Raw genomic sequence first — 144,179 nt, forward strand, 5'->3', positions numbered from 1 at the left:
TTAAGGTTACCAAGTAGCTGGCTCATTCATAATTCCTTTCATGTGAGCCTCTTGAAACCTTATAAGAGCGAGCCACCCAAAGAACTAGTAATTGTAAAAACCACTCGAGTTTAAGGGTCAAGAAGAGATCTTGCAACCAGAGAGCATGACTAAAGACAAGGTTTAAAAGAAGTGGTAAGACTATTCGACAATATCTTGTCAAATTTACAAATTATATGTTCGAAGATGCAAGGTGGATGCAAGACATCCAACTAAAGGATAATATAAACCTTGTAAATACTTACAATGACTTCTATCAAAGGGTCAACAAAGGTAAGAATCAGGTATGAACAAAGTATATTTATAAAGAATTTTGTCTTGTTTTGACTCTAAGATTCTTTTAAATGTTCATAAGTTTTAAGTGTATGCATACCATGAATCAAGCTTACGGTAGCTTTGACTCTCAAGCATCTAGTAGACCTTGCCAATCTACTATCAAAGATGATCAGGGCTAAGTAAAGATTTGCTTGCAACAACTAAGCCTTCCAAGCACCAAGTGGAATTCGTCTATCCATTTTTTAAGAATATGGATGGGTAAAAAGGGATCCTCTACCCAAAGCAACAAGACGATGACTTTGTTTTTCCACCCCGTACTCGAGGACGACTATGATTTCAAGAAAGAGGTAATGTCACGAATGTTAATTTCTAATCTTCTAAAAGCATTTTCCAACTTAAATTGGCCACTTAAGTCCAAGAAAAATAAAAAGAGAACAAGTGAAATTAATTACGTGCTAATGGACCAGCCGGTCAAGGCTTGGGACCAAAAGGGGAAAGTTCATAAAATAGCAAGGGTTATCTCAATCATAGATATAGGTCAAGGAAGGATAATTGGATCACGGGAAACCTTGATCAAATACAAGACAAAGGAGATGATTGAGAGCAATTATAGGAGTCTAAAAATAGAAAGTGATTATGCTAAGCTCAAGTCATTAGAATAACTCTTTAAACTCTGACTATGAAGTCTGGGAAGCCTGAGGGTGAAATTCCAACTTGCCATAAAATGTCTAATTTAGATGGTTTTGGGAGTAGTTTGACGACACCTCCAAAGCATTCTGCTAAGGTTTTTCTTAGGAGGTGGAAGTTTTCAAGCCCAAAGGGTGAGTTTTATTTTAGTGAAAAGTTTATCCTAATTTAGGAAGTTCTAAATTAGCAGGTAGGTTGTAGCCTCGGGCAAGCTTCATAAGCCTCCAAGGTTTGAGCAAAGGTCTTGCACCCGAACTTGTTAATTAAAAGGTAAGTTTATGGTTTTTATTAAATGAAAGGGAAAAGCTAAAGACTAAGGTTAGATCAACCCTTCCTCACTTAGTAAGTTCACTCTAATATTTGTTTACGAAGCTTGACTAGGCCACATGTCTAAAGTAGCACACACTTGCTTTGTGTGAACTCAACAAGTGTGTGTGAGTGTGTATATGAGACCGCGGGGAAACAACACATGCAAATCTCCATCCAATCATGCCTTATTGGAATGAGCTGGATGTGTTCAGACAGTTATTCCAGGTTGGTGGTTAGAGTTAGTGGATACCAGACTTCATACTAAACTTTAGAGTACTTAAATACAAAACTAGAATTGGAAATGAGACGACGTTGGAAACAATGACTGGACATGGAATCGCATTACTTAGAAAATGAATAAAATGGAACTAGAAGCAACACTAAAAAGAGCTTAAGCTTATTGAGATTACAAAGTATATCAACCAATGGCTCAAGATACAATTACAAGGCTTGGGGTTGCAGGAGACCTAGAGATCTAGAGATCAAGGGAACTAGAGAGCGAGCCCTCAAAATGAATAATGGGTCCTATTTATAGTTTCTTGGATTGGTGTATGAATGATTGTATACTGTCAGTTATCGTGGTAACTCTTTGGTTACTGCTTCTGGAAGCCTCTGGTACCCGCCAGCTGCCTGCTAAGGGGTGTTCCCGCCTTCTACATTCCTCCTCCCCTTTCTTGAATTTTGGTGTACCAAAATTTCCAAAAATGTGTCGGTGTTAAAACGCTTCAGTAGTTAACTTGTGTCCATCCAGTAGACCTTCTTCTTGTCAGGTGTCTTCTTTCTTTTACATGGTGCCTTGGACACCTCTAGAGTGCTGGACCCAGCATTTTCTTTCATAATCAATAGGTATAGTGCTTCTTGCTCTAGCTGGTCCTTCCTGGTAGTCTTCATCTCAACTTCATATGGTGTAAGGGGAATCCAGGTCTTGGTGTTGGGGTCATACAAAGTGCGTTTTCCTCTTGTCAATCTGGCCCTTGCCAATTTACGGCAGTATGATGCAGTGTGCATCCACCCTTGAGGCAATGGCTGGTTACATTTGATAGGAGCCTCAAAAGAATCTTAGCCATTTCTCTGAACTGTGGTTTAGAGATTGCATTGTTAGCCAATTCTTTTTTTGGAATCTTGGAGGCTTTAATTGTCAGCTGAAGAATCTAGTTTGTGGTCTTAATGAGCCTTTTGATTTGTATTTTCTATTGCCCTATTAAGAGTTGAAACTTTTGTAGGTCGGCAATGAGCTCACTAACCCCTGTCTTGTTAAGTGCATCCTGCAGCACTTGATTCCATGCTAGTCACTTCATGGAAGCTTCCTCATACCAGACCCAAAGCCCATCTGCCATCTCAACAGGTCATTGCTGCTCTATGAAATTAGTGTGAGGCGGGTAGAGTGTTGGAAAGAAGCGAGATAACTCAGCTTCTTTGGTTGGAATGGCATATAGAAGCACTAGAGAATCAAGTACGAACTCTAGAAAATTCATAATCATTTGATTCTCCTTCTGCATCATCTTTTTGGAAATCCAAACTAGATGAAATAGGCTTTTTAAGTGCTTCTCTTGCTCATTGAGAGTCATTCTGGTCTTGGATCCTTAACTGCTAGTTGCATTGTTTTCCAATAAAGTCTTGAATCTTGATTCTTAGATCCAAAAATCCCATGGCACTCTACATCTATGTCAACATTTCTTTAATCTGTAGTCAAATATCCTTCATAGATTGATAGGTTGGTTTGGTGCCGAGTAATAGTTCCACATGTATCCCTAGAGACTTGAGATCAGCAGTAGTTGAGTTCTATAGAACTGGGTTTTCAGCTTTGTCCTGATTGGTCAAGCACCATTCTGGGGCCCTTTCCAGTACTCGGATGTAGCTCAAATGTGGTGGAAGCTAGCAAACTATTTGATTATGATAACTCATGGATTTCCAGCCCAACACCATCCATTTGGCCACCACATACAACATCTAAAATTAATGTAGATCTGAATAGATTGTGTCGTCATCCAAGTAGGTCTAGATTCGGAGATGCTTCCATTGTCTTAGACTCTTGTTCAGAGTGATTAGCTCAGTGGAATGATCATGGTCACATTCATAGTCAGACTCTAGTAGGATGGTTTTGCCTTTGACATCTCTGTACTGACTATGAACTCCCTGTTGACCCATTTGTTGTTGATCAAGAGGATTTTGTTGTTGGTTCTCACCAATTAGTGGTGGTTGATCCTCAACAGGCCTATCTGTAGCATGATCTGGAAGCTGACTCCTAGTGGGTATTGATCAACCTGCGAACTGACATTGTGTTCTATCCACCATGATCATCATCATCATCATCTCTCCTCTGGTTGTGTTGGCCTTGGGTCTAATCATCCTCATCCATGTCCTCATCCTCATAATCTTTATCCTGGTTCTTTTGATTCTCTAGGTACCTGTTAATGCATCGTTCACCAATGCCGTGGTGTACTTACTAGCCTTCTCTTGGAGACATCATTGAATGGACTCTATGACATTTTCCAATTCAGTCACAATCAGTGTCAAATCACCATCTTTATTCACAATCTGCACCAAAGAATGATAAATGTATTTTTCCATTATTGCATCTTTGGTAATGCGGTGTTTTTTTCTCTCCTCTGGTTCTGTTGGTCTTGGGTCTAATCATCCTCATCCTCGTAATCTTTATCCTGGTTCTTTTGATTCTCTAGGTACCTGTTAATGCTTCGTTCACCAATGTCGTGGTGTACTTACTAGCCTTCTCTTGGAGATATCATTGAATGGACTCTATGACATTTTCCAATTCAGTCACAATCAGTGTCAAATCACCATCTTTATTCACAATCTGCACCAGAGAATGATAAATGTATTTTTCCATTATTGCATCTTGGGTAATGCGGTGTTTTTGCTACAAATTCTTATAATCAGCTCTCTTTGCTTCCAGCAATGTCTAGAATCGATCATCGTCTTGTTGAGCACATTTTGCATCTCATTGTGCAATGCCCTTCTCCTCCTCCAACACCCTGTTTGCATCAGTCAATTTATCTATCTTTTTTTAGAGGCCCTGCACCTCTTTGTCATGATGTCCTTCCTAAAGTTGGAGCTCTAGAATTTGTTGTGTCCACTTAGATTTGTCCTTTCTCATAATTTCCAACTGATCTTGGGTTGTTTGAAGCTATGCTTTCAGCTTATCCACTTCAGAGTTGGAAATGGATGTCTGCGCCTCCATCATCTGGCCTCTGGAATTGACAATGGTGTTCCATCTAGACTGTATGGCTGTAGCGCATCCTTGGGTTATTGTCTGAATCATTCTAGTTGGACTCATATATTGTCATAGGGAAGGCATAGGGAAAAGCTGCTTTGTCAAGTTTCTTCATCACTAGCCTCCCTTTGAGCAGTTGTTTTTGAAGTCTTTGGAGCTTGTCTAGCTTAATTATTGGCAACTGGTTGTGTCCATGCTAAGATCCGCTCCGTGATGTCTCCTCAAGCCTAGCACTGGTTTGGGTTTTCTATGTGTTGGCAGCAATCTCATGCGTTTGTTGTGCTTGTTGTTTTTGTTGCTTAGTGGCCTTGCTCTGCATCATGTCAACTGGGGCTTTTTCAGTGCTTACTGGCTTTTGGGTTCTGGCTTTAAATGACTTCAATAGATCCCTCATTTTCTATTTATTGGATGGGTTGATGTACATTTTGCTCCAGTTTGCACAACCTCTCCGCCTTTACCTACTACTTGCTTTGTTGCAATGTCCTTTGTCTATGTTGTGTTGGTCTTGTCATTCCCTTCAGTCTCAGTTTCTTCAGAAGACTCTATTGTCATCTTAGGCGCTCTGTCTTTAGTCCCCCTATCTCAAATTTGTTGAATGTTGATGTGTATTGGTGCCAGATATGACCAATAGAGAAACTACCAGACATACTAGTCTTTAAATAAACTTTTAAATTTAGCCTTGTCAGTCTACTACACTATGCTAGTGTACAAGAATTGGCAAATATTGATATTGGCTTCTAGGTTTTGAATCTTAGCTAGTAACATAGCAAAGAGCTTTTCAGAGAGGTTAGTGGGGTTGTTTTTTAGGTTGTGATCTTTGTGATGAATCTATAGAATGCAATGCATTCCAATGTTGCAACTGGGATGCCCTGAGCACCATCCTTTCGCTTCACTGTGGTGTATCATCTTCCTTTAGAAATTTGCTAAATTCATCCGTTGTAGCTGCTGTGGATTTTTGTGCATCTAGAATTCCGAACACATGGTCCAATTCACCAGGCATCAAATCCAATGTTTTGTCGTTTACGATTGTTATGCCCTTGTCAGCTTGCTATGTGTCTAACACTTGCTGAGTGATTCTTGCACCGAGTGGTAGGGGTGCGGCCTTTACTGCCACTTCTAAGCGCCATAGCTTTAACAGAGCCTGCTCTTTCTCTTGAAAAACATATTTTTCAATCTTATTGTGTTGTACTACACCTATAGCTTCTGGTACATAAGCCCTTAAACTCTTTGCCTGTGTGGTCATGGTGTCAATGGTCTCTTGCATTTGTTCTGACATTTTCTTCCAGCCCATGCAAGACTCTGATGAACCTATTTGTAGGGAAGAAGACCTACTTATGGTAAACGGGGCCAACCTGTCTCTGAGTCTTACTGTCCCATTGAAAAATACCCAATCTACTTCATAAGGTCTTGACCAAGCTATCTTCAAGTTTGGCCTCTTCGGTCCCAATTTAGACTAATATAAGAGTATCAAATCACCCCTCTCAAACTCTGTTACCTTGATTCTAATGTCATGTCAATGCTTCCTTCTTTGTTGACAACTTCTTCTTCCAGTATAGCCCTCAATTTAATTTCATCCAACTGCAGCAACTCATCCAACCTTTGTTTAAAATTTTGATTGAAGTGCAATCCATGCTCAACTGCTAGTCTTAAGCTAGGAATGACAAATTCCATTGGAACCACTGCTTCAGTACCATAGACCAACTTGAATGGTGTCATCCCAGTAGTCACCTTATGAGCAATTTTTTGATATGCCCATAATGTCTTCTGAAGCTTTGTATCCCGCTTATGTGGATCCTTCTACACAAGTCTTGATTGTCTTATTGTTGCTTTTTGCTTAACCATTGCATCTAGGATAGTACGGCGTTGATTTCTTGTGCTTCACTAAAAATAGACCCATCAAAATTTCCATCATGTCATTGATGAAATGAGTGCCCTACTCTGACACTATTTTGATAGGACAACCATATCTGCATATGATATTCTCATAAATGAACAAAGCAATATATTTGGCAATATTATCTGGGAGTGCCTTAGCCTCTACCCACTTGCTGACATAACATGTAGCCATGATGATATATCTGCTCTTTCTGGGAGTCACCTTCTTGAATGGACCCATAAAATCTAACCCCCATTTCATAAATACTCGTTGTACTGGAGTCAAAGGTGTCTTGTCTGCTGATGTAGGCCTTCCCATTCTCTGGCATATATCACAAGTTTTACAAAAATCCATGGTATCAGCCATCATTGTTTGCCACCATAATCCTACCTAAAGGATCTTCTTATACAATGATATCGGTCAAAAAGTGTCCTCCAATATCCCCATTGTGAGACTCACTGATTACTTGCATTCATCCTCTCATTGACACACATCTCCGAAGCACACCATCAATGCCTAGTGTGTAAAGTGCTCCAGCAATGATGGTAAATTTCAGACTTTTAATGATCACTACATTTTACTTGTTTTGGGACCAATCATCTAGAAATTTTCCTAGCTGAAGGAATCATATACCTCTTACATTCTGGATTAGGTTCCTCTTCAGCTGTGCTTTGAAATAACTCAGCATCTACTGGTTCATCTCTCAGTGATGTTTCTGAACAACCTTTTTTACTTCTAGAAAGGAAATTAGCTCCACAATGTGTTATCCCTGGCTTGTGGAAAATATTGAATTCAAATTCCATTAGAACATCTGATTAACCTTCCTTGCGTAATCACCTTGTTGATAAAAAACAACAAAGCCCGATGATTGACATAGAAATGAAATAGTTTTCCTAGTAGATAGTGTCTGAACTTAGTAGCATTGAATACCATTCCCATTGCCTCTCTTTTAGTAGTCATGTACCCTTGCTCAATTGAACTAAACTTGCGATTGGCATAGTAGATTGGATAGTCCGTCTTCCCATCAAGCTGGACTATTATAGCTCCCATCACCATGCCAGAAGCATTTACATGTACATGGAAAATTACATCCCAGTTTGGTTGGTGAAGGAATGGCTTCTTGCTGATGGCATCCTTTAAGCACTAGAAACTTCGCTCATATTCTTCAGTCCAGATAAATTTGTTCCCTTTCTTGGTTAGTTTATATAAAGGTAATGCCATAGCTGCAAACATATGAACAAACCTCTTATAAAGTTTATGTATCCCAAAAATGAACTCAATTTAGATACATTTATCGATGCTCTTGCTTATTGAATGCACTTAATCTTGTCATTGGCCATTTCAATCCCATTTCTCGACACTGTGTGTCCGAGATGTTGTCCCTTTCATACCATAAATACAGATTTCAACGGGTTCAAGAAGATCCTCTTTTCCTTGCACCTTTCAAAAACCATTTCTAGAAACAATAAGTGCATCTCTTCAGGGGAAAAGACAGTAAAGTCATCCACAAAGATGGCTAGAAACTCATGCAAGAATTCACTGAAAATTTCCATCATACACCTCTAGAAAGTCACCAGAGCATTGAAAAGCCCAAATGGCATCACTAGATACATGAATGCTCCCCGTTCATTGATAAATGTAGTTTTGGCTCTATCCTCAGGTGAAATCTTTAGTTGATTGTAGGCACTATAGCCGTCCATAAAGCTATACATATCATGGCCTGCAATCTCATCTAGCATCATGTTTATGAATGGTAATGGAAAAGGATCTTCAACGATCTAGGCATTCAGCTTTCTATAGTCAACACACACTCTGATTTTGCCATTCTTCTTAGGGATTACCACCGTAGGAAACATCCAGTCACTACTTGCCACCTCTAGTATGAATCATGCTTTGAGAAGGTTGTCAATTTCTTCCTTGAACTTTTTCGCATAGTTGGGGTTCATTTTGTACCTTTGCAACCTAATTGGTATGGCGTTTGGCTTCAGTAGTATCCGATGTTGGCACACCTCTGGATCGAATCCTTTTAAATCCGTATGTTCCCATGCAAATACATCTGTGTACTTTTGGAACAATGCCTTGGCCTTTTCTTTAATCTCTGGCTTCAGATGCTTGTTGATCTTGATCATTCTGGGATTTTTCTCTGAGCCGAGATTTCTTTCCTCTATCTTTTGATCATCTGAAAGTAACCAGTTTGGCCCACCTCTCTTTCTTCTGGACATCAACTTTGCTTCTTTCTTAGTTCTAATGCCCGCGGCATAATCATTGAAAGGATTACTGATTTCTAGAAGATCATTCTCAATATCCGCTTCTAGTGTCGCTAGATTTTCCCCATCAGAGTTTACTGAATTGGTTTCTCCCTCTTTTCTAAAATCTAACTTATCTGATGCTGATTGTTCTGGCAGACAACCATCAATCTGAATCGTTTGTTCTCCAGAATTCATCTCAGTGAACTGCTCTAGATACTGCTGGTTCTACCTTTCAACTTACTCTTTATCCATCATCATTGCACTCAGATCAGTCTCTGTTAAAGGGAAAATATTTAAAGAAGCAAGTATTCTTTCAATTTTCTTTGTTCCATACTTTGTACATAATTCCTCAGGTCTTAAAGCCTTTTTTCAGCTTCTGGTATTACCCGTCTTTATCTAAATTCTTCTGCTAGAGCCCTAAATGGTCAAGGTCAGGTTTGCATAATCATGAATAGTACTAGCACTTTTGAGACAAGGTCTTCCTAACAGCATACCATAGGCTCCTTGCACATCCAATATCAGAAAACTAGTTTTGAACTCTTTCCTACTCTGATTTGCATATTCTCAATGAGCCCAACAGCCTGGACTACCCTATGGTCAGCCACTCTCACTCTGAAAAGGGCTAGGTTCATTTCAGTTATCCCCAGCTTCTACCTCAGATGCTCCTTGAGGATATTGACTCTAGCTCCTCCATCCAAGATTACTCCAGACATCAGTTCCCATTGTTTTCTAAGCTTGTAGTCTATCTGAATCACTCGAACCTTGAACGCGTGCCAAGCCCACTGCTTTGGCTTCTACTTCAGCTTGTTTCTTCTGTCTAATAAACTTTGCAGTTGCTAATAATGTCCGTCTGATATTGTCTAATTCCATTGTCAACTTCTGTATCCTTTCACAAACTTTGATATATACCTCATCTTGCTCATTACCAGAGCTATTTTTTGAACTCAAAGACATTATCAATATCTTTACACTTCCATTCTGCTTCCTAGCTAGCCACTGCCTGAACCTGAGTGAACCCTCTGATTGGCCCTCCCTAAGTTCAGTTGATCCAACTTTAGTCAAGTCTACTCTGACTTACTGTACCTCATTGACCAGACTTTATATTGCAGCTATCATGGACTCTCCTAGTCCAAATGCTATCTTCTCCTTCTGGACTTCTGAAGACTGGGATGGTAGTGTTTGGATTGTCCAAGCTTCGAAACATTCTGGTTGTTCTGGAAGCTTTTTGGCCAAGTTTTTAGTGATCTTTATTGCGAGCTCACTTTGCTCCTGCCACTCGTCCACTACCTGTTCCTTGCCCTTAGCCTTCCAGATTGCTCTTTTCTGCTCCCATTTCTTAGTTTTAGTAGTCTACTTGTTCTCTTATTCATCCAAAATCTCTTTAATGATTACACCCTTACTTCTGGTCACCACTCTCACTGGCACTAGTTCTGGTACCTTCTGGTTAGGTACTTCTGGCTTGGGAGCACTTGGGCATTGGGTTGCAAAGTGGCTATACTTGCCGCATTGGCAACAATTCAGATTTTGTTTTGAAAATCTCCCTTGTCCCTATCCCTGTCAAATTCATTCTAGTACCATTCCCTACCAGAACCAATACTTGTGTTGGCTTCATTCTCTTTGGACCCATCTGCCTTGGTTGCTTCAAGATTGGTAAGTGCAACCATTGATAAGTCCTTTCATTTCTTAAAGTGATGAATCTCGATTCCACAGTTGTTCCAAACATGACCAAAGTCCTTACAATAAGTACATTGAGAACATTCGTTGGACATATGATCATTTGATGTACACTTGGAACACCAAATTTATGTATTCTTGATTAAGGGTCTTGAGATCACAATCTGAGCTATCTGTTTGGACATCTCCTCTATTTTTTTTGGTCCACGACCCATTCTTTTTCCCCTTACCTTTGTCATCTGATTCACTTTCAGATGAACTGGAGCTGGAGCTAAAATTGGAAGGAGACTCACTGTTACTAGACTGCCTTCTTTTATGTCCCTTTTCCTTCTTAGCTTGTTGCTCTAGTTTCAATGCTCTTTGTACCAGATCATTGAACTTCTTGGTTGGTGTTGGTACTTCCTACTGTCTCAGTTTCTTGCTTTTGAAGCCATTCAAAAACCAGGATATCATTCTTTTCTCAGAGGGAGGTTCTTATAATTGTCTGGTCAGTTCTTTGATTTTCTCAACATAGCTTGTGATCGATAACTTCCCTTGCTTAATCTGATCTAGTTCGCATAGAATGCCTTTATCACCCATGCTATCTAAATATTCCAACTTGAAAGCCCTAATAAGCTTGCTGTATGATTTGAGTCGGCCATCTAGGTAATGGTTATACCATTTTTGAGCTGCCTCCTTTAAAGTTTGTTGAAAATATTCACCCTATTCACCCTCATCGATATCTTTCAACTCTACATATTATTCACAGGCTTGGATGTGTACATCAAGATCATCTCGTTTTCCACCTTTGAATACTGGGAAGCAAACTTTCAAATTGCTGGAATGTTTGATAACATGATTGGCTCTGGGTTTTATGTATTGGTTTCTTGTCTCTGGGTTTCTTCTTACTGTAATGGTTAGTGTCGGCATTACAATCATCTGATTTTGTTTCTGACACTGTGTCCGCTTTCTTGGTTGACTTTCGTGCTGGTATGTGGCTTCTTTGTCATTCTTACTATCGTTAGGATGTGTATGCCTCCTCTGAGTTTTATGGGAACGGTTCCTTCTCTGAGCTCGCTCAGTCTATCTACCTCAAAAATAAGTAGAGTGTTCAGAATCCCTTGATTCTTCAGATGTGCCTGGTCCTGGATCCACATCTGTCTCATTTCCAAGTTGTTGGTCCATTTCAAAGCCTCGCTCTCATTCTTCTGGAATTGGGCTGACATGAATAGGTTCCTCCATGAATCTAGTAGCTGGCCTTTGACCTCCTTTGGGCGCCATGTCTGATATGTATTCGCTCTAACACCACTGGGAGATAGTACGTCTGTTTAGAGCAACTTTAGCTCAAACCACTGTGATTGCCAAAATGGAATGAGTTGGATGTGTTCAGACAGCTATTCCAAGTTGGTTGTTAGAGTTAGTTGTACCAAACTTAAAGACTTCATACGAGACTTCAGAGTACTTAAATACCAAACTGGAACTGAAAATGAGACGACACTAGAAATAATGACTGGAAGTGGAATTGCATTACTCAAAAAATGAACAGAGTACAATTGGAAGCAACAATGAAAAGAGATTCACCTTAATGAGATTACAAAGTATATCAATCAATGGCTCAAGATACAATTACAAGGCTTGGGGTTACAAGAGATCTAGAGATCAAGGAACCAGAGAGCGAGCCCTCAAAATGAATAGTGGGTCCTATTTATAGTTTCTCGAACTAGTGTCTATGATTGATTGTGTACTATCAATTACTGTGGTAACTCTTTGGTTACTGCTTTTGGAAGTCTCTCGTACCCGTCAGCTGCCTACTCAGGGGTGTTCCCACCTTCTACACATATATAGGCTTGTAGCCGGCTAAATATAGCACCCCTTGATTGCATGTGAGTTCTGGCCCTTGGCCCTAGCCCTTGGCATGACATTACTCCCCCCTTGGAGAAGCATTTTCTTCCTAAAAAACACAAGTGGTGATATCTTCGTAAGAAAACGAATTTGTTCCACAGTGGCATCCCTCACTTGGACCAATTGTCCATTTCACCACTGCGAAAACATTGCCAAGTCTCCCCAAGTTCGTATGCTCATAGCATATTCCAAACTTTGGAAACCTTGCTTCACATAAGTATTGTTGTGCTCATAGCGAACATGTGCCCCTGCTGATATGTAGATATCATGGCAAGTCTCCCCAAGTTCGTATGCTCATAGCATATTCCAAACTTTGGAAACCTTGCTTCACATAAGTATTGTTGTGCTCATAGCGAACATGTGCCCCTGCTGATATGTAGATATCATGGCAAATAAAATTGACCTTGTCGAATTGTACATTGCATGAAAAAGCATAAAAGTAAACTATAAATTTAGTTTGTGTACAACTGACTTAAAACACTGTCCTGGACAAGCCATGCTTGTATCAGACTTTACGAGAACATGTCTTGTACAAGCCTTGCTTGATTAACACAAGAAATCATGTTCTAGCTAAGTGTTTGGTCTGAAATGTAATTCTGATGGTTATTCACAAGCCTTGCTTGTATCGTAATGGCATGACTTGTACAAATGCAGGAAAAACCTCCATGGCTTTGCACATGTATGGTACATGCCACAACCACGCAACATGTTCTTGAAGAATTTGGCAAACAAAATCAAAATCGATTGCTTACCTCATAAATTATCTGTATCAGCTTGTCATACTGCAATTGATTGCCTTATCAACCATTGAGGCCTTGGTGATTGTACTTGATGTTGTGCTCGTACAACTTGGAAAATTGAATCAAATATGGAATTCTAAACTCTGCCTGGATACTTACTTCCCATGTTGAGAAATTCCAAAAGTTGTAGATTGTTTGCTTGTATGACTTCAATTGGAGTTCTTTTTCCTAAACTGGAGTCCGTGTACAAGCTAATTCTGATGCCTAAACATGCATGCTGATCATAAAAAATTTACTGATTGCTGACAACTGCAAATATTGCCATCTGCAAAGGCGAACTTTGCTTAGACCCGCCTTGGTCCTGGCGGCATGCCTGTTGTGTGTATGGCCGCCACATGGGATGGGCCCCTTGGGTACCCTAGGGTGCCCAATCAATAAAACAAATGTGAAAATAAGCTTGGCCACGGCGTGCAGGACAGAGCGGACAATGCCATGGGAAGAAGGGGAAGCTGCAAGCCCTATGGGCATCTTCTAAGCACGCCACACTTTCGAAAGTTGTTGCCCTAGACCTTGCGACCGTGCGTAACCCAACACTTCGCCATTTCGTGCAAGTTGAATTTGGGCCTCTTGTGTGTGTAAGGGACGGTGCTTGCGCAACACTCACTGACCATGTCTCTTCTTCCTCGAAAACTGTCGCTCCCTTGGCCTTGCTTCTTGTCGGCCTTGACGTCTTCTTCGTTTTCTCTACGGATCATGCAAAGCATTCAAGCCCATGCATGCTCCATGACCTTCTTTCCCTTCGTTCCCGTTTGGCTCCGTGCCGATCAAAGCTTGCCATGGACACTTCGACGAGAGAGAGAGAAAGCCTTCTCTTTCTCCATGGCTTCCCTCGAACCTGAACTCTGATTCCAATATGAGATTGCGGGGAAACAACACATGCAACTCTCCACCCTGCTGTGCCATATATAGGCTCTTGATACCAATATGAGACGGCGGGGAAACAACACATCCAACTCTCCACCCAACCGTGCCATATATAGGCTCGTAGCCGGCTAAATGAGCCCCTTGATCGCATGTGAGTTGGCCCTTGGCCTGACAGTGTCTGGTGTGTGTACTTGCCAAGAAGAGTCCAAGAGAAGTGGGGGCGAGTTTTAGCATGCAAGGCAAGAGGGGACAAGTGTTGGGCATGCTTGAGTTGCACTAGGAGGTGTTCCCACCTCATTGGTCAAGAGTGAAGCATTCTAATTCAAGTTTAGTTGCACACTAGCATAAGCATAAAAGGGGGGGCTCGTGGGGATTTTTTGCCTCTTCTTGCTCCTCTCACACACTCTCTCAAGTGCCCAAGATTGGCAAATCAAGCTCTCTCTCTCTCTCTCTCTCTCTCTCTCTCTCTCTCTCTCTCGGGAGCTCTAGAGATGGACTGTGCTCAAGCTCTTGGCTATGGATGCAAATCCAAGCCAATGTAAGTTTCTTTTTCTCCATCTCTACTATTCTATTATACTATGCTATGCTAAGAACTTGTCCATGAGCAAGCGTATACAAAGAATCTATTGCAAAATCCTTCTCTCCACCATCATCTTCCTCTTTCCCCACAATTCCCTTCTCCCCGCCAGGTTGTTTAGGATTTTGGAAGGAGGGTTATACCATGGAATCTTGAAGACACCATCGTCTTGATTCAAGAAAAGCCCCGCTAGAGCACAAACATGTATTGTAACAAGGCTCTCTTCTGAGAGGATTATAATACAAATCCTTTTTGGAGGGGGGATCGGCTCCAAACAAATCCGATCCTCATCGAATATTCAATCTTAATTAGTTATTCTCTTTGAATTATGTGCATGGTTACAATGTTTTAAATGTGTGTTAGTGCAAAAAAATCAACCCGACACAACCTATGATCTCCTTGCTCTCTCTCTTTCTTAAAGAAATTCTCTCCTTTCATAGTTAAATTCTGCTGAATCTGAAAGTAAGTGTTAAATTCTCTAACAGATGAGGCGGCTAACAATCAACGAGCACGTCGTGCATTTGCATCTGCTCCATTATTGGCCATATGCAATGTTACAAGTTTTCATTGCTTTTGCATCTGAACTGCGCTCTTACTTCAAGAAACTGATGCGGAATTTTTTAGCTCGAGTAATCCAAGGATTGAGAAGTGAAAAATGGAGGCCACCCTTTGCATTATGCTCGTTAGACAACAGCTCCATATATAGTAGCTCCACACTGTGGAAGATCACCTCGCCCCCTCAACAAATTTCAAAATTAGTCTGAGTCTTACTGTGTGGACGTTATGTGCGAGTTCGGAATGATGGCCGACTGGGAGAGGGTGGTGGTACCTCATGTGTTTCTCTTGATCAGCTCTAAGCTCTCTCAAAGGGACGTTTGTGCTCTGGCTTCTGTCAACCGCTTTACAAGGCGACTCTTACTTTCTCATCACCCCATTTGGAAGGTAGGGGCAGAGAGAGAGAGAGAGAGAGAGAGAGAGAGAGAGAGAGAGAGAGAGAGAGAGAGATATGAAATTACCCCTACCAAGCAATGTCAATCTTCCTGTAGGCGCTTACATATTTTCCATAAATTGCAGGTGCTTGATTTACATGGCATGAATAGGGCTGGTGGGCGCTTGGCCACGGCTATCAATCTGGTATGTCTGTTTTCCACACACACACACACACACACACACACACACACACACACACAGAGAGAGAGAGAGAGAGAGAGAGAGAGAGAGAGAGAGAGAGAGAGAGGATCACGAATGAGTTCTTCATAGATTTTTGGACTCAGATTTGGGCTGGCCATCTAGCCTGGCGGATTACAGTCTTTCAGTAGCTTGTGGTACACACAACAGGGACTGCAATAGGGGTCTTGCTTGCATGTAGTGGACACCACCCACCGCAAGCCCTTTGGGGCTAGCATTTGGATATGAGACAGAGCATGCCAATTTCGGGATAAGCTATTGGGGGTAGTCCTCAACAATGCCGAAGCTTGATTTCTTGACAGCAGCTTGGATACAGGAGAGAGACTGCAGATGGTAGCAGATCAGTAGCTTGGGCCAGTGGTTTGTATGGCGGACCCGCTGCTAAAGAGTTTTTGAGGGTAGACCTGAGCCATCTGCAGTAGTAGTACTTGTCTTCTGGTTGGAGTTGACACACACACTCTAAGGCCAGTATCACAGGATATAGGATAGCTCCACCAACAAACCAGAGAGACAGCATGAAGCTTTCATACACCTATGGCGATGAGGGCCTTTCCTTACGGAGGGCCAGAGTATCCGGTGGCATTATCAACCATTTGCATGGCTTTTCTCCCCTCCCATTTTGTGATTCAGCTGTTGAGTATTTACTTGCTCAATCTCCCCTCTTTTTCTCTTGTACCGTGTACCCTGTTGTTAGGGAAGATGTATGTAGCCTGTTGGGCAAAAAAACTAATGGAAGGATAATAAAGTTTAAAAAATCCCACGAGGAGTGTCTTTGTCTCTAAAGGATGCCCACAACCCTGGCAAACTGAGCGCTGCCTACATGTGCAAGCAAGACCCCCACTGCAGTCCTTCTGTGTGCAACCACCAATGAAAGATAGCAATTCGGCGAGCATGGTGGCTAGCCTAAAGCCGAGTCCAAAAGTCTGCTAAGAATTTTTCCTTGATCCCCTTATGGTGCCAATGCTGTAGTGCTACTGGAATGGCATATTAATATATGCATGCCAAGCCGAGTCGTATATTGGAAAAAGGGGACCCCGGGGTGGCTGGGAGAGGGGAAAGGATCTTACTACACCCACTCACTAGGGTCCCATTGGAGCTGAGCTATGTCCCAGTGGAGATGAGCTAGAAGCTGAGCCACGAAAGTTCATAACCCTCAGTCTCCTTTGAGGACCTCCTCATGGATCTGGGTTAAGAAACCACTGTTGTCCGGATGTGGCAAGCACTCTAATTTGTTGAAGTTTTCACACCGAACCACAGCCGTCTTGCACTGGACACAAGAAAGCTGACCCCCCTCTTGCACCTTGAAGAAGCACTCCCTTGGGCTCCTCATTTGTGCCAGCTCCGATAGCAATCTGTGTAGAAGTACCTGTCAACATGAGGCTTGCAGCTCAAAAGGGGCATGCCAATTGGTTATAATCGGCGACTGTATATCCTGTTGCATAATCAATCCTCCCGGAATGAGGCTCAATATGTCTGTCCGCACCTCCGCATACATGCTGCGAGACTGCACCCACTCTCCAAAACTTTGAGCCGGACAAGCTGCCATGGGACCCCAAGCTACGTGTGGTCTAGTACTCAACATATGTCCATAGTCCGTGTGAAGCAAGGGTTCGAGATCATAGGCAGTCGAAGACGCTCCTCCATACAAGTTGGCTGACTCTGACTTATTAGGTATGAGTGCAACATCTCCCAGGCCTTGAGCAAACTCATGTCTCCCATCATCAATTCAATCTGACTCTGCGCATCACTGTGAAAATCCAGCGGGTCTCTGGGCACCACAGGCCACCTACTCGAGCGTGAATCATGGTGAGAAGTTAATCTTTTCAAGGCTCACCATTGGGAGGAGTCCACAAACAAATAGGCTTCCTAGCAGGGCCCTACTCTATGGGGTAGAATCATTGAGCCCAAAGCCACCTTGGCGGGCTATAGTGTTAGGTGCAGCGGAATGATTGTTTGCGCTTTGCTCAAGATGAGTGCTCCGAATTGTGCTCAAGGTTCCTTTTAGTTCTTATGGAAGGGAGAGCCTTCCGTTCTTAATGGAAAGTGCTATGATCACAAACAAAGTGAATGGACACTGTGCGTGCAAGTGTATGAGACTGAGAGATAGAGAGAAGAGAGATACGACACCAGAGACGTTGTAAAACCCTCCTCCGAAGGCCCCACTCTCGTCGGCGAGAGTGGTCTACTTATGATTGCACAAAGTGGTACAATGCGGATGCAAGGACTGATGCAACTTTGGACTATGCCGATGACGATGACGGTGATGACGACGACGACTTTAGGGCTGGAATCTGTGGTCTTCTAACTGTTGAAATTCGGGTCTGTTTCGGTGGCTGAAAATGACTGTTTTGGCTGCGTTTTCGATGCTAAAAATTGGGGATCTCATGCATCCGACTAGGGCTGATCTGGGCTTGTAAAAAACGCTGGTCTGCTGCATTTTTATACTGCTGAATTTGCGTTTTTGCTACTGCTGAATCTGTGTTTTTTATGGCTGAAAAATGCTGGCTGCTCCAAGGTTTGATGGCGATCCAGAACGCTAAGGGTTGGGGCTGCTGAAGGGGTGGAAAAACGCCAAGGGGCTGGTCTCTGTCGGCGAGGTGCTGCTCTTGAAAACGCCAGGCTGCCAGATATGATGGCGCTGATGGTGCTAACTCAAATGCTAGGCTGAATGTGGCGATGCTGAGGGTACTGCGGGGTTACTGCTGAGAAGGTGCCTGTTGAGCATGTGCTCTTGCTGCCTCTTCTGCCAGAAAGTGCTAACTTGGGTTTGCTTATATATTAACTTAGCAAAATTGCCCTACCTACTTTTGTTGGGAAGTCACTTAAAAATAATAAGTGAAAAATGTCAAAAATAAGTAAAATAGGCTAAATGCACTGGAAAATTCCCCCGACTGAATCTGATGGATTTTGAAGGGAATACTGATGATCATGCTGTGTGCAACCAGAGGATATTCATCTATACCAAGTGATTGGGCATGCACGGTCTACGAATAGACTCACAAAAGTGCCCGATCACTTCTAATCTAGATTGACTAGACGGACTGAACCCTTGTCGTGTTGTAGCTTGTCCACGGATACATAGGGTTGGATGTGTCACGTGACATCCCCTCCTTTTCAAAGTGAGGTACTGGTACCGAATTGTATGGCGTCGAGGGAGATCGCCAATAGCATCCGGAATCCTGGAAGGGACTCTTCGTCGGCCCACTCTGATGTGTGGGTCGTGCGGTACTTGAACTTCATAAAGGTCTGCAACGCTTGCTTCTTTGGGCCGCGCCGAAAGCTACAAAATCTTTTGAATCTCCTTCCTTGCTTCAACTTCGTCTAGAGTCCCGCTTCTTCCATCTTCAAGAATCTCCATGGCTGAAAATTCTTGAAACCATTTCCAACACAAAACCATGAACATACCCATTCCATGTAAAGTGAAGGGAAAAAATCTTGTCTTCTCGAAAGACTGTGTATGCAATGTAGATGAACATAAAGACGGAGTGATAACCCGTTCATCAAACACATGCAAACAATGAGATCGAATCGTTTTTGCTTGATCGAAATCAATCAACTGTGGCAAATCACAATGGAAATGCCCATGCTTGGTGCTCATACTTTCATGTGCTCGTTCGGAAACTGTGTCATGCCAAGGAAGAGACAGAATGTGACTTCCTTACATACAAACTTTTCAGCTTTTCATGAAAAATCCGCATACATTCGTGCTCATCCATGAGAGAAACGTGCTCAACATACAATATGTCATGCCTAGGAAAAGGGATCACATAACGATGTTGACTAAAATACAAGAAACCGTCACGAATGAAACACTCGAACAATGCGTGCGTATCAATCATGCGAACACAAAATACTTCCTGTGAGGGTTCTTTCAACCTAGTCTCGAGAGCCAAGATCGGTTCTTTCTGAATGATCGAATCATCTCGTGGGGTTCTTTGGACCTCGACTCGAAAGCCAAGATCGGTTCTTCATGATTGATCGAATCTACAATGAGGTTAGGTTCGCTAGAAAAAGCATCCACTAACACATCATCCTTGTGAACAATCACATCTTCTTCATGCAACTCATCATGCTTGTGAGAAATCACATCTTGATCATGCAAATCATCATGCTCATCATTATCATCCAAATCATCATGCTTAGCAATATCATTCAAATCATCATGCTTATCTTTGTCATCCAAATCATCATGCTTATCATCATGCAAATCATTGTGCTTATCATTGTCAATCAAATCATTATCATGCTTCACACAATCATGCAAATCCTGTGTGTCATGCTTTGGAGAAGAAGAGATTGAGACAGTCTCCTTTTCCCAAATCTTGTGCATCTGTGCCTGAACTTGAGAATAGAGTCGCAAGAACTCTTTGTTTTGTCGGTCGTTCTGTTCTTGTATTGCTTTCAAGTCGTACAGACATTGTATGGTTGCCATTCCTTCTTTGTAGTCACGATCTATGGCTGCCTGCTGTTGTTCGTAGGCCTTTCTTTCTGCTTCTCTTTTTGCATGTCTGCGTTCCATTTCTGCTTTTCTTTGTGCGTTTCGTGCTTCGCGTTCTAAATTTTGTTTCAGAAACAATTGCTCCAAAGCGTCCATAGGAGTTAGTGCAATCCTTGACGTAGATGGGAAAGGGGGAGGGTCGGAAAAACCTCCGGGTGGGGAAAATTCTTCTTCGCCTCTCTCATGCTCATCACTTCCAAGCGAAGTATCCATTCCGCTTCGAGTGATGACCATTCTGCAATCGTGGGTTCTTGTGGGTTCTTAAGTTCACGAGGAACTTGGGTTCTTGCAGGTCTTGGTTTTTGGGGTTCTTGAGTTCTTGAGGTTTTCTTTCGCTTGCAAACCGCGTTTGAGAAGGATCTTCTCTTCACCCGAGTTCTACTCCTTTCTGCGGGCGTACCCGTTGGCGGCCTTGCACTCACACCAAGGTTGCTTTTTCCCACCTCACGTCGATTGGCCGGCCGCTAAGTGCACGGTCCGCTCTCAATGAGTGAAAAGAGCCACAAGGGGAGGCTGGACAAGCCCTTCTTTCTTGGGATTCCTGTCACTCTTCAAAAAACACGATTAGGAATCGACACGCCCAAGTGAACTTGGGTTCGTGCGACCGCAACAAGTAAAAAAAATTCTTGTGATTCTTGTGGTTCTTTCCTTGAGTGATACAGAGCACTGCCAAAGCTCTGATACCAATGTTAGGTGCAGCGGAATGATTGTTTGCGCTTTGCTCAAGATGAGTGCTCCGAACTGTGCTCAAGGTTCCTTTTAGTTCTTATGGAAGGGAGAGCCTTCCGTTCTTAATGGAAAGTGCTATGATCACAAACAGAGTGAATGGACACTGTGCGTGCAAGTGTATGAGACTGAGAGATAGAGAGAAGAGAGATACGACACCAGAGACGTTGTAAAACCCTACTCTGAAGGCCCCACTCTCGTCTGCGAGAGTGGTCTACTTATGATTGCACAAAGTGGTACAATGCGGATGCAATAGACTGATGCAACTTTGGACTATGCCGATGACGACGACGACGACTTTAGGGCTGAAATCTGTGGTCTTCTAACTGCTGAAATTCGGGGCTGTTTCGGTGGCTGAAAATGACTGTTTTGGCTGCGTTTTCGAGGCTGAAAATTGGGGATCTCATGCATCCGACTAGGGCTGATCTGGGCTTGTAAAAAACGCTGATCTGCTGCGTTTTTATACTGCTGAATTTGCATTTTTGCTACTGCTGAATCTGCGTTTTTTATGGCTGAAAAACGTTGGCTGAATATGCTGAAGAACGCTGGCTGCTCCAAGGTTTGATGGCGATCCAGAACGCTAAGGGTTGGGACTGCTGAAGGGGTTGAAAAACGCCAAGGGGCTGGTCTCTGTCGGCGAGGTGCTGCTCTTGAAAATGCCAGGGTGCCAGAGATGATGGCGCTAACACAAATGCTAGGCTGAATGTGGCAATGTTGAGGGTACTGCGGGGTTACTGCTGAGAAGGTGCTTGTTGAGCATGTGCTCTTGCTGCCTCTTCTGCCAGAAAGTGCTAACTTGGGTTTGCTTATATATTAACTTAGCAAAATTGCCCTACCTACTTTTGTTGGGAAGTCACTTAAAAATAATAAGTGAAAAATGTCAAGAATAGGGAAAATAGGCTAAATGCAATGGAAAATTCTCCTGATTGAATCTGATGGATTTTGAAGGGAATACTGATGATCATGTTGTGTGCAACCAGAGGATATGCATCTATACCAAGTGACTGGGCATGCACGGTCTACGAATAGACTCACAAAAGTGCCAGATCACTTCTAATTTAGATTGACTGGACGACTTAACCCTTGTCGTGCTGTAGCTTGTCCACGGACACATAGGGTTGGATGTGTCACGTGACATGTAGTGCGATGAACGACCAAACAACTTTGGCACGTGTGGGCTGTCCATCTCTGCTAGACCATAGGAAGCTCTTGATGAACCACTGAATCTGGTCTATGCAAGGGCTTGAAAAGATCGAGCAGGAGGTAATGTACCACATCGTGCAGCACGTGGTAGGCCACCATAATGCGTCTTGCCAAGGTGAGGCAAGCCATGTAAGGTGTAACGGAAGTGAATGTTGAACTTTGCTCAAGATATGTGCTCAAGGGTTCCTTTTACTTACGGAAGGGAGAGCCTTCCGTTCCTTTAGTGAGAGAGTGCAAATGATCACAAACAAAGTGGAAAAACATTGTGAAGGAAGGTGCTGAGACTGAGAGATAGAGAGAGAAGAATACGACACCAGAAAAGTTGTCAAACCCTCCTCCAAGGGCCCCTCTCTCGATGGCGAGAGAAGTCATTGCTATTGATTGCACAAATCTCTACAATGGCCTAAATGCAATGGTCTTGCCGATGATGTCGACGACGATGAGACGGGCTGAAAACTGAAAACGCTAGGGGCTGAATTCTGCAAATCTGCTATCCGCTGAATTCTGACTCTATGTTGGTGACGACAACGACGACGAGGACGCGACGACGATGCGCTGAAAATGCAAATGCTGAAATCTGCGAATAGCGGGCTGAATCTGCAAACACTGGCTAATCTGACCGTGCGGCGAGGATCTGCTGCGGGAAGGTGAGATCTGCAAGGTTTGGGACTTGTTCTGCGGTGTCTAAATGCTGAAAACTGAAAACTCTACTGCTATGGCTGGTCTTGTCGCCGGGAATCTGCAAAACGCTAGAATGCTCTGCAAGTTGCAAAAACGCTAGGCTTGATCTGCTGTATGCAAAAACGCCAGGCTGATCTGGGAGTTCTGCAAACGCTAGGTACTCTGCTGCAAAACGTCAATGCTGATCTGCTGCAGAAAACGCTAGCTGGTCCTTGTGGCTGAAAAACGCTAAGTCCTCCTGTCGGTCTTGATGAGAAGGTGCACTGCTAGAACTAGGTTTCCTGCTGCCTCTTCTGCCCGAAAGTGCTAGCGCTAGCTTTCTTATATATTAACTTGCAAAGTTTTCCCTAACCAGTTTCCCAACAAAGTCACTTAATAATACTAAAATAGGAAAAATGGGTTCTATGCACTGTAAAATGCTCCTGATGGGTACTAACTGTAATCTGATGATCATGCTGTGTGCAACCAGAGGAAATGCAACTACTCTAAGTGTCTGGACATGCATGGTCTGCGAACAGACTCACAAAGGTGTCAGAACACTTCCTAAGCTAACTGAATCCTTGTCATGAAGTAGCTTGTACACATGCACATAGGGTTAGATGTGCACGGGACATCCCCTACTTTTCAAAGTGAGGTACCGAACTGTATGGCGGCTAGGGAGATCGCCAACAGCGTCTGGATGAATCTTGGGAAGGACTCTTCGCCGGCCCACTCTGATGTGTGGGTTGTGCGATACTTGAACTTCATAAAGGTCTGCAACTCTTGCTTCTTTGGGCCGTGCCGAAAGCGACACAAACTCATCATGTTGTGCTTCAATGGTCCAACTGCGTCTATGGACGTAAGTCCACCTTTTTTCAAGAATCTCCGAGGATGAGAATTTCTGAAACCACTTCCAACACAAAAACATGAACATACCTATTTTATGTAAAGGGACTGGAAAAAGACCGTTCTTTTGAAAAAACTATGCATGCAATGCAGATGAACAAAGTGACGGAGTGCCAAACCGTTCATCAAACACACGCAAACTGTAAGATCGAATCTTGACTTTTTGATCTAAATCAATTGAAAATCGACGATCCGAACACTTAGATCAAACTCTCACCTAGCTGTCCAAACCTGTCAAGGGCTGAAATCGCAGGTTTCCGACGTGATTTCAACAGCATAACGGCGCCAAAACCGCTATAGGTCAAAAGTACACCTCTAGGACAGATTCCCGTGCATTTTAGAAGCTTTCCGGTGAGCTGTAGTTGAAATTCAGCATGCTGTAATTTACTGTTCGGCCACTGACAGGTGCCCAAACTTTTGTATGACCACCCCAAGTCTTCCCTGGTGTTAATTTGCAGTTTAGGTGCAAAACCCTAAACCTGCAAAAAAAACACAGCAGGTTGTAATTCTTTGTTTTGGGTAGAGCGACCACGTCTACACGTGTCCCAAGAGCTCCCGCACGGAATGGGACAACCCCTTGTGATTTGGACGAGTTTTCACGCAAGAAAACTCGTCAAATTCGCAATCTTCTGCAATGGAGCTGTCACAAACTACTGACGTGTCAAGCCATTGAAGAACGGAGCTGAGCCAACCTTTAGATCACGGCCGAGAGGTCTAAACTGTCAGAAGGACGTGGCAACTGCTAACCTTAGTTGCCAATGATTTTTGTTTAATTTTTGAAACCCTCTTTTTGAAGTTGCAAATGATCGGACATTGTATGGTCAATGTGAACGGTAGTTTCACCCGCAAACGGGAAGTTGGTCGGCACTGGAACTCGTAAAGTAAAAGGATGTCTAGGCTCAATTCAAGATCATGTAGGTCCCCCCGTTGCACTTAGCAAGTTAGTGGATACTAGGAAGTGAACTCAATAAAGGTACAATTTCAAGGTGGGGTTACCAAAGGAAAGTACCCGACAGCTCGGCTACATTGCATTTTTGGATGCGGTCCTAGTGGGCATTGATGGTCAGATGACCAATGGGAGTCCAACGGAAGCATCCCCTAAAATTTAGGGAACTGCATGCTGAATTTACTGTTTTTGGGCAGGAATCAGAGGGTTTATGCCAGTGGAAGTGAGTTCCAGCAGGGGAATTGGTTTCGCGCAAGTTTTGGTGTTCTTATGCTGTCGAAATTTGGCCAAAACAAGTGGTATCTAGCTGGATACAAGTAAAGAATTCCCAGGAATCTATTTTGTAATTTACCCTCTCAAAGGATAAAGAAATACCGAAAGGGGCACCAATTTTGGGATCTACAGGTTGTCGGCATCTGCTCGGAGCATTCTAGCTTCCGAGCTGCGTGTGTGCTTAAGTGTTAATTCCTGTCGCAGGTTACCTTTGCAAAGTGCTTTGTGTGTGTGTCTAAAGTAAAGAATTTCGGGTGAAAGCCAAAGCCTACCGCCCCATGGGCCGGTTTGAACAAACCCTAAGAAGAACAAGCAGCAAGAGAAGAAGAAGTCCTACCAACTTATGGGACCCCGTCCGATATGGCCCAAGTGACATAAAGGCCTTAAAATAAAGCTGGACCACACACACAAAAGATAGAGTAACCAGATGTTGACGTGGCAGAGAAGTACGGATTCCCGAATTTTGCGCTGGCTTGTTGATGTGGCAGATTGTATGGAATTCCGCATTTTGCATTGGCCCGTTGACGTGGCAGATTGTACGGATTTCCGCGTTCGTTGCCTGATGACGTGGGAGAGCTGTACGGATTCGTGCTCTTGCGCTGGCAGCTTTTGAGCACTTGCTTTTGAAGACCAGTTGCTTTTGAGTTTGAAAGTGTTTCATGTAACTGCTTTTTATGGCCAAGGGCCTTTAAATATGAGCCAAGGACTTTTTCTCTTGCATGCTCTGCGTGAGGTGCAAGGGATGGAGTTGTACAGAGTTCAAGTAATATAAAGAAACATCGAAAGGGGGCCAACGTTTAGGGCCAATGCTCTTGGGGTGGAACTCTGCCACTCTCCGTCTCGTGTGTCGTACATCTCTTTCAGTTCAATCGTTATTTGAAGTGCCTAAAGTTGTTTAGTCTGTTCTTTTCTATCGGCACGTGGTGCCCGTCTCGTGACAGTGGTATCATTTGTGCCCGTCTTGTGACAGTGGTATCGGAGCATCATGCGTATGCTTTTTTGAAAGCATACCAGTCCTACCAAAGAGTAGATAAGCAAACCTGTGCTTCCAAAGGCTAGAGGAATTTTATTTGAAGAATCTTGTGCTGAAACGATCAACGTTTGTCAAACATTGAGTGTTTGAATGCAAACTTGGTGGAAGGTTAGTCACAAAATCCATGGAAATATCTTGAAAAGGTCCATTGGGAATAGGCAGCGGAAGCAAGAGGCCTTGCTGCTACCCCGCGGAGCTTTTACCTTTTGACATATAGTGCACTGAGTGACATAACAAAACACATCCTTTCGCATTTTAGGCCAATAAAAGAATCTTTCTATTTTTTCCAAAGTGGTGTTCATTCCCTTGTGCCCACCCGTGAGAGAATCATGTGCATCATGCAATATGGTTGGCCTGAGAGAGGGCAACACACATAGACGTTGACGGAAGTACAACAAACCATCACGAATGAGGTAGTTGCTTGGCCCTTGGGAAGCAAGAGCCTATAACCAATGCTTACCAAACTCGGAATCCGCATACTGATTCTTCATGCTGTCGAAAGACACACCCTGAATAGAAAATGTGGACCTTGACTCAAGAGCCAAAATGTGTCCTTTGTGACTCAATGCATCTGCAACAGGGATAGCTTTTCCAGGCACATACTCAATCAAACCTCCAAATTGCTCAAAAAATTGTGACCACCGTGCTTGGCGATCACTCCAATGTGCACTAGGCATAGACTGGAGCCACTTGAGGGCTTGATGATCTGTGCGAATTTTAAACTCTCTACCGTACAAAAAATGCTTGCAATGCTTAAGAGAGTGAATGACAGACTAAAGTTCTTTATCATAAACTGAATAATTTTTTTTCTCCACTATTGAGCTTCTGGCTAAGGAAAGCTACAGGACGACCATGTTGTTGAAGCACAGCGCCTATGGCGACATTACTCGCATCCGTCCATACCTCAAAGGCATCATCCCAAGAGGCAAGGATAAGACACGTGCTTCTGTCACTGCAACCTTGAGAGTTGCAAAAGCCTCAATGGTTGCTGCAGGCAAGCCTACGCACTGACGGTGAGTCTTGATCCCTTTCAAAACATCAGTCATCGGTGTGACAATGCGTGCAAAATTCTCTATGTGTGAACTATATGCTTGACATAAACCAAGAAAAGAACGCACATCATATGCAGTTGTGGGCAAATCCCAATTACGTACCTGTTCCACCTTCGCGGGGTCTAGCTTGACGCCTTCTGCAGAAATGATATAACCCAGATAAGTGACTTCAGTAAGAAAAAATTCAGATTTCTTAGCTGCAATGTACAACTGACACTCATCCAAACGGTTTAGTACCCTTTCGACATCCCTTTCATGTTGTTCCCACGATGCAGAAAAAATGAGAATATCATCCAAAAAGATGAACACACATACACTGACCATATCACCGAAACGGCCTACCATGAGGCAATTAAATGTACCCACGGCACCTGTCAATCCAAAAGGCGTAACAATATACTCCCATTGATCTCGCTCGGTGCGAAAAGTGGTCTTGAAGATGTCGCCTTTGAATACCTGTACCTGATAGTATCCACTGTTGAGATCGACCTTGCTGAAAACCTTTGCCTCATTGAGCCTATCTAGGATATCCGATATACTCAATGCGAGGCATCGAAAACTTGTTCTTGACGGTCATCTTGTTCAAAGCCCTGTAATCAACACATAAACGAGACGAACCATCCTTCTTGCGAACAAACAAAATAGTTGCAGCAAAAGGACTTACACTAGGACGTATGAATCCTCTCGCCACCAACTCCATGAGTTGTCGCTCTAACTCTTCCTACTGTGTCTTGTTCAAATAGTAGGGAGCCTTACTGATAGGTTGTGTCCCCTCCATAAGCTCGGAGTGATGGTCCTCCGGCCACTCGGGTGGAAGACGGGGTGGAAGATCATCCTGCAAAAAGAGATGCTTAAACTTGGTAAACAAACCTGGATACTTAGCTGGAGCCTGAATGCTCTGGGAAATTGGAGCAACATAGATGAATGTCGCTTGTGCTCCTCGTCGTAATTCACGCTTTACCTGCACATGAGAAATGAGGCAAAGAATGTAGACCCTCCTCAACACGAATGATGATGGGGGAGTCAGTCTTGGCATTTAATGTGAGAGCTCCCAATCAATGAGAGGGTTATGCTCACGAAACCATCTAATGCCCAAAAGCATATCACATCGTGAAAGAGGAGACAAGAGAAATTTCCTACGGAAAGCAGCTTGCTGAACTGTAAACAACACATCAAGGCACTCTGTCGTGATGAAGTGAAGCCGGAAACCTCGAGAGGAGATTTCTGACTAACCTCTAGGCGGGCTCTCTCAACAAGAGAGGCACTAATCACATCATGCATACTGCCTGGATCAAACAATATGATAAAACGTTGACCCTTTACATGACCATAACACTTCATGAGAGACTCATCAATGTGTGTGTCAGAGACATGAGAAGATTCAGCTTGGTTTATTAAAGTGCTTGTGGTTGCTGTGGGTGGCTTTGGTTCTTTAGGTGGGGCTGTTTTAGGACAAGCCTTCTTAATGTGACCCTTGACGTGACATTGATAATATCTACCTTCCTTAGCATAAATCACTTGTTCTTCAACCGTGATGTATCCACCTATAATTTCTTGTGCAGCTTTTATATCCGGGGTTAGCTTAGGTTTTGCAGATGCTTTAGCTTTACCCTTAGATTCATTGTTAGAGTTCTTTTCCGAAGAATTTGAGGAAGATGGGCTAGAAGAGTTACCATTCTTACCATTTTGCGTGTTCTGAGAATTTTGAGAGGTTCCTTGAGACGTCTTGTTCTCCTTCGGCTTTCCCTTATTGTGCTTCATCTCTTGTGTGAGAGCAATTGCTACCGCCTTGTTGAGATCGATTGGATCAAGCACCTCCACATCAAACTTGATATACTCGTCCAATCCATAAAGGAATGCCTCCTTGCGCTCCGCATCCGATTTGCGTAATTGAGTGCCGAGCTGCAAAACCCGATTAGAGAAAGACATAACTGGCATACCATTTTTCTTGAGAGTGCGCCAATCGTCCTTCTATCGTGCGAGGTATTGAGGTGGCATAAACCGCGCCTTGAGCTTGTCTTGGAAATCGGCCCAATGGAAGGAAAGGGGCGTGAATTTGTTGGCTTCCTCTAGGTGCGCAGCCAACTGTGCCTCTTGCCATGCATGGTACCAATTTATGGCATCACCGGCAAGGTACATGGCTGCCGTCAGAACCTTGCTATTTCCTGTCTTCTTAGTTGTCTTAAAATAAGCATTAAATTGATGCAACCAAGAATGAATAACCGTGGCATCCATCTTACCATCATATTTACTGAAAGTCAACTTCTCTGTGATTGGGTTGTTGGAGTTCGAATCTCGGCTTGCATCACTTGAGGAACTACCAACATCTTTGGCTGGTTCGGACTTTGAGGCAAGAACCTGTCGAACCAATTCTTGCTTGCGGAGGTCCCTTTGAACCTCACGATCGGCCTTCAAGGCCGCTTGTCTTTCTTCGGCTGCCTCCTTTCTTTCTTTTTGTGGATCGCGCTCGCGTTCCAGAACTACCAACATCTTTGGCTGGTTCGGACTGTGAGGCAAGAACCTGTCGAACCAATTCTTGCGTGCGGAGGTCCCTCTGAACCTCACGATCAGCCTTCAAGGCCGCTTGTCTTTCTTCGGCTGCATCTTTCTTTGTGCTTTTCTTTCTTTTCGTGCATGGCGCTCGCGTTCCAAAGTAATGCGAGTCGCTTCTTGTTGTCTCAACGCAATGCGATTCGCTTCTTGTTGTTGTACCATCATGTCCATCATCGACTTGACCAAAGCATAGTTACAGGGGACAGAGGGGACGGACCCTAGGGACGGGGGACGCCCATTTTCGGGACGAGGACGGGTGGGGACGGCAGGGGACGGATGGAAAAATGGCTACCAAGTGGGAACGCAGGCAAAACGTCCCGGGGACGGCAGGGAACGGGAGGGGACGGCAGAGGATGGGAGGGGACTTTTTTTAAAATTTGAAAACTTGATCATTTCTAGAGGCTAGTTTCTCTCTAATAGCCATATGTTTGAACTTTGAAGCACCCCAACGGCTATAAAAGCCACCCTTTGGGTCCTCATTTCTCGATGTTTTATTAGCACATTTGCGTCTATGTGACTCATGTTCTTTGGTCTATTTAGTGTAAATTTGTGGTCAAAGTGATGCTCTATGTGCGTGGAATGTGTATAGGTCAAAAAATGCCAAAAAAACTCTAAATTTTTTTTTGCCGTCCCGACCCCCATCCCCGTTTCTTGACTTTTGCGGTCCCGACCCCGTCCCCGTCCCCGTTCCCGACCTCGACCCGTTGTCCCATGTAACTATGGACCAAAGCCTCCATAGGATTTGGTGCAATCCCTGGCGTAGATGGCGAAGAGGGAGGGTCAGGAAAACCTCCATGGTGAGGAAATTCTTCTTAACTACTCTCATGCCCATCACCTCCATGCGAAGTATCCATTCCGCTTCGGGTGATGACCATACACTGTGATCTTTGGTTCTTAAGCTCACAAGGAACTTGGGGTTCTTGTGGGTCTTGGGTTCTTGGGGGTCTTGCGTTCTTGAGGATCTTGAGGGTTCTTCCTTCGCTTGCAATCTGTGTTAGAGAAGGATCTTCTCTTCACCCGAGTTCTGCTCTTTTCCGCGGGCGCACCCCTTGGCGGCCTTGCGCTCACACCAAGATTGCTTTTTCCCACCTCACGTCGATTGGCCGGCCGCTAAGTGCACGGTCCGCTCTCAATGAGTGAAAAGAGGTACAAGGGGAGGCTGGACAAGCCCTTCTTTCTTGGGTTTCCTGTCACTCTTCAAAAACACGATTAGGAATCGACACGCCCAAGAGGTCTTGGGTTAGGTGCGACCGCAACAAGCAAAAAAAAAATTCTTGTGGTTCTTTCCTTGAGTGATATAGAACACTGCCCAAGCTTTGATACCAATGTAAGGTGCAGCGGAATGAATGTTGAACTTTGTATGCGTGAAGGTGCTGAGACTGAGAGATAGAGAGAGAAGAGAATACGACACCGGAAAGTTGTCAAACCCTCCTCCAAGGGCCCCACTCTCGATGGCGAGAGTGGTCTACTATTGATTGTACAATTTGATATAAGATGCTGATGCAAATCTAATGGGGCTATGTCGAGGCTGACGGTGTGGACGACGAGGACGAGACTATGGCTGAAATCTACATGCTCGGCGAATCTGCAATTGTCGAAGTTGACGGGCTGATCTGCTATTGCAAAAACGCTTCTCCTACTGTTGAGATTGCTGTTTTACTGTTGTGCAAAAACGTTGGGTATGGTTGTTCAAAACGTTGGCTATTGCTGTCCCTACACGCTGAATATTGCTGGATCAAAAACGCTGGGCTGCTGGTCAAAAACGTTGATGCAAAAGTTGGCAAAACTCTACCTAAAGGCTGATATCTCCTGCTGAAAATCGCTGAATCTGTGGGCTGAATATCTGCTGCAGAATCGCTGCTTAGGCTGCTGAAAACGCCATGTGCAGAGGTTGAGAAACGCTACCTGCTGAGGCTCTTCTTGCTGAAATTGCTAGCTGGAAACGCCAATGCAAGGGGCTGAAACCGCCAATGAAGGGGGCTGAAATCACTGATGTTGTGGGAGAGAAATCACCAGCTTTGGTATGGTGATGGAAAACGCTAGAGGTTCTTGCGGTCGGTCTTGCTTGAGAAGGTGCCTGTTGAGCAATGCTCTTGTTGCCTCTTCTGCCAGAAAGTGCTAACTTGGTTTGCTTTTATATTATCTTAGCAAAATTGCCCTACCTAGTTCCCAACAAAAGTCACTTAAAAATAATAAGTGAAAAATGTCAAAATTAGGGAAAATAGGTCTATGCACTGTAAAAATGCTCCTGATGGGTTCTGATTGTAATCTGATGATCATGCTATGTGCAACCAGAGGATATGCGTCTATTCTAAGTGTCTGGACATACACGGTCTGTGAACAGACTCACAAAAGTGCCAGATCACTTCCTATTCTAGACTGACTTGACTGAACCGAACCTTGGTCATGCTATAGCTTGTCCACGGACACATAAGGTTGGATGTGTCACGTGACAACAGAGATTTTCATTGTTTTTCCTTAATTTTTTTCTTTGGTTTTCTTGATCCCTTTGCTTCCTTCGATGCATCCAAGTATAGTGGGAGTTGTAGCGGTGTAGAGGGAAGCTACTCGAGGTTGTCAAAATTGTGAGCGAGGATCAACCCATATTATCTTTAGAGAGATATTCTCTTCATCCTCTTTTCTTCGTGTTGGTTTGAGGTGTTGTAGAGGCCAGCTCCCCAATCCTTCACACCACCTTTGCCACCACTGTTGCCCCCACCTCCCTCACCCCCATCACCACCAAGCTATAATGGTTGGAGCCCATATGGATACCCTTATTATTCGTACCTGGGATACGCACCTAGCCAACCCAAAGATTTCAAGGATGGTGGCACGACATTCAAACTTTTCACTTTTTCCAAGGTGAAATCAGAAGAAAGCTTGCAGTTTCTACAACAATTTGACAACATCTATGCTTTGGGGAACTCTGCATGAGAATCCAAGATTTCTTGAGCAGTACGATTTCTTAAAGATAATGCTATGCAATGGTGGAGTTCAATCGCGACACAACCGCATGCTCCAAGGACGTGGCAAGCTTTCAAGACAGTATTTGCACGTAGTTATATGACTTCTATGTTTGAAGTCCGGATCTTGGCAATCTTGGCAGAATGGGCAATTTCAAAATGCTTGCCACGGAAACCCTTGCAGATTATGACTTAAAATTTCTTAAAATTTCTCATCATCTCTCATCAGGTGTCTCTTCCCGAGCTAAAAACCTTGGAGGTCCGCTGTGATTGCTTGGGACTACCATCACCACCACTGGAACACTATCTGTCGAGGTCTGTTTCAACTATTAGAGAGCTTATGGACCATGTTGTGGTCGGGGTACAACCTTGTGAAAGGAATCTAACCCTAATTGTTGGTGCAAGTTTCAGAATGGAAAGCAAGTCGAATTTCGAGCTCAACTGATGTCGAGATCGCTTTTTAAGTTTGAATTTTGTTTGAGAATCTGATTTGAGAACTTGTTTGGTGATCCTGTTTGGAATTTGCTTGAAATGGATGGTATTTGTTTTGAACCTGTCTTGGTGCCAATTTGAACTGTTTGACTCTGGTTTGAATACTGGTTTCAATGCATATGTGAGCATTTGTGTTGCATTGTGATGTGCTAACCACTGAATATTTATTATTGGATGAGATACTTTGGGAAGTCAACGACCGATGTTCAAAAGAGGGAATAAACGCTATGGATCCCTACAAGCTGCCCCGCACACACTTGGCTGAATTTCAACTGTTCCGGCCTGATTTCGGCAGCATAACTGTACTAGGACCCTTCACAGTCAGTATTCCCACGCATTGAGTGACTTTCCCGACGCATACGGGCACTTTGCAAAACCTGGCGAGAATCTGCAGCACGCTGAATTCTCTGTTTTCAGCCCCGAAAATGCGCCAAATCACCTGTACAGCGGTCCCCTCGCGTCCCCGAACCTCCAAGGGGTATTAGGGACCGTTTAGGGCCAAAACCCTAAGCCTGCAAAAATACACAGCAGGCTGTAATTTACTGTTTCGGGCTCCGTTTCGCGTGCCGGTCGCATCCGTAGTAAGTCTTCGAGCTCCCGCACCTGTAGGGCTACTTGCCCTTTGAATCGGACGAGATTTCTGGCGTGAAACCTCTCCGAATTCACCTGTACCTGCGGGGGATTAGCCGCTACCTAATCCAGTACCTGTGCAAGAGGCTCTTGCCTCGGCAATCGTGCATGAACCCACACAACTGTACATTGTTCAAATGAAAAGCCCACTAGAGGGGCATAACATACTGCCATAGGGGAGAGAGAGTGCAGTGCGTAGCGTGCAGGGCATCACTCCTGGCACCGCACTGTGCATAAGAGGGAAAGCAAGCACTCCATAGCTCTTCACCTGTGACCAAATCTGAAAATGAGCCTCTCCCAGCTTAAAAATCAACGCCCCCTTCTCTTGCATGAGGAAAGTGCACCAGAAGGTGCCACTTGGCACATTTACAAGCATTTTCCCGTTTCGGGGTTGCCGCCTAAAAATCTCCCAACCGGTTGCCCAGTTGACTTCACGGCAGAGTAAGAAAATGTTCCCTTTGTCATTCCGGAGGTAATGACGCCAACACATTTTCAGGTCCCAAAATAGCAGTTCCCTAAATTTTAGGAGATGCTGCCATAGTATCTTTCTAGGTCATCCGACCCTCTTTGTACACTGCGGCCACATCCAGAACTGAAATGTAGCCTCTGTAGCAAAGGATTCCACTTTGGCTAGTCAATGACCCCACTTTGGCTAACCATAGTCTTTGTCCAACCTTAGTGCTCTCTTGCCCTCAGGCCTGGACTCCCTCTGGACAGTTCCACACTAGCTATGCAATGCAGGGCAGTTAGATTTCCCGAGGGGTGTTTCCAAAAAGTGAAAGTAAATAGATAATAAGAAAGAAATCAACAAAAAGGATAGATAGTAGTCACACGCTGGTGACATACCCTCCTCTTGAAATCTCAAACGTCCTCGTTTGCATCTATGTCGTACATGCTCACAGTCAACACTGATGTATTCAACACCTGTCGACACGTGTAGGACACATACATGCTCATTGTCAACCCTGGTGTATTCAACACCTCGTCGACTCATGTATTGCCTGCGTGTGAACCCTGTCCCAATGACATAGTGGTAGCTTCGCACTCTGGCATTGCTTTGAGTCACTAACTTTCCAATGACAAAATGGTAGGTGCACATTTTGCCACTGTCTTATAGTACACGTTGGATCCCGTAACACTTTCGAGCATACCCAAACCGACAGTTTAAGAATGCAGTTACACATGTACTCTTTAATAGAAGCAATTACTGTATCCTTGACAAACTGACAAGAAATACTCACTTCTATAGCACTAACCAAACTTTTGGACATTCCATAAGAGCAATTGCCAAACTGACAATCTGTACAGCTCTAACATTCATGTAACAGGTATTTGATTTGAGCTCACTTTAAATACCATGTACATCATTTGTTTCAGAAGCCATTGTCACACTGACAATCCATGTAGCTTTGAAACTCAAGGGGTCAAGGTAGGTTGCAAATCGAAGGCTTCAAGGTAAAGTGATAACACACTTGGTGACTCTGCAAGTTCACCTTCTTCCATCCACTTAGCATTTATTGGTGGATAGTTTCTGAACTTTACCAAGTAACGCCTAGCAACCTTGCGTTTCACTTTCCTTTCTTTGTGTGCCAAAATCTGTTCCGGAACCAAGATCTCGTCAAGTTCCTCGACTTCCGGCTGATCTTCAACTGGCATATCTTCTGGCACATCACCCACATAGGGTTTGAGAAGACTCACATGAAACGCATTGTGAATCTTCCAACTGTCAGGCAATTTCAGCCTATATGCAACATCACTGATTATGTCGCACACTTGAAAAGGCCCATAGTAACGCATGCTGAGCTTTGGAAACAGTCTTTCCTTGCCCTTCATCTTCTTTAACCTTGCCTTTTCAAAGCGTAGAAGAACCCAATCACCAAGTGAATATACCACTTCACGACGGTGACGATCAGCTGCTTTCTTTTTTTTTTGCCTGAGTCTTTTCTAAGGCCACTTTGACCCTTGTACGTTTCATCCATGACTTGAACATACTTATCTGCTTCAAATATCTTGTCCTTTGTATGCAGTATGGGAGGAACTTTCTTGCCACCTTCAACTATCTCAAAGGGTGCCTTGCCAGTTGATGAATGCACTGTATTATTGTATGCATACTCCACCAATGGCAAATACTGCTCCCACTTTCCTTTATGCTCTGACACATAGCACTTCAGCAGATCTAGGACAATAGAATTTGCCTCTTCTGACTGCCCATCTGTTTGAGGATGAAATGACGAAGAATTTGAGCGTGGTGCCCATATTCTCAAACAAGCCTCTCTAGAACAAACTTGTCATGCGTGGATCACGGTCGCTAACAATGGACTCTGCCATGGCATGATACTTGAAAATATTGCTCATAAACAAGCGTGCCATCTGATCTGGCTTTATCTTCTTCCTGACAGGAATAAAATGAGCCTGCTTGCTGAATCTGCAAATAATAGTCCAAATACCATCGTTTCCTGTCTGCGTTCTCGGAAGATCAAAGATAAAATCCATAGCAATACTTTGCCATGGTTTATCTGGAATAGGTAGTGGTTGCAATAGCCCTGGTGCCTTTTGCCTGTCAAACTTGACCTTCTGGCAAATTAGGCATTCTCGCACAAAGGCATCCACATCTCTTCTCAATGTAGGCCAATAGAAGAATGTCTCAACCGCTTTAACTGTAGCATCGATACCACGATGCCCTGCATACGGTGGGACATGACTCTCTTCCATAACTTTGCGTCGCAATGGCTTTGTGACACACAATCTGCCATGCATCATCATGAACCCATCTTTGAGAAGATAGTGTTCATGACGTTGTCCATCCATTAGCTGCTCGAAGACCCTTGCAAAATCTTCATCATTGATACTGCTCTCTCATATCATCAAGTTCATGATGATAAGGAATTGACACAACTGAAATTTGTGGCTTCCTTGACAAGGCATCAGCCACAACATTCTTCTTGCCTTCCACATGCACAATCTGAAAATGGAACATGGACAAGATATTTGCCCATCGTATATGCTTCTCAGATAACTTTGTCTGTGTCAAGAAGTATCGCAAGGTCTGATGGTCCGTTTGGACAACGAAATCTGCACCTAGCAGGTAGTGTTTCCAACTTAAGAGCGCATGAATCACAGCCAGTAACTCTTTCTCATAGACCTGCATGGTCATCTCTGGCCCTTGCAAAATTATTCTCTCATAGGCTACTACCCTGCCATCTTGCATTAACACTGCACCAATGCTACTACCACAGGCATCACACTGGACCACAAATGACTTCCTAAGATCTGGCAACACAATGATTGGATCTGAAGTCATCTTTTCCTTTAAGAGATTAAAAGCTGAAATCTCTTTCTGTGTCCATTCTTTTGAAGAGCATGTAAAGGTGAAGCAATCTCAGCGAAATTTCGGATAAACCTTCTGTAATAGGAGCATAGTCCCAAGAAGCTTCGGACATCATGCACTGTCTTCAAATCTGGCCATGACTTGATCGCTTCAACTTTTGCAGGATCCATTCTGACACCATCCTTTGAGACAATGTGTCCCAGAAAGTGAATCTCTTCCAGAAAAAAATCACTTTTCTTTGCATTGATGAGCAACCTATGACTGCGTAGCTCTTTGAACACAATGGCCAAGTGATGCCTATGCTCTTCATTCTTTGAGTAGACTATCATGTCATCAAAGAATGTACCAACAAACTGCTGGTGTGGACGGAAAATTCTATCCATCATCCTATTGAACGTAGCAGGAGCATTTGTGAGACCAAAGGGCATCACTAAAAATTCGTAAAGGCCAAACGTTGTTCTAAAAGCAGTCTTGTGCACATCCTCTGATGTAATGCGGATCTGATGGTACCCACTCTTTAGATCTATCCTGCTAAACATAGCTGCTCCTTCTAATTTGTCCATAATATCATCAATTCTAGGTATAGGGAACCTATTCTTGATGGTATTCTTGTTCACTGCACGGTAGTCGATGCACATACGCCATGAGCCATCCTTTTTCTACACCAGCAACACTGGAGAACAGAATGGAGATGAACTGGGTTGAATCAGCCCCTTTTCTAACAGCTCCTGTACTTGGCCCATTATCTCTTTCTGCTGAGCCGCACCAACCCTGTACGGAGGCTTATTTGGTGGGCTATTGCCTGGCACCAAATCTATCGCATGGTCCTCGGGTCTCTCTGGCGGTAATTGAGACGGTAATGAATCGGAAAAACAGTCACTATACTGTTGTAAAAACATTGACCTTTCTTTATCTAGCACAGATAAATTTGATTCATCACAATCTGACACTTCACGTGCAACAACCAAGTACGTAGAAAGATGCTTTTTCATTACAGAAGTAATAGCAGAAGCTGATACAGTGGGAATAGACTCCCCTTTAAGCTTTACATCCAGAATGTGAGTCTTTCCCCTGCTCTGTACAGTGATCTTTTTGTTGTAGGTATCCATGATTCCCTGTACACGAAACAACCAAGGAATACCAAGCAACACATCACATCTGTCCAGTGGCATGATGTAAAATTCTTCAGCATCTACATAGGACTGGATATGTAGACGCAACTTTTCGATGATGGGTGTCACAGCCTCTGTATGGCCAGGACATGCCAAACCTGCCTCTGCTGTATACCCCATCTCTTCAGGTCTGATTCCCAACTTTGAAGCCAATTCTGGGGAAATGAAGTTGGCTTTGGCACCTGGATCAAAGAAGATAAGCACTGTTTGATCCTTGACCTTTCCCCATGCTCTGCAAAGCTCACTTGCATTTGAATTTGGCTGATCGCCCACCATATCTGGCACTAGACCAGCCATGGGCTTGTTTCCTTTCCTGTCCTCCTTGTCTTCAGAATCAGCTGGCCTTTTCTATGTAGGACAGTTGTAAGCAATGTGGCCAGGCTGCTCACAGATAAAGCATTTGTTCTCTGACCTCAGGACCTTCTTTTGCTCTTCCGACTTGCGAGGAAAACGTCTTTTCCATTTCTTCGCTGGTCCCTTTTCTGATTCAGCCGAAGCTTTGCCTTTCCCTGCGTTGGCTGGCTCCTGAGTCCCTATAGGAACCTCCTTGGAAACATACTTCTTCGCTGAATTTTTCTTGGCTGATCCTTCCTTGACGCCAGTATTGAATTCACAATCTTCTCCCTTGAGCAAACCATTGCCAGTGTTTGCTACCTCGATGAGCTGCGTCAAAGTAGTGACTTTGGTCTTCGTACAGTACTTTCTCAATCCTTTGGGTAGGCCACAACAATATTTTTCAATCTGTTCTGTCAATGGCACAAACCTATAGGAAGTTACTGGAAGTAGAGCTTTCCAAAACTTCCGATTGTAGTCATCCAGATTCTTGCAAGTGGCAGCATTAAGCTGGTGCCATTCTGTCATGACATCTGCTTCAAAGTCATCAGATAACCATGCTGCTGCAAAAATCTGCTTGAAGTAAATCCATGTGGTCGGAGCTTGCCCTTGAAGCAATAAAGTTGTCCACCATTGTCCCGCATTCCCTGTCAAGAAAGTGGCTGCCTTGCTGACCTTTGAAGCCTCTGTAAAGTTTCCCCCTGCATAGGCCTTGTCAAACTGCTGGAGGAATGAGAGAGCCTTCTTCCTGTCATCAAACCCTGTAAAGGTCGTGAATGACACACCTTTGCCACCTTCTTTGTACGGAGTTGGCCTCTCCAGTGGCGTTAAATTGTCATATGGAAGTGATTGAAACATGGGAACACTATTAGGGTTCATCTGTGTTCCTTGGCCGCTATTAACTTGACTTGGAGATGCCATATTTGGCTGCTGATTTGTAATTCCAGCCATACCAAAATTTGCTTGTGGCATCCCAAATTGGCCCTGAGTGCTCTGAAACCCTGATAGCATGCCCGTGACACCATACATGGGGTTAGGCATCATCGTTTGAGCACCCCCAAACACTGTTGGTGGCGTGTAAAACTGATTTCCAGGTGCATGACCAGCCATGCTCTGGAATACCGATCCACCTCCAAAATAGCCAGGGTGTACTGAAGGTGGTGGGAAGACCTGTTGCATAGCCTGTAGGTTGCTTCCCTGCCCATTAGAACCAGCTATAGGCTGCTGAAAGGTGCCGGGCTGAACTGGTACAACTTGAAAGACTGGCATCTCAGCCACCAATTCTTGCACCTTAGGCACAGGTTGTGGAGACTGCATGTTCTCCGTCAAGTGTATAGGTGTTTCCATTGACTGTGCAGTATGAATCACCTGTGCTTGAGCCTTAATAGGCTTTTGAATATAATCCAGTGACCCAACTTGCTGAGACGGAAGAGGAGGTTGCAGAAAGGCCAAAAACCTCGGGTTCTGCATTACTTGTGTGAACATAGCCATAGCAGTAGCCAACTGGGTCCTGAATATATCATCATCCGTCTGTGGTGGTCTTGAAGACTCACCCACTTCATGTGTCTGTTGGCCCTGTGAAGAGGAAACCTCTTCAGTTGCATCATCTGGTCTGTCAGCCATAATTGCAATTTCCTGTGTCTCGTCTATAATCCCCTGTGTCTTCAAACCCAACTTGACCAAGGCTCACTTCTATGGGAAAAAGTGATTTAATTCCGTCGATGGAACCATGAAACCAGCCTGTTCAATCCAAAAAGGGCGGTAGACTTTACTTTAAACCTTGATTTAGCTTTCACCCATTTAATTTGTCATCCACTTTACTTGTACTTTCAAGACACCACAAAGGGGAGAGGGATACAGGCCGCTAGATTGCACCTGTATGAGTAGACGGACACCAGATTGGCCCCTAACTTAGGCGCCCCTTTCGGTATTTCTTTATTGTTCAAAAGAGGGAATAAACGCTGTGGATCCCTACAAGCTGCCCTGCAGACACTTGGCTGAATTTCAATTGTTCCGGCCTGATTTCGGCAGCATAACTGTACTAGGACCCTTCACAGTCAGTATTCCCACGCATTGAGTGACTTTCCCGACGCATACGGCCACTTTGCAAAACCTGGCGAGAATCTGCAGCACGCTGAATTCTCTGTTTTCAGCCCCGAAAATGCGCCAAATCACCTGTACAGCGCTCCCCTCGCGTCCCCGAACCTCCAGGGGGTATTAGGGACCGTTTTGTGCCAAAACCCTAAGCCTGCAAAAATACACAGCAGGCTGTAATTTACTGTTTCGGGCTCCGTTTCGCGTGCCGGTCGCATCCGTAGTAAGTCCTCGAGCTCCCGCACCTGTAGTGCTACTTGCTCTTTGAATCGGACGAGATTTCTGGCGTGAAACCTCTCCGAATTCACCTGTACCTGCGGGGGATTAGCCGCTACCTAATCCAGTACCTGTGCAAGAGGCTCTTGCCTCGGCAATCGTGCATGAACCCACACAACTGTACATTGTTCAAATGAAAAGCCCACTAGAGGGGCATAACATACTGCCATAGGGGAGAGAGAGGGCAGTGCGTAGCGTGCAGGGCATCACTCCTGGCACCGCACTGTGCATAAGAGGGAAAGCAAGCACTCCATAGCTCTTCACCTGTGACCAAATCTGAAAATGAGCCTCTCCCAGCTTAAAAATCAACGCCCCCTTCTCTTGCATGAGGAAAGTGCACCAGAAGGTGCCACTTGGCACATTTACAAGCATTTTCCCGTTTCGGGGTTGCCGCCTAAAAATCTCCCAACCGGTTGCCCAGTTGACTTCACGGCAGAGTAAGAAAATGTTCCCTTTGTCATTCCGGAGGTAATGACGCCAACACATTTTCAGGTCCCAAAATAGCAGTTCCCTAAATTTTAGGAGATGCTGCCATAGTATCTTTCTAGGTCATCCGACCCTCTTTGTACACTGCGGCCACATCCAGAACTGAAATGTAGCCTCTGTAGCAAAGGATTCCACTTTGGCTAGTCAATGACCCCACTTTGGCTAACCATAGTCTTTGTCCAACCTTAGTGCTCTCTTGCCCTCAGGCCTGGACTCCCTCTGGACAGTTCCACACTAGCTATGCAATGCAGGGCAGTTAGATTTCCCGAGGGGTGTTTCCAAAAAGTGAAAGTAAATAGATAATAAGAAAGAAATCAACAAAAAGGATAGATAGTAGTCACACGCTGGTGACATACCCTCCTCTTGAAATCTCAAACGTCCTCGTTTGCATCTATGTCGTACATGCTCACAGTCAACACTGATGTATTCAACACCTGTCGACACGTGTAGGACACATACATGCTCATTGTCAACCCTGGTGTATTCAACACCTCGTCGACTCATGTATTGCCTGCGTGTGAACCCTGTCCCAATGACATAGTGGTAGCTTCGCACTCTGGCATTGCTTTGAGTCACTAACTTTCCAATGACAAAATGGTAGGTGCACATTTTGCCACTGTCTTATAGTACACGTTGGATCCGTAACACTTTCGAGCATACCCAAACCGACAGTTTAAGAATGCAGTTACACATGTACTCTTTAATAGAAGCAATTACTGTATCCTTGACAAACTGACAAGAAATACTCACTTCTATAGCACTAACCAAACTTTTGGACATTCCATAAGAGCAATTGCCAAACTGACAATCTGTACAGCTCTAACATTCATGTAACAGGTATTTGATTTGAGCTCACTTTAAATACCATGTACATCATTTGTTTCAGAAGCCATTGTCACACTGACAATCCATGTAGCTTTGAAACTCAAGGGGTCAAGGTAGGTTGCAAATCGAAGGCTTCAAGGTAAAGTGATAACACACTTGGTGACTCTGCAAGTTCACCTTCTTCCATCCACTTAGCATTTATTGGTGGATAGTTTCTGAACTTTACCAAGTAACGCCTAGCAACCTTGCGTTTCACTTTCCTTTCTTTGTGTGCCAAAATCTGTTCCGGAACCAAGATCTCGTCAAGTTCCTCGACTTCCGGCTGATCTTCAACTGGCATATCTTCTGGCACATCACCCACATAGGGTTTGAGAAGACTCACATGAAACGCATTGTGAATCTTCCAACTGTCAGGCAATTTCAGCCTATATGCAACATCACTGATTATGTCGCACACTTGAAAAGGCCCATAGTAACGCATGCTGAGCTTTGGAAACAGTCTTTCCTTGCCCTTCATCTTCTTTAACCTTGCCTTTTCAAAGCGTAGAAGAACCCAATCACCAAGTGAATATACCACTTCACGACGGTGACGATCAGCTGCTTTCTTTTTTTTTTGCCTGAGTCTTTTCTAAGGCCACTTTGACCCTTGTACGTTTCATCCATGACTTGAACATACTTATCTGCTTCAAATATCTTGTCCTTTGTATGCAGTATGGGAGGAACTTTCTTGCCACCTTCAACTATCTCAAAGGGTGCCTTGCCAGTTGATGAATGCACTGTATTATTGTATGCATACTCCACCAATGGCAAATACTGCTCCCACTTTCCTTTATGCTCTGACACATAGCACTTCAGCAGATCTAGGACAATAGAATTTGCCTCTTCTGACTGCCCATCTGTTTGAGGATGAAATGACGAAGAATTTGAGCGTGGTGCCCATATTCTCAAACAAGCCTCTCCAGAACAAACTTGTCATGCGTTTCTATCATATATGCGCTTGTATTTGGGCATTCTGAGGGATTCTTCAACCAGTAGAATCATCTCCTTTTTGTCGTTAAAAAAAGAAGTCGTCCAAAGCTTTAAACTGCCTATGCAAGATAAAATTACAGATACAATGGGGCACTCATCTTTTAAAATCTCAGCTGTAGGTCACACTTTCCTTAGGATTCTAGAAATTGCACTGTCTTAGGTATTTGTTGTTTTTTTATTGGTTTGAAGTCAGGAGTCTAGTTCTTTGATCTTTTGCTCATGTCCTTGGTGTGACAGACCATGGAGAAACCAGCTAGCATTGAAGCCCTAATTTCTGACGTAATACAAGTTTTGGATTCTGATAATTCATAGAAGAGGGCCTCTTCAAAGTTGTTTAAGTCCTTGACTGTGTCACGTGCACATCTAACCCTATGTGTACGTGGACAAGCTACTTCATGACTAGGGTTCAATTCAGTTCAGTTCAGTCAACCTAGCTTTGGAAGTGTTCTGGCACTTTTGTGAGTCCGTTCACAGACCGTGCATGTCCAGACACTTAAAGTAGATGCATATCCTCTGGTTGCACACAGCATGATCATCAACATTACCATCAAATTCCAGCAGCATTTTACAATGCAGAAAACTTATTTTACCTATTTTAGCCATTTTTCACTTATTATAAATAAGCGACTTTTGTTGGAAAACGGGGTAGGCCAATTTGACAAGCAAGTATATAAGAAAACCCAGCGCTAGCACTTTCTGGCAGAAGAGGTAGCAGGAACCGAGTGTTCAACAAGCACCTTCACAGCAAGACTCCCCAACAAGACCACCTAGCGTTTTTGGAGCAGACTTCCCTAGCGTTTTCATCAAAATCAGCCCCCACGTTTTGCAGTTTCAGATCAACCGGCGGTAGTAGATTCCCAGCAGATACCATAGCGTTTTTGCTTTAGGATAGATTCAGCCCCTAGCGTTTTTGGATCATGCAGACAACATAGCGTCTTCAAATTCTCCACGACAAAACCAGCATAGGCATCAGCATTTTCAGTTTTCAGCAGTCAGACTCCGCAGTAGAACCCCCGAACCTTGCAGATCTCACCTTCCTGCAGCTGATTCTCGCCGCACGGTGATATCAGCCAAGGTTTGCAGATTCAGCCCGGAAAACGCAGAGTTCAGCATCTGCATTTTCAGCGCGTTGTCGTTGCATCGTCGTCATCATCGACATAGAGTCAAAATTCAGCAGATAAAGATTTGCAGATTTCAGCCATTAGCGTTTTCATTGCAGCCCGTCTCGTCGTCGTCCTCATCGTCGGCAAGTCCATTGCATTGAAGAGATTTGTGCAATCAATAGTAGACTGCTGTTGCCATAGAGAGTGGGGACTTCGGAGGAGGGTTTGACAACATTCTTGTGTCGTATTCTTCTCTCTCTATCTCTCAGTCTCAGCACCTTCATTCACAGTGTTTATTCACTTTGTTTGTGATCATTTGCACTCTCTCACTAAAAGGGAAAGGAACCCTTGAGCACAGTTCGGAGCACTCATCTTGAGCAAAGTTCAACATTCACTTCCGCTGCACCTGACAGACTGTGTGAGGGCTGATTAGATAGGTTTTGCTGCTGGAGTGATGACTTTGTGGAAAGAGTATCTCAACACAAAGCAAAAATAGTAAACCTTGTGTAACATGTATGTTTTTGTGTGATAAAAAATTATAAGTGTTAAGAAGTTGGAAATTTTTAAGTTCGTGCACAAATTTTCCTTGGATTGTTATCTAGATATTGTATGGTGTATGATTAAGTTTTATAGTCTCTATAGGTTGTTCCACAGGTTTGACGGTTTGTTAATATATAGTTTCCTATTCCAGCCACAGTTCAAGAATGTGGAGGAGATTAATCTTGAATTTGCCCAAGGATTGGAAGATGACGATCTCCGATGTTTAGGGAAGAGGGTAACATTACTCTAGCAAAGTCAATGTTTACCAGGTCTCTTACCAATGATTTTCAAACTAAGCATTGTGTTTGTTTCATAGGAACTGCGAAGCTTGAATCTGAATGCATGCCAAAAGATCACTGATCTAGGATTAATGGTGGTGGCAAGGAGTTGCCCAGGGCTTAAGCACTTCTCAATATACTGGAATTTGAAGTGAGTTTTACTCTGTTTTTTAAATTGTGAATATGATGTGAATTGGTTGCCTTGAATTTGCAAATAATTGCTATCAGCGCCATACTCTATATATCAAACTAGGGTCAAAGAATTGTTTCCGTCTACTTGAATTTAAGTGGGAAACACTCAACTAGCTTTATTTAAAGCATTATTTCTTTTATTGGGCTTGAGTTGTATGCAAGTGCTTATGTAAATCTATGCTATGTTCAGTGATAAAGATGTATTCGAATGGCTGCAGTGGTTATGAGATTATAAATATTCGGAAGATGAAACAAAATCTTAATAAGTTATTTTTTTAAAGGGGAGGGGAAAGATAGGCACATCCTTTCGGCTATCCAATGACAGTTTTGGTCATGCATCTGGATGCCAGGATCAGCCGCAGGATGTGTTTTTTCATGTTGATGATAGCCCCTGCAAATTCCTGCTCTGCTATATATATGTGTGTGTGTGCAAGTTGGGTGTGTGTGTAGAGTTGGTTTTGCATGCTCTGTTAAGGGTTTCAACACTACATGTTTTCTTCTTACTCTATCAACCCACTTTGGGATGAGAGAGAGAGAGAGAGAGAGAGAGAGAGAGAGAGGAGAAGAAGAAGAAGAAGAAGAGAATTTTAACGTCGTAGGAAACTATCCCAAGAGACCTTAAAGATCTATCCGCGAGGGGTTGTTTAGGTGTGAGTGAAGTTTGTTTCTAGAGTACGTTTCTTTCATTTGATTTTGTCGGTTTCGTATTTGTTGTTCTCTTCCTATGTATTCTTGCCTTTATTGTTTCCTTGTGTTTTTTGCATTGGGTTTAATTGGGTGTACGTTTGCTACTTTGCCTCTCTACTCTCGACTCGCTCTACCAGGTTTCTACATCAAGTTTCCAAAAGATGCTGTCCAAAGTATGTTTCTTTCGTTTGATTTCCTTGGTTTCTTATTTGCTGCTCTCTTTCTCTATGTTCTTGTTTTCTTTCTTTCCTTGTGTTCTTTGCATTGGGTATATTCGGGTTTATGTTTGCTAGCTTGCCGCTCTGCTCTTGACTCGCTTTATTAGGTTTCTACCCTAGCTGATAGCTCCTTGTCAGCTTCGGTGCAGTGCTTTGTTATATATCTTGTGGCATCCTCTTGCAATCTCTTGGTGATGTTGGTTGCCTCTTCTCTCTCATCTTCGTCACTGATATCTCTCTTGAAACAGGCTTTGACACTCCAAGTTGGGAGTCTACCACAACACGTGAGAAAATTGAAAGAACTGAACAAAACTGAGAGAGAGACAACACGACACGGCGTAGTTCTGCTCCCAAAGAGAGATTGGCCCCAAAGACTGGTATTTCTTTATTATTAATACTTCACAAAGTACAATGTTCGAAGGTCCTCGTCTTGGCAGTGCTCCCAAGCTTACCTGCCCGAAACTGAGGCCCTAGCACGTTATTTATAGGCCCTAAGCCTTTCAAAAACAGTGCATATGAAAAGCTTCAAGTCTAAAAGCATCTGGTCCCCCAAAGCTAGCGCTAGGGCTGCAAGCGCAATTTGCAGAAATCCATATAGGCGCCACGTCAGGAGCGCAAATCGCGGAAGTCCGTATGACCTGCCACGTCAGCAATGCAATTTGCGGGTTCGTACAATTGCCACATCATCATCCCTTTCACGTCCTTCTTTTAGCCTTTTGTCCCTTAGGCCCTATCGCATAGGACCCCATAAGTTAGCACAACTTATAAAGTATGTCCTCCATTTTTAGCTTCTCGGATCGGTTCTGCAAGTTGGTACAACTTCTCTTGCATCTTTCAGTAGGGTCCTGACCCCTCTCTGTCCGGAGTTTGTTCTTTAGGTCATGCCACGTCGTCACTTTAGATTCAACCCGCTGATCATCGGTAACTCTTGGAATAGTCGAAGCTAGACCAAAAGTCTCAAGGTAAAGCTCTAAAATCCGAGGAGTATGTGCTAGGTCCTCCTCCTCCTCCATCTATTTCGCATCCAATGTTGGATAGTTCTTAAACTTGACTAAATACCGGTGTATCAGCTTACCTTCCACTTTCCTTTCCTTGCGAGCCAATATCTATTATGGAATGAGAATCTCCTATGTCTCTTCCACCTCAAGTTGCTCCTTTGGCTCCCTGTCCACTGGTACCTCACCTATGAAAGGTCTCAATAGACACATGAAATGCATTGTGAATCTTCCAAGTATCTGGTAACTTGAGTCTGAAGGATATATCATTTTTCTTTTCCTGAATTACAAAGGGCCATAGTATCGCATCCTCAACTTCGAAAAAAGTGGCTCCTTACCCTTTCGTTTCCGTAGGCGCGCCTTCTCAAACCGTAGAAGCACCCATTCATCTTCCTTCAATTGCAAGTCATGTCGATACTTGTCCGCTGCCTTCTTATGGCGTGCTTGAGACTTCTCAAGAGCCTCACACACCTTTGCAAAAGCAGTTTCCGAATCCTGAACATACTGATCTGCTTCAAAAATCGTATCCTTGGTGCTTAGAATAGGTGGAACCTTCTTAGCACCCTCGATGATCTCAAATGGCGCCTTCCCCGTAGACGTATGTATTGTGTTGTTGTTAGCAAACTCCACCAAGGGCAAATACTTCTCCCACTGGGCCTTTTGATCAGAGATGTAAGACTTGAACAAGTCTAGAACCACCGAATTTGCTCTCTCCGATTGCCCATCTTTCTATGGGTGGAAAGAAGACAAGAACTGTAACAAACTAGGATCTCTATTTGAAACTATAGACTGAGGCATGCCATGTAGTCGAAATATATGCGAAACAAACATTTTAATCAAATGGTTTGGCTTAACCGTCTTCTTGATTGGAACAAAATGAGCCTGTTTGCTAAATCTGTCGATGATTATGCAAATGCCATCATGCCACTCTGAGTCTCCGGAAGATTAAAAATGAAATCCATGAGGGTATGCAGGTGGAAAGGATGCAGGATTTTTCCAAGAGGAGTGAGTTGGCCTTGCCTACGGATGAGCCTTGAGGACCGAGATGATGCAGTATGGGGAGAGTTTCTCTGCACTTTGTCAGAGCATGATGCAGCGGTAGAAGAGATGGTTGAGGTGCAAGCTATCGAAGCTGACAAGCAAGTACAACATATCAACTTTGAAGAGCCGATAGTTGAAGGAAAAAAGCTTGATGATGCTAATACAGAGGGCATTGCTGGCAAAGAGCAGAGTGCAGATTCGAAGATGGTGGAGAGTCCAGCACATCAAGCATGTCATGTGATGGATGAAGGAAATTCCCATGAAGTGTCCAAGCTGTCTAAAGAGGTATGCAATTCATGGCTGAGGTATATGCTTGCAGCAGTGAAGGTTGTTATTTACCGGATACAGGGTTCCATTGAGGGGAGCTTTACTTTACGTGGTAGAGAAGGAGGGTCAAATATGTATGGATGTGGTTTATAGGCAAAGGTGGGCTCCCGAAAGGGCCCGACAAAGGTGACAGGTGGAGGAGCATCAAGGTGCAGGTTTTTTGCTTAGATATGTAGAGCTTGAAGTGTTGAGTTAGCTGGTCCAAACAGCTCGCCAAACGGAGCTTAGATTGCAAGATATGGTAGTTTGAAGTTGGAGGTGGTTGCAGATTTGAGACGGACAGGACGGGTGGTGTCAGGTAGACCGGGCCAGTTTCAGCAGATAGATATGTAGTGCTTGATTTATGGAGCCTGTTGGTCTTTTCAGATTGGCAATCAGAGTCAGAATGAGAGATATATGAGCAGATGAAGTTTTCAGGGGGGCTAGTTATGTGCCAAGTTGACCACCTCGGTCGATGTGTCATATGGAAGTTTTTGAAGCTTGGCAAAGTTTACAAAGGTAGTGGACATTATGTGGAGCTAAAAGGAGAAGACTGCGTGTCAATCGAAGCTCGGAGCGCGAAGTTTTGGCCGGTGGAAGTTAACAGTTGGTGGCGATCGGGAGAAGTCTGGTGTTTTTTTGCCAAGTTGGGGTGCTCGGTTCAAGGCCATGCGGAGGCCCGAATGCAGAGAGGACCGGTAAAGTCGAAGTCGGGTATTCTAGGTTTGAGTTGGATTTGACGGCTAGGAGATCGGGTCATCGGGCAGTAAATTGTAAGTGCTTGAAGGCAAGGGGGAAAGCATGATTTTTTTATAGTTTGGGGGGTTTTCTGGAGGAGTCTGGAGGGGCACCTCACCATGGATTGGCAATGGGTTTGAACCCATATGCAATTTCAAGAGGCCGGATTTCGGGATATAAGACCTGTAGGGGACACACCCATTAGATCAACGAGGTGAGAGAGGCGCTTGGAGCTCTCTGGCTATGGAGCCCGCCCTGCGCGGCGGCGCATGTGAGGGTGATGGCAGCATTGGGCGCACATGGGAGCTGATGTGGTGGTTATCAGCCGTTGACGGCGTCGGCGCCAGTAATGACGTGGCGGGTCTGCAAAGGGGTTTGTTCTCACGCCGCCTCCTAACAACCAACTCTTTTTAGTGTAGAGGAGGTGCCCACTGGGACAGTCACCACCGTGACTGTTCCCTTGGGTAAGGGATGACTCACATGCAGTGGTGTCGGGCTTAAGAGGGTGCACACATGCATGGCTTGGGACTCAAGAAGACGAATATAGAAGGGCCTTCTCATGTAGAGTCGAGATGAAAATATAAGGGGTCAACCAAGAATAGGGGTGGCCACACACTCCCAAGGGGGACCCATCTTTTGCCACTAAGGGGACCTCGTTTTGGAGGAGAGAGGAGAGCTCGGAGGAGAGCTTTCGGTAGTGGAGGTGGAGGAGGCTTTTTGGACGCTCAAGGAGAACCTCGAGAGGAGGTTTTTTTTTCGGGAAGCTCAGAGAGGAGCGCTGGGACAAGCTTTTTGCCGATCTGGGGCAGGAGCTGTGTGGTGTGTGGAGCCAGAGGGCTGCAGATTGATTATTTTGTGCTCGCCGAGGGTGTGCCGGCTTGGAGCTACGCTGTAAATGGTGTTTATTTGAGTCAAAACCATCATTGCTGTGCAATTAGTGTTGATTTCCCCTTTCCCCCTTCTCTTCTCTTACTTGTGTGCGTGTGTTTTTGGGCGTGTGTCGGCAGTGTGCCCCCCCGATGGTCTGTGATGCACAAAGGGATTGGGAGAGGCTGTGTGTGTGGTGAAGGCAGTGAATCGGACTGTACAGGTTGATTGATGGTGTTTGTGATATCACAACGGGGTGCATGTGTGTGTAGTTGTGTGCAAATAGTGGTTTGCCTGCAAAATTATCGAGTTTTGAAGGTGAACCCAGTGGTAAGGGGTGCAATGATTATCCCGGGCTATAGAGAGGCCGTCTCAAGATGGGCACCACGTGCCAATAGAAAAGAAAAGACTGAACAAACTTATAACACTTCAATAACAACTGAATTGAGAGAGAGAGAGACGACACGCGACACGGAGTGGCGGAATTCCACCCTTGAGAGTATTGGCCCCAAACCTTGGTGCCCCTTCCGGTATTTCTTTATATTGCATCAACACAGTACAAGCCGGTACTCCAGACTCTGCACCTTCTCCAGGACGCATGCCAGAGAATGAGCCCTAACCTCATATTTAAAGGCCCTTGGCCTAAAAAGCAATTACAGTGAAAAGCCTTCAAACTCAAAAGCATCTGATCCAAAAGCAAAGCAAAAAAGCTGCCAACGTAAATCACGAAAATCCATACAGCCTGCCACGTCATCAGCTAGCGAAAAACGCGGAAATCCGTATAGCTTGCCACGTCATCATGCCAATGCAATTTTCGGAAATCTGCCACGTCATCAGTTTTTGCGTGTGTGCGGGTCTTTCTTTATTTTAATCCTTTGTCGCTTGGGGCCCCATCGGACGGGGTCCCCATAAGCTGGGAGGACTTCTTCTGTTACTTGTTCTTCTTAGGGTTTAGGCCCCTCGGCCGGCATCTGTAAGTTGGCTCAATTCTTTAGGCTTTGACACGTCAGCAGTTTGTTACATCCCATTCTTGAAAGAGAGTAATTGTCCACGATTACAGCATATCTGCAAAACAACTCAAGTTAGCTCAAAAATTTCCGAGGGACAATTAGGTTGCTCTTTTTTTGTTAAGGAGTTAGCTTCTCCTTTCTGCTCTTTTGATCAAGGAGTTAGCTTCTCCTTTCGGCTGTTTTCATCAAGGAGTTTGCTTCTCCTTTCTGCTCTTTTGATAAAGGAGTTAGCTTCTCCTTTCGTCTACATCGGAACTCTTGATATTCCGGCGTAGTAAAATTAGCCATCACACCTAGACTGTACTGATCTTCCACGGGTGTCTTGATGCACTTAAATTACATACCCAGGCAATCTCATCCAATTAGGAATATTCAGTAATTGGCACATCACAATGCAACACAAATGCTCACATATGCATGTTACAAGACATAGAAACATAAAGCCACCGATGAACTCCCGCATAACCTAACAAGGTTCGGGCCGAGAGATATTCCACGACTCCCTCGTCACTCCTCCTGCATAACCTAAAAAGGTCCGGGCCCGGAGATATAGAGGCCTTTTACAACCAAACGCCCCCCCAGACCGCAGCCTGCGTTGTTTGGAGATGCTGAGAGTAACCACTGCTCAGACTTCTTAATACTCCTCCTGCATAACCATAACCTCCCGCAGGGAGTCACAACAACAATTATTTTACAAGCATACAACCAAACGCTCCCCAGGCATCGGCCTGCGTCATTCGGAGGTTTTCAAACATACAACGAAACGCTCCCCAGGCATCGGCTTGCGTCGTTTCGAGGTTCAAACAATACTGAAACAATATTTTTCACTTCTCGACCCGGGAGTAAAATCACCAATCATTGAAACCAAATCAGAGTCAAACAATTCAAATCGGCACCAAGATAGGTTCAAAACAAATACCATCCATTGCAAACAAATTCCAAACAGGATCACCAAACAAGATCAAACAGAACTCAAACTTAAAAAGCAATCTCGACATCAGTCGAGCTCGAAAGTCGACCGACTTTCCATACTGAAACCTGCACCAAAAATTAGGGTTAGGTTCATCCCATAGGGTTGTAGCTGAGCACAACATGGTCCATCAACTCTTGGACAAACAGTGTTTATTTGACGGTGATGGCAGTCCCAAGATAGCAATCGCACTGGATCTTCAAGGTCATCTGCTCGTGAAGAGACATCTATTGAGAGATGTTGAGAAATTTCAAGTTATAATTTGCTAGGGTTTCCATGGCAAGCATTTCAGGATACCCCACTCTGCCAGAAGTTGCACTCCGAAAGAAGATGTCAGAAACCATATAACTTCGGGTAATTTTTTTTTTTTCTTGCAAACTTGCCAAGTACTGGAGTATGCTGCTTGGTAGCTGTAGACATCAACATCTGCATGGCACTGCTTACGAGAAAAACTGTGACTTGAAACAAATCTGGATCCTTCTCTTGCAAGTGATCTTAATTGGCTTATGCCCTGTAGGACATGGGCGGTGAAGACGAGAGCGCACCCCATGTGCGATGAAGTAAGGGTGGGAGTGGTTAATACTGGGTTTGAGGGCGCAGATACCTCAAATAAAAATTTTAATAGCTGTGTCTGCTCTTTTATAGGACCGGTATGTTTTTAGAAAAGCACACGCTTGATGTTCTGATACCACTGTCCCAGGACGGGCACCACGTGTCAATAGAAAAGAACAGACTGAACAGACTTTTAACACTTCAATAACAACTGAACTGAAAGAAAGAGAGACGACACGCGACAGGGAGTGGCGGAATTCCATCCAGAGAGTATTGGCCCCAAACCTTGGCGCCCCTTTCGGTATTTCTTTATATTGCATCAACACAGTACAAGCCCTTACTCCAAACTCTGCACCTTCTCCAGAAAGCATGCCAGAGAATGAGCCCTGACCTCATATTTAAAGGTCCTTGGCCTAAAAAGCAATTACAGTGAAAAGCCCTTAAACTCAAAAGCATCTGGTTCAAAAGCAAAGCCAAAAAGCTGCCAACGTAAATCACGGAAATATGATAGCCTGCCACGTCACCAGCTAGCGAAAAACGCGGAAATCCGTACAACCTGCCACGTCATCATGCCAGTGCAATTTTTGGAAATCTGCCACGTCATCAATTTTTGCGTGTGTGCGGGTCCTGCTTTATTTTAATCCTTTGTCACAAGGGGCCCCATCAGACGGGGTCCCCATAAGTTGGGAGGACTTCTTCTGTTACTTGTTCTTCTTAGGGTTTAGGCCCCTCGGCCGGCATCTGTAAGTTGGCTCCATTCTTTAGGCTTTGACACGTCAGCAGTTTGTTACACAGGCGTGCTGTTTGTGTGCCGGGTGTGTTCCTCTTCCCCCCTATCCATCTTCTGGTTGCCCCACTGAGGAGTTGTCTGATGCTCCTATTAGAAGTTTGAAGCGGTGTTTGGTAGTCGTGAAATGTTTGGTGGTCAAGTTTGAAGGTGGCAGGGATGGTGGAGCCAAGTTTTGGCCCCATATTTACAAATGTTGAAGACCCTGAAGATTGGTTAGTAGATTTCAAGCTATGGATGCTTTTGATGCGTATGTTGACGGATACGAAGAAGCTACATACGGTGCCGCTACTGATGCGCGGACGGGCCAAGATTTGGTTCGATGGTTTAAAGAGCAATGATTGAAGACCCATTTTTAAAGCGGTTTCGAAAGGTGGTTACTCCGGAGGAGGCTGGTGCAAAGCTAAAGGCAGTAGGCTAGGATGTAAGTAAAGATTTTTCTGTTTTTCTTGGATCAATTTGAAGCCTGTTGGAGGCAATTGGAGATTGCGATTGGGGTAAAATGTCACAAACTGATGACGTGGCAGATTCTCCCTTGAAATGCGCCGACAGGCGGACATGGCAGCCAACAGAAATTTTGTCGGAAAACGCACTGACATGTTGACGTGGCAGGCCGTACGGACACCAGTACGGACGTTCGCTTTTTACGCTGACAGCCGTACGAATTTCCGGAAAAAGTTTTTTGGGCCCTATGTTTTAATTTTTGAGAAACTTCTAATGTTTCAAAAGCTTTTGATTTTGAGATTTTTGGGGCTCTGCTTTAATTTTTGAGAAACTTCTAAAGTTTCAAAAGCTTTTGATTTTGAGATTTTTGGGGCTTTGCTTTTGGGCATCCCTTTTAACAAATAAATAACTCTCTTGGGTCTCATAACTCAGAGCATCCGGACGCAGAGTCTGAGTGTGAGATCCCAAAGATTCCCTTGTACTTTGCACACATATTAATATAAAAAGGAATACCGAAAGGGGCCCTAGTCTTTGGGGCCAATACCTCTTGGTACGGAACTACGCCGGGCCGTGTCGTCTTTGTGAACTGTTTTGAAGTGAATCTCTGTTGTGTTGCGGTAGAATCTTAACTTGGGGTGTCCAAGTTTGTTGCAGTGGTATCATAGCGCGACTGATTTCTCTTCTATCGAGAAATCTGATCCTTTTCTCGCAATACTTATGGATTCCGACAAGAATTAGTCGACTTCTTTTGTATCTGCTAATGATGCGGGAGGAGATCACGATGAAGATTTTGATGAAGAAACAGAGGAAGAGTACGGGCCACCTCGGCCTACTCAGTACGAACTTGAAGAGATGGAACGTCGACAGCAGGTTGACGAGTGCACAAAGCAGATGACTAAAATTGCAAAGGATTTATAGTTTGCAAATTTTTTGTCTCAGCGATCCATCGCAGAAGTGCACAATCAATGGCAGAAAGCCATAGAACCACCCATCAAACTGGCAATTAAGAAACCTTCTTCTCTGAGGATGTTTACACAGCAAGAATTACAAGAAGTGGTTTAGACACAGATCAGTCGGCTTTTGGACGCAAACAACAAATCCAAAAAGCAAGAGAAAAAGCACAAGAAGGGGACTGACTTCCTGGGTTATTTGGGTCGTCAATCTTCTTTTGCATCGGCAAGAAAGCAGAAGAAGCGTGTACGATTTGAAGGACTACCTAGTTCTTTTTCTTCTTCTTCTTCTTTTGATAGTTCTTCTAGCTCTTTTGACTTGAGCGAGGAGGACAGAAAAGGCAAAAAGCGAAGCAAAAAGCAAAGCTTTGGAAAGGGCAAGAAAAAGGAAAAGAAGCCCAGATTTCGCTTAGTTTGTGACAGTTCTAAAGAGGAGTCATCCTCTGACAGTTCGGACTCTGACGACCAAATGTTTTATGCAAAGAAGAAGCATTTCAACAAAGCCAACCAATATGACTTTCTCGAAGACAAAAGAAAGAAAGGAAAAGAATTCAAAGAAGGTGGACAATCAATTAAGTTTGAATCCTTTTCTGGGTACCGAGATGCTTTCTCTGGAGGACATTACTCAGAGCACTCCAAGATTAGGAGGGCTACATCTTTCTCCAAAGGAAATTCGAACATGGTGGTCCACTCTTCTACAGAGGAAGGAAGCTTCAGTTAAATGGTTGAAATTTAAAAGGATAGGATGGGACTACTGTCACCAGCGTGTGACTACTATCTATCCTTTTTGTTGATTTCTTTCTTATTATCTATTTACTTTCACTTTTTGGAAACACCCCTCGGGAAATCTAACTGCCCTGCATTGCATAGCTAGTGTGGAACTGTCCAGAGGGAGTCCAGGCCTGAGGGCAAGAGAGCACTAAGGTTGGACAAGGACTATGGTTAGCCAAGAGGGGTCATTGACTAGCCAAAGTGGAATCCTTCGCTACAGAGGCTACATTTCAGTTCTGGATGTGGCCGCAGTGTACAAAGAGGGTCGGATGACCTAGAAAGATACAATGGCAGCATCTCCTAAAATTTAGGGAACTGCTATTTTGGGACCTGAAAATGTGTTGACGTCATTACCTCCGGAATGACAAGGGGAACATTTTCTTACTCTGCCGTGAAGTCAACTGGGCAACCGGTTGGGATATTTTTAGACGGCAACCCCGAAACGGGAAAATGCTTATAAATGTGCCAAGTGGCACCTTTTGGTGCACTTGCCTCATGCAACAAGAAGTGGCGCTTAATTTAGGAGGGGGAGAGCCTCATTTTCAGATTTGTCACAGGTTAAGAGCTATGGAGTGCTTGCTTTCCCTCTTATGCACAGTGCGGTGCTAGGAGTGATGCCCTGCACGCTACGCACTGCCCTCTCTCTCCCCTTTGGCAGTATGTTATGCCCCTCTAGTGGGCTCTTCATTTGACCAATGTACAGTTGTGTGGGTTCATGCGCGATTGCCGAGGCAAGAGCCTCTTGCACAGGTACTGGATTAGCTAGCGGCTAATCCCTCCGTAGGTACAGGTGAATTCGGAGAGGTTTCACGCCAGAAATCTTGTCCGATTCAAAGGGCAAGTAGCCCTACAGGTGCGGAAGCTCGAGGACTTGCTACGGATGCGACCGGCACGCGAAACGGAGCCCAAAACAGTAAATTACAGCCTGCTGTGTATTTTTGCAGGCTTAGGGTTTTGGCCCTAAACGGACCCTAATACCCCAAGGAGGTTCGGGGACGCAAGGGGACCGCTGTACAGGTGATCTGGCGCATTTTCAGGGCTGAAAACAGAGAATTCAGCGTGCCACAGATTCTAGCCAGGTTTTGCAAAGTGCCCGTATGCGTCGGGAAAGTCAGTCAATGCGTGGGAATATTGACTGTGAAGGGTTCTAGTACAGTTATGCTGCCGAAATCGGGCTGGAACAGTGGAAATCCAGCCGAGTTTGTGCGGGGCAGCTTGTAGGGAACCACAGCGTTTATTCCCTCTTTTGAACAATAAAGAAATACCGAAAGGGGCGCCTAAGTTAGGGGCCAATCTGGTGTCCGTCTACTCATACAGGTGCAATCTAGCGGCCTGTATCCCTCTCCCCTTTGTGGTGTCTTGAAAGTACAGGTAAAATAGACGACTAATAATGGGTGAAAGCTAAATCAAGGTTTGAAGTAAAGTCTACCGTTCTTTTTGGATTGAACAGGCCAGTTTCAACTACCAGCAGAGGCAGCTCTAGCGGCGCCTGGACGAGACATAGCCATTACACCTGTCATTGGCAAACTTCGGTTGCATTGACAGGGGTATTTGGGGCGCGAGGACTTTTACATAATGCCCTTGGAAGGTTGTGACGTCCTCCGTGAAGTCCCTTGGTACCATAAGAGCAAGACCGTGGTCGATTATCGGGCAAAGAAAGCGACTTTGACAAATGAAAAGGGCCGAAAAATTGTACTTGATGTAAAACTGAAGGGCGGGTTTGTCCCTGTTGTATCGGCTTCGGCCATTTCCAAATTAATGAAATCTAGTCTGTTTGTTTACTTGATCTAGTTGAAAGAGTTAAATGATGAATACAAAACAAATATGTTTGAACTTGATAAATAACGCCAAGATTTTCTCCACATTCATGCCGATTGCGTTTCTGAGGGCTTGCCAGGCGAGTTGCCACCATTTCGTCCTGAGGATCACACTATTGGTCTGATACTTGGAAGCACACCACTGAACCGGCCACCTTATCGTGTTAGCCGACCCTAGAATGAAGTGATTATGAACCAAGTGAAACATCCTTCTACCATGCGATCTCCTTTCCTCAATAACAACTCTGATTGTCAATATATGATTAAGAGTAGAAAAGCCCCTCTTGAAACCTGCCTAGCTTGATGCCCGAATGCGTGCTCTCTCTGCCCATCTACTCAGCTGCTGCTGCTCAAGAATGGATGCATACAACCTAGCTTGATGGTGCGGTAATTCTCCGGTATCATAGGGTTTCTTGCCTTGAAGATAAGCACAACAGTAGACATGCTCCAAGTATTCGGAAAACCCTCACACGTGGCTTGGTTGAGCATTACTGCAACAAGCTCTACAAAGCATATCTCTAGCATGTATAAAGTGATCCGCCATCGATCCATCATGATCAATGCTCTTCTGGTCCTCATCTTGTCAATGGCTTTCTTTACCATCTCAACGGTAAAGAGAGTGTGTGTCTGTGGGCATGGCTCCGGAGGGTTAGGTAGAGATTGCTGTCCTGGAGCTGTGTAAAGAGATGCTGCATATGCGCCAAATCTCGGTTGATGTGATAGCCGGTGGGGGGGAATGCTTATGCAAAATTTCCATGCCTCGCCTGAGTTCTGGCTCATAAATAGCTTGTATAACTTCTCTTCAAGCAGAGCAAGGTAATCCAGGCACTGGAGGCTATTTGTGACTGTCTATGAGTAATGGCTCCCAGGAGCACCTCGATATAAGAGCATCACACGCCCTCTCTCAAAAAAGAAGTTGCGAGCGTCAGCAAGAGGAGATTCTGCCGCCAGAAGACGTAAGAGATCGCGAGACTACGAAGCACGGAGGTCGCTTTCCCCACGCAAAGAGCCAGAGGTATCGATTGTGGATTCGCCGCACAAATTGTTGTCTCGTGTTTGTGTGTTTGTTTGGAGGTGTACTTCCTCTTCACGAGGGAGTAAGAGCAGAGGAAGGCATGAGCCTCTTTTGGAGAAAGAGCTCTGAGGAACTAGAGCCAGATCAGCCCAAGGGTTTCGTACCCGAGTTTGGGAAGTAGATCCACGGATCGGAGAGAGGTAGTCTCTTGAGTTGTGATTCGGAAGTGGGGATTCCCAAGTAAGGACTCTGTGTCCGGGAAAGCAGAGTTGTTCTGCAAGAAGAGCTCTCTGGAAACAGAGTCGGAAAAGAGTTGCAAGGATGCCATGCCCCGAGTCTGGAAGGTGAGATCCAGAGGCGAGAACCTTGATTCTTGAGGATTTGAAATAAGGAATGAAAGTTCCTTGGAATAGGGTTTTACCCTAGGAATAGGAAGCCAAGGCTTCTAGGAACCATCAAGTCTTATTCTAGAACGAACGTGGTAATACGTTTGGTTCAAGTGCTTGTATAGACTTCTCCTTAGTAATAAAAATACTATTACAAGGGGGAACCAACCCATCTTCTGGTCCCGAGTATTGTGTCGATCTTCTCTCTCTTTTTCTCTCTATATATTCTCTGGCTTAATTGTTAAGTTATTTATCAGAGTATATTCTATATTGCTATGCACTCCTGTTTGTGACAACCTCTCTCTGAAGTGTGGCTCTTGTCTCTCTACACTCATCATACCAACTATTCTGGGGCATACTCCCAAAAAGTTGTATGTGCTTGTGTTGGATGTGTGGGTATGCCTCTATAGCTGCACCATGTAAAGTCTCTATCAATATCTAGGTAAGCTCCTCTGATGGGCATCCCGGCTCCTCTGTGGCCAAGCATCTACAAATACTATCCATGTAGACAGAGTCAGTCTTCGATGTAATAAGTGTATCTAGTATGCGTAGATGCCTTGGCCTGCGGGAGTCACTAGCAGCAAAAGCCTCATCTAGCCTTTTTCGCATCACAGCTTCCATTACCTGCACCCTTGTCCTCACAATGGCTAATCCCCTTTCAGTGCCGTGTACATCTCATCACACTTACCGAGCATCTCGTTTTTCAGCTCTTCCCTCATATGTGCATACATAGCATTTCTATAATTCTCCACAGTTGCATCTCTTTCTCAAATTCTCCCATCATAAGGTTCAAATCCGTCTTAATCATCATCCGTACGTTCTCAAATATTAGGTCATCCTTTATCCTGGATAGTTTTCTTGCTTTGAGAGAACTAGGCAACAATGTGCTGTCCCGATTGCTCCACCTAAATGTGACCTTTGCTTTGATATGCATCTGGTTGGTCCATCATCTATGATATGTGCCAATCAAACTCTAGGCCTGTAAGGCTTAAGCACGCTGCAGGTGAGAGCGCCCTCAACAAAGACGAGGGGTTACTGTGTAGGCCACAAGCATCTGCCCATTACTCTTTGCACCATCAGCATGGGCATTTGCTACCTGCACTGCAACCTATAGGACTTGTGCTGGCCTGCAAGAACTTCGCTTGCCTCTGTGCCCTTAGTGCTTCTGCACCCTCACGCTGCCCGCTCCAGTCCACCTGTGTGCTGCCCACTGGCTGGGACCTTTGCACACACACACACAGAGAGAGAGAGAGAGAGAGAGAGAGAGAGAGAGAGAGAGAGAGAGAGAGAGAGAGAGAGAGAGAGAGAGAGAGAGAGAGAGAGAGAGAGAGAGAGAGAGAGATGATGATGATGAGCACGCGGCGGTGTGTGCAGGGAGAGGTGGCGAAGACCAGCAAGAAGGAGGGCGCTAGCAGATCGAAAGAGGGAGAGAGAGAGCACGTAAGTTTCAAGGGGATAAGTGAGTGAGTTTGTAAAAACTCACTCTCTCTTTTATTATTGTATAAAGACCAATTTAATAAGTTAGTGGCCAAAGTTCAATGTGAACTTGGCCAAAGGTTAGTAACCTTTAAAATGTACATTAAAGGGGGCCATTTGGGCCTTTAACCCAACAACCTCCCACTTAAAGGCATAAATGGCGCCTTTAAGCTACATGACTCCCACCATCTCTATGCATAGATGATGATGTGCTTTGGATACGCACTTAGTGAGAGCATCGGCTGGATTTTGTGATGTATGGACCTTAACCAATGTAATAAGGCCATCCTCAAGCACTTCTCGTATGAAGTGATACCGCACATCAATATGCTTTGTGCGTGCATGAAACACGGCGTTCTTTGCCAGACATATGGCACTATGGCTATCACAACCAAGCATAGGTGCCTTAGCAGGCAAACCAAACTCACTGCATAGGCATGCTAACCAAATAGCTTCTTTAGAAGCCTCAGTGGCTGAAATATATTCAGCCTCTGTCGTAGACAATGCAACAATCTTTTGCAATCTAGAACACCATGAAACAGCACCTTCCGCAAGAGTAAATACATAGCCACTTGTGGATTTTCGTGTATCCACATCACCAGCCATGTCAGAGTCACAAAATCCCTTCAACTCCATTGGTCCTTTACCATAGCAAGAGGCATTTGTTTTTAGTCCCTTTCAATTACCTCATAATGGACTTCACTGCATCCCAATGCAACCTGCCTGGATTAGCCATAAACCGGCTCACAACTCCCACTGCATGGTCTATGTCAGGCCTAGTAGCAACCATAGCATACATAAGTGAACCACAAGCTGAAGCATAAGGCACACTTTGCATGTCATTGGCTTCTTCCTTTGACTTGGGACAATCATCCTTGGAGATTTTGACATATGGTTGTAATGGCACACCAAGAGGCTTTGCTTCAGCCGTGTTAAATCCGTCGAGCACCTTTTCAATGTACTTTTCTTGCGACAAATACAATAGGCGCTTGTCTCTTTGTTGTGTAACACGCACTCCAAGTATACGTTCAGCTACCCGAAGGTCTTTCATTGAAAACACAGATTTCAGTTGCCCTTTAAGAGCATCAACAGTGCTTATTTTCTTTGCAGCTATCAACATATCGTCTACATAGAGCACAAGAATGATAGGGCTGCCATCCTCATCACGTTTGGTATACAAACAATGGTCTGCATGGCTTCTTTTGTAACCATGTTTAAGCATGAAGCGATCAAACTTCTTGTACCACTGTCTACATGATTGTTTCAGCCCATACAAGCTTCTATTGAGCATACATACCAAATGTTCCTTGCCAGGGATAACAAAACCCTCGGGTTGCTTCATATAAAGCTCTTCTTCCACATCACCATGCAAGAAAGCGGTATGTACATCCATTTGGTCCATTTCCAAATCAAGAGCAGCCACTATGGCAAACAATACACGCAAAGTGGTCATCTTCACAACAGGAGAGAACACCTCTTGAAAGTCTATGCCCTTGGTTTGAACGTATCTCTTTGCCACAAGCCTTGCCTTATACTTGGGTTTTGCATCAACTGTTTTGATTTTATACACCCATTTGTTAGGAATAGCCTTCCTTCCTTTGGGCAATTCAACCAAATCCCAAGTATGATTAGCATGCAAAGCTTTAATCTCTTCCTGCATAGCAAGCTCCCACTTGTCGCTGTGCTCACATGTCTTTGCCTCTTTATACGTAAGAGGCTCTCCCTCATCTGTCAACATAATGTAATGCAAAGAGGGGTCATATCGACTCGCAGGCTGTCTTTGACGAGTAGACCGCCTCACCCAATGATCCACATTATCCGGCAACGGGTTTACATCAGGTGGCACTACAAAATCATCAACAATGGGCTGCTGTACATCATTTTCAGCACCATTTTCAGCATTGTTTCTTGGCTGCAAATGCCCTTCAGGAGCCTCAATTTGCTGTCCAACATCATCTAGCTCAAACACCACTGCATCATCTACATTTTTCAGCCATTTGTGGTGCTGCATCTTGAGGGTAAAAAATAGGCCTAACAGGTGGCTGGTCATGCTAAAATTTCATCCTTTTATGGTCATGCTTTGAGGCACAATTGTTTTGAAGCAGCCTTGCCTCATTAAAAACAACATCCCGGCTGCGTACAACCCTTTTGAGCTGAGGTAACCAAATCCTGTAACCCATTTCGCCTTCTTCACCATATCCCATGAAGAGGCCTTTAATGGACTTCGCATCTAGTTTACTCCTCAACTCAACATGCACAAAAGCTTCACAACCAAAAATGCGTAAGTGATCATATGAAGCAGGCTTGCCAGACCAAACCTTTTCAGGGATGTCACCTTTCAAAGACATGTGAGGGGATCGATTGCATATATGCACTGCAGTTTTCAAAGCTTCTCCCCAAAATCCATGAGAGAGATTAGCTGTGGACAACATGCATCTCACCCTCTCACAAAGTGTCCTATTGAATCTTTCAGCCACACCATTAGAAGAGGGGCTGTATGGCATAGTAAGCTTCCTCTTAATGCCCAAATTTTCACAAAACTTGTTAAATTCAGCACTTGTGTACTCCCCCCCATTGTCTGTACGCAAGCATTTTAGCTTTCTACCTGTTTGGGTAGTCACAAATGCATGAAATCTCTTAAACGCAGCAAAGGCTTCATCCTTAGACTTAAGCAAATAAACCCAAATTTTCTTAGAATGATCATCAACAAAGGAGACAAAATAACATGCACCACCCATAGACTTAGTAGGCATGCTACATACATCAGAATGTACAAGATCAAGCACACAAGATTTACGAGAGACACCATAATAATAAGAACGCTACTTGCTTGCCATATTGACATTCATAAGTCAAGCTTTGTGCCTTTAGCATCAAGCTTGTTCAAAGTACAAAGCTTAGAAAGGCCCTTTTGGCTCATATGGCCAAGCCTCTTGTGCCACAACTCCATGTGAGAGTTAATTTCAGCCAATGCAATAAACTTGCCCAACGCGGCCTTTCCATGCATGCAGTAAAGTGTCCCTTTCTTTGTGCCCTTTACAGTCAGCCTTGAGCCTATGGTCATTTTCCATGATCCTCTCTCAAACAAGATGCTGTAACCATGCATATCCATCTGACCTACAGAAAGCAGACTCTTCTTGATTCCCGACACATATCTAACATCATGCTAGACAAGCTCATTTGTGCCATCTACGGAGAGATGCACAGTGCCAATACCCTCAATGGAACACGCATGATTGTTTCCAAGGTATACATGGCCACGCTTGCCTACATCAAAAGCAGAGAAACACTCCTTGATAGGAGTCACATGAAATGAAGCACCGGAATCAACGATCCAAGTCTGGGACAATGCATCATTGACAGTCAACAAAGCATCAATAAGATCACTCTTGGTGATCTGCATGTCCTGTGAAAGAACATTTAGTGAGGCATCAAAGTCATAAGCATCATCATCTGACAAAGTGGCACACGATGTCCTCTACATCTGAAAGCTCCTCAATCACGACACTAGAGGCCACATTGGCCTTCTCTTTGTCCTTTGAGCTATCCTGTGCATCTGCCTTGACTTCCTTCTTCTCTTTCTTTTTGTCTCCGCCAGTCTTTTTCCTTTCTAACTCAGCTTTATAGTACTTGCAATCGGGTTTCTTGTGACCTTTTCTTCCACATTGATAGCAAGTCACATCACCCTTGTCTTTGCTTGCATTTCCCCTTTCTTTACTCTTACTCTTACTCCTTTATGCATAAGCATTCTTCTTTTCTGTCTTGCCTCTGACCATGTTGGCAGAGCTGCCTCCCTCTCCACTTGCTTTCCTCCTGGTTTCTTCATTCAAGATAGAACCCCTAACACCATCAAAGGTCAAATTGGGGTTACTGGGCAACGAAACCACCAAAGTTTCCCATGACTCAGGTAAGGTCATAAGCTAGAAGATAGCTTTCAGCTTATCATCAAAAGGGGGCAAGCTAGAATCCTGTAACTGCGACAAAGTACCTGCGAATAATGACAAGTGCTCTGCCACGCTCTTGGACTCATCTAGTTGCATGCCAACAAGTTTTCGCATCAAGTGCATCTGGTTGACAGGCGTTGTATTTTCATACATTCCCTTTAACTTCTCCCACACGTCAAAAGCAGTCGTGAGACCTTTCACATCAATGACGGTCTCATCGGTGATGGCCATTTTAATGTATGTAACGGCCTTTTTGTTCATGCTAACCCATGCTTCATCCGTCATATTCTATGTGTCACAAAGTGATGACGTGGCGGACAACAGAAACCCTAATTTCTGCCAGAAACCCTAAATTCCGGAAATCGCGGAGGCGGATTATTATTATTATTCTTATTATTTTTTTGGAAAATGATGAGCGACGCGAATTTTGCTTTTGCTTTTTTTTATAAAAAAAAGAGAAAAGACTCTCTAAGAGAGAGAGAGAACTGATGCTTTTGATTTTAAAAGCTTTTGGGGCTCTGCTTTTGGGCATCCCTTGTAACCTTTAAATTAGTGGTGAGGGCCTCACTTCTCAGAGCATCTGGATGTAGAGTCTGAGAGTGAAACCCTAACCGCTCTTTTGTACTTTGATGATTGATTAATATAAAAAGAAATACCGAAAGGGGCGCGAGTCTTTGGGGCCAATATCTCTAGGCACGGAACTCCGCCGGGCCAGTGCAAATCTATTGTGATCTGTGAATTGTTTTGAAGTGGTTATTTGGTGCTGTCGCGGTTGATTCTTGACTTGGAGTGTCCAAGTCTGTTACAGTGGTATCAGAGCACGGCCGATTTCTCTTCTACGGGAAATCCGATCCCCGAATTTTTTTTCCGCGGCACCTATGGCTTCAGGCAATGATCAGTCGATTCCCTCTGCATCTGGAGATGCGCGCTGGGATCACAACGAAGATTCAGGCAGAGAGTATGGCCCGCAGAGAGATAGAGTGTCGCCAGTTGATCAGCGATGCAACAAAGATGATGCTCAATTTTGCCAAGGACCCGAAGATGGCAAAATATATGAACCAGACCTCTTTGAAAGAGGTACAGATGGAGTGGCAGAGAACCACAACACCACTCCCGAAACCCGCTCTCAAGAAACCTTCTCCCTCCAAGAAATATACGGAGAAGGAACTAGAGAACGTGGTTGATGCACGGATTGCTCAGCTTTTTGACGCGCAAAAGAAAGCCAAAAAGTACGGCAAAAAGCAGAAGAAAAGCATTGACTTTCCGGGATATTTGGGTCGTCAATCGACTTTTGACAAGGCAAAGAAACAGAAGAAGCGTGTTCGATTTGAAGGAGTACTCAGTTCTTCTTCTTCTTCTGATAGTTCTTCTAGCTCCTCGGATTCGAGCGAAGAAGACAGAAAAGGTAAAAAGCGAAGCAAGAAGCAACGCTTTGGAAAGGGCAAGAGAAAGGCAAAGAAGGCTAAATCTCGCCCAGAGACTGACAGTTCTACTGAGGACTCGTCTATAGACAGCTCAGATTCCGATGACGGAAAGTTTTATGCGAACAAGAAGAATTTTTACAAAGCCAACCAGTGTGACTTTCTCGAAGATAAAAGCAAGAAAGTCCGAGAGTTTAAGGAAGGTGGCCACTCGATCAAGTTCGATACTTTTCAGGATACTCAGATGCTTCGAAGGCTTTGTCTTTTATACAGCAGTTTGACATCGCTTTCGCGGGAGGACGCTATTCAGAGCACTCCAAGATTCGGAGAGCTGCCTCTTACTTTAAGGGGAATGCTCGTACTTGGTGGTCCACGCTTCTATTAAGCAAGACTGTGCCAGTTACATGGCTGAAATTCAAGAGGCTTTTTATTTCTTCTTGGTTGACTCAAGAGTTTGAGCGAGATATACGAGCTGCTTGGAACCATCTCCGGATGACCAAGAGCGATACAGTGAATTCTTATTGTGAAAGATTCTGGAGCTCTTTTCTACCCGCCTCTTCATTCAAGATCTCGTTCAGAGAACAGATTGAGCGGTTTACCTTGGGTCTACCTACAGAGATCCGAAATCACTGCTTGGAACAGAAGTTAGCTTCTGTTCAGGAGTTGATGAGTCATGCGAAGCGGGGCTTTGCCATTCACTCTGGCAGTCTGACCTACCCCACAGATGAGGCCATGACACAACGAGCCGAACAGACTTCTGGGAATGAAAGTAGAATGAAAAAGAGCAACCCAGAGAAAAAAAAAGATGCACGACCCAAGCTTACTCCTGGGGAGAGAGCTCGCTTTATCAGAGAGGGGAAGTGCTTTGGATGCGGGGAACATGGACATATTTCTGCAAAGTGCCCTGATAAGGCACAGAAAGAACAAAATGATAAAGATGACGACAGGTCTGAGAGTTCGAGAGCAACAGAGGAATGTGACAGAAAATGCAGATAGAAAAGCAGAACTGGTACCACATGGCGTGGGACCTGCACCGAATCTAATGAATGAAAGTACAAACTTTGCGCTTTCGGGGCAAAGTGAAGGATTAGGAAGCTCTTTTGAAGGAGCCAAGGCCAACTTCTTTTCACTTGGAATTGGCGGCTCGATTTGGAACTACGCCCGATAGACTGACGCCACAGGCGGAGGTAGTTCGACTGGCACCCGGATGGGATGTTGCCATTACACCGAGCATTCGCAAACTTCGTTTGCAATGACAGGGGTGTTCAAGGCACGCGAGTGACGTTCTACTCGGGATCCCTTGGTACCACAAGAACTACGCCGTGGTTGACTACCGGGCCGAGAAAGCGACTTTGATAAATGAAGGGCTTAGAGATTGTACTCGATGAACTTCAATTTTCTTACTCATTCTTTTGGGAGAACTGAACAATGGATAAAGTTGAATATGTTTTGACCTGAAGAAAAGAACGCCAAGATTTTTTTTCTCCACGCTCATGCCGATTGCTTTTGAGAGGGCCTGAAGATCATACCATTGATCTGATATCTGGAAGCACGCCACCGAATCGGCCACCTTATCGTGTGAGCCGAGTACAGAATGAAAAGATTATGAACTCAGTGAAAGACCTCTTGGAAAAGGGTCTTGTCCAGCCTAGTACTTCATCGTATTGCTCTCCAGTGTTGTTGGTTTTGAAGAAAGACGGATCTTGGAGAATGTGCATCAATTATAGCACTCTCAACGAAGGTGACTGCCTTTCAGACATTGAAAGAGAAATTCACTACAGGACCAGATTTGACTTTGCCGGACTTGCAGAAGTCATTTGAAGTATTTTGTGATGCTTGTGGTCGTAGTCTGGGTACGGTCTTGATGCAAGAAGGCCATGTCATAGCTTACGAGAGCCGTTTGTTCTCTAGGCCGGAGATGACAGCACAGATTTATGAGAAAGAGCTATTGGCGGTTATCCATGCTCTTACTCAGTGGCGGCATTACCTACTCGGAGCGGATTTTACTATCTTTAGAGACCATCAAAGTTTGCGCTACTTCTTGTCACAGAAGCAGCTTTCGGAAAAGCAGATGTGGTGGGTGAACATCTTGTCACAGTTCCACTTCGAGATTGTCCATGTGCAGGGACAGAAGAATGTGGTGGCAGATGCTTTGTCTCGGAAACCGTTGGTTCTGGCTATTTCCGCGATACATCATAGGAGCTTCGAAGATATGGTCGATCAGTATGCCACAGATACAGATTTTGCAGATATTTTCACACGGATACGAGATGGGGAGACAGTAGTGGGATACTCCTTCGGGAAGGCTACTTGATGAAAAAGACTATGTTGTGTGTTACACAGCCGTTCAGGGAAAAGGTTATGACTGATTGCCACTGTCCACCTTTTACGGGTCACCGCGGCATTGCTTCACCATGAAAGGGGTAGAGAGAGATTTCTTTTGGCAGAGACTGAAGAAGGATGTGGAAGAGTTTGTGCGCAGTTGCTTGGTATGCTAGAAGGTCGAGTTTGACAGGCATAAGGCACAGGGATTGTTACAGCCTTTACCCATACCCACCCGCCCCTGGGAAAATATTGAAATGGATTTCATTTTTTTTTTGATCTCCCGAGAATACAGAATGATCACGCTGATTTTCCGATTACATGGCACGTCTGAGACGATTCTCTCCGACATAGACCCCAGATTTATGAGTTGGTTTTGGAAGGCAATTTGGGAGAACATTGGCACGTAGTTGCAGTTCTCGTCATCGTTCCACTTGCAGACTGACGGGCAATTTGATATTGCCAATTCAGTGATTTTAGATTTATTGAAGTCTTGTATCTCGGATCAGAAGACTCAATGGGAAAAGAACTTACCTTTGGTGGAATTTGCCTACAATAACACGATACACTCTTCGACGGGGAAGACGCTATGTGAGATTGTTGAAACTGCTGCGAAGGTTCCATCCTTCCTGAGCACGAAAGATTAGATATTTGAAGCGGATGAATATTCGCGAGATTTGGATACGGCTTTTGCCAAGGTTCGCGAGACTTTGCAGGAGTCTCAAGAACGACAGAAAAAGGCAGCGGATCGTCATCGTCGCGACTGGAAACTGAAGGAGGATGATTGGGTGCTCTTACTTTTGAGAAGGCACGCCTAAGAAAGAAAAAGGGAAAGGAGAGGCTTTTTCCAAAGCTTAGTATGTGATACTACGGACCTTTCCAGATTACTGACAAGATAAATGATGTCTCCTTCCGATTGAAACTGCCAGATACTTGGAGGATTCACAATGCATTGCATGTGAGTCTCTTGAAACCTGTTAAGGGTGATGTGCCTGATGATGGGGAGCCTGATGAGCAACCCAAAGTGGAAGAAAACGAGGAGATCCTTGTTCCTGAACAGATTTTGGCACATAATGATACGAAGAAAGGTAAAGTCCGAAGGGGGGTTCTTGGTTTAGTTCAAGAACTTTCCTGCATTTGATGCGAAGTGGATGGAGGAGGAGGACCTAGCAGATACTCCTCGGATTGTGAAACTTTACCTCGATGTTTTGGTTTAGCATAGTCTACTCCAAACGGAACCCAGAACTCAGCTTGGCCGAAGATCTGGTGCAGTGGGATGCACAAGAGGGGAGTTACTCCGCTCCTTTGTCAACAGATGCCTCGATTTTGATACTAAAGTCACTGATGTCTCTTTGAGCTTCAGGGATACTGAGAGCTGACAGTATTCTGCTGGATGACTTTATGAAATGGAATTCCTGATTATGATACTGATTTGTTCTTGACTTCTTGTGAGTGCAGGAACTGATAGCCGAAATGACTGCAGCATTTTGGTCTGATTGATCTCGTATAGACATGGTTGCAATAGGGGTTAGTCAATCGGACATCGTTGAGGTCCCGATTGGACCTGGATGTGATTGCTACCTACATTGCCGATAAATCATGGTCTAAGATCCGAATGAATGTTGAATGTCATGTGATGTCCTGTGATGTCTGGTGATGTCCTGTGATGTCGTGTGATGTGACTGTCGATTTTGTACATGTGCTAGATGTGCGTTCCTAGTACGTAGGTACTAACAGTCAGTGTCTGCTAAGACGGTTTATGGCTGTTGTGAGTTTTGTAGACGTCATCGCGGTCGATTACAATGCTTTCAAGAGGGGGGTATGTCACAAAGTGATGACGTGGCGGACAGCAGAAACCCTAATTTCTGCAAGAAACCCTAAAATTCCTGCAAACCCTAATTTTTGCCAGAAACCCTAAATTCCGAAAATCGCGGAGGCAGATTATTATTATTATTTTGGAAAATGATGAGCGACGCGAATTTTGCTTTTGCTTTTTTTTATAAAAAAAAGAGAAAAGACTCTCTAAGAGAGAGAGAGAGAACTGATGCTTTTGATTTTAAAAGCTTTTGGGCATCCCTTGTAACCTTTAACTTAGTGGTGAGGGCCTCACTTCTCAGAGCATCTGGACGCAGAGTCTGAGAGTGAAACCCTAACCGCTCTTTTGTACTTTGATGATTGATTAATATAAAAAGAAATACCGAAAGGGGCGCGAGTCTTTGGGGCCAATATCTCTAGGCACGGAACTCCGCCGGGCCAGTGCAAATCTATTGTGATCTGTGAATTGTTTTGAAGTGGTTATTTAGTGCTGTCGCGGTTGATTCTTGACTTGGAGTGTCCAAGTTTGTTACACTATGGCTTCACCTGTTCAAGTGCCCCTTCGCAATCCTTAAGAAATAGGATTCCCTGAATCCTGTCTTTCCAAAGATCAAAACCTGTTCCATCGAACCTCCTAATCTTGAAGAGGTTCTTCACATCCGAAGAAGATGAGGCCATAGTTGCACGAAATAAGAGGGATAATACCTTGAATTTTTGGGCAAAATGCGCAAAAATCGGAGTATAGCCTCACAGAGATGTGTACTACAGCTCCAAATGGTCATAGGAGCAATTTGAGGCAAAATAGGTCGATTTGGGCACAAAATTCAATTTCTGAAATTTATTCGCAGGAAATTTCAGCGAGCGAATTTGTGCTCGAAAACAACAAATTTAGTTGTTTTTAGCCTCAGAAGACATACAGAAGGCTAATACACAGCCTTTAGAAGCATATTAGCGCAAAAGCCCTAATTTGTAGCATCAAAATTGCATGAAATTGAGCCACAAATGATCATACATAGACAAAATTTGTCTAACATGCATAGATTGCATCAATTTGCACTTTCCCCAATGTAATCGCACCATAAAAACACTTGCAAAAACCTGCGTGAATCTGAAATTTGCTTAAAACACCTGTTTTAGGACTTGTTCTTCGGCAATTTCAGTGTTTTCGGGTGGCGGGGACTTAGCAAAAGTATTCCCACACCTTAATACATCATTTGCAAAACCTGTATTTTGCTGTCATAACCTGTAATTTGCTGTTTTTGACCTAATTTCAGCCTGCTGTTTTGGGTCAATTTGGGTTGCCGGGAGCTCTCTAGTGTCCGGGGACGAGTCCTTTGGCGACGAGATTGTAAAATCTCGCGTGAAAGTTGACCTTCTTGGCTAGAATTCAGCGTTTGCAGGTTTGGGGCAAACCCTAATCAGGCTCTGATACCAGTTGATGAGCACGCGGCGGTGTGTGCAAGTGAAAGAGCACGCGAGAGTGTGCGGGGTGTGTGCAGGGAGAGGTGGCGAAGACCAGCAAGAAGGAGGGCGCTAGCAGATTGAAAGAGGGAGAGAGAGAGCACGTAAGTTTCAAGGGGATAAGTGAGTGAGTTTGTAAAAACTCACTATCCCTTTTATTATTGTATAAGGACCAATTTAATAAGTTAGTGGCCAAGTTCAATGTGAACTTGGCCAAAGGTTAGTAACCTTTAAAATGTACATTAAAGGGGGCCATTTGGGCCTTTAACCCAACAGGAGGGAGAGAGAGAGAGAGAGAGAGAGGGAGAGAGGTTTTTTGTAACAGGATCACAGATGCTGGGGTAAAGGTACTTTTAGAAAATTGTGAAGGCCTAACCTCGTTAAATTTGAGTGGGTGCAAGGTAAATGTGCTCTTACGGTCTTTTTTCTTTCCAACTCAGATTTTTTATGTGAAATCTAATGGCTTCATACTTTTTCTACCTAGAGAGTTACTGATAAAAGCTTGGAGATGATAAGTGTACAAGGCACATGCTTGACAGAGCTGAACCTGACAAGGTTTATAATTCTTCTAATAGAGCTGTACATGCATGTGATAAAATTGATACAGCTGATTGTTTTGTAAGCTTGCACTGTAAGTGAGTTGCTATAGTGATTTAGGGGTGACATTGTTAGAGATTGTCACTTATGATTGCACTCAACTCTATTTTCTTGAAAGATCATGCATGGTTTCCTAAATAGTTACTCTTTTCGAATTTTTAGTAAATATGAGCTCATGTTTATTGCAATTAGAATTGAAATAATGGATGTCCAGTTTTAAAAGCTTGTTTGATTTTCGTTGCAATGAAGTAGGTGATTGTACCATGAGAGCGATGGGCAGCAATGCTGTATTTATGCGATCGTCATGTACCTGATAGAAGTAAAAACATTCTATATTAGCTGAAACGTCTTCTAAGCTGAATATGAATGCTGTGGCCGCTGGTTATTTTTTCCTATTCGTCTGCATTGGTCTATGACACCAGTTATAGCTGGCCATTGCCTTCACAAATGGGTGCCTTGGCATTGTTTGTGGTGTTCCTATGTTCAAAATATCTCAGATTCTCCTCAGCATGTAAGGCTAATTGGCCAACATAGAGACAGTGTGTGTAAAAGTTAACATGTTCATCGTACTTGTTGCTTTGATATCGAAAATCAAAATAATTAAACATGATCCTGCCATTCCAAAATATCAGGACAGGTGTCTCATTCATGGTTCATCAAAGAATCCTAGTATTTTATGGAATGCATGCAAGTTGTTTGTAATGAAACTTAAGGCCTCTAAATGTATGAAACTTGAATTATGCCTGTAAATTGCGGCTTTAATTTTATGTAAAAAAGCCCAGTTCTAATGCTGTCATGTGTAATTTTAAAAAGCATATAGAAATGTGTCTTATGATCATACCACTAAGTACACAAAAAATACAGTCTTATTCACTTAAAGACGGAGTCATTAAAACTTCTTAAGAACCAGCTCAACGTTCATAAGTCATTTGGGACAAGAACAGTGTGCAACCAATGATGATATCTATTGTCATAACGTGTCACAAAATGTGAAAACCTGACTAAATCTCTAGCTAGATTAGAATTGTTTTCTCCCCAAAGATTCTAAAGCTGCAGGCTGCAACTAGCAGGTTGTAGGCATATTCTCTCCTCATCATGGTACTTCCATCAAGGGTTGCCTAGAGAGGAAGAGACCGTTGAGGAGTCGTGCAATATTCCTACGATGGTGGGCATTGATAACTTGGGTCTGTTGACGATGAAAAAGCTGAGAGCAAGGTTCTCATGGTCGTGGATGTCTTGCTCCACAAATAGGAATTGCCCTGTCCAACATTTTTTGTTTTCCAAGAAAAAGAGCCTTCCATTAGTTAATAAAATTGCCCACAGGGCTACAAACCACCTCTACAAGAGAGGGCTACATCAGAAAAATGGGGAGACTCTTCCAGTGAGAAAACATATGGGAGCTAGGTCACGAGATGGGAGGAGGAAAAAGCCACACAAGTGGCCGGTAATGCCATCTAGGCACACCCTGAACCATGGTGAAGAAAGGCCCTGGGCGCCAAAATCGCAAGAAAGCCTCTCGGCTCTCCCGCATGCGGTCGGAGCTGCCCTGAAGTCTCTCAAACTGATCCGTGAGTGTATGAATCAGCTCCAGCCAAAAGTCATGAACAATCTTTGCTGGTGGGATAGGGCGAGCCTCGAAGATGCGAAAGTAGCGGGCCCGCCAGATGAACCAAAGTGTTAGGCCACAGATGAGCTCCCGACACCACTCTCTGTCACTGCACCACTCCTGGGGGATGAGCTCTGTGGCAGGCTGAAGTGTAGGTTGACCCCCCTGAATGACAATCATCATGCTGGTGGAAGCCAACTCAAAGTGGAGTACAGGGCCCGTGAGTGTGGACTAGGCTGCAGCACCCAAGTGTACTGTAGATGTGGAAAGGGCTGGCATCAGCCGAAGAACCAGAAGCCAAACCTGCTGTGGCATGGGGCAGTCCCACAAGCAGGACACTGACTCTCCAAAGGATGGCCACAGGTTGCACATGCTGCCGAGAAGCCACTGTGTACCAACCAACTCCCAACTGCTGTAGCCCTATGCGCAACCAGTCACTAAAACATGGTAGCTTCCATGGTTGCCTGTTGTCCCACAACCGCTCATAGAAGTGTGACAAGAACTCGGTTGTGAGGCCCTCCTATCGGTGAAGTGCTGCTGCTGGGCAAACCTCGCTTTGTGCGGCCCGTATGTGTCGCCCCAAATGAACTATGTACAGGAAAAAAGGAATCGTTTGGTGATTGGCTGAAGAGAAAGGATCCCGTGAGAACCACTCTCCTGGTCTCATTGCACTCGTGGCAAAGGATTACTCTCCCTAGTAGCCCACAGCTGCCAGTGTCTTGACTCGAGATCTACTGGGTCAAAATCAATGACACAAGTCCTCCCACAGATGCCCACAACTCGGATTCTCTGAAAACAGCACTCTACAACATGTGGTGCCTCTACTTAAAAATCTGTGAAGGCGACCCTCTCTGTGCACCTCAAAGAACATGTGTAGTATTGACTCAGAGCAGGCACGAATTGCAATGTTGACCTCCAACCATGTGAAGGTTCCCATCCATCTGGGAGCCGATGCCTCAAGAGGGGTATGCCACTCAGCTGGTATAGCCTCTGTAATATCTTGACACATGCTCTGCACTCCCTTCATGCCTCGTAACTGTATGCTTTGAACCTCCTTGGATAAGCCTGAAAACTAAAGCTAGTCATCAAGAGTGCGGGCTGGACCCTCTGCCATGGGACCCCAAGAAATGTGAGGTTTGCTACCAACCAAGTGGCCTCTCTGTGTGCTAGCCATGGGGTTCCAAACAAGAGGCTGTCTCCTCCATGCAAGTGGGCTGATGCTGCTCCAGGCCACTCCTCATCTGGTCCCAGGACCTAAGCAGGCTCGCAGCAAATCATTCCTCCAAGCTCCTGCTCAGACCAACCTTGCGCATCTCTATAAAAATCCACTTGATGGACTGGCTCCAAGGGCCCCCCGCATGAGGGACTCGAGCGTGAATCCGGTGAAGCAGCAACTCCTGCGGAGCTTCTCCCCTAGCAGAAGTCCTCTGACCACAAGCTTCCCAAGGAGGGCTCTGCTCTGCTGTGCTGAATCGATGATCCCCAGCCCCCTTGAGAACATGGTAAAGTGATGACTTTCCAGGACATGTTGGCCCGGTCTGACTGGGTAAAACCGGTCCATGGTCACATAAAGCGGTGGTTCCTTCCATTAAAATACCTGGACTTAACTACACACACACACTAACTTCAATCTCGCTTCCTCGCTCAACACCAGATTGGCCCCGAAGTCCGGCGCCCCTTGCGGTATTTCTTTATTATTATAAAGAGGTGAAATACAAAGATAAAGCGCTTCATAGCACCTGACCTGTACATGGCTGAATTTCTCCTGTTCTGGGAAGATTTCGGCAGCATAACGGTGCTATAACTTACCCAGAACAAGTCCATAGGTAGGGAAACACTTCCACTGATTTAAACCCTCTATTAGGAGCCCAAAACAGTCAATTCCAGCCCGCTGTAATTACTGGTTCAGACCTGTTTTCAGCTCTATGCAGTACCTCTGTTGGTCCTTGTGTCCTGGGCCTTGTGCCCCTTGATTCTGGCAATAATCTGGGCACAAAACAGTCCCAAAACAGCCCTGTTTTAGTGCTGATTTTTGATGTCAAATCGAGAGGTTATTACCCTCGTGTTCTTGCTTTGGAGTAGCAGTTAGCTACTCTTGTTCCTGGACAGAGAGGCTCTTGGCGTTTTAGCATCAAACCCACACAACTGTACATAAAGTCAAATGATTAGCCCTCTAGTAGGGCATTACCACTGCTCATATGGGATAGTAGGAGGCAGGAGGGAGCAAGCACAACCGCCTGTGCATGAGAGACAAGGAGAGGGCACCACACAGTAGCTTTGGTACTTGCAACAATCCACCATATGGTTGAAAATGTAGCCCAACGCTCAATTTTAATGCTTCTCTCTCTCTCTCTCAAGCTGGAAAGTGCCCAAAAATGTGCCAAGTGGCACTCATGCATGTTTTTCCCGCTTTGTACCTTCTCGTCTAAAAATATCTCAACTGGCTTCTCAGTTGACTTAGCGGCAGAGTAATCAAATATTTCTCTTGTCATTCCGGAGCTAATGACGCGAACACATTTCAAGGTCCAAAAATAGTAACTCCCTAAATTTTAGGGATCACTTCCATTGCATTTCCTCGGGTCTTCTGACCATCTTTCGATACTGTGACCACATCTAAAAATGCAATGTGGCACAGATACAGTGACTTCAAGTTGGTGTCCACTCACGGGTCTGCACCTTCATGTCCGATGAGGCACTCTGTCCTGCACAATCCTCAATGGCCAAGCACTCAGTCCTGATCCACTGTCAATCTGTTCTTTAGTGCCAATTCTAAGGCTCAGACAACCATTAGTCCAATGTCCCAATGGTCGTCTTCTCTGGCCATGCTATGGTCCAAGCTGAATCCAAGAAAATTAGGGAAAAATAACAACAACAAGAAAAAGAAACGGAAGATATCCATACATATAGATTAGTAGAAAAAGCAACTACAGAAAAGATCACCACCTGGTGACATACCCCCCTCTTGAAAGAAGCAAGAGACCTCGATTTCAAGCGCCACATGCTAACGGATGACATCGGACAATAACAAGATTACCCAGGTTATTTGTGTCATCGCATGTATCTCTTGCTAAGGTATGACATTGGGCGATGATAGGAATTCCCCACTACCATTTGTGCCATCGCAAGTTCAAGCCTCACATAAATGTAGTCAAATATGCTTCCGTGGAGCCTTTCATATACATGCTTCCGGATGAGACACAGTGTCACAACGTGTATAATCATTCTATTGAAGCGTAACAAATACAACTTCAAAGCACTGAAATCTCATTCAATGACAACACATGTCGAGTCTAATTCTGTACATATTCGAACGAAGTGCACCATACAACTATACAGTACATAATGTACACTGCTTCAAAAAGCTTTTTATGTCACTGTAGGTTCCAATAGGAAAGCCTCTTTGTAAATTTGCAACAACTGAGGCGAATTAGCCAGTTCAACGTCGTCCATCCATCTGGCATCCGTTGGTGAATAGTTCTTGAACTTCACCAAAAATCGTCTTGCAACTTGACCTTTGACTCTCCTATCTTTGTGTGCTAGAATCTGCTCAGGAATTAGACTTTCATCTAATTTCTCGACTTCAGGCTGTTCTTCTTGAACCATCTCTTCTGGCACTTCTCCAACAAAGGGCCTCAACAGGCTCACATGGAATGCATTATGGATCTTCCAGTTCTCAGGTAACTTCAACATGTATGCCACGTCACTGATCTTATCCGAGACTTGAAAAGGGCCATAGTAACGCATACTAAGCTTAGGAAACAGACGTTCCTTGCCCTTCCTTTTTCTCAGTCGTACCTTTTCAAAACGCAGTAAGACCCAACCACATAACGATCCCCTTCAAATATCTTGTCCTTTGTTTGCAAAACGGGAGGCACTTTCTTTCTACCTTCAACTATTTCAGAAGGTGCTTTGCCAGTAGAGGAATGCACTGTATTGTTGTAAGCATACTCAACTAGTGGCAAATAATGCTCCCAAGATGGCTTATGCTCTGAAACATAGCACTTTAGTAGATCCAAGACAGTAGAGTTCGCTTCTTCAGACTGTCCATCTGTTTGTGGATGAAGAGAAGATGAGAACTTTAGGGTGGTGCCCATGTTTTGAAACAATGCTTTCCAAAACAAGTTAGTCATTCTTGGGTCTCTGTCACTGACAATTGACTGTGGCATCCCATGGTACTTAAAGATATTCTGCATGAATATCTTGATTATGTGTTCTGGCTTAATCTTCTTTCTAACGGGAATGAAATGCGCCTGCTTGCTGAATCTGCAAATAATTGTCTAGATTCCATCATTCCTTGTAGTTGTTCTTTGAAGATAAAAAATGAAGTCCATGTCAATACTTTCCCATGGCCTCTCTGGAATAGGCAACGGTTGCAATAACCCTGGTGCCTTCTGTCTGTCAAACTTGACCTTTTGGCATATTAGGCAAGATCTGACATATGCATTTACATTTGATCTTAAAGCTGGCCAATAAAAGAAGTCTCTACCCCTTTGACAATAGCATCAATGCCACGATGTCCAACATACGGTGAAGCGTGACTTTCAAGCAAAACTTTTGGCCTTAATGGCTTTGTAACGCATAGTCGGCCATGCATCATGATAAAGCCATCTTTAAGAATGTAATGATCATGATGTTGTCCGTTGATCAACTATTCATAGATTTCAGAAAAATCTTCATCAGTTGCAAATTGCTCTTTTATATCATCAAGTTCTTGATGATAAGAAATTGAAACAGCTGACACTTGTGGTTTGTGAGATAAGGCATCAACAACCACATTTTTTTTGCCTTCCACATGCACTATCTGAAAATGGAACATTGACAGAAAATTTGCCCAGCGCATGTGTTTCTCTGACAACTTTGCTTGTGTGAGAGTATCTGAGGGTCTGGTGATCCGTTTGCCTACAAAATCAGCACCAAGCAGTAGTGCTTCCAAGTGAAAAGTGCATGGATTACAGCCATCAATTCTTTCTCATAAACCTGATAAGTCTTTTTAGTGTCAGAGAGTACTCTACTCTTCTATGCCACGACTAGCCCGTTCTGCATCAAGACAACACCAATGCTGTTTCCACATGCATCACACTGCACTACAAATGACTTAGACAGATCTGGCAAAACAAGCACTGGATCTGTGGTCATTTTGGTTTTCAGGCATCTAAATGCTGATTTCTCCTTGTCAGTCCACTGCCACTTGAAAACCCACACAACTGTACATAAAGTCAAATGATTAGCCCTCTAGTGGAGCATTACCACTGCTCATATGGGATAGTAGGAGGCAGGAGGGAGCAAGCTCAACCGCCTATGCATGAGACAAAGAGAGGGAAGCACACGTAGCTTTGGTACCTGCAACAATCCACCATACGGTTGAAAATGCAGCCCAGCGTTCAATTTTAACGCCTCTCTCTCTCTCTTTCTCAAGCTGGAAAGTGCGCCAATTGGCAACTCATGCATGGTTTACCCGCTTTGTATCTTCGGGTCTAAAATATCTCAAACGGTTGCTCAGTTGACTTAGCGGCAGAGTAATAAAATATTCCTCTTGTCATTCCGGAGCTAATGACGCGAACACATTTCAAGGTCCAAAAATAGTAACTCCCTAAATTTAGGGATCACTTCCATTGCATTCCCTCGGGTCCCCTGACCATCTTTCAATATTGTGACCACATCTAAAAATGCAATGTGGCATAGATACAATGACTTCAAGTTGGTGTCCACTGACGGGTGTGCACCTTCATGCCTGGTCAAGCACTCTATCCTTCAGTGCCAATGCTAAGGCTTAGACAACTATTAGTCCAATGTCCCAATCGCGGTCTTCTATGGCCATGCAATGGTCCAAGCTTAATCCAAGAATATTGGGGGAAAATAACAGCAGCAAGAACAAGAAAAAGGAAGATATCTATACATATAGATTAGTAGAAAAAGCAACTACAGAAAAGATCACCACTTGGCGACACTGGGTGTGTCACGCTCTGACCATAAAAAATCCTGATTAACCTCTCTAGCTGGCTGATGCAGGAACCCGAGAAGATCCAGCAAGATGTGATGTACCACATAGTAGCCAACAACACCTGGTTGACCACTATAACTCTGCCAGCCAAAGAGAGTCGTGCCGAATTCCTATGGAGTAGTTTCCTCCTAATGGAAAGGAGGAGGGGAGTAGTGTGCTGCTCTAGAGACAAATCCAAGCCGACCTGATAGCCCAAATAGCGGAAATAAGTCCCTCTAGGGATCCACTTGAAGCCCTCACCCGACGACCAATGAGGCGCAGGAGCACTGCCAATCCAGAAAGCCACTGTCTTCCTCCAGTTGATTAGTGCTTCTGACGCACAACAAAACACCTCAAGAGGCTGCTGATAGCTGTGCAGATTGGTCTCATGGCCCTCCAAGTACATGGCTGAGTCGTCAGCAAACTCAGCGTCAAGCAACTCGTCTCCCCTAATAGGGAGCTCTAAACCACACAAACCAACCTCTTGTGAAGTAAAAAATCTACTCATCGCCTCAGCATAGAAGAGAAACAGGAGGGCAAGAGGACAATCCTGTCTAACCGAACGCGTAAGCATGAAGCGCTTCCCTCTTCCCCCTGCCAACAACTCCTGAGTGTGTGCATATCTGTAGAGAGCTGACACTCCTTTGATCTAAGTATCTGAGAACGCCATCTTGCGCAGAGAGCCCTCCAAGAAATCCAAGTCAACTTTGTCATATGCCCTCTCAAAATCAATAAGAATCACAAGGTCGTCCTCTGCTCGGAGGCGTGCAAGGGCTGAAGCCTCCTAGAAGGTGAAGATGTTGTCAAGGATACTGCGTTCCTTGACAAAACCTGTCTGGGTCCTATTTATAATGCTCTCAAGTAGGGGTTGAATTCTCAAACTCACAACCTTGTAGGCTGAGTTGAGGATGGTGATGGAACGCCACTGCCGAATCTCATCCAGGTCGCCACCCTCCTTGGGGATTAGGTAATTTTAACCCTCGCTCATGCTGTTAGGCATCTCTCTAGTGTACAGGATGTGCTGGTAAGCGCTACAAAGATCCTGACCAAGCGGCTCCTAGTACTCCAAGAAAAAATTGGGAGTCAAACCATCCTCCCCTAGGCAACTGCCTCGGGGGAGTGCCGTGAGGGCCTCATGAAGTTCCTCCACCTAGAGAGGCATCTCAAGTCTCTGACGCATCTCCTCAGTAACTAGGCAAGGCATGTGCGCCCAAACGTGCTCTGTGCATGAATCCTGACGCTCTGACTGAGGTTCAACTGAAAGCAACTCTCTGTAAAATTCAGTAGCAACTGCATGCATATCCTCAGGCTTTGTGGCTACTGACCATCAGGTGTCCTCAACTAGCAAACATTGGTGCACGCATGGCGAGGACCCACAGTCTCAAAGAACTCACCAGTAACTTTGTCTCCCACCTGGGTCCACTGAGAGGCCTGACGATGGAAAGAAAACTCATGGCGTCGCTCCTCAATGGTCATCAGCTCCTGCTGAGCTTGCTGCATGTGCTCCTCCATTCAAGGACTATCAGGATGGTGCTCCTACATCCGTTGCAGGGAAGCAATGCCTCGTCAAAGCTGTTTCTTCTCCTCCTTGGCTGCAGCCAAACGAGCTGCAAACTCTTGGAGGAAGAAACGACTAAGCTCAGCAAGTCCAATGGCCACTTTATAGTTGGGGTGCCCTCGACACTACTAGTTGGGGTGCTCTGTGTGCTCGAACTCTTTGTCCAAAGCGCCACCACCTGCTCTCTAAGCTCTATATCCAGTAAAATCCTCTCAGGGATGCGTAGTAACTCCCCTGCGTGTGTGCCAAATTCAGAATCACCATACTCTCTTAATGGATAAGGAACAAGCAATATGCAAAGGAGGGAATATCCTAATCACCGAATCAAATATTGGTGAAAGAGCAGTTTAGATTGACAATAGAATCCCAAATTTGATGGATCAAGAGAAGTTTAGTTTATATTGCAGGCAGATTATGGCCAGACAAACACGAAAAACCCACACCAGGCTATCAAGAGGTAGAGATGGACCTAGGCATGTGATCCATTCAATGAATGCGGTAGGTATTATCTTTGAGAAAGAAGCAGAGTCATCGGCCAAACAAAAAGGTGGTGGTCCAAATTGGTTACTTCTAGATGATCAAGAAATTGAAGAGTGGAAGCTCGGCACAGAAGATTTGTTGTTTCTCCTCTCTCAGAATGTGATATGATTTTAGGCATTAAGTGGTTTCGTGAGACTGATGCTGTCATAAAATTTGCGGCTAACACTATATAACTCTCAATGCCGACAGTGATTCACCTACTGTCTTTCATGGAGTGGATACTTCTCCTTCTCCATCTCTCGTTGCTAATATGGAGGACAAGATTGAAAGGATTCGAGATAAGGAGATTCTCTCAGTCTCTCTTTCTCCACTGCATGACACACAGGATTTGCATGATTGTGTGAAGCATGATGGTGATTTGATTGACCATGATTTGCATGATGATTTGCATGACAAAGACAAGCATGATGAATTGCATGAAGATGATGTGATTGTTCACAAGGATGATGTGTTAGTTGATGCTTTTTCTAGCGAAGCTAACCTGGTTGTAGATTCGATCAATCACCAAGAATCGATCTTTGTTTTCGAGTCGAGGTCCACAGATCCCCCACAAGAAGATTCGATAGATCCCGAAGAAGCGATCTTGGCTCTCGAGCCTTGGTCCAAAGAGCCATCAAGGAAGTATTATGTGTTCGCATGATTGATACGCACGCATTGTTCGAGTGTTTCATTCGTGAAGGTTTCCTGTATTTTAGTTAGCATCGTTATGTGATCCCTTTTCCTAGGCATGACATATCGTATGTTGAGCACGTTTCTCTCATGGATCAGCACGAATGTATGCGGATTGTTCATGAAAAGTTGAAAAGTATGCATGTAAGGAAGTCACATTCCATGTCTCTTCCTTGGCATGACACAGTTTCTGAACGAGCACATGATTGTATGAGCATCAAGCATGGGCATTTCCATTGTGATTTGCCACAGTTGATTGATTTCGATCAAACAAAAAAGATTCGACCGCATTGTTTGCATGTGTTTGATGAACGGGTTATCACTCCGTATCTATGTTCATCTACATTGCATACACAGTCTTTAGAGAAGACACTATTTTTTTCCTTCACTTTACATGGAATAGATATGTTCATGGTTTTGTGTTGGAGATGGTTTTAGGAAATTTCAGCCATGGAGATTCTTGAAGACGAAATAGTGACCAACATAGTCCCAAGTTGCATCAGTTCCATGCATCGTCATAGTACCACTTTGTGCAATCAATAGTAGACCACTCTCGCCGAAGAGAGTGGGGCCTTCGGAGGAGGGTTTTACAACGTCTCTGGTGTCGTATCTCTCTTCTCTCTTTCTCTCAGTCTCATACACTTGCACGCACAATATCCACTCACTTTGTTCGTGATCGTAGCACTCTCCATAAAGAACGGAAGGCTCTCCCTTTTATAAGAACTAAAAGGAACCTTGAGCAAATATGGATCACTCATCTTGAGAAAATACAACATTCATTCCGGTGCACCTTACATTGGTATCAGAGCTTTGGCAGTGTTCTGTATCACTCAAGGAAAGAACCACAAGAATTATTTTTACTTGTTGAGGTCACACGAACCCAAGTTCGCTTGGGAGTGTCGATTCCTAATCGTGTTTTTTTAAGAGTGACAGGAATCCCAAGAAAGAAGGGCTTGTCCAGCCTCCCCTTGTGTCTCTTTTCACTCATTGAGAGCGAACCGTGCACTTAGCGACCGGCCAATCAACGTGAGGTGGGAAAAAGCAACCTTGGTGTGAGGGCAAGGCCGCCAAGGGGTGCACCCGCGGAAAAGAGTAAAACTCGGGTGAAGAGAAGATCCTTCTCACAAACTGCCATATGTGTGGCTGCCATGCCATCCACTAGAGCATGCATAATGTGGGGCATATTCATCACTACCTCCTCCCGACTTAGTCGCACGTCGAGAGGGGTCGCTTTTTCCACCCTTGATGCATGCGATACACAATGGGAAGGAGAAACCAACCGCCGAGTCCATGGCTTCTGCCCTCTAGCTGCCAGAAAAAGTACTTGAACTCTGAAGCAAGCAACCTCAAGGTCGGGAGAAGAGGCGCCAAGGAATCGTGTGAAATTGTAAGCGAAGAAGTCCCGCCATGACGCATGTTGAAACTAGTCAGCCCATGAGGGACTGTTGCAAAAGGTGACGTCTGCACCACTAGGGGCGTCCACAGAAAAGGTTGCTTTTCCCGGCCCAGGCTGCTCATGGCAAAAGTACTGCCAAGAGACGTCCTAGATGTCAAGGGAGGTTTTGTCCCCTGGATCGACTGTGTGGAAGGATAGGGGGTAAACGACGGAGGAGGAGAGCTGGTAGTTTGGATGGGAGGGGGGGAGGTGGTAGTTGGGGGGGGGGGGGGGGGGGGGGGGGGGGGGGGGGGGGTGGGGGGTGTGTGTTGGAGGCGGAGGGGTAGGGGCGGTAGGAAGGGGGGCTGGTGATGGCAAGGCCGAGGTGGAAGGGGTGTTCATCGGCTCTTCCTAGTGTAGGGGGATCGAAAAGGTTCCGTGTAGGAACCCATTGCTGTTGGCTTGGTGCAGGGCGGCCACTCCGGGTGCCGAACTGGCGTGGTGGTCATTGGCGACGACGACCGCGAACCTACTACCAGCCCTCCTCTACCTGGGCATGAGTCTTGGAGGATGCACCCGTTTGTGCTCCCTGTGTCCGTGTCTGCTGGGCCTTACCAGCCGTAGTAGGCTGGGCTTGTGTCGTGGGTCGGGGCCTTCTCCGTGGACAGGCCTTCGCAAGATGGCCCATCCATCGACAAATGAAACACTGATTCGGGAGGCCCGAATACTCCACATTCTGATGGAGCCACCCACCCACCATTCACCCGAGGTAGTAAAATGACCTTCGGGAGGGTGTGGGGGCCTCGAACCAGAAAGCGGACTGTAGGTATGCTTGCTGCCTTGGCAACAACAAAAGCTGCCCTGCGAGGTGTCTCCAAGACAATCCCAACCTCGGAACCTATCAAGAAAAGGAGCGGGGGATACTCTCTCCTCAGGCTAGGGAAGCAAATTGAGATGAGTAGGTTTGCCTCCTCGACAAGAGCATCGGTAGCTAGATCGAAACCATAGTTTTTTCATACGTCAACCATGCGTCTCACTCGGGCGGGTATGGAAGCCCGATATAAGCCCGATTCAGACCCCCCGAAGATTCCATACGGCACTAAAAAATTAGTGTGTGTGTGTGTGTGTGTGTATATATATATATATATATCATAACAAATAGCAATTAAATTTAAAACACTAGACTCTAGAGAGCAGCCCAAAGCCACATAATGCATTAAAACATCATAGAAAATGTAGAATCTAGCTAAATCAAGGAGTCGGGAGCCGAGAAACAGATCAAGATCTCTGATCAATAGATACATCAATGAATCATGATCATACTAGAGGCTACAGCAAAGCAGGAGACGGCAAAATGTGGAGCCTCCAAAACCAACAAGACTGTATACTAAGTACTCCAAAATTCAAATGACAAACACTAGACTCTAGAGAGCAGCCCAAAGCCACATAATGCATTAAAACATCATAGAAAATGTAGAATCTAGCTAAATCAAGGAGTCGGGAGCCGAGAAACAGATCAAGATCTCTGATCAATAGATACATCAATGAATCATGATCATACTAGAGGCTACAGCAAAGCAGGAGACGGCAAAATGTGGAGCCTCCAAAACCAACAAGACTGTATACTAAGTACTCCAAAATTCAAATGACAAAACATAAATAGAGCCTAGAGGGTGAGTCCAGCGGCTCGATGCTAAATAGTGAATCCAAAACATAAGTAGAGCTAAGAGGAGTCAGGACCGAGGCTAGAGCAAAATGCAATGAGCTCTAACTCTCATCAAAGGCCACCTCCTCATCATCATCCTCATCATAACCCTTCTCATCCTCATCCTCATCCTCATCCCAAGCCTCATCCTCAGCAACGGAGCATGAAGTCCCAATATCACTGGGCATGCTAATCGGAAGAGACTCCATAACATCATCAGTGCTCTGTGCAATAGCCTCCTGAATCTCCTGCAACTCGAGCAAGCGCTCCTCATCCTTCTCTTTGTTAAGTATCTCCAATGTCACCTCCCATCTCTCATATCCGCGCTCTTTGATCTTGCATAAGAGCCTCAAGTTGGTGTGTATGTAGACAAGCTTCTCGGTATGAGCAGGAAGTAGTCTATCTCTTCTCTTGGTGTGAATGAGAGAGAAGGTGCTCCAATTTCTCTCACATGGAGAGGCACATGTCCCTTGAGAAAGCACCTTAAGTGCAAGAGTCTGCAATGTGGGCGTGCAAAGCCCCAAAAGTCTCCCACCATTTTACACCCTCTTGCATTCCCTTTGGATCCTTTGCAGTAGGATGAGCAAATGACTTTCTTTCAGTGAGGAAAGTGTCAACTCATCAATGAGGGTACCCTGGATGGTCAAATCACCCTTGGTATACTTGTCCGAAAATGTCATCCACCGTCATGAACCTCACTATCATTGAATTGCCGTCTTCCTCGCCATATAGGATGCAACAAGTATCCCACAACATGCAATGGTGTGCACATCATATTCCATCTATCAACGCATAGGTCCTTGATCTCTTGCATCCTTGCCGCATCAATACCTTGCATGTTTTGAATTTGCTCAACCATGCGATCCGTAAGCTCATACACAAGCCCCGTGGTGGCTCCTTTCCTATCAGCCAAACGAAGTATCTTCAAGATGGGAGCACAAATCTTCAAAATCAACTTGGCCTCTTGCCAAAAGGATGCATTAAACACAATGTTCGAGACCACTATGGCCTTTGCAGTCCTGGATGCCTTCATTTTCACAAATTTTGCATCAATCATAAGCCTACGCACACCTTGCATACATCTCTCATCCACAAGACTAGCCAACATGATGAAGTAGTAGGCAAATCGAGTGGCCGATGGCTTCAACAACTCCTTCTTGCTAAGCATTCGAAACAGTGCCAAGATAGTGGACTTCCTTGTGACAAATGTGACAACCTTTGTTGCATCTTCAAGAATTTTTGCAATCCAAGGGAGCTTCCCAATATCCTCAAACAAGAGGTCCAAGCAATGGCATGCACATCTCGTGAAAAAAATGTGTTTCTATTTCTCTTCCACCATCACCTCCGAAGGGTGATAGAAACTCAGCTCGTTGGTTTTGTAGAGTAGGTTCAAAGCATGAATGACCGCTATATAAACCTGCACCTACTCTTGGGCATTGACGACGTGAGTAGGGATGTCATAGCTGTTGTCCAAGCTATGCATGATAAAGGTGATAATCTTATTCTTCCTGTTTGGACAAGCAGCGAAGTTGAGATCACATATTGTCGAGTTTGGTTCTTTGCTCTTCGTAGGTTTGTAGCAGTATTCATTTTTCGATTTCGTATTTAGCTTACGTGAGGACTTAAGTATGTGTTCCGTTAGAGGTTGTTGTGTGAAGTTTGATTTCTAGGATTAAGTTTTTAAGATGTCTTATCCTTTTTTTTTTGCTTAAAGTTGAGTACTTGTTTTAAGCCAAGTAAGTTGCATCAACTTATTTTACACATGCCTTTTCTAAAAACATTTTTAAGTTAATAATGTTTTGTTTTATCTAGTTTTGTTTCGTAGCAAACAAAGTGATTTAGTTTGTTTGTTTGTTTGTTTTTGTTTTTCTTTTCTTTTCTTGTGTCCCTTGCTTTTATAGTTTTATGAGTGCTTTATTCCCTCTTATAATTCGTGAGTTCAAACTATTTTCAACTTATGAAGGTATATCTCTTCCATCATTTGCCCGGCCCCAACACAATTAGTTGCATTGTCCATGCATACCTGCACAACATTGGAGGGTCCTACCCAAATAATCACATCCTTAAGCTGCTTGAAAATAAATTCTGATGTCTTTGTCCTTCCAGATGTGTCCACAGATTTCAAAAACACAGAACCATGTATAGAGCATGCAAGAAAGTTAATGATAGACCTGCGTCTAGTGTCAGCCCATCCATCACATACAATTGTGCATCCATGTTTTTTCCATTTCTCGCGCACACCCATGATCTCATGACCAATGCATTTGACCTCATCATTTAACTCTGTGGTGCGCAAAGCATTGTATGTGGGAGGCACATAAGATGGACCAACTTGTCCAATTGCCTTGACCATTTCCAAAAAGAAAGGACTCCGCACTTTTCATTCAGGAATTTCCTCTGCATAAAAAAACCTGCGCAAGGCTTGATGTGCTTGCTTGCGTGCTTGCAAGCTAAATGCACTTGCCAAAGGCCCTTGTGCAACCTTCCTCTTCTTGCTCGAGGACCCCACATTTGATTTGGAAGCCGAAGTCCCAGTGGCACTTACATGAGCACTCCCTGATGCATGTGTTCTCATTGAGCCTGAGGCATCTCCTTGAGATAGAGAGGCATTACCTCCCAAATCATCCACCAAGGCATCTACAAATGCATTTGGGTCCTTCCCATCATTGTGTACATCTACATGCAATCTTGTGACCACCTCTTTGACGTCCTCGGGCACACTGTCACATGGGCCTACACCATAGCCAGAGAGGGACAATAAATGTGCACGAATACGGGAGGGACCGCCGTCCCAAGTATGCCGACAATACTGGCATTTACATGTAAATTGCCCTTTCTTTTGAGGATTCAATTGTTCTACATACTGCCATTCGGGACGCTTCACTTGGCCCATCTGGATTCTGCAAACTTGCAAGGTGCACACTGCAAACCTTGACAAAGTGGAGGCCTCACGAGTCAAGACTCAGGAGCAGCCCACGGCCCACGGGTAACGGAGGGCGTGGATGAAGAATCAGCCGCGCGTGGGAGAGAGTGTGGGTAGGGCTCCCGGCTCGCGGTCTCGAATCTCAAGCCTCAATCGAGTCAGTGTGTGCAGAAATGGCAGCGCTGTAGTTTTTAGAAAACTCGCGCAGAGACGTTTTGGGGCACATTTGACAATTTGGGGGAAAATTCACCAGCTCGTCAAAATCGCCCTGCTCACATTCGGAAGCGGCAACCATGCGCCAATCATACGCGGACGCGCCCGGAAGTCAGATTGCCCAATCGGACACGTATGAAAAAAACTATGATCGAAACCATGGCGCCACTGTCGAAAATGAGCTCTAGTTGCTCGGATGGCCAAGGGGACTCATTGCAATGACCTTGGACGCCATTTCGAAAGTCTCAAACTCAATCTGATAATAGCCGCACTTGAGAAGTTGAACATGGATGATCTTTCCCAACTCTGCTTCAAGGCTGACATGGAGGAAATTACGCACCTCCCCTCTGCTAGGTCGGGTGCCGATGATCTTGCAAATAACAGACGTGGCCTGAAGACGTGCCACCTTTGCCGCTTACTCTGTCGGTGAAAGAGCAAGTCGGATGGTGGGCTCAGTGGGGTCGGGCGAGGAGACTTCTACGGAGTCCCTCTGTGGCGGGGCACGAGCATCCATCTGTGTTTGCTACCGCTGGCAAGGGTGGTAACGATGCTTAGACATGGCTTTGGGCACCCGACAGTGCAAAAACAGAGAATTACAGTATGATGAAAATCTGTTACAGCGCACTAGAAAGCCTCTAAATTGCGAGGGAATCTGTCCTAAATGTGTGCTTTTGACCTACTGGGGTTTTGGCATCGTTATGTTGAAATTGGGTGAAAAACTTGCAATTTCAGCCCTCACCAGGTTTGGAAATCTTTGTGAGGCTTTGATCTACATTTCTGGATCGTCTGTTCTTAATTGAATAAAGAAATACCGAAAGGGGCGCCAGTCTTTGGGGTCTACAAGGTGTTGGTCTTTGTGTGCACAGTGACATTGTAGTCGCTGGACGCATTTGTGTTCTCTTTTCTTCTCAATGCTCTGTGTAAAGTTAATAGGTAGTTAAATTAGTACCGCCCTCTTCTGTGTACAGGCCAGTTATATGGTTCCATTGACGGGATAGTCATTTTTTCTTCAAAAAGTGCAGTGTGGATTGTTGTGGCTGAAAGCAACACACAGCTTGTCAATATGGCAGAGAAGAGATACCAAGTATCTGAAGAGGGATCTTCCTCACATGGCACAAAGAAAGTTTCTTCAACTCTTCAAGAAGAGGATAGGTTGTTCAGAGCTCAACTGCGTAGCTGCATGGAAATGTTTCAGCAATTGGCTAAGAATCCAAAGATGCAGGAGTTCTTGAGGCTTCTACACAAGAATTTCAGGCTCGGATGCAGGGCATGACTGAGCCGTTGTAGGAAAAGGAGATTTTCAATGCACGAGGAAAAGCCCATGTGGTTGATCAACCGGCGGTGTCCATTGATCCAAGGCAATTTTCTTTACCTGGATAGGAACCGTTTATGAATGGTCAAGGGAGTAATGAGCAGGCTATGCGTCAAACCCTTCCGTTATCTACTACATATCCTAGTTATTTTGGAGCTGGTTCAGTGTTTCAAGCTATGGCTGGACCTTCCATAGGTTATATGCTAGGGAGTCTGTTTGGGACAATGCAAACAGGCATGGTTAACCCTATGTATGCGAACATGGGTGTCCGACCAGGTTTTCAGGGTGCCTATGGTTAATTTAGAGTGCCTGGAACACAATTTGGTATAGCTGTTTTTCGCAGCCATATGCCCAAAATGCAAATATAACAGGTATAACAGGTGAAGCACCATTTTTGCGAGCACTTGTTTATGACAATGTGACTCCTTTGAGTTAGTCTAAGGATTACAAGGAAGGTGGGCAGGTATTGAAGTTTGAAACTTTCAAGGGAACTGAGGATTAACCGAAGGCTTTGACCTTCATACAACAATTTGATGCAGCTTATGCTGGAGGAAACTTCACCGAGTCTTTGAAGATACGCACTTTCTTGAAAGGGAATGCGCTTCAATGGTGGACTGCATTGTTGAATCAGGGTCAAGCCCCTACAACATGGGTCCAGTTCAAACAACTTTTTGCACCTGCATGGGTGACAAACACTTTTGAAGTGGATGTGATGACAGAATGGTAGGAGTTGAATGCTAAACAGTGTGCGAATCTTGAGTAGTACAATAAACAATTCTGGGCCGCACTGTTGCCAGTAACCTCCTATAGTTTTGTGCCGTTGTGATAACAGATACTATTGCGGATTGCCCAAGAAAATCATGGACTATTGCAGAAAGAGTACTGTTATGAATATGGTGATGTTGATTGAGAATGCGAGAGTGGCCAACAATCTGTCGAAGGGAGATTCCGATGGATTTAATAGCCACAAGAAAGGGTCCCAGGGTGAACAGTTTTCAGCCAAGGGCAATGCTGTAGCAAAGCCTTCTGTTCCTCCCACAAAGAAACCCTCCACTTATGAAATTGACATGTCTAAGAAACAGTCTAAATTCTCTTCTGGGCGAGGACAAGGACAAAAAACTCATTTTTTTGGCAAAACTGTTGAAGAAAGGAAAGCTCTGAGAGAGGCCAAGAAATGCTACATTTGTGAAGAGGAGGGACATTTTGCAAATGAATGCCCACAAAAGAAGTCACAGGATAAGGATGACAAGTCAGACGATAAGGAAAGAAGCCAAAGCCGAGTGCAACACTTGTCCCAGATTTGGTTGGTGACCAAGCAAACATAGATGCCACGGAATTGTGCAGAGCTTGGGGCAAAGTTAGAGACCAGACAGTATTGGTTTCCTTTGATCGAGGAGCCTGTGCAAATTTCATATCACCAGAATTGGCATCAAAGTTGGGCATTAGTCCAGAGGAGATGGGTATGACAGATGAACTTTGAAGCAGGTTTGGCATGCCCAGGTCATTCAGAGCCTGTTATGCCCATTTTGGGGAAACTTCGTCTGCACATTTAGAGTTACGTGGATGCAGAAGAATTTCATATTATGCCACTTGAGGGCTGCGATGTGTTATTGGATATCCCATGGTGTTGCAGGTTGCATGCTATGGTGGATACTTAGAACAAAAAGATTACCCTTGTACATAGAGCAAAGGCTCATGTCCTTGATGTAAAGCTTAGAGGCAAGTTTGTTCCAGTTGTTTCTGCTTCTGCTATTTCATCTGTAATAAAGAATCATCTTTTTGCGTACTTGATCTTTGTAAAAGAAGCACCTGAAGTTGTATCTAATTTGTCTACCTTAGATAAAGATAGGTCAACTTTTCTAAGCGGTTTTAGTGATTTTTTTTGGAACTCTTTGCTAGGATAGTTACCTCCTAAGAGACTTGAGGATCATACCATAGATCTTATGCCAGGTTCTAGTCCACCAAATAGACCACCGTACAAGGTTAGTGTAGCCCAGCAGAAAAAGATTATGAGTCAGGTCTACGAGCTTTTAGAGAAGGTTCTTATTCAACCCAGTTCATCCCCTTTTTGTTCGCTTGTATTCCTAGTGCAGAAGGATTGTTTATGGCGCATGTGCATTGACTTTCGTGCCTTGAATAAGAATACCATCAAAAACAGGTTCTCCATACCAAGGATAGATGGCATCCTTGATCGGCTTGAGGGAGCGTCTCTGTTTACAAGGATAGACTTAAAGGGTGGGTACCACTAGGCATTAGTCCAGAAGATGTCCATAAGATTGCATTAAGGACAACATGTGGTCTCCATTTGGTCTCACAAATGCTCCTGTCAGGTTCAATAGAATGATGGACAAAATATTTAGACCACATAGAAACTTCGTGGGTACCTTCTTTGATGACATGATTGTGTACTCAAAGTTTGAAGAGGAGCATAGGAATCACTTGACCGCAGTTCTCAATGAGCTACGGAAGAATAGGCTACTCATTAATGCGAAAAAGAGTGAATTCTTTTTGGAAGAGATTCACTTCCTTGGGCACATTGTTTCAAAGATGGGGTACGTATAGATCTTGCCGAAGTGGAAGCAACCAGGTTATGGCCAGATTTGAGATTTGAAGTCTGTACATGACATTCGAAGCTTTCTAGGCTTATGTTGCTACTTTATGAGGTTCATCCGAAATTTTACTGACATTGCTTCTCCACTCCATACTCTACAAGGGAAAGCAGTTACTTTCAAGTGGACAACCAACAAAATTTCAGCCTTCAAACACTTGAAAGAAAAGCTGACTTCAAATTCGATAATCATTTTGCCAGATATTTCGAAACCTTTTGTGGTTTAATGTGATGCATGTGGCCACAATCTTGGTGCATTTCTAATGCAGAATGGCTGAGTAGTTGCATATGAGAGCATAATTCTTTTGAAGAACGAAAGAAATTTGCAAGTTTATGAGAAAAGATAACTCATGCTCTCACTAGTTGGAAACACTATCTGCTGGGGGCTGATATTGTTATCCAAACAGATCATCAAGCTTGCGATACTTTCTCACACAAACGAAGCTGTCTGAGAAACACATGCGTTTGACAAACATCTTGTGAATGGTCCATTTTCAGATTGTGCATGTGGAAGGGAAAAAGAATGTGGTTGCTGATGCATTGTCACGAAAGCCCCAAATTTCGGCAGTGTCAATTACGTACTGTTGTGAACTAGGCGAAATAAAGACACAATATGCCTAAGATTCAGATTTTGCAAGGATTTACGATCAGCTTGTTGATGGACAACATCATGAACACTATATGCTTAAGAATGACTTTCTCATAATAGATGGAAAGCTATGCGTTACTAAACCGTTCGGCCAAAGGTTTTGATGGAAAGTCATGCTCCACTTATGCTGGGCATCGTGGAATTGATGCGATAGTGAAAGAGGTTGAGGCATTCTGCTATTGGCTAGCTTTATGTGAAGATGTTAACACTTTTGTAAGATCATGCTTAGTATGCCAAAAAATCAACTTCGACAGGCAAAAGCAACCGGGATTGTTGCAACCATTGCCGATCTCTGATGGGCTATGGGAAAGCATAGCGATGGACTTTATCTTTGATCTTCCAAGGAAGCAAACATGCGATGATGGGATTTGAACTATCATTTGTAGGTTCAGTAAGTAGGCCCATTTCTTTCCTGTTAGGAAGAAGATAAAGACAGAACACATGGTCAAGGTATTCATGAGCAATATCTTTAAGTATCACGGGATGCCTCAGTCAATTGTCAGTGACAGGGATCCACGTATGACTAGTCTTTTCTAGAAGGCATTGTTGTGCATACGTCAACAAGGAAGGCACCATTTGAGATGGTGGAAAGAGGGAAGAAAGTCCCAACTATTTTGCAAACTAAGGACAAGATATTTGAGGCAGACAAATATGTGCAAGATATGGATGACACATACAAGAAGGTAAAGATTGCTCTCGAGAAGACTTGGGCTAAGCAAAAGAAAGCTGCTGATCTTCACCGTCGTGAACTTGTAAATTCACTTGGTGATTGGGTACTTTTGTGCTTTGAAAAGGCGAGGTTAAGGAAAAGGAAAGGCAAGGAATGTTTGTTTTCTAAGCTCAGCATGTGATATAATGATCCTTTTCAGATTTCAAAAAAGCCATGTAGCTTACAGGTTGAAGCTACTAGAACGTTGTAAAATACATAATGCTTTTCATGGCAGCCTTCTAAGGCCCTTTGTTGGTAATGTGCTAGAGAACATGCTTGATGAGGAACAACTCGAAGTGGAATAATTTGATGAGATTCTTGTTCATAGATATTGGCACATAAGGAAAGGAAGGTTAGAGGAAAGGTTGCAAGACGCTATCTGGTGAAGTTCAAGAACTATCCATCTTTGGATGCGAAATGGATGAAAGAGTATGAACTGGTCGATTCACCTCAGCTACTGCAACTATATCTTGAAGCCTTTTAGATGAAACCCACAGTGACTTGATGTAGCTCTTTGGAGCCAGGTGAGAGCATGGTTCATGGATGCTCAAAGGAGTAGTTTGGCAATTGTATCTACTCTTTCCGTACAGAATTTGGTTAGAGAAGTTTGTGCTTGAGAGCACATTGGAAGACTTCTATGCTGATATATGTGTGGTAGCCAAGTTGCAGGCATTGTCCAATCTTCCAACGCTGCATTTCTGGAAGCATGTATATCCTTGATTCCCATCATAGAATATATGTGATATCAGGAGACATCAGCGTGTATTATTGGCATGCAAGTGAGGTCGCTTGTAGTATTTCAAGGGTGGGGTGTGTCATCAGGAGGTGTATGTTTCCTGTTGCATTCTTTAAATAAGTACTACATATTCTTATTTATTTTATTTTTACTTGTTTGCCCTGGAACCCTTGCAAGGTACAAGTGGACATTGCATGGCCAGTGTGAAATGGCTGTGGCCGAGCGGGTTTCTCACATTGGGAATCTAGGTCGGTCAGGTCGGGCCAGTTAGCACTGAATTCTGATGAGTATGGAAGCCTGTGTGCACCATAAGGGAATTTGGGCCACTCGGCAAGTCACTTAAAACTTTATAAATTGGTGGGAACTAGGGAATAATTAAGCCAAAGAGGCAAATTGGACACATGCCAGTAGGAGAGCAACCTGTAAGTCAACACACACTTCCAGAGGCTCTCATCCCAAGAGGGGGCGCCCGAAACTGAAGTGGAGGCTGATATTTTATCATTGTGAATTAGAGTGTGTGAGTGGTGGGTGTAGGTTCACAGCTTTAATGGAAAGCTTGCCTTCTCCTTTGTCTCATGTAGCGCGATGATTTGCTCTCGTGCATCTCTCTCTCCCCTTTGCACATATGGTAATGCCCCACTAATTGGGCTTCTCAGTTGACTATGTACAACTTTGGGGATTTTATGCGCGTTGGCCAAGGCAAGAGCCTTCTGAGGGTTTTGGCGTCGTTATGTTGCTGAAATTGGGTAAAAAACCTGCAATTTCATCCTCGCCAGGTTTGGACAGGTTTGTGAGACTTTGATCTACGTGTCCGGATTGCCTGTTCTTAATTGAATAAAGAAATACTGAAGGGGCGCCAGTCTTTGGGGCCTGCAGGGTGTTGGTCTCTGTGCGCAGTGACATTCTAGACACTTGACGCATCTGTGTTCTCTTTTCTTCTCAGTGCTCTGTGTAAAGTTACCAGGTAGTTGAATTACTACTGCCCTCTATTGTGTACAGGCTGGTTATAGTAGGCTAAAGGAAGGCAGCGTGCGAAGAGGAAGGGGCAATACGAGCAACGGGTGGGGAGTGCGAGAGTGTAAACACAGCGGGTGCAAGGGCAGGGTGGGGGGGAAGTGCGCGAGTGTAGGGGTGGACAGTGCGTGAGGGGAGAGAGGGGGCAGCGAGGGCGACGAGGGCAGAGCTGCAGGCAGGGGGTGGGCAGCGCGTGAGAGGAGGGGTGGGGGGCAGCGCGTGAGGGGGGGGGGGCGCAGCGATGGCGGGGAGAGCAGAGCAGTGAGCGTCCTTAAAAAAGTCGTCCCTGTCCAACATTAGTTGCTTAGAGAAACATCTATGGCGATGGTCTGATCTATGTGTAAATGTGTCCATGGTCCAATTTAACCGTTGTTTTTGCATGCTTATTCCCATTAGCATTATGCACAGTCTATTCATTATTTTCTTGTTAAAATCCTGTCTGTCTAATGTCTAGTGAGAAGAGGTGATTACTTACAGGCTTTGGCCTCAGTCTTTGAAGGATCTGGCCATATGCATTGCTCTTCTGTCTCTGGGGTTTTAGATCCTTAATCTATCTGAGACATGTATTAACCAATCATCTGCTTCCAGGTCTTTACAAAAGTTTCCGCTTTCCTATTTGCATTGCAATGGCTTTGTACTTGGTTACTTGTGTGATAGCCCTACGGATGATGTTCGCATGGCAGGGAGTGGGCTGTGGAAATTCTAGCATACAACACGTGCTCTATGATTATTCAAGCACTAAAATAGTTCCTTTTGTGCCTAGTCTTTTTCACTTACCTATTTTTCTGTAAGGGCTTGCCTGTGGAAAATAAACGGCAACGTGTCTCATGGAAAATGGGGATTGTCGATGTTGAGAATGCAGCCTGAAGCATTGTGCTTTATGTTTCGTGAAGCCATCTAGAAATATGTCTGCATGGAAGTGGAAACAGCTTATGGTTGCCAATTTGGTCTCAATCTTTGGGTGATGCCAAATCTGCATAGCAATTACCCACTGAAAATGCTTCAATCTTGAGTTTCTGTAATTGGTGCAAAGGAATGACAAGATTTTCATTTCTGAAAATGTTGTAATGCAACGATCCGTGTAGTACTTCACATATTTGTGCTTTTCAAATGGTCTGTCATTTTGTCGTGATGTGACCTCATGCATGAGTTTCGATATGTTGATTCTTACTCGCAGATTCATGCTGCCATTTAAATTTTTTGCATTAAGAGAGGACAATTTCAAGCAACCTTTCCACTTCTAGAAATGTCAAAAGGTCAGCTGCAGACGTAGCATATTGAACCTAGAGTTTTCTGCGTCTTAAGATTGTGTGTGACTTTTACAATCCAGTAGTGTATAATAACATAGATGCCTCCCCATAAAGGCAGAAAGACTTCTGAAGAATTCTGGTAGAAAGTGCTAGAAACTGGTTCTTCTAAAGTATTTTGAAGGGTATTTGAAGTCAGTGATGCCAGTGAAGATAGTGGTTTCTTCCTTTTTAAAGCTTTCTGGGTATTTTACATAGACATGGTTTTCTTTTTAGGTGCCTGAACTTGACAGATGATGGGCTTTCACGGCTTCTGGAGTCCTGTCGAAGCATACAAGTACTTTATCTTTATGCTGTCTCAAGGTATGCATGTGCTGAGAGAAAATTGTTGTCATCACTCTTATGCGATGTTTATTTCAGAAATTGATGTTGCAGTCTTACAGATAAGTCATATGCAAAACTGGCACACCTAAAAGATCTAAGAGTATTGGATTTGTGTGGAGCTCAGGTAGGCCTGTTAAATGTTTTCAAGTCCTGTTTTTTATTATGGTAGTCTTTTTTTTGCTTAGGATGTGTTGATTAGACTGATTTCACTTTTACAGCATTTGACAGATGATGGTATTTGTCAAGGTTTGTCCAAATGTAAGGATCTCGAATCTCTGAACTTGACATGGTGAGCTGCACAAGTTTTCTTCTCTCTTTGATTGGATCTGGTCTTTGTTTCACAAAATTAAGATTTTGTTCAACAGTGGTCTGGCAAAAGCGATTGGACCCACACGAAAGAGTTAGGGCCACATGACCACCTGATGGATGCCCAATTAATATGAAACACGTCCTTGTGTTCTTATTAAAACAGATTAATGGCTAGGGTGGCTTGCTAATTTTTGTCACCTTAGAACGTAAGTTTGGAGTATTACTCCATGATAGTTTGAGTTTACTCTCCAACCCCTTAAACAAAAGAGGAACATGTCTTGAAGAGGAATCACCATGCCAAGAGTTTTATATCCGAAGTGATAGTGTTTCCATGCTGTTGAAAGATGATCAAATCGTTTCGAGAATCAACATCAAAAGAGAATGTGGAAAGCTTCCTAATAAGAAAACCCACTGGTCGAATTTTTCTCCCTTTGACTATGTCAACTAGAGATACTTTCTTTTGGTCTTCTTGGTCTTATTCATCATCTACATTGATCTTTTCGTTTCCATCTTCCTTAGCAAGATGCTACTTTTTGATTGGTCTCCACCGCTGTAGTCTAAACAATTGTCTTGTTGGATTGCTTGGGTGAAAAGCAATTGGCTGAGCTTTGATACCACTAAAACGGGTTGGTACTCTTGACAGACGGTCGAAAGGGGGAATAGGTGGAACACACCCAGCACAAACAGCTACCTCCCTATAGCCCAAGGTATTTACAACACCCCAATCCTCTAGCAATACTCGCCACTTCTACAAATTTCACTCACTTACATTCATCCCTAATAAAGGGCTTTCACCTTTTTCAAAAGGGCACAAGGGCCTCACCTTTTGGCTCTACAACCTTAATCCTGACACCCCTTTAACATAGCCCGAGTTCCCAACATCCTTTGGCTTCGTATTTGGTGCCACTAGCCAATTAGGGCCCTGTTCATGTCGTAGTAGAACACCCTAAAGTTCCAAGGTCTTAAAACATTCAAACTCGATTTATTTATTTCAAAAAAAATGTAAATTTTATAAAAAGAAAATATAAAAAAGTTTTAGAGATTACAAAGCTTTTCTTCCCATCAAAGACTCGAGCCTTTATTTGCTTGTAATCAAAGGTGTGCATTTGCACAAGGATTTTTCACATATTGCACAAATTCACTGCATTAAACCAAGGCATGATAACTCTTCCCATCAACGACTCGAGCCTTTATTTGCTTGTAATGAAAGGTGTGCATTTGCACAAGGATTTTTCACATATTGCACAAATTCACTGCATCAAACCAAGGCATGATAACTCTTGGCTACACAATAATCATGATTGTACGGGGATTTTAAACAGTGCCAATATTTATTGGTAAGACCACCCCTTAACCGAAGCACCAACATAATCATGCATATACACAAAACGTGCCTCTATGATGAATATGCACCTAACATGAATGAAACCATGTGCATATTTACCATTAAAATCCTCGAGATTCCAAACACAAAGTACACATTGTGGGAGGACAAGAAGAAGAAGGGAATGCCAACACTATCTATTATGAGGATATGCTATAATGGGTTTAGACACTACCCCGAACCCAAAGTTCGGAGGTAAGAACTACCCTATTGCATCAGATTCCATCTTTATGAGCCCCATGTAGTTACCCGATTTAACCCATATTAGACTCCATTGATTAGAATCCATGCACTTCATGTAAGCTTCAACTTATGAGGGCATCTATTGGGGTAAGTCGTTATCTTACACTCGATACGTGACCAACCCCTAAAAGCCAAGCATACTAAGCATGCACCCTTATGTGCATGCATGCATACCACTACATAGATTTCCCTAAACATATGCTTCTTTATGGTAAACATGCTATTCGGTATAGCCACATGCTATTTGACTTTTTTTCCACGTGATCAATATCAGTTCCCAACATTTAATGCCACCTTCCTTTTTTGAGCCTATATAAGGCCATAATGCTTAACTTGTAAATAGCTCTCTTGAATCTTATCAATCTACTTACTTTTTGCATTTTGCACTTGTGTTGCTTATGTCAGTTATTAGATTAGCATATTAACTTAATGCTCTAATTATGAATGCGACTAATCATTATCCGCTTAATCAAGCATTACAGCGGAGTGGCGGAGTTCCACCCCGAGCGTGCACTGGCCCCAAACTGTGGCGTCCCTTTTGGTATTTCTTTATATTGCTTCAACACGGTACAACACTCTAAGCTCTGCTCTGCATCTCCCGCGGATAGTTTGCCGGAGAGTGAGCCCTTGGCCTATCAAAAGTAGTTACATAAAAAGCATCAGGTTCTAAAAAGCATATGGTCTCCAAAAGCTAGCGCCCTCAAGGCTAGTTTGTACACTAGTGCCATGTCAGTAGCTTCTTTGCAAACTGCGGTTTCCGTACGGTAGCCATGTCAGTGCGAATTGCGGGCATCTGTATAGGTGCCAGCCACATCATCAACCTTCACTCTGTCTTCTGTGTTTGTGTGTGCGCCTTTTATTTCTAGGCCCCATCAGGTGGGGTCCCATAAGTTGTTGGGGGTTACGGGTGTCAGAGAAGGGGTATGCTCTGCAGGCCTATCTGTTCTTTGGGGACAATTATAAAAATTATGCCCCGATTGATAACATCCAAAGCATCGGGCTTCTTGTAATAGAGTTTCTCGTTGTGGTAGTGTCAAACGAGGCCTTTGTGGTTGACTTTCACGAGAATCCCAGGAATTTGGTCATTGTGGCCGAGGATTTTGAGGAGGGATCTTCTGTAGTAAACTCTAGCTTCCCTTTCATAAGCTTGTATCCGACCGCAACATGGTCCATAATTGTTGATACTTGTTTAGAGAGACAATATTCGTGTAATGGTGATGAAAGTCCAATTGTATATGGCTCGCATTGGTTCTCCAAGAGAATTAGCTTGAAGAAAGACAACGGAAGGTAAACATCGAGGAACCTTTGGTTGTAGTCTTCCATGGTTTTCGTGGCAAGCAGTTCAAGTTTTCCCATTTTGACAAAATCTGGACTTCGAACAGGGAGGTCATGTAGCTCCGTGCAAAAATTGTCTTGAAACCTTGCCAAGTCCTTGGAGCATGCGATTGGGTAGCGATTTAACTCCACCATTGGATAACATTATCCTTGAGAATCCTGCAGCTTGAGAGATCTTTGATTCTTCTGTGTAGTTCCCCAATGCGTAAATGTTGTCAGACTGTTGTAGGAACTGCAAGGCTTTCTTCCTATCTTTCACTTTCACTCCGAAGAAAGTGAAAAATTTTACTGTGGTTCATCATCCTTGAAATCTTTTGGTTGGTTTGGTGCAAACCCTGGATGTGGATAATAGGGATATCCATATGGGCTCCAACCATTGCACCCAGGAGGTGGTGGTGGTGGAGCAACGCCTGAAGCATGATATTATTGTAACGGGACAGCACCACGTGGCAACAGAAAAGAACAGACTGAACAAACCTTAGACGCTTCAAAACAATTGAACTGAAAGAGAGACACTTCACCCGAGTCTTGGAGTGGCGGAGCTCCACCCCTAGAGTGCACTGGTCCAAAATTGTGGGCCCCCTTTCGTCCGTATTTCTTTATATTGCTTCAACACAGCACAACACACGAAGCTTTGCTCTGCATCTCCCACATGTAGTCTTCTAGAGAGTGAGCCCTTCTTGTACATATTTAAAGGCCCTTGGCCTACCGAAAGCAATTACATAAAAAGCCTTCTCCTTCCCGCACTCACTGCATGCATGCACTCACACAACACAAAAATAGCCCATAGTGTCACAAAATGGTAACGTGGCATGTCCTACTGCTCGGCAAGAGGATGACATGGCAGAACATTACGGCAGTGGCGTACTGTACGGACAATGACGTGGTAGACATACATACTTGACGTGGCAGTGCCGTATTGTACGGACCACGGAAAACGTGCTGACTGGCTGCTGACGTTGCAGTAGGGAAATTCGGCTTTTTGTGCTACTGCTGACGTGGTAGAACTGTACGGAATTCCGCCGTTGCACTGACTGCTTTTTTGCTGGTAGATTTTGACTAAGTGCTTTTGGAAGCATTGCTTTTGAGTTTACTTCTCTTGGGGCTCTGCTTTTAGCATCCCTTGTAAGAATAAATAAGCCCAAGGGGGTCTCACTTCTCAGAGCATCTGGACGTAGAGTCTGAGAGGGAGCACCCATGGGAGTTATACTTTGCTCAAAGATTAATATAAAAAGAAATACCGAAAGGGGCGTGTCTTTGGGGCCAATCTCTCTTGGCACGGAACTACGTCGGGCCTCTCTCTCTCTCTCTCTCTCTCTCTCTCTCTCTCTCTCTTTATCTCTACAAAAGTTCAGTGTTTATGAAGTTTCTGTTCGTGTGTTGCGATCGATTTCTCGCTTGGAGTGTCCAAGCCTGTTACAGTGGTATCAGAGCTCAGAAAGATTCTTCTTCCACGGAGGTTCCAATCCTTCTTGCAGCACACGCAAGTTTTCCTTGTGAAGGATCTTTGTGAAAGAATCTTCGTGTCTCAATCCCGGACTTAATAGCCAGTCCACCCTTCGTACATTGTGCATTGGGCGCACTCCCGTCTTCATCGCTTTGTCTTAGAAGGCATAAAGCCATAAAGAATCCTAGATTACACATGGGTTATCGTGGAGAATCTGATCGAGATAACACCTTTCAGTAGGAAGGCAAAAAAAGTTGAAAATCCGGCGTGGGAACTAAAGAGAAGAATGAAGATTTGGGCAAATTTTTCGCGGAAAATCTTGCTAGAACGGAGTACAAAAGTCAACTGCAGATTGGCATATGTGTGAACAGATTGATTAAGTACTCTAGGGACCCGAGGTTGGCGAAACACCTAAAGAATTTTCCTGATCGATGAGATTTACTCGAGAAGGCGTGAGGCCATTGAATCTTTAAGAAGGAACCTAAGAGCACACCTCTTTTGTGTGTAGGATTGGAAGAGAGGATTCTCTGTGTAGAGATCTCTTCCAAGGAGTTTCTTTTCAAGAAGCGAGTTGCGTTTCGAGCGATGAGACTTTAAAGGTAACGTTTCATGTTTTGATCTCTAACTATTTGTTTGCTGGAGTACTTCCTCTTCGCGAGGGAGTAGGAGTGTAGGAAGGCATAAGCCTCACAGGAGAAAAGCGCTTTGAGGAACTAGAGCTAGATGAGCCCAAGGGTTTTGCACCTTGAGTTTGGGAATAGGTCCACGGATCTGAGAGTGGAAAGACTGTCGGAAGCTGAGATTCCCAAGGGAGTACTTCGCATCTAGGAAAGTAGAGTTATTCTACAGGAAGAGGACTATGGGAACAAAGTTGGAAAAGAGTTGTAGGGATGCCATACCCTGAGTCTGGAAGGTGAGATTTAGAGGCAGATCTCAAGGATTTGGAATAAGGAAGAGAAGTTCCTTGGAATAGTGTTGTGCCCTAGGAATAGGAAGTTGAGGCTTCCAGGAACCATCGAGTCTTATTCTAGAATGAGCGTGGTAATACGTTCGGTTCAAGTGCTTGTATAGACTTCTCTCAAGTAATAAAAATTTCTTTTTGGGAGGGGGACCAGCCCAGAAAATCCCGAGTTCTCTCTCTCTCTCTCTCTCTCTCTCTCTCTCTCTCCAGTATTAAGTGATAAATTCTAGTTATCCAACTTTATTTTATATTGTTATGCGCTCTCGTTTGTGACATATACCAAGCATGCATACACCTGCTTCAAGCATCTCCCTGTGTTTACATGGTTTAGGTGCACCAACGGTGAAATACTGTACAAACTCGCAACCACTGAAGTTCTGAACTTGAAACTAAAGACTTTCAACGAGAGACACAAGCACTTGCACAAAGAGGTGGAGCTCCCCTGAGAGTAGTAGTTGCCTTGGGTGTATTTTGCTTATTGATGCTTCAAAATAGTTACGAATGTCCCTCGGGCCTCTGCACCATAGAGACTACACAAAAACATTTGTATATTGAAAACTGAGGCACCATGCCTGCTTATTTAAGTCAGGAGTTGCTAAAAACAGCAACGATTAAAAGCTCTCATGTTCATAAATTTTGCCAAAAGACATTTGCAACAGAAAAGCACTTGTTTCAGCCTACCACATCACCATCCCTACAGTGCTGCCACACCAGCAGTTTGTGGCAAGTGAGGTTGCTCTTTTAACAATGAGACCTGGGTCTGCGGTTGTAGTAGGTCTTGTAGCTGGGTTTAGGAAACTAGTAATGCATGGCTTAGAAGCTATATGCTTGCTATAGAGTGCATGCAACTCCATGATAAAGATCCTTGGGGTTGAATATTATTGGCCTTGAGACTCTGTTACTCTCCTCACGTGGACCAAAAGAGGCTTTAGTACATGGTCCCATGTATATAGGGCAGTTGAAAATCAAGTGCTATTGTGACACTACCTCCAAATAGCATGGCCCTAGTATGCACGGCCCTTGCAGGATCCCAACTGCTCTGGTGGACTTGATGTCGAACATTTATTATGAAATAGCTAATTGACACTTTCAAGCATTAGTTTCCACAATCGACCCATTGAGTCCTCTTTTATTGAGCAATTCTCAAGAAAGATGGAGACAAGATGACCCTTAGGCCTGTGAGAAGGTCACAAATGATCAAGATAAGGTTTGGCTCATCCATTTCCCTTTCTTTCGAGGTTTGGAAAGTTATTGCGTGTGAATTTTTTTTTTTCACTACTACACTATTTTTGTCGGCAACAATGGTACATGGATGATCATAGAGAGCTGGTTTAGCAAACAAGCTCACTTTGTACTCACATTTATACAGAGTGCTCACATGCAATCACACAACTGATACAACTTGACTCGGTCTTACTGTCATGGTGTATACAACACAGCTCTGTCAAAGTACAAGATAAATTTAGAGGTGGGTATGTGATGGAAATAGGTAAGTGTATTGTATAATATCTGAGATTGTTTATGGTAGCTACACAATTATCACACATTCTCATGGTATGCCTAGGACCTCCATCTTATAGATTTGTCGTTGTGAGATTAGAGATTGAGGTAGTACTAACGGTGTTGATGTGGCCTATTTTTACATTGGGATGAGCTTTTGGGTACTCAGTTGTAAATAGCAAATGATTTTAAGTTTCTTTTGAGGTTTTTCAAGGCCAAGGTGCCACTTGTACTTGATTGTGTGTGGTCACATGGAACAGTTGTAACCGTGACAGTTTATCAATAAAATAAAAGAAATACCGCATGTCAAAGAGTAGTGGGAGCTGAGGCAGTAGGCAATTTGTAACCGGCAAGCCACCAGCAAGGAGATGAAATCACTGCAACAATCACCAAATTGAACCAAAACAGCAAACACTTGAACTTGAGAGAGAGGTCTTCACACTGTACAAGAGACACGGAGTGGCGGAGTTCCACTCCCAGAAGCATTGGTCCCTACAACAGCCGCTCCTTTTGGTATTTTTTTATATACATATATTCATGATCACCGAGTATAACTGCCAAAGTCCTCTGTATCGGTCCACCCATGCATTGATCCCCCGAGTGGACCCTCAAGCCGCATATTTGAAGGCACTGAGGCCCCAAAAGCCACACTTGCTGCATCACCAAAAGCAATTGCTAAAAACCAGTGCCCAAAAAGCACGTGCTTTCAGTAACTGAAGCCGAAAAGATTCCCAACTACCCTATTGGCCTAGCAGAGGAGAGTCAGAGGACGGACATGTGGCTGCACCCTTGATTACACCTGCAAAACAGACAGCAAACAGTGAACCAGCTGAGTGGACGCTGACTCTATGCCAACATGCAACTTGAACACTGAAACCATGCACTAGCACAAAGAACACTGGTTACTGTACAATCATAATTACGTTCATATCCTTATCCCTGTCAAGATCCCAGAGACAAATTGTGATCATAATGACTGATCTAGCCATCACGTCCAGATCTCTTAGATCTCTAACAGATGTCTTGACGCACTACATCTCATCATTTCAAGAGTCATATCACCACACTGCTTAAGTTTAAATCTAACTTGGACACCCCTGTTACACCTGCAATCGAAATGCCCTCCATAAAGTTCCAATCCACTCGGTCATATGCCTCCTCGCCACTGGCTGTACTGACAATCGCGCCTCATAAAAGGTGAAAATGTTCTCAAAAATGTATCATTCCTGCACAAAACGTGCCTGCGAAGCACTGATGAAGTAAAATAAAAATGGTCTCAATCCCACACTAATCATGCAGGCCAAGACCTATAATCTTACACAAAAAACATGATAGTGATTGGCCTCCATTGTCGGAGGGAAGCCTTCATTGTGTCATTGCAAGGTGAGTTAGGCCTCCAAATTCTAGAAGTTTTGTGAGCATACGTGTGGTTAGATTGGTATGCAAGTAGGCTCCCACAATTCATCCAAATAATTCAAATTGGACTAGTTTGGAATGAAGGGTGAAACTTAGAAGATGGAAGAGAGAGAATTGGAGGTCAAAAGTTCAAACATTAACTAAAAATGTTGTCCACGAGCTGCGTTTCCATTTTCACTCCTTTCATCCTATCCTTTAGACTTTTCTATAGCTTCCTTAGATTTTAGCATATAGGAATCTTGCTCATTATGAATTAGCAAATAGTCGTGAGAATGTTATGTTTGGCCTAATGGATTGAAACGGTTTACAAATTTAGCTTGAACATCAGATTTTCATTTGAAGCCATAGTTATTACTAATAAGCAACAAAATGAGTGAAGCCTGTCATGCGAAAAGTACATCCAGTATGGTGAAGCAACAAGATGGGTGCAGCCTGTCATGCGAAAAGTACATGCAGTATGGTGAAGATGTTTTTGCTTATTATTGACCTTGTGCAGGTGTGTAAAGGTCACAGATAAGGGTATTCGTGCTATCGCTGAAAATTCTGATATGCTTCAGCTTTTGAGGTGCTCTTTAAAGACCCACTGCAGCCATCACTTTTGCAGAAATCAAACAAAATTTCTCACAATGTACTATGGTTTTCAGCTTGCATGGCTTGCTTGGTGTCACCGACGAAGGGCTGAAGAGTTTATCACTTTCATCCTCAGCATCACTAACAACAATCGATGTAAATGGCTGTGCAAACATCAAGGTGATCTCTTGAAATGTGTATACCATTTTATAGTATACAGCATGCGGCTCGCGAGTTTGCACTTTTTGCTTATTGGCGGTGCTTTTGATTGCAGAAACGGTCACAAGCTGACTTGCTGAAATTGTTTCCAAGGTTGCGGTGTTTTCAAGTGCACAGCTGAAAGTTTATAATTGAAGAGTTTAGGGCTCCCTCTCCATTTCAGTGAATTTGTCAATAGTAACCTGTCTTAAGAATTATCACCTTCTTCATTTGCCATTGCCTACTAAAGGAAGAAGGCTTTATGAGCACTTTGAATCATGACATGCTTATTTGTGATCAAAGTTCTGGCTGTAGCCTACTTATATTAATTTTTGACCTTAAGAAAACTAGGTTTTCATTTCAGGAAGAAAATTTGGAAGCTCTCTCTCTCTCTCTCACCAAGGGGTTACAGCAACATTTGAATGCATTACAGACCTTTTGCACATAGAGATCTTAGGGTGAACTTGCAAAAGACCAAAGTCTTTGTCTCCAACACCTGAGCAGCATGGATGATATTTGGAGCTGCGTACTAAGCTATGGTTTTGTGATACCATATTTACACACTTGTCTATGGGGCAGCTATATGGAGTCTAAGCCTCTTCCGTACATGGATGCAGCCATTGACAGAGATTGGTGGGCCAGAAAAGGAGTATTACGATGAATGGGAGCATATGGAGAGACCATTGGTCATAATGCTATCATGCATGTTAAGGACGAAGGCTGCAATTCTGCACGAGATCATTTGTGCAGAGATTGGCTGATCACCCACGGTGGTCAAGGCCTTGTTTGAAGCAGTGATCTTCCTCCACAGATTATGGGAACTTCCTCGTGATAGATACCCATGACTAGCATTCGCCTCATCCATGCAGTGGGTGGCTGAAGGTGAAAGACATTCGTGGTAGGCCCTAATGAGCATGTGCATGAGTCCACTTAACATGCAGAGTGATAGACTACTTCCCCTTGAGTATAGTCTAGATTGCCAGACACTCGAGCTCAGCCAGTCAGACCTGAATGGGATCATCAGAGTTGACATATTGAAGTGGGACACAAAGATGACTTGGATCAAACCTGGTCTTCCCCGTGGCACAAGGATGGCACGCTGTGAACGTGACTTAGTCCAGCTCTCTCCAGATGACTCTCGCATGCATTAAGAGAGCCATCTCTCTATGATATCTTGTATATTTTGGAGTATGAATCTGTTTCTCAAATAGACAGTCATTAGTTAGGTTTGTTTTTGCTCTTTCTAAGAAGAGAGAAAATTATCTTTGCATGAACTGTTTTGGCCTCACACACAAGAAGATTTAGAAATTTTCTCATGTAGGAAAATGGAGTCTTTTTCAGTGTTTTACATACAATGCATAACATCATGAGCTTTACTCGAGAGGCACCGCATACCTAGCTAGGTACGATTGGGGGCAAGGGACCCCTGGCCCGCCCACCGGGCCAGCAGTCCCTTGCCCCCAATCGTACCTAGCTAGGTATGCGTTGCATCCCTCGCAGAAGCTCATGATGTTGAGGTAAGTCACAATGTGAGAATTATTGTGAGAATCTGTCCAAAACTTCTTGTGATAGGCCAAGGAGTCAACTCTCTCTCTCTCTCTCTCTCTCTCTCTCTCTCTCTCTCTCTAGTTTGAAAATCTAGTCCTTAAGTCCAGTCTTGTTTTACTGCTAGATGGATACATATCAAATGGCAATAATAGTTGGTTCTTTTCAGAAAGAAGACTCTTCTCATCACATAATCGCTAAGTTTTTTCCCTTCAAACCTTTTTGTCAAAATTTTCCACAAGAGACAATGCAGCTTTTTATACATTCAGGTAGGGATTCAAATCCCTCAGCATATCGCGTATTTTGAAAGCAAACCTACGAGTTACAATGTGCACTCTCTTGGGATCATGCCTTGTTTCTCATCGAATTGCCGAGACGTCGACTTTCGACATAATTTTCGGAAATGCCTTCTCTCCAAATGTTACAAGTGTTGGACCCATATCATACAAATGCATCAATCAAATGAAGAGGCCCACCAAACTTGGCAGGGAAATAGAAAGGCACTAGCTTCTATGAAATGGGTATTGCATTGATATCAGATTCTGTCTAAGAGGGAGAAAAGAAATTGGGGTCAAACACAAGGAAATAATTTTTCTTGCCTAGCTTTGCAGCTATATTGCCCTTTGTTTCTAGCATTGGCAACAAGCTTGCAAGTCACCATATGGACAAAGGTCCTAAGTTTTAATTTGCCCAAAATTTGAGGCTAAGAGCCAAATAAAGGACCTTTTTTTGGAAGCCTATTCTTTTTCCTTTAACTATGACCTTGTAAGAGGGTGGATCTTTTTGCATTGTTATCAAAGTTGTGGAGTTATCTTTGCCTCCACTTTGGGACACCAATTACGGTTCTATCTCACATGGGCATGGGGGAGAGGGGATTAATGATTGGGAGCGTGAGAGTTGTCCAATGCACTTTTGTAAAGTCGGGTCAAGCTTGATTTGAGTAAAGTAAGCCACCACCACCACCCTCAGCACTAAAGGGCACGGGAGATTTATTGAAGCCCAAGCGGTGGGATCCACGGCAGCGAAGCCAAGACATGGCGATCGAGACGCGCGTAACCGCAGGATGCCGGGGTAAACTAGGACAAGAAAAAGTAAACTCTGACAAGCAGGGGGGGCTATCCAAGTTTATTTATCATTATTTAGTTTGCCCATATGTTAACTTGCCCGTAGTGGGCGTAGCGGTTAGAGCATTAGGCTCTCATGGTGGCGGCGAGGGTTCGAGTCTTTGTGCTCGTGATCGGTGCCCATTTTTTTTCGCCATCCATTCGTCTCGAGATTCCCCCTTTGGACCCCCACCGCGGATCCCATCTCTTTTCTCCCGTGCCCTTTAGTGCTGAGGCACCACCCCCTCTCCTTGCCGCCAAACTTGAGCGAGACTTCACCCTTGGGAGCCGCTAGGTCCTAACCATTGCACTTATGTCATCGTGAGCTAATTTTTGAAGGCTTCGATGTCCTTCAGAGGTACTTTTACTCTTCAATGAAGGGCATAAGGGTCACCCTTCCAAAATGAACATGGGCCATGTGTGCTCTTTGAAGTATATGGGAGTCGGCTTGATGTCATGAATGTAGAATAGTTAAAGTGAGAGAATTTAATGAATTCAAGAATTTCGACCGCATTTTGTAAATTTGGTGTAGTTTTTCTTCGGCCCAATTTAACTTGTTACTCTCTCTCTCTCTCTCTCTCTCTCTCTCTCCTTCCTTGCGACATGCCCGATGAGTCCCAATGTTCGGGAAAATTCATTTTCACAAACAAACAAAAAACTCTCCAAGACAAATTTGAACCGGAAATTTTACAATACTAGCCAGTATTTTTGCAAAATTACACTTTTTGTCGTGTATTCTAAGCGGATTTTCCTCCTTCTTGTCCTCCCCTCGACAGGCTACTTTGATTTTGCAACCGGCTCAAGGCTAAGCTAAGGCACACTTTTCCCGAACACTACCGATGACGCTCTCTTCATCTCCTCGCGAGTCGCAACATGCTCGTGTGCATTAGAGAGGATGGCAGTCCTAGGCCTAGCTAGGCATGGAGGTTTTCATGAAGAGTGTTTGATTGTTCCAACTTGCTACGACGTTAAAAGTTAAAACCCCCTCTCTCCAGTGTTAGGATTTGACGCCCTTCTTCCCTTCTTTGACTCTCAAGCCCTTCGTATGAAGGCCACTTTGAGGCAACACCGGTGTTTAGAAGGGAGAAGGCAAAATATGCCCATCCTCGTGGAAGGATGCTAATCCCACTCTCCTGTCATTAGAAGGGCAACCCTTAGGAAAGCCCTTCTTGGACTTGAACTGAGGTCAAGGCCCACCAAAGGTAGGAGTGGAGACATTTGCATTCACATTCGCATTTTACATATTGACAGGAATTAAAAGTAGATGAGGGGGATTTGGGTGTGTGGTTAAGCCATTCATAATCTAGTAATTTTCTAAATTCTAATGGGAAATGGGCCGGCCATTGCTAAGTTCTAACTTAACCTAATGGGAATTGGGCGACTCAATGCTCACCCAAAATTTTGAACGAACCAGACTCCAGAGGGGTGGTGCGAGCACTACGGGTGTGACTCTTGCTCTCAGCCTCTCTATGTAGGTGCCTGTAGGGATTTGGAAAGATATCGAGTGTCGATGGTCACAAGGGGCTAACATCATGCCCACACACAGCAAAGGAACTGCAACAAAAGAGGGGAAAGAAATGTGGGATTTGTTACGTCAACACATGAGAGAGTTGGAAGGTCTTGTGACAACACGAAGACTCATGAGCAGAGACTTGCGAGCAACCTTCGGACTCTTCTCGGGCTCTCAGTCTGCCCCCTATTAAGCTTCAGTCTCGGACAGTGTAAAAATTGATTAGTTTCTCCAATAGAGTCTACTTGTTTCTTGTATGGAAAATGGATGCCTTGACGTTCAATTTGCATTTGTACAAATGAATATTGCTACGATTCTTTGTTGGCCTTTGTCACGAACAAGTATTTGGTAATGTTGAAAAATGCTTGTTCTTTAAGTTTTCTGTGTTGTGTAAAGGGACATTTTTTACTCTTCTGTCATTGGAAGGGCAATGTTAAATTTTTCTCTTCTATCCAGAAGGGCATACTTCTTACATACCTGTCTTTTGACATTTTGAGTTGCCTGTCAAATCCTAACACTGCCTCTCTCTAGAGTCGTGAAACATTTACTACATGATTTAGGCTACCACATGCTTTGCATGGAAAGGTTGTTTCAGCGTACGATTGAAAGAGTAGCTGGAAAGCAGAAGCTACACTCCATTGCTTCTAGCCTACTGCTGCCTCAGCCTGCACAAGCCCAAAACCTCCTTTACACACTCTCTCTCTCTCTCTCTCTCTCTCTTTCGCGCGCGCTCGCGCACACACACACACACACACACAGGCAATGGCTTTGCGAGCCTTGCTCTTCCTCTTGCCGCTCGCTGCTTTTCTCGTTGAGGGCTCTGCCCAGAGCCATCCTCTGGTTGTGAAGGGACGGGTCTTCTGTGATGCTTGTCACGCTGGACACTTCTCCAGATCGAGTTTCTACCTCGCAGGTGGGTGCACAACCTTTGATGTGTGCGAGAGAGAGAGGGAGAGAGAGAGAGTGTGCACATGCTGCCCATCACTGACTCCATTTGTTCCGTCCGAGCAAATGAAGCACCCACATGTAGGTTCACACACATGCATGTATGTGTGCGTGCAGGCATGCGTGCACGCGCACGGACACACACACACACACACACACACAATGCTAATTTGTAGCCGCTCATATTCAGTTGGTTCTCTTTTGGGTTTGGGCAAAGCAGGGGCCAAGGTGGGAGTGCAATGTGGGTCAAGCCAAGGCCATGTAACAGCATATGTGGAAGGTAAGACCGGACCTAACGGGGAATTCTCATTGCCAGTGGGCGGGGAGCATGAGGGCGAGTATTGTGTGGCGCTTGTGCTTCATAGTCCACATCCCACATGCAATCTCCTTTCGCAACATGGTGCATTTGCTACTGTTCTCCTCACTCGCAATGCCGGCCTTGCCGATGATGTGATCAACACGGGGCCCTTTGCATTCACTCCGAATCGACTTGCTTCCTTTTGTGCCTCTGAAGTTGCCACAGAGGAAGGCAGCAATATTCTTGGTGGGGAGTAGTAGTCAGATGGATGTACAAGGTCAGTATTGCTGAACAATGCATGTGAAGGAGCAGAATATTAAGTGAATATATTGTCCAAGTACTACTAAGATGTAAAAGAAATCCATTTGTCCAAGATTCCACGGACTGCGTAATTCGTTTTTCTCAAACCTAGCCGGACATACGCTACATATATCCCAATTTACGTTTCCGAATCTTGATTGTGTAATGCAAGGTTTGTCTCATCAAAGGGAGCAATATGAGATCACCTCTCTGCTAGCAATTTTTGAACCTCAAAATCTTCCATTGGAAGTTGTGATTATGGTGACATGCTTTCACCTTAGCTCCATGGAATAGAATCAATATGCTTATGCTCTTTTTTACAAGTTGTTGCAAGCACCTATGTATCTTAGTTATATTTACCTCCAAAGATGTAGAAGCATTTTCCTTCTTATCCTTCGATTGTCTCCTATAATACATAAGCATGCCAATCCATGTTGCCATTTCAAACTTACATGCCAACCATTGTTTAGTAATGTTGACTATCTGGCTAGCAGAAAATGCGGTTAGTTAAGTCGCTTGTATGCGTAAACACTTTTCAAACAAGTAGATTATAATCCCACTATTGTCCCTGATCTTAGGTAATTGAGTCAATTGATTCATTAAGGACGGGCAAGCAAGCAAGGCCTCTTTGCACATTTGCAAGCAAGTGTGAACTACCAAGTGTTACATTGAATGGAATCGGTGTGGCCCGTATCCGCACTCTGTGGGTGTTCTCTCCTCTTCAAATGTGAAGTTGCTTGAGATTTGGTGAAACTTCACACCTCCTTCACCTCTTGAAAGCAAAGTACATGTCAAGAATTGGAAGAATTTCATAGCTATGGAAGAGACGTGTGTATGTGTGTTCTGTCTAGTCTTCAAATGGGAAATTGCTTGAAATATGATAAAATTCTACACCTTTTTCACCTCTCTAAAGCAAAGCACATGTCAAGATTCTAGTATAAAGGAAGCATTTGATCACTAATCTAGAGACATGGTATCCTCTTGAATGGTTCCACAATTAAACTTAATGCCGCTCTTCAAAATGTACAACTTTCTTTACATGTGGTCAACCTTTTTGGCTTGCCCAAAGTGGTGCTTTACCTTCTTGGGCTAACTTTCCTTTATTGATGCAGTGATTGGTTTTAAAGCCCGTGCGTTCTCATTGAATAGCTTGGCAATCAATGCCACATTTTATAGAGGGAGATTGGAAACAATTTTTGCTTGGTGATTCAATTTGGAACAGGATCAAAGGAGAATTTTTTTGGCTAATCTGGCGTGAAAGGAACGAGAGCATATTTAACAATGCTTGCCAGACTAAAAGTCTGAGGATATTGTTTGCTCATTTTTCCTTGCAGGTCAACCAACGCAAGCTTGATCAATGCAGAATCTACGAAGCTAATCGGAAAGTTCTGAATGACTGCATGGGATTCTACAATAGTGCTAACATAAATAAGCAACAGGAGGTCTTGCTTGGCGGCTCGTACATGCACTTACAGAGAATGGTAGATGATTGCAAGTTTGAAGAAGAAAAGCTAAGAAGGCAACACTTCAATGGGCTACGGCTCGTAGTGCACCTCCAAGAAGTGCTTAGCTCTCTGCTTAGTGGAAGTAGTTGGTGACTGATGGTGTTTGTAAAGGATCAGCTAGAATGGAAACTTTTGTAATTATGTCAATCAGCGAAAACAGTACCTTCTCCCATGCAACTTTTGTTTTTTGTCATCCTCCTCTGTTTCACTAGAGAAATGTAACCTTGCTTCTTTGCTAATATTCAATCACAATGCCTTTTATGGGAAAAAAAAGGAAAAGGTAGAGATATAAAAGTGTACTCTCTTCTTGGCAATTAAGACATGGAACTTTTTGTAAAATAAGGGGTTTTTAGCTAAAACCCAAACTAGGCGAACCCTTGTGATAATTTTTTCACTACTTCGTCTATAGCTTCTACATGAACTTCATGTTTTTAAAAATACCATGATATGCCTTTAGCTCCATGAATTGAGAGGGTAAATTTATGACCATCTTCGAGATCAATGATTGAGTGGCGATTTAATTCCATCTTTTGAATTAGATTGTTATCCATGCATGTCCTCTTATTATAAATGATTCATATATCAAGCACCATCAATGACATTTTTAGGAATCTTCTAGCCTTAAATTTCTCAAAGAACCTAATGTGTCTTTAGTTGAAAGAATTTTAATGTTGGGCTAGTACTTGGTTGAAAAAAACCTCTTCGGAGTGAATGTACAATGCTAGTTTCAGTTGTAGTGAGTGGTGGTGATTGTGGAAGTAGTAATTGCACTGCATGTAGCGGATTGGTAGTGGTTGTGATAGTAGGGGCAAAAACAATGAGAATGGTGGTAATACTGGATGCGCAAGTTAGCGGACATGGATAGAAGTGGTCAGTGGTAATAGCTTGACATTGTGGCTTAGACTCCACAGACACACACACACACACACACACACACACACACACACACACACACACACACACACACACACACACATGAAATGTTATATTAAACATCTTCAAAAGGCCAGAATGACCTATGAGACCAAACTCATACAATCTTGGTGTCTGGCATCGGGTGTTGTCTGAGGATGTATTGCATCGTGCGCTGAAGAGCATCGTCAATGTGCACCTTTGTAAATAGTCATATTGGATGTCTCCCATGTCGTGCTAGAATACAACCTAATTGTCTGATGGAGTCTCCGTCGATGTCATGGTAGCCTTCGTAGACACAGGTTCTCGAGCTCAATGATTTCCAAACAATCAATGGGTGTGTGCAAGATCAGGTGTACCCAGTTTTGATAGTTAGGTGGAAAGTGTGACACTCAAGTGTTCAACACATTTGTCTACACCTCGTATGCTAGCATGGCCAACTAGGACTAAGATGCTTTAATATACCCTTGGAGAATGAAAAAATGCCAATTTTTTTAACTTTGATAAATTTTTAACCTTAAGATGTGCACTGAGGATAATCCAAAAGTTGCACATAAGTAAAATGGATAAAAGATAAGCTTATGAAGCCTAACTACACACAACATTTTTTCTATAGGCTCCTTGTACCAAGAACTATAATATATATCAAATCCATGAGAAAATAATAATTATTATTTTTATTATAATTTATAGAAGAGTTGAATTTCATTTATTGATATTCTATGTAAATTTTCCAAGGGAGATCTGTTAAAATTCAATCGTTAACGTATGGTTTTTTTTTGTCTCGCCACATTCGGCATAACTATATCTATCAAATGACCATAGGATCTTGAGAAATTAGACCTCCATGTATAGATATCTTGTGTAGAAATAGTGATGTAAGAATTACTGAAAGTTTTCACAAAGATAATTACTAATAATTTAAATAAATGAGCCAAAAAACTCTAATAATTTCAAATATTCTCTTTAAGCATATGCAAAATTCATGTGTAAGTTTATTTCAAAATAAGTGAAAAGAGACTTATATAAGAATCTATGTTAAGAGAACAATGTTGTGACAGGGCGTGACATGTCAAACCAAAAGATTCCTTACACACAAAAAGTACTATTTTCTTTAGTTTGTTTAGAAATTGGACCTTTTTGGTATGTTAGTACTTATGTCTTTCATGTGGCCACCAATTCTTGGCTCTTAGAAATGAGTATAGCTAGGGTGTCATGCAATAAAATTTACATAAAAAGCTTGCTTTTTGTAGTGTAAAGCTACATAAACTACCAAAACTGGGTACACCTCATCTTGCATACACCCCAATATACCTTTGATCACAACTAGCCACAGTCTCAGAAAGGGCTCTTTCAAACCGAGTCTTAGAAATGGTTGGGATGGCCAAAACAAACCAAAATTGGCTCCACAACGACTTACAATGGAAATATTTGCAACATAACATATATCCAAAACGTGGAACGATCACTGCAAACCGCAAGACACGCACTCAAACAGGCGTCAATGAGTGTACAAGAAAAAGCACAAAACTAACTCCCTGTGGAGGGTAAAACACTCTCAATAGAGCACAAGCATTCTCAAGTGCTAGTCATTCATAAACCATATGCATCCAAACTCCCACTCGAATTGTGATGGTTGTCACTTCCAAAGATATTCGCAGATCTGTTGTGTTTAGAGAACCTGTGACTGTCCTTGTGCATGCAGCAAATCAGCTCTAAAAGCACTCTAAATCACCACAATATGCATATATGTTCTGTATATCAATTTTCAAATTTTCAAAATACCCTGCAGTCGGGTAGTCAATATTTCTCAAATCTTGTAAAAGTTTCCTTTTGCAAAGTCGTAGATCTAAAAGAAATGGCTAGGAAGAGCGGGAATGGACATGAAATGGGTTGTTTTTACAGGTCAAAACAAATATGTAAGAATCTTCAACTGTCTATCCTTGACCTACAGGCAATCTGCCAAACACACAACAAAATCGGTACAAAATTTAGAAAAACTTTCAACTCGAAAGTTGTAGACCACCACATTTTCTATAAATAGGATGAGAAGCAAGCTAAAATCATTAATCAAATTTTCCCTGCAAAACAGTGCTGAAAATTTCACATTTTCACGCAATCTCCATCGCGATGTTGCAATGATACGAGGCCTTCACTCCGACTCTGATATCACTTGAAGAGTCTGCAATGCGTGTGGAGTACGATGGAAAAGAAGAGCAGACACACGAGCACGACGTGGATGGAGCTCTCAGTGAGAATTCATAATTTCCTCACTACAAGAAGAGCCATGCTAGGCACTGTCGGCTGCACCATCTCCAAATGGATACACCACGATTCTTGATATCCCTCCCGCTTGAGACGGGCACCAAGAGAGGACTCCTCTTGCTCTTCGATGCCAACTCAATGGGATGTTAACATTCACTTTTCTTATATGGATCTCTTAACCGGAAAATACCTTTTCTTATCGGTTCAACTTTCTAATCGAAGTTGTCAGACTAAATTTGAACTCAACCTTTCACAGTCAGTTGGGGGAGTTCTTTAATTCATCCTTGGTTCAAGGTCACTGACATTTTTTTATCAGTTATAACCTAGCACAGTCGTCAATGCGTTCCCCTAAGATGAGTGTAATTACTAACTACACGAATCTCTCGTTTCTAAGTTTGATCCCCACTCCATAGATCAAAATCCCTTTTTCCATTCTTGATGTACCTTAATGTACAACCCTCTGGAATCCACTCTCCCACTGAACCGTTTGATAAATGAACATTTTCAAAGTAGTACTATGATACTAAAAATTAATATTTCAATCATGTCAAAACAACAACACATTTCAAGCATGTGAAAGTAGCATGCAAACTGTTGTATACCTTTGCAAGTGTGCATTTATTGGGTCGTTCCCACTTTTTTCTTTTTAAAATACTTTAATTCTTTTTTTCTTTAATATTATTAAAATTATATAGTTATCCTTTAAGCAATCATATGTAGTTCTCTAAGCATATCCCTATCTTCATCCTAGGATTCAGGTATTCTATCTCCTTCGCCACGTGTGGAGGCAGTACCTTTACACAAGTTTCAAATTTTTTTTAAAAAAAAATCTTGTTTGGGGAAGGCTTACAAAGTTACTCTACTCTATGTTCCTTTTTAGATAAATAATCCGAAAAGAAGAGCAAACGTGTGGCTGCTGAGGACATTTGCGGGATAGCCCATTTAGGTACTTAGCCTTTTCAAGGTTTCTTTTTATCAAATAATTAGAAGAGTTTCTTAATTAAAATACATCCTCCTTCTTTATCCGACCCCTTCTTGAAATATCTTCTCCTTCCTTCTTTTTCCGTCGACATCATGCCTACCCGAACTAGGTTGATTTTGAGACGCATCCATGGATCCTCTCACTCGCCGATCGTGGACTCACTCCCATCCAATTTCAATTCCAGGACATTCAATGAACTTGAGCTCAAAATATAGACCAACGATTATCAGTCCTAGTAAAAAAGGACCATCCCTTGTCGCATCCCATAGGTAAACACGTGCGTCGACTTTTTTCCAAACATTTAAGACACATATCACACTGAAACTTCTATGTTATGCTAGAGCTATCCACTCCCAATCTTCTCGAAAAGTGTTGATTCTAATTGAAACTTAAATTAAGTTCTTTGCATTAAATTTCTTAGTTGCTATGTTCTTTTAATGTCTACTCAAGCAAGACCTTTAAAAAAAAACGAGTCTCTTGATAATTAACATTTTGTCTCAACCTAATTTTCAAGTTAATCGTGTCTTGGGTAAATCTTATTTGTTTCTTTGCATCATTTTCCATTCATGGTGCATCTCCATGAAAGCGATGGCAATCTTATGTTCAAGCAACATGATTGTCACTTCCGTGAAGCTATCCCCTTACTCCCCCCCTTTGTAATTGCAAAGAAAACTTGAAAGTAGACAAACTTGAAATGAACAATGCATATGTTTCCTACAATGATCTTTGCTTTGGTGTGAGACATGAGTTATAAACACCAAACTTTAGAATGCACAAACTTGAAATCTTAACGCAAATAATCTTAAAACTTTCTTTGATTGACTATGCAATAGTAGATGATTGTTTATGTAAGAGTAGAATCCTTCGATGTATGGTAGTGTAAGAGTAAAATGTAAAATTCTTAAGAGTGGACATGCTAGTGTCGTGCAAAATACTCATGCAATGGTGTATGAATGATTAACGAATTCTCCTTTAAGATGAGATTTATGCTTTATCTCTGCTATCGTGGAGAGGATTAATCACATAGCTAGGAGAGGCTTAGAGATTTGGGATTTTTCAATTGACAAGAGAGGGATAACCTTACTTGGAAAGGGAATCCTCTTTTTTTTTTAATCCTTTTATGAAGATAAAATTACCCTTTAAAACTTAACTTCCTCTTAAGAGAATTAGATATTAACTTAATTATGTCACTAAAAAATCTTACATACATAATTTAAAAGGTATTCCTAATGGCTTCAAAAGGAATATATTCACTACTTACAAAGTGCAAGGACACTCTAAAAATAAGAACACTCTTATGAAAAAATAAGCAAAGAAAAACACAAATGTATCAAGGTCCATACGACCATCTCTCTTTATATGGACACAAAAAGTCTTTTGATTTTCCACTTCCATGGGTCTTTTCATTTCCTAACTCACACTTCACTTATGCACTTAAGATGTTTTAAAAGGATTTTTAAAATTTTTAAATTGGGGAGACTTAATTTATAGAGAAGAAAAAAAAGAGTCTATTTGTTTATTTGACTTGAATGCAAAATCAAGAAAAATGTGAGCCTTTCATGAGAGCATTTTAGTTTTGAAAAATTTATAATGCTTATTTTGGAAATAATGGTTAGTTCCAAAAATTCCAATACTTAATTGTATTTGATTTATGGCACCAATATCTTTTAAATAATCGAAGTAAACAAAAAAAGAGTAACTTGAAAATCGATAAAAAAATTTATTGTGGGGGTTTAGGAATAAGTGTAGATATTAGTCACCCATTCATCATGCATACTATTTAGATAAGTATGATCTCCAAACACCTATGGATAAAGAGAGTGCTCCCACCAATTGAGCTACTTGGAATGAGAGAATGGCAAGAGTCAAAGGAGATTCAAGCTATGGAAAGATTGAGAGTTAGGAGAGAGGAGAGGGAGAGTGTAATGGAAGATTGATTATTGTTGTGGACATGGCGTCTCTTGGAGAGAGGTGTGTGTAAGATGTGTGTGTGAAAGAGGCTTAGATTTGGCTTTCCCAAGATTACTCTCAAGTTTGCACTTTCAAAATTGAGAAGAGAAGTGTTGAACGAGTAGAGGATTTCTCTTTTATGCTTATTTTGATAAAGGCCTTAACTTATTTTGATAGCTTTTCTTCTTTATCAATAAGTTATTTTTACTTATTTTGATAACTTTTCTTCTTTATCAACAAGTTCCTTACTCACCTTACCCTTATCTTGTCTTTCTTTTTCCTTATGTTAATTGTCTTGAGACGAAAAGCCTAATTTCTCATGCATTGGTTATGTCCATGTCTCCATGGTGTAAATCGAAAGTGTGTTGTGGGTAAACTTTGGTGCTTGGATTTAGCTGTAATTTATTCAATTTTTATTTTTATTTTTTTCCTTCTGAGTCGGGTGTCTTAGATGTGTTGGTCATGAGTAAGGGTTAGGAGGAGGCCCTTACAAACTCTCCAACAAAAAGAAAGAGTTATCTCCGGCTTGGAATAATAAAGGAAGATGATAAATCTTCAACCACAAGTTATACCTTTAACTTTTAGATAATGTTAATTCAATCTTTGCTAGCTGGCTCATCTATACAAGGTGTAATCTATCATTATCTTTTACAGTGATCTTACCTCCTCTTTCTCTTTCTTTCCGTCTCCTTGTCAATAATTTCTTAGGGTTGTCTCTTTTAATCCTTTAGGTTGTTTCTTTGCTCATTTTCATTACCTTACTTTATGGATCGGGGGTAAGAGAAGGTTTTATCTATGGCCATTCCTCATCTTCAACAAGCAAGTGAATATGTAAAGAGAGATTTTGCAAAGTGGTATGAGCGCTTGCTCTTCCCTCACTTGGGAGCTTCAGTAGCACAAACCAAATGGTGGATGTTTCGAGGCATAACAAAGGTGACACTTTGTGGTCACGATCACTTTCGCAACAATGTTCGCTTGGCTATGTCTTTAAACAAGTCTTTTTTCTTGCACAATTTCTTCCTCACCACAAGATTTGCCTTTATCCTCGTTTTTGCTTGCCTCTCAGAGGTCCTTTTGACATAACCCTCATGCTAATGAGGTGGGTGTTATGATAACACGTTGAAGTATTCCAATAAATGAGTTACCTAATATGTGTCATGTTTGTAATAGTTGCCTTTATGATCTTGTGATGGATACTATCTTCATTGTATCTTGTAACAAGTTCATCGTATATAAAGATCTTGGCTCTTGTCTTGAATCCTTCTTTCTTTGATTTCTCTTAACGGATATAGTTAAATTCATTTTTAGTTTTCTATATATGGTATTTTGTAGAAGTCCTCGGGAGAATTTTAGATATAACTAAATTTATTTATATATTTATTTTACAATTTTATACAACAATCCAAGTTATAAGATTTAAAGGATAACACAAATCTTGTTATTATTTAGCAAAAATAGTTATGGTCCATTAATTGAGTGACACAAAATTTAGTAAGATAGAGGTTGTAGTTGTAATTAATGGGCTACCAGGGTTCAGCTTGAGCACAAAAAGAAGAAAATTCTCATAAAAAAAGATGAGAAAATTGAGAAATAAAGCATTTCCCAGTCTTCCCAAGAGGCATCTTCAATGGGATAACCCTTCCACTAGACTAAAACCTCTTGATTTTTTTGGTGTCGTAGCTTCTGCTTCTTCTTATTTAAAATTTATTTTGGTTTCATCTCGAATTCTTCTTGTGTGATAAGAATAGTATCCTCATCATTTAAGATGTGAAGAGGATCTGCAACATATAACATCAAGCTAACATGAAAGACATTGTGCACATGCCGAGTTCGTAAGATTGGTCACATATCCTTCTCAAAACCTCAAAGGGTCCACAATATCTATTTGCTACCTTCTTGTATTTTCTCAATTTGAGTGAACTTCTCTTTGGTTTGACCCTAAGGAAAACTTTATCTCCTATCTTGAAAATCCTGAGAGATCTATACAAATCAGCATAACTCTTTTGCCTGCCACTTGCTCTCTTAAGGTTCTTCCTTATTATTTTGATTTGGCGATCCATTTCTTCAAGGGTATTCTTGGCTGCAGGCACTAGGACATTTGAGTCGACCATCCTGAGAGGAATGAGATAATATTGTCCATAAAGAGCTTTAAATGGGGACATTCTCAAGCTTCTATGGTAAAAATAATTATAGGCAAATACCACTAAGGAAAAATATTTGATTCAAAGACGAGGCTATTGACTACAATATGATCTCAGCATATCTTCTATGACTTAATTAACTCTTTCAGTTTGTTCATCTGTCTTTGGATGATAGGTTGAACTTAGGTTTAATTGAGTGCCCAAGGATTAGAACATGGCCTTTCAAAACTTAGAGGTAAATTTAGTAGTGTTACGATTACTGTTTATCCTAGTAGGAATTCCATATAATTTGATAATTTCTTTTACAAAAATTTGAGTATTATTAAATGCAGATGCATTGGTTTTTACTAGACAAGGTGAACTACTTTCGTGAGTTTATCCACCACCACAAAAATTGAATCAAAATTTCCCATACAAACTCCATACTGATGCACTCCCACTGTAGGTATATCTAAGAGTTGTAGCTTCCTAGGGACCTTAACTATTTCAACTTTCACCTTCTGACATATTAAATACTTCTTAACATACCTTAGGGTATCCTTTTTCATCTTAGGCCAATAGAAATTTTGTTTAAGGGAAGCAAATATTTTGTGATAACGTGGGTGAGGTGCAAGAGGAGTTTCATGAGCTTCCTTTAGAATTGGCATCCTTAAGCATGTAGGTATGCATAGTCAATTCCTTAAGAATAAGAGTCTAACTTGAATATAATAGTCTTCTAGGTATCTTTTACGAACTTAAGCTTGGATTTCTTGAATCAATGGATCAAATTGCCAATCAGTATGGAGGGCGTTTTAAACTTCTTCTTGTAGGGTTGAATGGACTAGCGAGATGGAGAGGGTATCCTTTTTCATCTTAGGCCAATAGAAATTTTGTTTAAGGGAAGCAAAAATTTTGTGATGACTTGGGTGAGCTGCAAGAGGAGTTTCATGAGCTTCCTTAAGAATTTGCATCCTTAAGCATGTATGTATGCATAGTTGGTTCCTTAAGAATAAGAGTCCATCTTGAATAGAATAGTCTTGTAGGTATCTTTTCTAAACTTGAGCTTTGATTTCTTGAATCAATGGACCATATTGCTCAGCCATTTGGAGGGTGTTTTGAACTTCTTCTGGTAGGGCTGAATGGACTAGCAAGATGGCAAGGGAGACTATCCGTCGACTTAGAGCATCCGCATCTTGATTTTTTCTGCCAATTTTAAATCTGATCTCAAAAGTAAATTCTTGTAGAAATTCAACCCATTGCCTTTGTCGCATATTGAGATCTGACTGGGTGAAAATCCACTTGAGACTTTTGTGGTCAATAACAAGCTGAAACATCTGGCCTAAAAGATAGTGTTGCCACTTCTTGGGGTACATGAACCACAACTAGTAACTCAAGATCATGGGTAGGATAATTCTTCTCATGAATCTTGAGCTATCATGATTCATAAGCTATGGGATGGCCTTCTTGCTGTAGGATCGCACCTGTACCTTGTACGCAAGCATCCACTATCACCTCAAAGGTTTTTTGAAAATCTGGAAGTTTGAAAACAGGTTCATTGGCCAAGAACTCTTTTAATTTGTTGAAGGTTGTATCTCTCTTACTAGACAAAAAAAGGGTTCCTCTTTTTTGGTGAGTTCTGTGAGAGGACCTGCAATGAGTGCATAATTTTTTATAAATACTCTACATCATCTTGTGAGGACGAGGAATCCTCGAACTTCTAAAACAGACTTGGGAATGGGCCACTAGACTACACCTTCCACCTTAGCTGGGTCGGGAGAGAGACCATCCTTAGAGACTATGAATCCCAAATAGGCAGCCTTCTCTACAAAGAAAGAGAATTTGCTCCGCTTGGCATAGAGTTGGGCTTTTCTGAGAATTTCCAAGACATGGCATACATGCCGTTCATGATCTTCTCCGGTCTTTGAATACACAAGGATGTCATAAAAGAAAACTAGAATAAAATCATCTAGCTCTGTCCTAAAGAGGTCAATCATGAGACACTTAAATGTGGTAGGGGCATTATTCAGGCCAAAAGGCATGCTGGTGAACTGATAATGCCCAAACCTTGTATTGAAAGCCGTTTTAGGAATATCTTCCTTTTTTATCCCAACTTGGTAATAGTTTGACCTGAGATTGATCTTGGTGAAATATTTAGCACCACCGAGTCAATCAAGTAGCTCATATATGCAAGGCAAGGGATACTTGTTCTTGACAATGCACTGATTTAGGCCTTGAAAATCTATGCAAAATCTAAAGGTATCATCTTTCTTCTTTTGGGAAAGCATAAGAGCACCCCAAGGAGAGACACTGGGTCTAATAAAACCTTGTTCTAAAAGCTAAGGCAACTGGTCCTTCTTTTGGGAGAGTATAAAAGCACCCCAAGGAGAGACATTGGGTCTAATGAAACCTTGTTCTAAAAGCTAAGTCAACTGGTTCTTCAGCTCTATGGATTCAAAAGGCGACATCTTGTAGGGGTTCCTTGCTATTGGTTGGGCGCTAGGAATGAGCTCGATCTCATGCACTAGTTCCCTAGGTGGGGGAAGATTTGTCAACTCCTTTGGAAAAATGTTCTGATATTCATTTAGCCATTCACTCTCTAATCCTTTTGATGCGGTATTTCGTTTATTGAGACTTATAACATAGATTGATAATCCTTTCTTTAGCCTCTTAACTAAACGACTAGCTTTGACCACCTTCAAGGGATCTTTCCCCGCTCTGCCTTGCACTGAGAATTGTTTGTCCTTTGAATTTGAAAAAGAGATGCTCCCTTCAATGCAATGGACGTTTGCTTTATCTTTGCTCAGCCAATTGATCCCTAGGATTCCTTCAAATCGGCCAATCTTTAGGATTCTAATCTTTGTTGGGTGGAGTGACCTTCTAGTTGAAAAGATAGATCTACCGTGTGTTCGTCTATCAAGACGGTGGATAGAGTTGCTAGAGAAACCCATAGCTTACGGCCTGTGGGTTGGGAGATGACTTGCAATATTTTTACACTGTTAGGTCACAAAAATGAATATGAGCTACCAAAATCAATAAGGAAAGAGGTTTACCCTCAGACTCTCTCTTAGTCTCAAGAATAGAGAATTGTCGCTTTTGGCCACCTGGATCCAAGGCAACATATATGTGGGCTTGCTACTCTATCTCATCCTTTACTGAAATGAAGTTCACTATCGATTTTCTAGGTGGGTTACTAGTTGGTTTTTGACCACCAAAATGAGTCATAGGAAGGGATATTGCCCATGGAACCTAAACCACTATGCCACATGTACATACTTGATGAAGTGCTTACTTTAACTTTGCAAATCCTAAGCCAATCTACTCATTCTAATCCTCATGAGTTCTAAGAACTCATGGGGGTTGGAGGTGAGAGTGTGTGTTATTTCAGGTTCAACTCTCATAACAAAAAAAAAGCACTCTTTTTCTGGAAGGCTCTGCAAAATTGTCCCCCTTGAAAAGTTGCATCAAACTACTGAATAAAAGCCAGAGCTAATTTGCACTCATCCACTTCGTCATTGAAAAGTTTGCAACATTAATGAACTTTCTTATCCCCTGCATTCCTTAGTCTTGCCATACAACTATGTATACAAACATTGAGGCAGGTGTAGTGTAAAATTCCTGATCACGAGATATGTAACCCCATTCTCACACAACTCCCATCTTTTGTCTCAAACTTGTAGCCTGACATTTTTTATGCAGAGACCTCTTTCTAGTCCTCATCTTTTAAATAGTTTCACCCCCAAAGTAGATTTTTGATAGCAAAGGCTACTACATACTTGGCTGTAGCCATCGGTTCCATGATAGCAGAATCTGGGCAGGAATGAGAAAATGCAAGCTGAAAGTGACGAGGACAAATCCTTGGGTTGGGTTGTTGCACTATTCTTGGGCTCCGTGTGTCTTGAGACCGGCTCTCCCATGAACCAATCTTGACGAACTGAGGGGTTTTTGCTATGTTTGCAAGTGTTTGAATATAACTCACAATCTTGTTAACAAGGACATGATGCAGCTCTTTGTTTTCTCATTTATCAAGCTCTCGGATGTTGTCCTTATCTATTTCAATCGTTGATTGTCCCATTTTTTTCCAAACTCTTGTTGCTTGTAGTCAACCATGGTTCCTTTATTGTATTGCCTCCATAGCACAGATAGTGCATTCACATTGTAAGTCCATGTACAGCAGTCTCTAAACAAGTCCATCACCATAGATTGAAGGCAGTGCATTGTCTACAACATAGACATCTTGTTTTTGGTATCCAGGCAATGAAAATAAATAGACCTCCAGGTCACGACCTTGCAAGGCTGACACACATGCAAAGAAATGGAAGGAAATTTGCTCTCTTGGCAACACCACCAAGAGAGTTGACAAAAGTGGCCCCAAATTTGTACTTCCAAGGAAAATGGTACAGATAGCATCTCTCTCTTTCTGTGAAGAGACTTCCCATGTTACAAGTGGCCCCATGCACAAGCTTATGGAGGCCCTTGTGACAAGCAAGGCCTTCACAGAGCAGAATGATTAAAGTTTTGAAGTAGCTTGAACTCATGTGCACATGCTTCCAAAGTTCCATGCATGCAAGCAGTCCAGAGCCCCTCTGCTTCTCAGGTGCTCCTGCCGCGTCAGTAAGACGACATCTTGCCTCTGCATGCACTGCCAGAGGCAGTTCATCAGCCAAACAACTCCTGTACTTGGCACATGAGCGGATGGAACCAGCCTGGTCTGGAGCAACAGATGAGGGCAGCTTGAGCACATCACATGGCCGACTGTCAAGTAGCTGTACTCTGATTTGATAACACAAGCGTGCTTGCCTGTGGTTGGAGTGGCAACTAGCTGTTGTCGAGGCTGGAAGGGAAATAGCCAAGCCCACGACAGTTATACGACCCGACCGGTTGCATGAAAAGTGCTCTCGTCGTAAGCCCATGCATGTGTGTGGGCTATCCTGCGTTCCAGCCATCATGTGCCAACTACATCCCTCTCTCTGTTACGTGTGTGGCTAGCCTGTGCTCTGGCAATCATGTACTAAGTACTCCCCTCTCACTCTTGCACTGGACTCCCATGTCCAGTCGAGTGATAGGTATACCTTTTGCTCCAAACTTGACAAAATAAGCACTTGCGAAGCCTTACAAGTTTCCCATCTCGACTTTTCCAGAACTTCTTAATTGATAAACACCAAGAGCATTTTCTACTTTCAAAATTGTGTCTATTCTTGATATTCGTGAGGTAGCAGCATGGCAATCCCTGCATACACACATGTATCCATCCCTTGTCACATAATTATTGATGATTACACCAGCAATAGAAAACTTCAGAAGAGGCTGACCAGGCAAAACCCGTGAATGTCAATGTTCAGTATCCCCAATGAAAAATACGTGAACTTTTCCACTTGCATAAGTCCAGCGGGTATGTCCTAGCAGCTTCTGAGCACCTTTCTGATTCCTAGGTACTGAATGTTTTGAGCCTCCTTCCCCATGCCAGCAGCAGCTGCATAAACATTACTCGTTAACACAAATCATTTCCCTCTATTACGCGCTCATAGGCCAATCTTCCAAGCTCCACATTTCCCCATTCTCGACAAGCACCTAGAAGAGCAGACAAAACTGAAGGCCAAATGGATGCTGGCATCATCTTGATTACTCTCATAGCTTTGTCGAAATGCCTTGCACGCCCAAAAAGATCAACCATGCAAGTGTAGGATTCTTCCTCTGGTAAAATCCCATATCTCTCTGTCATGATATCAAATAGTGTTTGCCCCTCATCCACTAGCCCTGAATGACTACATGAGCTGAGCACACAAACAAAAGTTATTGCAGTTGGGGATGTGCCCTCTTGCTGCATCCATTGAAAGCAGGCAAGAGCTTCCTTGCCGCAGCCATGTTGGGCATATCCTCCGATTAGTGCATTCCAAGACACAGCATCACGAACAGGCAGCTCATTGAGAACTTTTTGAGCTTTCTTGAGGAACCCGCATTTGGCATACATATCGACCAAAGCACCATGAAGCACTACATGTTTCTCCAGCAACCCTTGCCTAGCAATCTCATAATGAATTTTGTCACCCATGGCAACCTCTCGGGTAATGCTACATGCCTTCAAGGCACATGCATAGGTAACTGCATTTGGAGAAAGGCCATCACTTTGCATCTCATGAAAACAGGCTAGAGCTTCACTACCAAAGTCATGCTGAGCATATCCAGCAATTAATGCGCTCCAAGACACAACATCCCGGACAGGAAGCTCAACAAGAACTTTATGTGCTTTCACGAGGACACCACATTTGGCATACATATCAATCAAAGCACCACCAAGCATCACATGTTTCTCCAGCAACCCTTGCCTAGCAATCTCATCATGAATTCTTTTGCCCATGTCAATATCTTGGGTAATGGCACAGGCCTTCAAGATGCACGCATAGGTGATTACATCTGGAGAAAGACCTTCACTTCGCATCCGCTGAAAACAGGCTAGAGCTTCCTTGCCACAGCCATGCTGGGCATATCCAGAAACTAGTGTGCACCATGACACAACATTTCGAACAGGAAGCTTATCAAGAACTTTTTGAGCTTTCATGAGGGACCCACATTTGGTATACATATCAACCAACGCACCTCCAAGCACTACATGTTTCTCCAGAAGCCCTAGATTCGCGATCTCGTCATGAATTTTGTCGCCCATGTCAACATCTTGCATAATGCCACAGGCCTTCAAGGTGCATCCATAGGTGATTGCATTTGGAGAAATGCCTTCACTTCGCATTCGCTGAAAACAGTCCAGAGCTTCCTTGCCACAGCCATGTTGGGCATATCCTGCAATTAGTGCGCTCCAAGACACAACATTTCGGACAGGTAGCTCATCAAGAACTTTTTGTGCTTTCCTAAGAAAGCCACATTTGGCATACATGTCGACCAAAGCACCACCAAGCACTACATGTTTCTCCAGAAGACCTTGACTAGCAATCTCATCATGAATTCTTTCACCCACATCAACATTTTGTGTAATGGCACAAGCCTTCAAGGTGGACACATAGGTGACTGCATTTGGAGAAAGACCTTCACTTCGCATCTGCTGAAAACAGGCAAGAGCTTCCTTGCCGCAGCCGTGTTGGGCATATCCTGCAATTAATGCATTCAAAATGACAACATCCCGGACAGCTATCTCACCAACAACTTTTCGTGCCTTTGTGAGGGCACCACATTTGGCATACATGCTGACCAATGCGCTACCTAAGTATGGGTCCCTTTGAAGTAACCCACTGTTGTAAATGTCAGCGTGTATCTTACTGAGTTGGTACAAATCCTTCTTCTCAGCACAGGCTTTTAGAGCGGTCATAAAAGAACTGGCTGTGGTTCGACTCCTCACCATGCTCGCCATGCCCCTTTGCATATCATTCGGAAGTCTGGGATTAAGGCTTCCGCCCTTACCTGTTTAGGATCTATACATGGCCAGTGAGATTCCTTTTATGCATATCTGCAGCCACATTTATCCATGCGACGGTCAAAACCTAGAGCAGGGGATTCCGTTCGGGTGGTTCTTTTGGAGATGTCTACTGCTGCCAGCGATGGAGCTTCAGCAGCAGTGCATGCGAGATGATGCGACTTGATCTGCACACCAGTCAAGGTTGCTTATTTTTTGTTGGGGAAAAGTAAACGAATCTTCGTTGATGCGATCAGAAGGACTAGCCTCGCCTATATCTCACACGGAGATGGGATCTATGGTGGCACGATTGAGGAGTGTAGATTTTGGGCAATGTAAACTGTAAACTCACCGAGTTTACTTCGCCTCTTCCCCCCACACCACGGGATTGATCCCACAACCTGGGGTTCGAGGGCCATGTGGCCAATCCATTTCGCCCATGCACATCACCTGTGGAATGTACACGTTTCCATGGAGTTTTGACGTGCAAAATTATCGGGGCGAGAAAAAGTAAACTCGGGTACTCGGGTACCCGAGTTTACAAAAATACCCGAGTTTACTTATGCGACAAGATCTACGGCGCGCGCCTAATGTCGGGGCCCAAAAGTGATGGGAGCCTTCGATCCCATCTCCCATGCCCGTGTTAGATATAGCTGAGATAGGCCTAGTGTCGAGCGAGGGTGGATGGTGTCGCGCGACAAGAGGCATAGGCGATGTAGAAGGTGTCACACGGCAAGAGGCGAGTGTGCGCGTGCAATGGATCCGCATGTTGAGAGAATTTTGTTTAATTGTTATACTTGCCAGGTATAGCAATGTAGTTTGGATGGTGTGTTGGTTATGTGGGTTGTCGTGGAACATTGGGTTCTACACCCCCATGTGTATTCGACCCTCCTTACCCTTTTAGACGGTGGGAGATCTGAGTTCCTATGTAGTTGTTCAACGCAAGGATGAGATGAGATTCGGGGAATCTCCTGAAGAAATGAATAAACAAAGCAACGAGCCCCCTAAAAAAATGCTCTCATTCGTTTTAGAAGTAAAAGGAAAGCTTTGCAATGGAAGGATAAGTGAAGGGAAAGAGGGTGTGGCAGTCAGATCGGGCGAAGTCAAACGGTGGGCAAGGAAAACATGTCGCGCATGAGGTGGGAGGGGATGGGCAGCATCATGCAGAGATGTCTCGGTTGAGACAAAGAAGGGACGCAAGGATGCGTGCAGAGCCCAAGATAAGGAGAAGTTTGTTTTTTAATAATAAAAGCTTTGCTTGATGGACAACAAGTGCACGATGGTGTGGTGGTCAGGACACACGCTTCACCTTGTGCCCATCAGAGTTCAATTTGCAGTCGCAGTTTTTCTTGTGAGGAGAATTGTATGTCCGATGATGTCATGAGGAGGGATCTGGAAAGATTCGGGCTAATAAGATTAGGAGCCAATAGGGGGAAGATTCATTAGTGTCCCCAATCTTGGAAAAATAAAAAGCCTTTCAAAACATCTTAAGTGCATAAGAGCTACATCGCGCTGTACACTTGCAATGCATAGAGCGCAATGGCCTTGCACTGCATGCGCTACAACGAGATGAGGCTCCATTAAATGAAGCCTTTGCACTGTATGCCCCACATGCGTCCAATGGGACGCAGCTCTAAGTGCAGTGTGAGTTTAGGAAATGCAAAGACCCAAACTAGAGCTTTCTCATGTGGGGCAAATCCTTCAATCAATGCATTCCAAGAGTCCACACTTCGTATAGGAAGCTGAAAACAACCTAGAGCTTTTTGGCAATGCTCTTGTTGTCCGTATCATGTGACCGATTCATTCCAATGCTTTGCATCTGTTGAAACAACCTAGACCTTTCTGGCCCTGCTCTTGTTGCGTACATCCTGCAATCAGTGCATTCAAAGAGGTGACATTCCCTGCAAGAAGCTTCTCAAACACTTTTTGTGCTTTCTCAAGTGCACCATATCTGGCATACATATCGACCAAGGCATTACCAAGCATGAATCTTTTTCATCAACACCCCCTGACTAACAATATCAGCCTAAATTTTTGTTCCATATCAACATCTTGCATAGAGCCACATGCCTTCAAGATGCACGCGTATGTGATTCCATCTGCTGGAAACAGACTAGAGCTTTCTCTTATGGAAAATCCTGCAATCAATGCATTCTAATAGTCTACACTCCCGATAGGAAGTTGGAAATAGCCTAGATTTCTTACCATGCTCCTATTGTGCATATCTCGCAACCAGTGCATTCCAAGCTAAAAATAGCCTAGAGCTTTCTGGCGCTGCTCTTCTTGCACACATCCAGCAATCAGTGCATTCCAAGAGACGAAATTTTGGACTATAAGGTCCTCACACACTTTTTGTGCTTTCTCAAGTGCACCACATTTGTCATACATCTCGACCAAGAGAGTGCCAAGCACGACATATTTTTTCAACAACCTCTGACTAACAATACACTTGTGAATTTTTGTACCCATATCAGCATCTTGCGCAGAGCCACATGCCTTCAAGATGCATGCGTAGGTGATTGCATTTGGAGAGAGGCCCTTGCTTCGCATTTGATGAAAAAAAGCTAGAGCTTTCTGGCCGTGCCCCCATGGGACAAATCTTGCAATCAGTGCATTCAAGAGTCGCACTCCAGACAGGAAGCTCCTTGAGCACTTGTGTAGAGCCACATGCCTTCAAGATGAACGTATAAGTGACCAAATTTAGAGAAATACAATTGCCTTGCATCCGTTGAAAACATCCTAGAGATTTTTGGCCCTGCTCCTGTTGTGTGTATCCTGCGACCAGTGCATTCCACGTGACGTTGTTCCAAGTGATCCTTACATGAGGATATATAGAGAGCTTGCTTTGTGTCCTTTGGAAACATCCTAGGGCTTTTTGGCCCTTCTCTTGTTGTGCACATCTCACAATCAGTGTGTCATAAAATCTAATATCTAACCAACCCAAATGATTTTCTCATATTAAACTAATCATTTAATGTGGGAGAATAAACGGGAACAAGGGTTAAGATATAGACATGTGCTTATAGATCTATCTCAACACGGAGCCAATGGTAAAGGGGCCCAAATGAGAGATGGTCTATCAAAGAGCAAGGCTAACCAATGGAGCATAAGACCTTAGGGTTAGCTTCATTGAAGACCTCCAATAGTTAGTGTAAAAGTCCTTTGACCTTTGAGCTTGAGGTGGGAACCCGGCCCAAGCTTAAGGTGCTTGAGGTGCTTGTCATGCTTGATGATTGAGGTGCTTGAGATGCTTGAGGTGCTTGATGATTGAGATGCTTGAGGTGCTTGTCATGCTTGAGATGCTAGGGCTGTACTTGAGGTGAGAACCCAACCCAAGCTTGAAGTGCTTAAGGGCCAAGCTTGTGGTGGGAACCTGGCCTAAGCTTGAGGGCTTGAGGTGTCAAAAAGTCAAGATTCAATCCCTACAAGGAGGGGGCGAGCCCTACAAGAGGGGGGATGAGAGAGAACACCCACACACTCACACAAGGCATGCTTGGTACAAAGAAAGCAAAAGGGACATATGTCAAGTTCCTCCTCATGTTGCCCTCATGGTGTGCCTAAAGCCTATTGGTTGGCCGCCCAAGGGGTCCAATGATAATTTAGGAGATTTAATTAATTTTCTTTGCATTTATCAAGTCCTCTCTCTCAAAGGGGAAAGGGGGACACTTGTCCCAAGGCTACCCTTGTTGCTTGTAATGCCTCCTGCTTGTGATTGGCTAGGCCTGGAGGGGTCCAATGAGCTTCAAGCATGAGCTGCAAGGGGTGGTCGACCAAATCAAGCTAGGGGGTTTCTTGAGGGGTATACTCTCCCACACACTCTCATTGTGCATTGTGCAAAGTGCAAGAGCTCCCTCTCATTCTCCAAGCAAGTAGAGGTTGAGAGCCTACACCAACACTCTTGGCTACAGAGTGCAAATCCAACCAAGAGCCATGCTTCAATGCTTAAGCTTTCCATCTTCTCCATCTTCATTACTATGCTATTATGTATGCTAGCAAGAAGAGTGATGATAAGTGAGGAAATAATTCTTTCTCCTATGAAATGTTTCTTCTTCCTCTTCCCTACCCTCATTCCCTGCTAGCTCTCTCCACCTTTGAAGGTGTTTGAGGTCTTGGGACTGAGGCTTGGGATAGTTAAAGCTTTCCACAAAGTTTATATTATGCTTGTGATGCATGAAGCTTTCCATCTTCATTGCATCACCTAGGTCACAAGGAACACAAAGATTGTATTGTAACAAGTCTCTCTTAATGGGAGAGTCATAATGAAAATGCCTATTGGAGGGGGGACCGTGTCACAAACGGGAGCGCATAACAATATAAAATATACTCAGATAAATAGAATTTATCTCTTATTATTGAAGCCAAAGGATATAGAGAGAAATAGATAGAGATAGAGAGAGAGAGAGTGAGAAGATCGACACATTACTGGGGACCAGAAGATGGGCTGGTCCCCCCCCTTAAAGAGAATTCTTTATTAGGGAGAATCTTTTTACAAGCACAAGAACCGGAGAAAACCCCTCCGTTCTAAATCTCTGACTCGATGGTCGTTCCTTCCCGTAAGGGAAATCCGAGAGACAAGCTCTCAATCCTTTTTCCGTCTGTTCTCGGAGTTGAGACTCCGCAGACAATTTCCAAATTCCGTTTCCGGAATTCCCAAGCGTAGGCCGAAGCCTTCTTGCTTCTCCTTCGCGATGAAGTACCTGCAAACACACACGACAACAATTCGTATGGCGAATCCACAATAGGTACCTGTCGCTCTTGCGCGAGAAAAGCGACTTCCGTGCTTCGTAGTCTCGCGATCTCTCGCGTCTTCTGGCGGCAGAGTCTTCTCCTGTTGGCGCTGGAAACCTCCCTTCGGTGAGGGCATGTGGTGTTTTTATAGCTCCTTCACCACGGCACGAATAGCTGCTCGCGGAGAGATCGCGGTCGTTTTTTTTTTTTTTTTTCAAAATTGTTTTTTTTTCAGTTCTACCCGAAATAGGGAGAGAGAATTCGCTGGCTGGTTTTGTTGCTTTATTTTCTAAGTGGCTTCCCACTTATTAAGTGGACGGCCGGCATATTTTTAAAATTGGTCTGAACCTGCCCAAAAACTCAATAAAACCTTATAAGTTAAAATCAATGCTTTCACAACACTTCCCAGGCGTCCCTGGATGCAACCACATGCACGAATGCAATGCAAACATAGATTCCTCGCGGGAAAGCGTTTGCTCTTCCCGGAAAACTCGTTCAAATTTTCTGCTTTTTAAGAAAAGCTTCTCAGAACCCATCTTTATTCTTGTGCTTGCGTCTTTACGCGTATTCCTCTTTTCCAGTTCGGATTTCCTCTCGACTATGGATATCCCCTTTCCGATGCACCCGTCACCCACCTTGTGACGCATCAGGAATACCCATCACCTAGTCCTTTCCTACCGAACTTATGGTACAATCCCCTTCACGATGCTCTATGTCACCCATCCTATGACACATCAGAGATGTCCGTTCCCGGATGGTCAGATACTTCTTCTCGATGCTCCCTGTCACCCATCCGATGTGACACATCAGAAGTACCCGTTCTTGGTGGCCTTACAGATATTCCCGTTCACAGTGCTCCCATCATTACTCTGAATGACGCACTAGGAATATTCTGTACTCGGATGTCTCCAGTGAGAAAAACCCTCTCACTCAAAATTCCAATAATTCATTTAGAATTTTTTTTCCTTGGTGTTCCAAGCTAGAAAACCCTCTCACTTATAAATCCAATAATTCGTTTAGAATTATTTTTCTGTCAGATAAAGCCAATTTAGCAACATCCCTCTCACTTATAAACAGTTGTCCTCAATTGTAGAGGTCCAACTGAACCGCCGGGGAGAAACCGGAAAATTTCAAATCTTGCTCAAAGGTGAGTTGAGCTAGTCCTTTCTCAAAAGAGAACTTAAAAATTAAGTTAAACAAAAATTCAAGAATTCAATACTTACCTTACCGGTTCATGTCCTTCCTCTAGTACCTCGAGGATATCCTTCACCATTCATCAAACTTACGAGCCATGTAAGAACTCGTCATTCGTGTCTTTCCAACAGATTAGAAATTTCCTCATCCGAGAATCTGTTAACCAAATTCCACCTTCTCACCGAGAAGAATAATCCTCCTAGAAATCAATCTAGGTATCTGTCCTTGCGCATAATCCTGCGTTGTTAGTGCAGAGGGTATTAAACCTCTTATGTCCTCCCACATAGGGAATGCCCAAATCATAAGGGTATTATGCTCAATGTCTTTCTTTCACAAACAACGTTTGCGATCACCTTAAAGAAAGTTCTTGTTTGGGGCCGTTGCTCAACGTAGGCGGACGGTTCCAATCCGAAGATTCCTTGTGCACGGTGATACTTCCTTCCAATCTTTTCCTCCTGCAAGTTATTACCACCAACAGTGTTTTCCCAACGCCCATTAGAGTCTCTTTCTTACAGAATCATAAAAAAATGATTCACCTTGCGAGCATCAATGAAGCCTTGCAAAATCTCAGGCAGATAGGATTCTAGCCATAGCATTTTCTGAACGTACGTTCAAACCTAGTTCACAATAGAGCGAACCCTCTTTGATTCTCAAGGATGTTCTCCTAGATGTAATTCTTACCATTTTGAAACGATTGGCGAATTATATTCTTACGAACAGAATAGTTCGAATTTATTCCAGCAGCGTGTAAATGCTACTTGACATGATCATGGAGAAACATATACCGCAACCAAAAGTTGCTACTGTAATGGTAAAAGCACATAGCGTACTCAATGATCAACGACCATCAGAAAACCTCTTCTCCGTAGAGAAACTCAAATTCCTTCTACCGAACACATCTCAAATAGAGATTCTCGTGTCGGAGTATCCTTGCGCACAAAAAGGCACTCGAGAGAGTATAACAAACTCTTGTCCAGTTCCTTGGCATAGGTCTGCATCTTCGTGTGTTATCCATATACCCAAAGGTGCACATAAATTTCAGTGAGCCTGGGAATTTACCTTCCCTTCGTAAGATCCTTAGAGCGAAGACGCTTAACCTGACGATCCCTTGGCTCAATCTTAGAGCAAAACCCGCTCATCAAATAAACTAGGATTTCAATCCTTGGATTCCTCGAGCACAGGTCGTAGTTGTCACTTGTTCCTTCCCTCGTAAAGAGAGTATTCATTCACTTGTGCGAAAATCACTACCATGTCTTCCCTTACCGGGTAGGGGGTGTGGGCTTAAAGAGTATTCAAGCTTGATGAAAGCTTTTCTTTGCTGGAAAGCTCAGAATGGTTCCTTCATAGTTTTCCTACCCGTAGTAACAGGTAATCTATTCGGGAATTACCGGATACTAGATCAATAGCTGACCTTCTGGCTAGTTAAGCAAACCAATTCATCTCAGAAAAAAATGTTTCAGTTTGATCCTGCTCTCATAAACACTTGAGAGTGGTAGTCCCGGTTAGACATAACCATATCTTGTGCAAAAGAGCAAACAAGCACGATGCACTTTATGATTTCCGCAAAGATGTAACTTTGATCGAAAACCTGCCCTCTCACTTAAAGTTCGAGGGTCTTTTATTCCAGAACTCAGGAGTTAGATTGAATTCCCTTACTCCAAACTTTCTATGTTCAATGGTTCTCGTCCCACTACGGGGATTGGATTCTATGTACACTAAGGCGTACACTTTCAGCTTTTATTGCTGACTCTACCATCTGCTGCAAAATATTTTGCAGATGCCTCTACAAAATTCGGGCAAAAATCCTTCGTTGAATTTCTTCATCTTTCCTTCCACGAAGAGGGTCAAGAGTGGAGCTACCTTGGCAAGAGTGAACCACTACTTGCTTGGAATAACTCGTGTTCCTATTGGGCAAACTGACCCCAATCTTCTTGGATGCCTTCCTCAAAGCGTAGAGGAAAAAAAATTGTCGAAAAATTCAGCCTTGAATTGAATCCAAGCCTTGTTGTAAGTTCCTTGCAGAGCTTTGGCATACCACCAAGTACTTGCAATCTCCTTGAGGTGTTTGGTCACATGTCTCACCTTCAACGCTTTTCAGAAATTGCCGGCAACTTCAAACTGTCGAATGAAAGAGGTAGCTTTTGGGACATCTTCCCATCCGTCAAAAGTATCAAGCTTGACCGGAGTGTTCTGAGGTCTAAAGACCTTCTTCATATCCTTCCCGGAATGACGGGATTTCTTGGCTATGGTTATGGATTGATGTTCATGGATATTTTCTGGATTCTGAAGGATCTTGAGCATTCCGCTCCTTGGATTCTCTAGGTTCTTGAGCATCATGCTCTTGTTGCCTTCTCAGAGAATCCCAAGTCTTGTGTCGACTTCTTGCAGAGAGAAAAAAAATTCCAACTCTGCGAGCTTTTTCCTACAGGACTTAGGTTTCCGCCTGCTTACTTCTCTCTTGGCTTGTCATGGCTTCTTCCCGTATCTTTCCCGAATCGTCCTCCTTTACAGAGAAAGAGAGGAGACCATGCTCTGATACCACTGTCACAAACGGGAGCGCATAACAATATAAAATATACTCAGATAAATATAATTTATCTCTTATTATTGAAGCCAAAGGATATAGAGAGAAATAGATAGATAGAGAGAGAGAGAGAGTGAGAAGATCGACACAGTACTGGGGACCAGAAGATGGGCTAGTCCCCCCCCTTAAAAAGAATTCTTTATTAGGGAGAATCTTTTTACAAGCACAAGAACCAGAGAAAACCCCTCCGTTCTAAATCTCTGACTCGATGGTCATTCCTTCCCGTAAGGGAAATCTGAGAGACAAGCTCTCAATCCTTTTTCCGTCTGTACTCAGAGTTGAGACTCCGCAGACAATTTCCAAATTCCGTTTTCGGAATTCCCAAGCGTAGGCTGAAGCCTTCTCGCTTCTCCTTCGCGATGAAGTACCTGCAAACACACACGCAAACACACGACAACAATTCGTATGGCGAATCCACAATAGGTACCTGTCGCTCTTGCGCGAGAAAAGTGACTTCCGTGCTTCGTAGTCTCGCGATCTCTCGCGTCTTCTGCTGGCAGAGTCTTCTCTTGTTGGCGCTGGCAACCTCCCTTCGGTGAGGGCATGTGGTGCTTTTATAGCTCCTTCACCACGGCACGAATAGCTGCTCGCGGAGAGATCGCGGTCGGTTTTTTTTTTTTTTCAAAATTGTTTTTTTTTTTCTGTTCTACCTGAAATAGGGAGAGAGAATTCGCTGGCTGGTTTTGTTGCTTTATTTTCTAAGTGGCTGCCCACTTATTAAGTGGACGGCCGACATATTTTTAAAATTGGTCTGAACCTGCCCAAAAACTCAATAAAACCTTATAAGTTAAAATCAATGCTTTCACAGCACTTCCCAGGCGTCCCTGGATGCAACCACATGCACGAATGCAATGCAAACATAGGTTTCTCGTGGGAAAGCGTTTGCTCTTCCCGGAAAACTCGTTCAAATTTTCCGCTTTTTAAGAAAAGCTTCTCAGAAACCATCTTTATTCTTGTGCTTGCGTCTTTACACGTATTCCTCTTTTCTAGTTCGGATTTCCTCTCGAATATGGATATTCCCTTTCCGATGCACCCGTCACCCACCTTGTGACGCATTAGGAAAACCCATCACCTAGTCCTTTCCTACCGAACTTACGGTACAATCCCCTTCACGATCCTCTATGTCACCCACCCTATGACGCATAAGAGATGTCCTTTCCCGGATGGTCGGATACTTCTTCCCGATGCTCCCTGTCACCCATCCGATGTGACGCATCAGAAGTGCCCGTTCTTGGTGGCCTTACAGATATTCCCGTTCACAGTGCTCCCGTCATTACTCTGAATGACGCACTAGGAATATTCTGTACTCGGATGTCTCCAGTGAGAAAAACCCTCTCACTTAAAATTCCAATAATTCATTTAGAATTTTTTTTCCTTGGTGTTCCAAGCGAGAAAACCCTCTCACTTATAAATCCAATAATTCATTTAGAATTATTTTTCTGTCAAATAAAGCCAATTTAGCAACAGATCGGCTCCACATAAATCCGGTCCTCAACTGTTGTCATGTTCTCTAAATTATGTCTCTTGCAAAAGTATTGTTCATGCCAAGTTAACTAATTGATATGCCTATGTTGTTATCTTCAATTATGTTCACCCGCTATGCTCACAAAGTAATTTCTCAAAAGTACTCTCATTAATTTCCGCTACTCTCAAGTTAATAGGCCAATTCCATTACACAGTGCATTCCAAGAGACAACATTGTGGACAGGAAGCTCCTCTAGCACTTTTTGCGTTTTCTGAAGTGTACCACATTTGTCATACATATCGACCAAGATAGTGCTGCCAAGCACAACATCGTTCTTCGACAGCCTCTGAATCACAATATACTTCTAAGTCTTTGTGCCCATATCAACATCTTGTGTAGAGCCACATGCCTTCAAGATACATGCAAAGGTGATTTCATCTGGAGAGAGACCCTCACTTTGCATACTTATCGACTAAGACAATGGCAAGCATGACATATTTTTTCAACAGCGTTGTCAGGAGTTTTTTGGAGCAAGGGATTGCGCATATGTACATATACATGCATGGTGCATCAAATAAAGGATTGCCCATTTTCCTTAGCCAGGTGGTTATGTGGGGCCCACATGTGTACAGGTAGGACAGGGTGTACATAGTGCATCGATTTTCACTATTACTAGTACTACTGTGTTTTTCTACAATAATGAGGAGTTTATAGCGTGTAAAAATTCTCGAGGAAGCTACCCGCGGGCCGACGACATGAGGTCAGCAGGTGCGTCAGATGGCATCTAGTGGCGTCAGGAGGGCGAATGAGGTCAATATTTGCACGCGGATGAGGACGGACACAACGTGGGTGTTTTCTTGTGAGAGTTATGCAGAAAGGTCATCATTAGGACCAATTTTTGGGGCCACTTCACGTGGTGGCGAGATGCATTATTGGAAAAAAGCTGAGTGCCAGGTGTGCGAATGATGCAAAAAGGTGACAACTATGCACTGCGAGGTCAGTTTTTGGCCTGTTCGGGGTCCGTTTGAGGTCATCTAAAAGGCCAAGGGTGCCCAAGTAATAAAGCTAAGTGTGGGAACTGAAAAAAGAGAGAGAAGACCAGAAAAAAACGTGGAGAAGAGAGGAGGAACAGCCGCAGGTGTGTTTTTGCTCATTTTGGAGCCTGTTTTGGCCGTAAACTGCTCATCCGAGGTCGGATTTGAGCACTTTGACATTGTAGACTGGGGTTTTGGGCCGTTCCGGACGCGATGGCACTATCCATTTTGCCGAATTCCTCACTCTTTTCCTGCTGTTTTTCTATGTAAGTTTCTCCTATGAGCGAAGTTTCTGCTCCAGTTTGTGATTGTATCTGGCTTCTTTTACCCATATTGTGTGAGCTATTTGCCCCATTGGTGTTGGCCCAAGCTCAATTGTATCTAAACATCAGAAATTCTCCTCTTTTGAGCTGAGTTTTTTGGGTGTGTGTGTGTGTGTCTGTGTGGAGTGGGCAAGTGGATAGTCTCTCTCCTCTCACTCCAGAGGTGTGTTCCCTGTCTCGGCCAGGTGTGTTGTGTAAGCCGAGTGGTGCCCCATAGTGTGTGTGTGTATATCCTTCCAAGAGTGTGTGTCGGGTCGTTATAGAGGCACTGTGTGTGTTTTCATCCCGCTCACAACGCTGTCTGAACTCTTGAGAGTCAAACAACATTTGTGGGAAGACATGGCAAAACATATGGAGCAAAAGGGAGTAAAGATTCCTCTTCCGACAAACCCTCCGGGAGAAGAAAACGAACGAGAAAGCCAACCCAAAGCCCGACCAGTGTCCATAAACAAGGTCGGAGATTACTGCGAAGGAGAGGAGGGTAACACAACATTACCTGTTGAGTATCAGGATATAACAACAATAGCTATCCTAGACAGTGGAGCTGGAGTGGCTATTGCTACAAAGCAAATCTGGGAAAAGTGGGGTCGTCCAGCTCTCAGGAAAACTAGGATGAAACTGCAACTCGCGGATGGGTATGTAGAGAGGCCGTTGGGAATCTTGGAACAAATAATTGTAACTTCATGTGGAATTAACTATGAGCACACCTTTGCTGTGGTGGATTTCGGGAAAACGAACAACTTTGACATTATTTTGGGACGACCATTCATGCATCAACTCAAAATGATACAGGATTGGGGTTATGATCAAATCTACCTAAGGCACGAGGAACTAATAACGAAAATCAACATGAAGGATCACAGCTATAGAGACGTTTCGAAAACACTAGCGCAATAATTTAATTCTACCACTGTAAATGAAAAAGAAATACCCGCGTGGATGCAAACAAAAGCGTGTATCTGGATGTGTGGAGCATCCGATTGTGGTGAGCTAATCCAAGAGGAGTGCGTTCTGGAAAGATCTGTCGAAGACGAGGCTTATTTCCCAGAACCTTTCCTGGAACATCTATTTGAGCCATTCGGGTGGACTCAAATATTGTCAACCTTGGACGTATGTGTTAACGAATGCACACCTACAAAATTTTGTGACGAAGAAGGATACGACCTAGTAACATTACAAATGGCTAGCGTTATCCTTGAGTCGGGATCAGAAAACGAGGAACAGGAAGAACCTCCACGTGAGACGGGGTGTAAACGAAAAAGTGATGAGGTATCTGCAGTGAACGATAGGATTAAAACAGAAGAGGAATTCATGGATTCACTATGCTGTGACCTTCCATCATTGGACGACGAAAATCAAGTGATAGAGGCTGATGATGAAAGATAAAGCGCATCAGAGACAAACGGAAAATACATAATGAGACAGGACAAGTTTTACGAGTTTTATAACCAAAAACCTAGTCGACAGGAGCGGTATAAATCCAAGAGATCCAGAAAATCAAGGGCAAATAAGCATAATCCTATGCCTCTTGTCAATGACAGAATGGGATATCTAAAACTTGTCAAAGCTGAGGATTGTGTCAAAGACGTGGTCACCGGCAAATTCACCAAAACTAAACCATGGGAAAACAACAAGAAGAACAGACACAAAAAGCGGATGACTAAGTCGCTAAAGGAGAGGAAAACGGGGTCCGAAATGACCAAAATAGAGAGGAAAGCAGAGTACGATAAGCTCAAGCGAACCCTAAGAGACATATGGATGACCGACTTTGAAACAAATGACGATACGGGTTCTGACAAGATGGATGCACCATCCCATTATAAGAAATATACCATACAAGATAGGAAAATCATAGTGCAACAACCTATGAGGGAATTGAAAGAACCGGGTATATCGTACGACGGTCCTGAAAAAGCCAAACGAATAGATCTAGCGGAGCCAGGAGAAGATCCAAAACCTGCATATATTGCCACAGATCTTACTGACGAAGAGGAAAAGCTTTTGGTAGCTACTCTTAAACAATATAGAGATGTGTTTGCATGGTCGTACAAAGATCTTAAGGGGGTGGATCCTAGTATCTGTCAACACACGATACCCCTTAATAATGACGCAAAACCCAGCAGACAACGTCCCTATACTTACAATGAAACATTTGCTAAAAAGATCAAGTAGGAGATAGATAAACTTAAGGAGGCGGAGTTTATTTACGAAATTGAGCACACCGATTGGGTATCGCCGATTGTGGTGGTCCCAAAGAAAAACAAAAAGTTGAGAGTATGTGTCAATCTCAAGAAAGTAAACGCTGCTACAATTCGAGACAACTATCCCCTACCCATTACTGATCATGTAATAGAAAGAGTAGCAGGCAAAGAGGCGTATAGCTTCTTAGATGGCTTTTCGGGGTACAACCAGCTCACAATAAAGCCAGAGGATCAGCACAAAACAGCTTTTGCAACTGAATGGGGTATTTTTGCATTCCGGGTAATGGCTTTTGGCCTAACAAATGCACCAGCTACATTTCAGAGGCTAATGGGTCATGCTTTTAAAGAATATCTAAGACAATTTTTAAAAATTTACATGGATGACTTGTGCATTCACTCCCTTGTAAGACTGGAGCACATAGAACATTAGACCAAGGTGTTCGAGAAATGCAGGCTGTATCGGATTTGCCTGAACCCAGAAAAATGCGTCTTCATGGTAAGACAGGGCAAAATACTGGGCCATATAGTGTCCAAAAATGGGATTTCGACAGACATGGAGAAGATCAACGTCATTGTTGATCTACCACGACCAGTGAGGGTGAAGGAGGTACATGCGTTTATGGGTCACTGTGGATATTATCAAAGATTTATCTACTCATACGCTATAATTGCAAAACCACTTTATGCGCTGACAAATAAATTTGAGTGGACAGAAGAATGTGAAGAAGCTTTTCAAACGTTGAAGCAGAGATTAATTTCCGCTCCAATATTGAAAGCTCCGGATTGGGAAAAGATCTTTCACATTCATGTGGATGCATCAGCGTATGCAATAGGATGCATACTTGCACAACCTGGAGAGAACAACATGGATTTTCCAATAAGTTACTCCAGTAGACAATTGAACAATGCAGAGAGGAATTACACGACAACTGAGAGGGAGGGATTAGGTATGGTCTATGCGGTGAAAAAGTTTAGACACTACTTACTTTCCAATAAATTTGTATTCTTCGTTGATCACCAAGCACTGCTGTACTTAGTGAATAAACCTTGCAGTACAGGAAGGATTGTTCGATGGTTCATCATACTGCTTGAGTTTGATTTCACAGTAGTGGTCAAGAAAGGCACTACACACCAAAGAGCTGACCATTTATCTAGAATGATGCATGGAGAAAACCCTGTAGGAGTTGACGATGATCTGCCAGATGCATATCTTTTCAACATAGAAATGGTTCCAAGATGGAGTGAGGACTTAATTCCTTTGCTAACTATCGGGTCTTCGAATATGACAAGCCAACCATCTACCATTACAGCATCCAGATCATTGGTAATGTTAGCGGGCAGGTTATATAAACAAGGAACGGATCAAATCCTTAGGCTTTGTGTAGAACCCGA

General features: G+C 43.5%; 3 protein-coding genes and 1 pseudogene across 3 annotated transcripts; 2 read left to right on the forward strand and 2 right to left on the reverse strand.

Moving 5' to 3' along the window:
- The first annotated feature begins 15,064 nt into the window (after positions 1–15,064).
- On the forward strand, positions 15,065–107,698 carry LOC147424848 (F-box protein At3g58530-like). Its single transcript, XM_086500252.1, has 13 exons — positions 15,065–15,406; positions 15,539–15,598; positions 44,925–45,008; positions 45,090–45,202; positions 71,562–71,637; positions 71,721–71,791; positions 96,954–97,040; positions 97,113–97,185; positions 97,280–97,350; positions 106,153–106,221; positions 106,301–106,406; positions 106,501–106,538; positions 106,789–107,698. The coding sequence occupies exons 1-13, from the start codon at positions 15,248–15,250 to the stop codon at positions 106,844–106,846; spliced, it is 1,065 nt and encodes a 354-aa protein (XP_086356378.1). The 5' UTR covers positions 15,065–15,247; the 3' UTR covers positions 106,847–107,698.
- Positions 78,088–88,159, reverse strand: LOC147424849 (uncharacterized; annotated as a pseudogene).
- Positions 107,699–111,222: 3,524 nt separating the features above from the next.
- LOC147424850 (pollen-specific protein C13-like) lies at positions 111,223–112,514 on the forward strand. The gene is made up of 2 exons (XM_086500481.1): positions 111,223–111,495; positions 111,748–112,514. Exons 1-2 carry the CDS (start codon positions 111,345–111,347, stop codon positions 112,080–112,082), a joined length of 486 nt encoding a protein of 161 aa, XP_086356607.1. The 5' UTR covers positions 111,223–111,344; the 3' UTR covers positions 112,083–112,514.
- A 13,571-nt stretch (positions 112,515–126,085) lies between these two features.
- On the reverse strand, positions 126,086–129,567 carry LOC147424851 (pentatricopeptide repeat-containing protein At3g09040, mitochondrial-like). Its single transcript, XM_086500246.1, has one exon. It carries the CDS (start codon positions 129,226–129,228, stop codon positions 127,348–127,350), a length of 1,881 nt encoding a protein of 626 aa, XP_086356372.1. The 5' UTR covers positions 129,229–129,567; the 3' UTR covers positions 126,086–127,347.
- Between the last annotated feature and the right edge of the window lie 14,612 nt (positions 129,568–144,179).

The sequence above is a fragment of the Adiantum capillus-veneris genome, chromosome 25, assembly GCF_014529385.1.
Source record: "Adiantum capillus-veneris isolate H3 chromosome 25, ASM1452938v2, whole genome shotgun sequence".
NCBI lineage: Eukaryota > Viridiplantae > Streptophyta > Polypodiopsida > Polypodiales > Pteridaceae > Adiantum > Adiantum capillus-veneris.

Coding starts and splice junctions, on each gene's coding strand:
- LOC147424848 (XM_086500252.1), top strand. CDS start 15,248: ATGTGCGAGTTCGGAATGATGGCCGACTGGGAGAGGGTGGTGGTACCT. Junction 45,203..71,561: donor TCAATATACTGGAATTTGAA/GTGAGTTTTACT, acceptor TTTTTGTAACAG/GATCACAGATGCTGGGGTAA. Junction 97,041..97,112: donor TATCTTTATGCTGTCTCAAG/GTATGCATGTGC, acceptor TTGATGTTGCAG/TCTTACAGATAAGTCATATG.
- LOC147424850 (XM_086500481.1), top strand. CDS start 111,345: ATGGCTTTGCGAGCCTTGCTCTTCCTCTTGCCGCTCGCTGCTTTTCTC. Junction 111,496..111,747: donor ATCGAGTTTCTACCTCGCAG/GTGGGTGCACAA, acceptor TGGGCAAAGCAG/GGGCCAAGGTGGGAGTGCAA.
- LOC147424851 (XM_086500246.1), bottom strand. CDS start 129,228: ATGCAAAGGGGCATGGCGAGCATGGTGAGGAGTCGAACCACAGCCAGT.